A 144,179-nucleotide genomic window follows, 5' to 3' on the forward strand; every position below is an offset into this window, starting at 1 on the left:
TGCCACTCCTGCTGAGTTTAGGGTGGTCCTAAATGAGGAAGGCCTGAGGCAAAGTCACCCACCTGCCACCCCACCTCCTACTCGACCCATTGACTTCCTCTGGCTGATACACGACAAAAGTCACAGCAACTTAGATTTTTAAGAGGATTTGTTTTAAGCAGCCAACTCTGATTACATAGAGCTTGTCTATTTCCATCACAAGTCTAACCCAGGTTTCTTCACACCCCCACCCAGTTACAAAGTAACGACGTCAAAGCAGTAACACTCCATCAGGATCACACCTGCCTAGGCCAAATTAAGATCCAGCATGAGGTAACCTTCCTCAGGAAGCAAAACCTCATTTCTGGGGGCACTTGAAAATCACACATAAAAGGGCACTGATTGGATTTATCACAACATAAGGCAATACTCTTTACCGATTGACTCAATTCAAAATCAATTAAGCTGAACCCTTGATTGACTGTCTTGGTTGACAGTTCTGGTTCCATCCACCCTCATGAAGCCATGATGCAGACTCCTATATTTTGTTCAGAGTTAAGTTTTCTCAGGCTGATGCAAGGAAGTGCAGAAACAAAACAAACTTCAAAAAAAGTTCTCTTTTACAGTAAATTTTGGCTATGATTTGGATGGATGCCAAGAAATTACTTTGACCAAAATGTTTGAGTCAGTTGCCAATTTAGACACAGGGGCAAATCAATCTTAATCAATACTCACAGCAAATTTCAGCTCTCAGCTTTGTTTTTTAATCCATACACTTCAAATTTTCATGATGATCTCTTGGGTGTGACTTTATTATTTGTGAAACAAACTCCGTACTCAGAGAATACACTTACCTACAGGATTAAAACACACCCTTCCTAGTCAGGCTAACAGAGCCTCGCTTCCCACCTCCAAAGCCAGAGGAACATGCAAGACAGACTGTTCCATTCCAATGTATACTTTCCTAAGCCTGTTATCTGCCCAGGGGAGTTTCTCTCTATTCCCACAACACAGAATCAGACTGAATAAAAAGACGCTTAACATCCCATGTTGGGTGGAAAACTGCGCTTTGGCACAGGCACGTGGGATGAGGTTTCAGAACTCCTCTGTCATGGGGAGGGATGTAGCTCAGTGGTAGGGTGCATGCTTAGCATGCATGAGGTTCTGGGTCCAATGCCCAGTACCTCCATTTGAAAAAAGAAAGTTAAAAGCAATCTAGGTATAAAATATTTGAAAAATTTAAAAACTAAACAACAAAAAAAGAACTCCTGTCAAATCTAGAAGTAAAATGCTTATAAGTTGTATGTGAAATGGCCTCCTTTACTATTTCTTAAATATGAGCTAAGTATGACCCTTTTGGAGGGAAGAATTTCTACTTAACCCTTAAGGATGTGTCTGCAGATGATCCCAGTGTGAGAAGCACCTGCCAATGTTAATTTACAATGATTTTCTCTATGGCTCATATGTAAGTATCTTTATTAATACTCAGGAGTTTTCATTTGAATACTATGCTTATCACAGTACTTTTTTAAACATGTATTAAACAGTTTTTATACTCAGAAAACCACATCCTTTGGCTGGGCCAGGCCTTTTGAATCTTTCTATTAACTGGTTTTTTCGAGCTTTTTACCCATGTGTCTTTGTAGGTGTTAAATTATTAAGTAGTATCAATGCTAGGATGGTGCCAGGTGCACAGTAGGAGTTTCACAAATAATGGTTGTGTTACTCAAACTAGCTTTAGCTTTTAAATTATGGCTGTTCTGTTTGGATTGCAGTGCTGGCCATTTGAAAGGAAGCCCAGCGTTGAAGGGTAGTTGGCTCAGTCCTCTTGTCAGCAGCACTCAGCTCCAGCACCCAAAGGCAAACTTGAGGAGTGGTGTTAATTGAATCCCATCTAAAGTGGAGTGAGGGATTTAAGGAGCTCATGGGGGACTCTTCAAAGCGTGAAGCCTCTCGGGATTCTGCAAGGCGATAAGATGAAGTCAGACTTGAGAACCTTATTTATAGATAGGCAGGGGGTGGGGAGAATCAGAGTAAGTTCCTGTGTTGCAGTTCAGTGAAGCACTCTGCTCGCCTCTTCCTAACCTCTGCATCTTCCTTTTCTCTGAAACACTGGCCTCTCCCCCAACCCTTCAGTTGGGCTCACTATTTATCTCATCCTTTGCATCTTAACCTATACCTCACTTCCTCTTAGAGGTTGGCTCCCCAGCAACCAAGACCAGGGCAGTTGTCCCTTGGATGTGATTACATTGCACTTACTAGGTTACTGAAACTTTCACCTCATAGGCCCACAGCCTGGCACTCAAAACATTAATGTGTCCAGTGGTTACTCTGTGCTAGGCATAGACCATGCCGGATGACCATTAGCAAAGTTGCATGAGGTAGGCTTTGTTTGCACCCATTTTTACAGACATGGAAACTGAGGCTTGGAAAAGTTAATTTGTTTCGGGTCACATTAGTAGGAAGCATGAGGGCTGAGATTCAAAACCAGTCTAACTTCAGGAGCTCACACTTTCAACTGCTGTGCCATCTGGCCCCCCAAATATTTGTGAAAAATATATTGTTTGATATATTTTGATAAACTTGAACAAAGCAGATTCACTGACACCTTACCTTTCCAAGCCCCATCCTCTGGTTTTTTAAAGCCATTTGGGCCAGAATCAGAAAACAAGGCGTTCTATGCTAGAATGATCCAAAATAGAATTTATTTATGGAATAGATGCTTGCACACAATACAAAAATAAAAGTTATGAAAGGGGAAACAATGAAAAGGAAGATTCCCCCTACTCAGAGCCACCTAGTTCCCCTTTTCCAGAGATAACTACTGAGATTTCTTATTATCATGAGGGGTAGCCTTAGAGCTGGATTTTGTAAACTATGATCCCAACTCACTAATGGAACAATTTTGTGGGTCCTGACCAGCATTTTTTTTAATGTCATTAAAAAAAAAAAAAAGATTTGAAAGAGTCATGTTTCAGTAGCTTGTGTTTCAGTTTTACACATAGCCTAAGTGTATATCTGAGTCACGAAGTGTAAAATGTGATGTTACACTTCTTACCACAGAGTTTGAAAGCCACCAACTTGACAGACCCAGAATCTGGCAATTATGAGGCCACTTCCATGGAGAATCTTCTGGCCCTTACTTCCCACGAGTCACTTTGGAACTGAGCAGCCAGAGTGACCCTATAAAGTCAGATCCCCTCCCTCCTCTGTTCAAAGTCTTCCAGGGACCCCCAACCCACTAAGAGTAAAAACCACGAGACAGCGTGTTTTTCTGTTTGTTCACATCCTAAGGCAATTCCAAAATCAAATGAAAAACATGGGCTCCACGATGTAAATAAATATGACTTGGGGTGGGGGCGGGGGGGCTCTGGGCAGGGACTTCACAGAGACGAGCAGCATCTTTTAGCTGAAAATAAGAATGGGTGTGCATATTTAGAGTCTATGTAAGGGATGATTGATCTTAAAATATCATTTATATGACATTTATCAAATTTCCTTTTAAGGGTCCTGGGGGTACCTCAAGGAGATAGAACACTCTCCAGAACAGCTGGTCCACAGATGGAGAGACTCCTAAAGAGGCCTGTGCTGCAGCCACAAGAAGATGCCAAAGACAGAGAAACACGCAGGAGCCCTACCACAGGCCCAGAGCAAAAGGAGCTGCTTCTCGCGTGGGCAGTTCCTCCAGCCTTGGTCCGAGGTAGGCGGCAGTAGCAGGGGTGCACGGTGTTCAGAGTGGGGCGGCCAGTCACAGTAATAAAATGCTGAGGCCAGCTCGCCCTGTCTCAGCAACGGGAGCAGCGCTCAGCAGGGGAGTAAAGATGGTGCCACACCCCCTCCCCCTTCTCCCTCTCCATGTCTCATCACTTTCCCATGGAGCTGGGGTTCCCTAAATGCAGCAGCTTTGTCCTCACTGGTTTATGCGGGGTCTCAACCGGGATACCTCATGGTGTCCCATGAGGGCAGGAGGAACCCGACTCTGCAGTGGCACCTCCTGGAAATCAGGGTATATAAATCATGGCATATTTGAACTTGGTTATTGTCTGTTCATTAGATGTGGAAGCTTGTGTGAACAAGACTCTTGTCTGTCTAGTTCTCTGTCGGTTTCAATGCCAAGGACGGCATCCGACACTAAGTGGGCACCCAGTGAATGTATCTCCAGGGGGTGAAAAGATGTTAGACCACGGAATGAGAGCTGTGGTGGCCAGCAGTTTCTCCAAGCACAACCAGTCATCAGGCAGATCCTGCAAGATAGGTCTGCAGCCCTCTGCACCTGGGAGGCAGCCCTCTTGTGTGCCCTCTAGGGTGACTTACCAGGTTTTGATGTGTGTTTGGTATAACTGCTGGCGTGTGTCTAGGTGAAAAGAGATGGCAGGAGGAAGGAAGTACACACACAAAAGCACTGAGGCTTGTGAGAGCACTGGGCACAGCAATTACCAGGAGTATCCAGGGTACAACCTAAGAAGTCAGATGCATCAGAGGGCAGGGCTGGAGGCCAGGCTGGAGAGGTAAGGTTAGTTGCGAAGGTGAGCAATGTTGAGAAGTCTGTAAGGTGTCTGTAGGCATCTGGGGCTTCCTTGGCAGTTCAGAAGAAGAGAAGTGACATGACCCGGTAATTCTGAAAGCAACATAAGAGAAGGATTTTGAGAAGAGGAGGTTTGATAATTAGGGAGGCCATTTATGAGGCTGTGACACTTGTTCAGGTTCAGAGATAACTGGGGCCAAGACTAACTTGTGGCCATGGAGATGGAGAGGAAGCCCTGGGGGATGATTATAGGAGGCGACCCGTTGGAAATGTGGTTGTGGATGCTAGATATCAAGGTTAGCTATTCAGACTTGACAGTCATTTGTGTCCTCTTGAAGTCATGGAAGAAATTAAAAACACCTAATTTGAGTAGTGGATCATTTAGAAAATCTGACGAAAGCAGGTGTTTTTAGTTGAAGAGGCTTCACAGATACCCATCGAAAAGCCAAGTCAAAGGTCTGGAAAGATCAGTTAAGAGCCCCTGGTTGAAAGAAAAAAGAATAACAGAGAAAGAGTCCCAAGGAATGACCTTACCCAAAGGGTGAGCAGAAGCCAGTGGTCTCTAACCTTTCTCAGCTGCTACAGAGACACTGATTGCTGCCCATCAAAAGGTTTGGAGAAGCAGAAGAAAGGCAAAGAAAACAAGAGAAAAGCAGGAGAACTTTATTCCCAAGGTCAGTGGTGCCTGAGACAACACCCGGAGACTAATCACATGGTGGAAGATGGAGAAAAAGATGGAGCTCACTTCTGATTTTTTTAGGTGTTTGGAAAAGACAAATTGCGCAAGTAGGAGCAGCCAGAGAGCCTCTTTTAACAAGTTCAGGTGGACCCAGAAGACGAATCAGGTGCAAGCGGAGTGCAGCGCTCTCAGGAAGCCAGAGAGGAAGAAGCTTCTTAGGCAGAAGTGGCCCTTTTTCTTTAGAAAACTCAGCAGGACTCATTTCTTAAATGAACTAATAACTAAAAATTTCTATACTTCTGACATAATGGACTGCAGGTGTATGTGTGTATGACATTGCCTGCAAGTGTGTTTAGTATTTGGTGTGTACACCCTGTAGTCCATGTAAACATGCATTTACATACATTTAGGCATTTATTAAAAGGTACATATTTATCTGCTTAATGCACGTACATATGCATATGTCGTGTAAATCCAGAAGAGTATCATAATTTAATATTTATTAAATGTCCATATGCTCCTTCTGTGTGTATGGCTGAGACTGAGGACTTGGTTCCATTACCCAGTGTTCATGAGGATTCTCTGGAGAAATTTCTTTCTGGTCTCAGTATCAAGGAGAGTTGATCTTCTTTTGAGCAATGTTTTTTTTCTTTTTGGTCTTGGCACGTGACAGGAATTGCATTTTAGACAAGGCTGGCCTTTTGAAGACGACTGCTAAAAATCCAGCAGACAAATTTTGGTCCCGCTTGTACTAAGTGTATTGGACTCGGATGCATTACACACACAAAAAGTTTTTATTTCTGGTTCCATTTTATGTGCCTAATTTTTCACTTTTCATCTTAAACACGACTTTTTGTGAGTTACGCACCTTTATAAACTATCATGAATTCTTTTTATTTTTTTTAGGGATAAGGTGGCATAGTATATACATGAAATCACAGAGACAGGCTTTAAGGTTCAGAACATTATGCCTGGGAAGGGACTTATTAATGTGGCTGGAGTTTAGCATGTGACAGTGATAATGGCTGTGTTACTAGGACAGTCCCGCAGTGATTACAGGGAGTCAGCCGGATCTCAGCCCAGGTCGTGATTCTCTCTGCTGTTTACTAGTTGTGTGATGGGAAGCGTATTATTCTCTAAACCTTAATTTTTTTCATTTTTAAAACAGTGACCTCTTGGTATTTGGGGGAGGTGGCTTATATGATGTACGTTAGCACAACGCGCTCAATCAGCATTAGCTACTGTTGTCACTATCCTTTGCGCAAACAGGGGTAGGCCGCCATTCCTGACCAGATCTGTCGGGAAGTTCTCCCCAGCCCGGTCCCTCTTTCCCCACATCTCCCACTCCCACAGAGGCCAGGCAGCTGTGTCTCCCCTGAGATGGATCCCACCTGGAGCGCACCTCCACACTCCCTGCCTCCCGCAGGGTGCAGAGCACGTATCTCCAGCCCGACTTGCGAATTGCTGCCAAGAAGACACCCAAAGGCACACCCACAACTGTGTATTGTTACTTTCCCCACCCCCGGCTCTGCGTTCTGATATATACAAGAGAGGCCTGTGAGGGAATAAGGGGTCTTCGAGAACCAGGACTGAAATGCGGGACGGGGCCGAGGGAGGGTGCTTTACCCCCAGAAACACTTGCGAAGCCGGTTTCTTCGGGCTCTCACGCTCTCTGGGCTTGGGTTGGGTAGGATCCCGGGCTCCCCTTCGGACTTAAGCCTTGGGCAGAGAGCGGTAGCCTGCAGGGGTAAAAGGCGAGATCGGAGGGAGGCGCGAGCCGCCGGGCACTACCGAGTAAAGGGGGCAGGTTTCGGGGAAGCGCTGAGGAGGGCCACACATTTCCTCCAGTGATAGCATCAACACTTGTCAGGTGGTTGGTGCGGGCGAGGGTGCGCGCGCGCGAGGAGGGCGAGGGGGCGCGCTCACACAAAGTTTGTGCCTGCGGGTGCGCCGCGGTCGGGCTCGCCCGGCTCGGAGAGCGGCAGGTGGGCGGCCCGGGGCGGAGGGGCGGCGGTGGCGGTAGTGGCGATGCGCCGCACCCTACCGAGCCCGTCCCGCCGTACTAGGTGAGGCGGCTCCAGGAGCGCGGCCGTGGCCATGGGCACCCTGGGCAAGGCGAGAGAGGCTCCGCGGTGAGTAGAGGCGCCCATTTTTCTCTCTTGGGGCGAGGGCTGCTGCGCTCGGAGCCCCGAGACCTCGCTGGGATGGGAAGTGCGGCGGCCGGTACACCGTCTTCTGCTCGGGAAAGTTGCGGGCCGGGGGTGCGGGCGGCGTGGGTCTCGGCCAAAGTCCGGGGAGACGGACGCCCGGAGCGCCCAGCGCGTTGCGCCCGGCAGGCGGAGGAGGGAGAGGGGTTGCCCGGCCGCGCGGCCGGTGTCTGCCCAGTGAACCTCGGAATCGCGCTGAGCGACCCGCTCCCCTGGCCCCGGGCCCCCGGGCCTCCCACTCACGGACTTCCCGCGCCCCACGCACCTGCCGCGGCGCCGGCTCCCGCAGCGCCACCTGTTGGTCTGTCCGGCCCTAGGGATACCGGGCCGGGTTCGGAAGGCCAGCGGCGTTTGCCGTGAGTGCGTAGGAGCCAGCGAGTCACATAACCTTCTGGGTGGAAACCTGCACTCCTCCCCACCCACTGTGGTTCTAGGGACATATTTTAGAAGTCTTGGGGTGACAGAAGATGAAGGAAAGTGACCGTGAGTGAAAAGGCTATTGGCAGAAAGAGGCCTGGAGGGGCTAGGCAACTTTAGTTTGTCCCCCAAAGGGCGGGAGCCAGATAACTGCTGAGACAATGGCCTGGGGTCAGCATGGGCAGGCTCTTGTGCTCTACCCACCTCCATCCACGCAGACTCTGTTGGGCCTGGCTGTGCCCAGCCTGCACACAAACAAGCCTAGCCGAGTGGGCCTTCTGGAGCTAAAAGTTCTGGGCCTTTTATGCACTCCACCGCCACCTGCCTCTGTGCCCTGAGGGGCCAGTAGTGTGCCTTGCACCAGATTGAGAGGAGGGGCTTCACTAAATTAAATTAAGTCATTATGGGAGTGGGGAGAGGACAGGACTGGAAGAAATCCTCACTGGAAGCCAATAAAAGCCATCTTCCATTGCAAAGCAAGATGTGGAACTTTCTGTTCCTTCTGTTTGTCCATTTCATCCCTTACTCTTCTAGGCTGGATTTTATTTAAAAAAAAAAGTTCACCTTGAAATCATGACCTCCACTGAGGTATCTGTGCCTGGAGCAGATTTCACCTGAACCAGTGCAGAGGTTTGACGTCTCTCAGTAAACTGGGTGGGGCCCTAGCCAGTTTTAGCCTCAGAAAATACCTTCAAGTTAATTTGTTTCTCTCGGACCTTTTTTTGTCTTGTTTTGTTTTTAAATACACAAGGGAACAGGTGAGGAAACATTTGCCTGCTATCCTTTAAAAATGCATATGCCTTTGCAGACTTAGAGGCTATTTGTTCTATGGATTTATAAAACACCCTTAGACCTGCCTATAATAAAACATTTTATAAATCCTTATCTACAGCCATTTCATCAGAAAAGACGATTCGAAGGTTTGTCACAAAACAGTCAGACTCCACAGGAAAATTGCTGAGTTTCCTAATTTATGATGCACATAACACTCATCTTCCTGACCATTCAAGACGCAATTTGGTTTTTAGTAGTTTCTCTTCTCCCTGGTTTCTCCTGCCTAAGCCCTCTGCGTCTCTCTGGCCTCCATACACCCCTGATTGCATCTCTCCCCCTCGCTTTCCTTCTTCCTTCCCCGAAAACTCCTTTCAAGTTCGTTCTTTCTGCCTGATTTTTACCAGTCCCTCCTAGTTCTGATAAAAGCATCTACCTCTGAGAATCACCTCCTGAACCAGTGTTTTCCCCTACTGGTGATACTGGGAAACATTACTAGGATGAGAGCCGGGGCAGTTTTTTGGAGTCTTAAATGGTTGATGTTATCCTCTGAGAGAGAAAATGGAATTATCCCTGGATTGACCAGTTGGGAAACAGACGTAGACACACACCTGCCTGCCCCAATAGGGAAGAGCTGTGTGTAGACAGCCTCCAGGAGCTGGAGAGAATTAATGCAGAAGGTCTAAGAGAAAAAGAGACTTCTAATGGGAGGGACTTTTTCATCTTTCCCAACTCTGCCTTCGGTGGCAATCTTCATGGTAAAGAGGCAGCAGATAAGGCTGAAAGCCAAATAACCCCAACACTGGACAGCCAGCGCCAGGTTTAGAGAGTTGTCAGTGCTTCTGTGGAGGGAAGAGAGCCTGGCTGGGGAGCATGGCATGAACACAGGCTTCTACCTGGCTCTGTACTGGTGTCCAGGCATGTCGCCCTGCTGAGCCCGGACCTCCATATGCATGGATGAAGACCTTGGAGAATGACCGTGGAGACCGTTCTGACTCTGGGGTCTGAGGACTTTTCAGGGACCTGCAGAAGGAGTAGGGTGCAAGATTCAGCCTTTATGTTATCAGTTGTGCTTTGAGGGGATTTTACTTTAGTCTTAAGTTGAATTGACGTTTTCTGCTTCTCTTGCTAATTCTGATGTAGTGAAAGGTGCACAGTTCCAAGCATAGTAAATATTTATTAAGCAAATAAAATCAGAAAGGTAACAAGTACACATCCCAGATCTCATACATGTGAGTTATACAACCTTGTCTCTGTCGTTTAGTCTCCTGTAGACTCAGTTTCAGCATTACAAAATGGAGATAACTTCTTTCTGAGCTGTAAAGACCATGTTGATTTCCAGCACAGTGCCTGCTGTATCACAGGTACTCAATTCAGGATGGCCATGATTATTTTCTTTCATTTTCAGGTACTGATCTGATACTGGGCCTATCAGAGGGTCTGCATAAAAATCCATCATGGCCATAAACTTGATCAAGTCCTGTAACACCAAGTTGATCTACCAGAAGTCACTGCCTTGGGTTAGCAGATTCCCAAAAGCCAATTTCTGATTGGATTCTCCTGGGCCCATCCTAGGTCAGAACAGAGCCCAGCAGCTAATGCCAGACGAGCGTCCTGGAGGGACTTTGAGAGAGAACTTGAAGGACAGTGGGTTCCCTCCACAGGTCTGTCTGTCTATTAAGTGGTCCCACTGTCTTTTAACAGGATGGTCTCCCAAAATCCACGTGGGTCCTAGCATTTTTTTAATTGAAGTATAGTTGATTTATAATGTTGTGTTAGTTTCTGCTGTACAGCATAGTGATTCAGTTACAGATTTTTCATATTCTTTTTCATTGTAGGTTACTACAAGATATTGCATATAGTTCCCTGTGCTATACAGTAGGATCTTAATGTTTATCTATTTTATATATAGTAGTTTGTTTTGATCTGAGTACTTCTCAGCCCCTTCTGGATGAGATTGCATCTTGCTGAGAAGCTTTCCCAGCACTCCCCCTGGAACTGGTTCTCCCTTCTCTGAGAACATCACACTTCTTACCCTTAACCTCACAGGATTTGTAGAGTTATCTTTGCATGGTCTGATTCTGATTCTCCAACTAGATTTTTGTCTTAAGGAACTCCTGGTTTACTTTCCTACTACAGCAACAACTAACGTGTAATGAGTAGGTTTTACAGTTTGCAAAATAACTTCACAGACTATCACTGGTCCTCTGTGGCCTATCACAGTGTCTTACTCATAGGATAAGCACTTACTGATTGATTGATACCATCATGTGTTTATCAGATATATAGTGAGCAGTTCAAGTTTTGAATCTAAGGTATATTTCTTTCTTTTGTCTCCTCTTGGTAGTAAACAACCAAAGCCACCATCAGGAGAAGAGAATTAACTGTATGCTCAAAGAAGTTACCAGCAACACCACCTATCACTATTAAACCTTCCAAGATTTTAGATATGTCTCCATGTACATGTATGTTTATTTTTTGTTGGAAAGGAAAACAAAATGCTTAATTAACCTACTGAAATCATTTTGCAAACAACCTGACTTGTACTTAGGAGGTCATGACCAAAGATGAAGCTGAGTGAAAGTGGATGAGGGTGACCTATTGGACTTTCAGGCCATGTCCAGGTTCAGACTTGCCCTTTTGCATTCAGTTCTGGAATCAAGCTTTCCTAGGCTCTGCTTTCTTTTTCAATCAGTAAGGACCCAAGTAAGGACTTGATAGAATGGTGTTTAACAATCAAAATGACTCAGAATGATTACCTATATTACCAGTAATGAAAAACAGAATCTTAGAACCAACCAAGATTTGTGAAAAAGACTGGAGCAGCTTAAAACCTAACCACCACCCCCATAACCCTCACCCCCTGCACACAGGTCCTCAGTCTTTGACTTCTTCCCCCAAAATCCTTAAAGATGTTTCTGAGGCCACCTGACTTTCTACAGCAACTTTGGTGTTGCTGAAGACGAGATCGACTTAACCAGTTCTTAAGACTCAAGTTGGTGGTCTCAGGGCTAAAATAAAAAAGTATCTCTAGGAGCTAAAAACTGCCAAGAGTCTTGTGTCTGCCTCTCCCCTCTGGGCACTGGAGAAAGCAGGCCACAGCAATCCTAACCCCGGGATGAAGAGCCCAGTTCGCAACACTGAAATCTCACCTTACTGTTTGCTTGGGAGATGTCTCTTTAACAGCCAACCAGTCCGTTTGGTGCATTTGCCAAGTGGGAGGGGTATGTCTTTTATCAGCCCAACTCCTGGGATTAATTGTCTTATCTCTACTCCTTTACTCTGCCTGCAGAGTGTGGAGCTGCCAGTGTGTTCTTCCGGCTGCTCTGCTCTCACTCCCTGCCTCCTCTCTTTCCCCAGGAAACCTTCTCATGGCTGCAGAGCTGCACCTAAAGCAAGACTAGAGGCGAAGCCAGCCGGCAGCCCCCTCCCGTCCCCTCCCAGCCCTGCCCAGATCACCCAGTTCCGAATGATGGTGTCTCTGGGACATTTAGCCAAAGGAGCCAGCCTGGACGACCTCATCGACAGCTGTGTTCAATCTTTCGGTGAGTTGGTGAACTGCCCACATGCATAAAAATCGCTCTCTTACTTTGTTCTTCCTTAAAAAGTGCTTTATGGAATAGCAACCTAAATTGCATTTTGGCTTTAAAAATAGCTTTTTGAGCCTTTGAAATGTTGGAGACAGTGTGCGGTGCCTGTGGCACATGACTATGTGGGCGTAATAGGTCGTGATGAGAGGTGCGATTTAAAGTGCGAGAAGTGACTGAGGAGAGTTTGCATTTCCATTTTTCTTAAGATGGAGGTTTTTCTCGTGATGAAAAATATCCTAAAATGCAGTAGAGCATCTGGTGCTTTTCTGTCCTTGTGTTCTTGGGGCACACAAAGACTGGGTTATGTGAGCAGACACCTTATCAAGCAGAAATTTGAAAGCCTTTGGATCATTTGGACCATAAAGTCTTAATTCCCCTCACAATGTGGAGGGTAGTTGTGGAATAGGAAGGGACCGGGTAAAGCCAGAAAGTCTGTGCCTGGAAGATACTAGTACATAAGCGTTGTGACTGAGGAACGAGGGTCTAGGAAATGAGCAGGCAGACACGTCGGCAGGGAGTTATCTAGACGCCGCACTCTGTCATCACTCGTGCTCACCATGGAGGATGCACAGCTTAATGTAGCTATGAGCAATTATCGGCAAAGATGCCCTATTTTTTTTTTTTAATGTTGTAAGCAGGTTCTTTTGATTGTTATTTGTGAAATAGTGTTTGAAAAGTACTAAATAGTTGTTCCCCTCCCCCTAAAAAAAAGAATGATGGAAGATTCACAGAGTTCCAGGATCCCCGGTCCCCCTTTGTGCCCTCTTTGGAACCCCTCCATCTCCCACTGTGAAGCAGATGAGCATGCGGGGCTCAGCTCAAGTGCCAGCCCAGGCACCTCCTGGGGATCTGGAGATGGTTGGGGAGGCTTGATCAGACCCCAGGTGGTGCAACACGCAGACCTGTTTGAACTCAGAACCATGGATTCTTAATTGGCTGGACCTGTTTAGTGCTCGGTCAGACCTTATTTATAGGATTGCAAAAGAATCGACATTTGGGGGATTCTCATTTAGTACAACTTAGCAAAACATCGAGCCATGGTTCTCAAATGTTAGTGCAGAATCACGTGGAGGCTTTTTGTGACCCAGGTTGCTGGACCCCACTGCCAAACAGGCTGCTCCGCTCCGGCAGGTCTGGGGCAGAGCCCAAGAATTTACATTCTCCCAAGTTCCCAGGTAATGCTGCTGCAGCTGATCCAAGAACCCTACTTGGAGAATCATTGCTTTATTGTTTGTTCCACATATTTTAACTTGGGAAAGAGGGAGCATTTTTACTATTACTAGTTTGGCATTAAATTTTAATTAACTTTCTGTTTATTTACACTTTAGCCTTCTGGTTAAGGATGAATTTGGGAGCAGAATGAATGGTTTCCTATTTCACAATAATCCCTTTGGAAAATCGACATGCAAGGAGATAAATGGGAAGACAGCAGGGGTGAGGGGGAGCCAGGCTGTGATGAGCCACTGTTCATCATGTATTTACTTTCACCTGGTTCCCCACTTGGTAAGCTGCAAAGTTCCTTCTGCAGTTGCGGTAGTCTTATTTACCGGTCTTTACCAGAGCATTGTAACTATTTCATGAATAAGCATTTTTATTCGTTTTCCTTTCACTGTTAAGAAGACTGGGACGCAACAATGTCTTTATTATGCTGTCTTTCTTCCTCCCAGGGCAGCCGCTCCTTCAGCTGCCAGCCTAGCTCAGGGCTGTTGTCTTAACCTTTAAATCATCCTGACATCAACCTGAAAAATACCTGATTGATTCTGAAGTCCTTCTGCAAAATATCCAAGCCTGATCCACTCCCCTCAATGAGTCCTACAGGGGCTAAAGAGACTTTGTTTTGTGGATTATGTTGAACCGAAAAGTACCTTAGAATCCCAAAGCTTTAAAAATCCCATTGAGTCTAGTAGTCTTTTATCCATGATCACGAAGCATCGATAGCCCCCAGTTAAGCACCTAATTGCATCTGACACTGGGCTGGGCATGAGAGCAGAAGGAGAATTACAGTGACCGAACCCCTGTTTCAGTATTCAAGCTTAGAATACCTGAGAAATGTACCGTTCGGGGTGGTGGTGGGGGAATGTACAGAAGACAGGGCAATGATAAGCTAAGGCGTACAGATAGAATAAATTCTTTACACCACGGAGACTTTGAGTAAATTCCCTTCAAAGCTGAGGACATAGATTAGGGAGAGCAGCCACTGTCTGTTCAAACCCCGCCTGGGCTGTGGGAATGCTGCCCAAAGGCAAGAAGGTAAGATGTCAAGGCTTTGCACCTGATGTACTGCAGAGTTTCCTGCCACAGAATTTACATGAAAGAGGCAAGTAAGAAAAGACACCCTATGTTTGGAGGGAATGGGAGCCAGCACTTTCGTCTGTGATTTTGACTCTGGTTATCAGTTGATTATCAGCTGCCACCTCTCGTGGGGTTGGGGTGTGGAGCTGGAGCCACAGGGGTGACTGGATCTGGGGACCCGTGGCAGGACTGGGACAAGCAACAGTCCATGGCAGAATCTCACTTGTGCTTCTGTAGTCTCCTCAGAGGTGAGCCGAGAATAGTAACAAGCAAGGCTGATGTTTCTCTGGAAACTTACCTCACAAGTTATTTTCTCAGGTTAGTGTAGAAGCGTTTTGCTTTAGAATAAAGCAGTCTGGCTTAGTTTTTCGTTAGTGAGTTTATGAGTCTTATTTTAATATCCAAGCAAAGAGAGGGGAATAGCACTACAGAAGTGTGGGGAAAGCTTTTTTTTTTTTTTTTAGGTAATCTCTCCCTTTAGTGTTTTCAGCCACTCTTTCCACCAACTTGAAAAAAAGAGAGGGGAAAAAACTCTTTTGAATAGAAAGACTGACTAATTAGTTAATTTACTTTTTACTGCTTTCTCAACCTCACTTCTGTGCAGATGCTTTGAGGACTTTTGAATTGACTACAGCTGTGCTGTCCAGCGCGGCAGCCACTACTCATGTGCAGCTACTGACATATACGTTTCAGTTAATTAAAAGCAAATCAAATGTAAAATTTAGTTCCTAAGCCTCACCAGCCATCTCAAGTGCTCAGTAGCCACAGGGGTACCTGCTGCTAGACAGAGTGGATAGAAAATATTTCCTTCTTTGCAGAAAGTCGGTTGGAGAGTGCTGGACTGGGAAGATGGTTGACGTGGAGGGGAAAAGCAGTGTGGGATCTGCATTCTTCTAGCAACTCCAGCTAATAGTCTGAATACTCTCTCAGGCATCCTGGGCATTTGGCCATCTTGACTGATGGCTCTCCCTTTGGTAGTATTAACCTGTTAATTACCACCCACACTGTCCTCAGAGGGAGGGCTTATTACAGTGCTTTTAAGGATGGGTGACCAGCACATACAAATTAAGGGTACTCTTGAAGGCCTCTAGCAAGCCTCCCGGTGTCACATACAAGCTTACAGAGCTGTGACTAGAAACTCAGAGCCTTGAGTCATAGTTCATTGCTTTAACCGTGAAAACAGCCCACTCCCACCTTCTGTTTTAATGAGAGGTCATGCTTTACATTCTCGCTGTATTATTGCTGGTTAATCCACTCTTTGGCTGAGCATAATGAGGCAAATCATCACAACCTGGTACATTTGTGTCAAATGTATGTGAATCACGCCATCTGTTTCAGAGGTAGGAAAGACCTATGAGATCATCTGGGCTTTTTATAATGTTTTCATTTTGTAAGAGGGCTGCCAGCTTCAGGGGCCAAACAGAAGGCTTCAGATGTCCAAGTTCTGCCCCCTTCTGAATGCACGGCAACTACTGACAGCATCAGAGACAGAACTGCAAGTGTGTCCCAGAAAAGGACCCTCACAGCAGCCCTCCTGCTTCCAGTGGGGTGTGGGAAGAAACTCAATGTCTTTGTCTTACCTGTCAGTGAGAAGGGAAACACAGCTTAGTTAGCATCTTATTTGTAGAGTGTTGTTTATTTTTTCTTGAAGGGCTGTATGTATTGACTTTCTTTTAAACTCAGAACAGCTCTGCAATAGGCAGATCAGGTGTTACTGTCTCCATGGGCAAACGAGAAAATAAATGGAGCCTCTGAGAATTGAAACAGCTGGCCTCGTGCCCCCCAGTCTAAAGAGTAAACCCGCTGCTCATGCTCCGTCCTCTGTCCCCAGAGCTTCTTGCAGTGTGAGCTGGCCCGTGCTTGGGTCCTTCTCCTAGGACAGGCTCCCTTCACGTGCCATACAGGATGGGTTTGCACCCCATGCCGACACTCTACATGCCTCGTCTCCTCCAGATTAGAAATTAAACTCCATTGTGTAAGAAACATTTATCACATCCCATCTATATGCATGGTGTCTGCCTGAAATTCTTTCTCCAAGTGTTAATTAATTAAAATTAGTCTGTGCTTTGTACTTCCCAAACTAGAAAAACCTCAAGACTAACAGGTCTCTTTCCTGCACCATGGTGCAGTTGGATGTATAGACCTTGACTTCTTAAGACTAAAACACTACATTGGTTTTTAAATTAGGGCCAAAGAAAGCAAAGACACACTTGTCAGGACCTTGGTTTCCTCTGTGGCACAGGGAGGCTTGGGTGTTCCTCAGCACTCTGCCACTTAGAGTCTGTGCACAAAGCCAAGTGCCCAGAGGCAGCAGGAGAATAAGACCAGAAGCCAGGAGCCATGACATTGAAGGACGCTCAGACATAACAACTGGCAACTCCAAGGAACAAAGCCGAGTGTAGGGTCAGGAAGCCTGGCCGTTGTGATGACAGGCCCTTCGTGGGGAAGACCACAGCTGTGCCAGTAGCCTCTGGGAGTCACAGTTACAAGGTTTCACATGTACAGGATGGTCCTGAGACTTACATGGCATCAGAGCAGCTCCCGGGCATGACCATCTGTAGCCCTCTGGAGTGAATTAGGATTCTGTCATTGGATGTTGTGTATTCCAAGGAGTCTTTTTGCTGCATCTTTGGCTGGCATGTCCACCCTCTCCTGGGTATGAGGTATAGAGACTGATAGGCCTGAGAAGGGAGGAGCTGGGAATTTCTCCAATTCCTTCTGTGCTCTGCTGTGTGGTGGTGTTTACAGCCCACCTCCATCTGTAATAGAGAACAGAAGCAGTCCTAGCAATGTTAATGTGTAAGGTCGACAGTGTTCAGGAAAGCTGAGCATTTTAATACAGTAACTCCTTCCAGAGAGATGAGATTTATAACTGAGAGAAAGACAAGACACCAAAAGACTGACAGTGGTTGACCACTTACTTACTGTGGGCTCAGTAGGGTGCTGGGCCTTTGCCTGAATTGGTCGCATTCATCTTCACAACAACCCTGTGAGGTGGATGCTATTTTGCTCTTTTAATTAACAGGGAATTGAAGCTCAGGGATGTTAAGTAACCTGTGGAAAGTGGCCCAGCTCATTAGCGGGAACACTGCTGAGATCTGACCTCTGGTCTCCAAGGCTCATATTCTTTCCCCTCTACCAGAGGTTCTCCAGCTTTAACATGAACAGGAATCATTGGTGGGGGTGGGGGTAGGGTGTTCAACATTCAGATTCCTGAGGGTCAACTCCAGAGATTTTCATTCAGCTGACAGTTGCTGTGGTTTTGACGGAGAGGACCCACGGAATGATTTTGAGAAACAGCATCCTACAGCACAGTTGCTTCTTGGACATCCCAGAGCATCGGAAGCCTGAACGGTCCAAATCCTCTGAAAAATGATAGAGCACATAGGTTTTCAACTATATGAACCAGACAGTCATGTGGTGAAGCCAGGGCATCTCTAAGGCAATTAGTCCAGATCGACTTAGAGAGACGCCTGCCCTGATCAGGTTTGCAACTCTGAGCCCACGTCTGTCATATTTCCCTGGATTTCTATCCCTTCTCAACTGTAAAAACTCCCCCCAAAACTTCCTGCCTGTCAGCCTTTTGGCCGTGGAAATGAACAGAAAGGGGGCATCTTTTATTACTGTAGTTTGGTTCCTTGCACTCAAAGGCAGTGTTCCTGGTCTGAATTTCCACCTTTAAGGCACACTCGGACCAGTTCACTGTGGTGCTGGAGGGCCTGGCTCCCTGCCATATGCCTGTCCCCCATGGGTCAGAGACCCTAAAGTGGTGACTTAGCTGGGGGACCTGGAGAGGTGCTTTCTCTGAGTACTCCAGGAGTGCGGCTTTTCCAACAGACTTTTTAAGGCCGTATGTCGACGTGAAGGTTGTTAAGTCCGTGTTGGAAATACATGAGGAAATCGTGTGAAAGCACACGTAGCCTACTGAAACAGCAGTGACTGAGTGGTGAGGCCTGGGGCAGGTCATCTGACGTGCAGGCCCCGCCCGGCCCCGCCCCAAATTCTGATGGTGGGACCTGCCCGCTTCTGCCCGGAGCAGTAAGAGCTGCTGGACTTGCTGCCTTGGTCTGCGGGTAGTTTGGGCTACCACCTCGATTGGGTTGTCCTAGAGTTGTTGGGAGGAAAACAGCAGGGCATGAGCAGGAGCGAAAGCAGGGCCAGCTTTGCACGTCCTGTGCAGATGCACAAGGTACCACACTCAGCTTAATGCTGTCACAATCTTGAAAGTCTTAACCCTGCAAGAGCAGGTTGTTACATCGTCAGGAATTGAGCAGGCCAGTTGTTAAACACAGCCATCATTAAACATTGTTATATAAGCTTACAATACTATTGAAAATAGAAATAAGCCCTCAAAACTCATCATCGCCTAAACCACATTTTACTGTCTCCATCCTTGTGAGATTGTGTTCCTTGTGTCTGTGTGAATGCTGTGGAGGGTGAGCGTGGTGTGCTGTGACACCTGCGTCTCTCTCCAGCCCCGGGGTCAGTGCAGTCATTCCTGGAGCTTGACGTTGCCTGTGTTGGGAGTATTTATTTACACCGTGGAAATGGACAGACACGACTAATCAGGGGTCCTTCTTGAACCCCAGCCCTGGAGAGGTCCTGGTTAAACATTTCCCAGCACCTTCCCCCGGCTACAGGGGATGCTTACGTAGCAGAGGGCCCAGGTGGGAAGCTGAAAACTGGACGTTTCAGTTTGTGTTACCTATTAAGGAGAAAGTGATATTTGCCATTTTTTTGTTCCTTTCATTTAAGTATCTTATAAAACAACTCTCCATGTGTTCTTCAAAGAAAAGGAACAATATACCTTAGAGATAAGGAAGTCAAAATGTCAGTGAAGTTGAAAAATTTTCTTAAAGAAGTGACAGATCTGTGGTCACAGGAGGGGAAGGGGCCTAGGGGAGAGGGCAAAAGGGGTGAAGGGGGTCGTTCTATGGTGATGTAAAGTAGACTTTTGGGGGTGATCACTCTGTAGTGTATACAGATGGCAAATTGTAATGTCCACCTGAAACTTAAGTAACAGGAAAAAAAAAGGATGTGACAATGGAACTTAAAAACTAAAAGAGATTCTCTTTCTGAAGTTGAAGTTATCATTCTGTTTTTGTTTTCTTAATTTACTTCTAAAAATTCTCCCTGATTAAACTTTCCCTTATTTCTGACCAACCAAACCTCAGTTTTGTGACTTCCGTTCTTCATGTTTTACATACTGTCTCTATTTGTTTCTAATTCCATCTGTTTAGTCATTTGCCTTCATTTCCTGCTAAGTGGTAACAGGTACAATTGATACCTATAACCAAGCCTTCGTTGAGTGTGTTTCCATTAAGTTTGTTAACTGACTGTATTTCCAGTGTTGTGAACTGTCTGTTCATATCCTTTGCCTATTTGTCACTTGCTGCTTAGTGTTTCTATTATTAGAGATTTGCAAACACTTTTTATATTTAAAAGACTATTAACTCTTTGATTAGCATTTACCACATTTTTTTCTTCACTCTCATTTTCATTTTTATGTTGGTTTTGGGATTTTAATGAAGAGAAGGTTTACATTTTTATGTAGTTAAGTTTGATCATGTTTCCTTTTATCTTTTCCTTTATTAATTCTGAACATGAAAAAAAAAAACCCTATTCCAAAGATTTGGTGACTGTTCCATGGTCACTTTAATTAAAGTTTTATTAGATCCGTTATATGATGTAATTCCATATTTCACTGTTGTGGATGATCAAAGTTTGTCAATAAGTTTTTGCTGGAAGGAAAAAAGACTTTAGTGTTTTTTGGTTTTGGGGGGGTTTTTGAGATCGTTGTTGGCTTAAAACCAGAGTACCTGGACTCTCACTTTGTAACTCAGAGCCTCAGTGTCCCCTCACTGTCATACTGCTGAAATGATTTCTGAGACTGAAAAAGTCTAGGAGAAGGTGTAATGGGGTCTCTGTCATGATGTTGAATGTGAACTTGAATGTCCTTTAGGAATTTGTGTATTTTGAAAGAAAGTACTTTTGATCTATTTAAAGAGCCAATATCCTTAGGGTAGAGACTTAGGAAACCAACCAAATTTGAATCCATTTTTTCCTAAATTATTAACAGGCTGAATCTATATCGTTCTTACATAAATGTTCTTTTATTATGGTAAAATGTACATAACACAAGATTTACCACTTACATAGACTTTTTAAAAATTTCAGTGATAGTTAACTTTTATTTACTGTGAACAACAGTGTTTATAGTAATATATTACATATATATATTTTCATTTAATTCCCACTATTTTATAAGTTCTTTTATTTACAAAAATCTAACTAACTCAGCTCACATATTTCCTTTTTTTTCCAGTTTTTTTAGAAATAACTGACATACATCACTGTGTAAGTTTAAGGCGTGCAGCATGATGGCTTTACACGTATTATGAAATGACTCCTACGACAAGTTCAGCTAACATCCATCTTCTCATGTTCGTATTTACAAACATCTAACTGTGACTCAACTCTTATGTTTACTTTTTAAATTTTCATAACTGTAAACATTATTTATGTTCACTATAGAAAACAGAAAATACCGACTAGCAAAGAGGAGACAATTGCAGTCATCCATCCTACCACCAAAAACCACATCAGGCACTACGAGCATTGTTTGGTAGACCTTCCTAGATTCCCTTCTATGCATATTTACATGTACTACAATTGTAGTAACTTTTTAAATGGTAGATGCACTATAATGAACTCTTTGCTTTCCATAATTCACATTTTAAACAATTATGATCTTAAAGGCAATATTAGTATTTATACAGAGGTGTGCTAGCACACAGAGTTGCTGTTCCATCCTAAAATTGATTTAAAAAAATAATTCTGGCATAATCTCCACATATGAGACATAAAAGTGAAGGTTGCTTGGCAACTAAAATGATTCTAATGAGGAATTAAAGATATTACAAGATAGTGGAGTAGTTACTCATTTCTTTCCAATGCTAAATGCTAATTATGATAACCATGACTGATTATAGTTGTAATGAATGAAGGAAACCAAAAAAAAAAATGCTTCCATTAACTTCAAAGTCTAGAGGTGAGCTATTTTTAATGTATAGGGAAAGTCAGACAGGTTTTGTTCAAGAGAGGCTTTACTTTCAGAAACAATGGAAAAATCTTGTGTCTCTGTGACCTAAGAGAATCTTATAGCAACTGGGAAGGATACATAGTAGAAACACAAAGATGCTACAGTTTGGTACATCTGTGTTTCTTCTGTGGAGTAGAAGAGATGGTGGGCAGTGGTGTGGCTGTGTTGTCTACTTTGGCTTTTTTCCTGACTGATCGAGGGCCCTGGGGAGACTGCTGAGGTTCTTACCAAACTCCTCAAGCAGAAGATGCTGCCAAGATAGAGCTTGGATTGGAGGGACACTAGGGATTAATTGAAACGGACAGATGGAGTAGGGACCGGAGGCACCATTCATGAGGGGAAGGGAAAGTCAAGTTTGCCAGTTTTACAATGAAGGACAGAGTCGAATAACCAGAGTAGTAAGGCAGTCAGGGCTGAAATCATTTAGGGGTTTCTGGGTTGGAGGAGCAAAGGTTGCTCTGACTGGCCCCTTCACTTATCTTTCTGAACCACTGTCCCCCAGGACTTGTTTTTATAATCTTGTGAACAGCCCCATTTCAAGAGGTGCATCCAGGACATTTAAGAAGCCAAGAAAAGTCCCAACATAATGATTTATGAGTCTGTTTGGTTCGTATATAGTTATGGTCTACAGGGCATCCTTAAAGCTGATGAGCACTTAATCATTTTGGTTAATTTTGCATTCACTTATTTAATGCCAAATGCATAGGGAGTTCTCATGCTCCCTCCTCAGCTCATTAGCATCATGGGTTCCAGATTTACTCCATCCAGCCTGCCTTGGTGGGTTTGCCATTTACCTCTACTCCCAGGTAGTTCAGGCCACACGGTGCGTCAGTCACTCCAGCTTCTAATGCACCACTTCCCAGAAGATAGTTGTGGTTCCCTGACTCCCAGCTCTGTCTTCAGTCATTGCCAAGGCGGAGTTGAGCGCTGGGTGACTGGGGTTCACCTGACTGTTTGACACTGCTTCACATAAACCCTAAAGGAAGGGCTCCCCACGCTTTCTGTGCCTGTGGCTCCGGCACCCTTTCTGTCCTCAGTGGCTTATAGTCCTGTTCCCTGGCCAGCGGCCACTGACGTCTGCGTGAGAGGGACTTAGCATCAGTTAACTGAGAAAGTGCACCCTCAGAATTGCAAGAAAGATAGAGGAAGACCCTCTGGACTAAAAGCTACTTAAAGGATATTTCAACCAGTCATAACGTGTGAATCTTTTTCTAAAAATATACACATATTCATCATTATTATATAATTATTTGTATTTAGAAATGTGTGTGCTGACTGGATATCTGATGATGTGAAGGAATTACTATTGATTGCATGTTAGGCATGTTAATGATGCACTGGGGTTTTTTCTTTAGGCATTCTTACTTTATAAAATATATGCTGAAGTGATTATTGATGAAATACCATGTTTGGGATTTGCTTTAAAATAGTAAGGGAGGAGTGGGGAATAGATGAATCAGAACTGGCCATGTGCTGATCATTGTTGAAGCTGGATGAGTCCCTGGAGGTTCCTTACCTGCTTTTTGCCTACTGTGGTGTGTGCTTATAACTTTCCATAATGAGATCTTAAAAAGGAAAGTGTTCTCAAACTTAAGAAAAATAAATTATTAAAAATTACAGAAGATACAAAGGAATCTAGCCTGATTTTCTTGGATGGTGAAATAGAGTGCTGTGTTTGTCTTAAAGAGGGAAGAGGAGAGTAAAGAATGAAAATAGGGGGCTTTGTTACACACCACTGAAATAAACTTACTCATGTGCAGTACTTGACATCCCACGTCACATTCAGCCCATTCCCTGCTCAACGCTGAGATGTTAAATTCTTGGTATCCAGAAAGACAGAAAAATAAAACTGCAAACTTTAATCTTCAATCCTCCTATCAGAGGCAGGAGTTGGAGTTAAGTAAGTGAGAGAATGCAGTACTCTCCTCCCCACCCACTTCACACATGCACGCACGTGCACACAGTTTTGATCAGAGAAATGCCCTGGCCATGCTACATCTGAATCCCAATAAGGCAGTAAACAAATTACAGAGGAGTCCATGGGAGGCCACACAGCATCGTGGTCTTTGGAATCCTCTCCTGACTCTGCCATTTACCAAACGCTGGCCTTAGGCAAGTTATTTTACTGCAGTTTTCTCATCTAAAAAATGGATAATGATGGTGAAAACTTTCAAAGGTCATCTTAGTTTGGGTGAAAATTGAATGTTTGTCATAAGTTTGGGTTTTCTCAGAAGCTTACCCTGAGACAAGGATTTGAATACAAGTAATTTACTTTGAAAGATGATCTGAGTTAAAAACGGAGATGGCAGCTTATAAAAGGTGTGTTGTCAAGTGGGTCATTGCTCTGGAGTCAGGGTAGCGGACTTCAGAGCTGTCCTACCCCAGGCAAAGGAGCCTGGGGTATTTATACAGCAAGTTCCATCAGTCATTGGTTAAGGGCTGCTTCTACAGGGTATACGTCTCCAGTGTGTCTGGCCTGCTTTGCACACAGGTGGGGTTGGGAAGGGCCTCCAAAGGAAGCCCTCCGGCAGGTGGGCCGGGCATACACCACCAAGGGACAGCCTGAGGGTATATGGGCACTGATGGCTCCACTACAAAGTCAAAAAGTAAATGTTCGGTAAATGTTTAGATGGGCAAATATAGCTATATATAGATCCAGAGAGGCAGATTCAGAGCTGGTTAATAATTTTACTCAAAGTGTGTATATACAGGCATGGGTATGGATGGATGTCATTCTGTAGGTATGAATGCTTATGAGTGGCTATGGACATTTGCATCAGATTTAAACCCAATCTGTGTTTTTGTTAGACACATTGATGGAAATAATAAGCCCATCAGATGAAAATCAAAGTTCAGGAAGATCCATGAGGAGGGACAAAGAACTTTGACAGCACTTCAATAGGAATAAATGTCTTGCACTTAAGTTTAATAATATTGCTTCATATATATTCTGGATGGAGAAAAACTAGAATTGTCATTCTTATGAAAAATATCAAAGGATTTTATTTAGTAGACTGTAAATTCAGTATGAGCCAATAGTGCCAATGTGTCTTCTCAAAAAGTTAATATAATCTGAGGTTGCATTAACAGAAATACACTTTCCAGGTTAAGGGACTAATACCCTGGTTGTGTTGAGGTCTAGTTCTAGTGCTGGTGCGTAGTAACTTTGTGCCCTTAGCAAGTTTCTTAACATTTCTGAGACTCAGTTTCTATCAACATGGAAGTTAATACATATTCTTTGTATTGTTGTGAAGTAGATATCTTAGTAGAAAGAAAACATCTATGTAAAACATCAAAATACCATTATAGTAGGTACTTAAAAATACTAACAATCATTATTATTATAGACTTGAAAGTTGGTGTATTACTGCCACCACCCCAGATTAATAATGCAGATGGCCAAAAGCTCCAGAGTTGCATCATGGAGATACAAGATGGAGATACCTGGTTGGAATGGCTGTGTGAAAGAGTTACTGGATGTTGTCATACTAGACACAGGCAGGTATGAACCTAGTGGGTAATACTATAATTTTAAATTTTACATGAATATGAGCAATACGAATAGGTGTTCAGTAAATAAGATCCAAAAAATAATTCTCTAATTTTTCAGAATGTTAGGGCAATGACAGAAATCCAGCATGAACTATCTTATGGAAGTAATTGAAGGAATACAGGTATTTTATATAACTGAAGCACGGGAGAAATACGGGTTACCTATAGGCCTTGGGAGCAGCTGAAATTAGGGACTAGAGCACCATCAAGAGATTCCAGCTTGTATTTCTCTATCGCTGTCTCTCCTCTCTCTGACTTGCTTCTCTGTTTGTCAGCAAATCATTTTCTTGCACTGAAGATTTGTTTCCTCCCTGGATCAGGAATATAGCACAAACAGCTGCAAATCCTGTATCTATCCACTAGAGATTTAAGTATTTTTTCTCAAGTGCAGTGAAAACATTGCCAGGGAAGAACTTTGATTGGTTCAGATTGGAGTAGGTGGCTACTGCTTGAAACAATCAACTATGGCCACAGGAGTGGAGTAATTTACGAATGCAGCATTTCTCTCTAGAACCACATGATTGAATTTAGGGAAGGAATTTTTCCCAAAGGAATGCTGATGTTCTAGGCATGTTAAAAAATACCTGTCTATTACACCATGATCTCACCTAGCACTAGAGTAGAGGGTGTTATTAAATTTAGCTTTTAGTCTCTGGGTTTTAAGATAGGGATGGAAGGCCAGAAAGGAATGATACAGAAATAAAAATCTATGAGGATATAAGATGGCACCACCTAAAAAGAAGACAAATAAGTGGTTTTTTCTCTCTTGTTAGTCTTAACAGTATTAAGCACATGTATATCTTGATAATGTTAAGCATAGAAGAGTTCATGTGAGTTATTTACCTCCAAGAGGACAAATACAGTGTAAATGGATTAAAATGAAATTTTTAGAGAAAAAGAACTGCAACTTCCCATTGATAAAGATATTAAACATCAAAATAGGAATTTCTAGTTCTAGCCATAATGGATTATTGGGTATTGGAATTGTTTGTCTGCTGTGAATAAATTTAAAACAAATATAACATGTGAAGCAACTATTTTTAGGTATTAGAAAAGAGGACAGACTTGTGATGGTGGATAAAATGGAAAGAGATGAGGTAACCTCAAAACTCATCTTGGCTTTCTCCTGGAGGCACTTTACAAATTGCTGTACAGGGGACTAGAACTCAATTGCCTGGCAGAGGAAACAGGAATTTGTGTTCATGCTGTCTGGGATGGCTAGAATTTGTGGAGTAGGGTACTGGAATGAAGGAATCTCCTTTAGTCTTTGGCCACCAAATAGTTGCTGGGGGTCTGTGAGTCAGAGGAAGTCTTATAGTCTGAGAAATACCGCAGTTCAGAACCAGGAAGAATGGAGAGATACAACACCTGGGCATTCAGTCGGGACGTGAAAAAGACCACACCGTAGGAGTAGGAGTACTACAGTCTTAGAATAAGAGCTGCTCTTGAGCCACTCAAGCAAAGCCTAAATCCAAGCCTTGACAGGATTAGTTTAAGGGTCCGCTAAGTTAAATGCCTCTATAAAGGAACATGATCCAAATTCTCAACATTGTAGCCACAATGCCCAGGATGTAATATAAAATTACAAGACATTTTAAAAACCAGGAAAATATGACCCATAACCAGAAGGGAAAAAGTTATTAGTAGAAATGGACTCAGAGTTGACCCAAATGTTGGAATTAGTAAATAGGGAGTTTAAAACAGCGATTAGAAATATACTGAAGGACTTAAAGTAAGGTGAACAGAACAGTAAACTCAACAAAGAAATGAAAACAATGAAGGGAACCAAATGGAAATTCTAGAAGTGGGAAATAAAATATACCAAAAGGAAAAATTCACTAGATGGGCTTAACACTACATTGGATGCTAAAAAAAGGAAAAGATCACTGAATTTGAAGGCAAGTCAATATGTCACAAAAAAGATTGGGGGGAAAAAACTGGAATTTCAGATGATGCAACTAGAGCTTATGTGGAAATGAAAGAACCTAGAATAGCCAAAACAATCTTGAAAAGAATGAATTTGGAAATTTTACACTACCTGATACGGAGATTTACTATAACCCTGCAACACTGAAGACCATAGACAAATACAGTTGACCCTTGAACAACATGGGTTTGAACTGCATGGATCCACTTACATGCAGATTTTTTCAGTAGTGTTTCATGGCTGGTTGAATCCACAGATGCAGAACCTCAAATACGGAGGAACTGTGTACAAGGAGGTCCAGCTATAAGTTACACATGGATTTTTGACAGCTCCGGGGGTCGGCACCCCTAACTCCCAAGTTGTTCAAGGATCAGCTGTATATCAGTGGAACAGAATAATGAATTCAGGCATAAATCCACATATATGGGTAAATGATCTTCAACAAAGGCACCAAAGCAAGTCAGTGGAAAAGGAATATCCCTTCAACAAACGGTGATGGGGGGGTGGGGAGTATAGCTCAGTGGTAAAGTGTGTGCTTAGCATGCACGAGGTCCTGACTGAGTTCAATCCCCACTACCTCAATTAAAAATATAAATAAATAAATAAACAAACCTAATTGCCTCCCCCCATTAACAATTTTTTTAAAAATTTCTTACTGGCGATGGAATAATTTATCTATGAAAAGAAAAAAGAACTGTGACCTGTATTTCACACCATGCACAAAAAAGAATTTGAAATGCATTAGAGACCCAAGCATAAAGTTAAAGCAGTAAGACTTCTAGACGGAAATACTGGGGAATATTTTTGCAAACTTAGGGTAGGTATTTTTTCTTAAATCTTTCTTTTATTGAAGTATATTTGATTTATAATATGAGTTTCAGGTGTACAAGGTAGCGATTGAACATTTTATAGATTATACTCCATTGTAAGTTATCATAAAATAATAGCTATATTTCCCTGCGCTGTACAAGATATCCTTGTCACTTGCTTACTTCATACATGGTAGTTTGTATCTCTTATCCCCTACCCACATCTTGCCCTTCCCTACTTCCCTCTCCACATTCACTGGTAACCACTAGCTTGTTTTCTGTATCTGTGAGTCTGTTTCTCTTATACTCATTCGTTTTATTTTTTAGATTGTGGAATGTAAGTGATAACATAGAGTATTTGTCTTTCTTTGACTTATTTCACTAAGCATCTAGGTCCATCCACATTGTTGCAAATGGCAGAATTTCATTCTTTTTATGGCTGAGAAATATTCCATTGTGTGTGTTGTGTGTGTGTATACATACACACACATATATATGAATACACACATATATACATATACCACGTCTTCTTCTCTATCCATTCATCTGCTGATGGACAGTTAAGTTGCTTCCATATCGTGGCTATTGTAAGTATTGCTGCTGTGAACATTGGGGTGTGTGTATCCTTTTGAACTGATGTTTTCATTTTGTTCAGATACCCAGAAGTGGGAATGCTGGATCATATGATAGTTCTATTTTTAGTTTTTTGAGGACCCTCCATAATGTTTTCCATTGTGGCTGCACCAATTTACATTCCCACCAACAGTGTACAAGGGTTTCCTTTTCCCTACATTCTTGCCAACATTTATTGTTTGTAAGTGGTGCTGGGAAAACTGGACAGCTACATTAAAAGAATGAAATTAGAACATTTTTCTAATACCATATACATATTTAGGTCAAAGACCTAAATGTGAGACTGGAAATCCTAAAACTCATAGAAGAAAACATAGGCAGAACCCTCTTTGACATAAATTGTAGCAATATTTTTTTGCATCTGTCTCCTAAAGGAAAAGAAACAATAGCAAAAATAAACAAACGAGATCTAATTAAACTTAAAAGCTTTTGCACTGCAAAGCAAACCGTGGACAAAAAAAACAAAAAGAACCTTACTGATATATAAATGCAAATAAACACACAAAAAAAACTCAACATCATTAGGTACTAGAAAATATGAATTATAGTCACAGTGAAACCCACCATATACCCATGGAAAAAGCTAAAATCAGAAAACTGACAGCACCAACTGTTGATAAGGATGTGAAGCATCTGAAACTCTTAAACATTATGAATGGGGTTGTAAGTTGATACAATCACTTTGGAAAACTGTTCAGCAGTTTCTTATAAATATGCACCTACCCTGTGGCCCATCAGTTCCACTCCTAGGCATTTATGCAAGAGGAAGGAAAATGTCCATGATATGACTTATATAAGAATGTCCATAGCAGCTTTTGCCAAAACTGGAAACAACCCAAATATCACTGAACCTCAGAATGAATAAACAATATGCTATTTGTACAGCAAAATACTTACCAGTAGAAAGGAATGAACTGCTGATGTAGTCAACACTGGTTAATCTGAAAAAACATTTTACTTTGTGAAAAAAGCATTACACAAAAAAAAAATACATACTGTATGATTCCAATATATGAAGTTCTAAGATAGGTAAAACTAATCTCTGATTTAAAAAATAAGAATAATGGCTTTATGGTGGAGTGGGGTTGGAGGAACTGACTGGGAAGATTAGGAAACTTACTGGGTCATAGAAATAAGCTCAATCTTGAGAGAGGTTTGGGTTATAAAGCATCAGAAAGCATCAAACTATACATTAAGATAAGTGCCTTTTTCTGTACCTCAGTAAGATAGAAAAGGTTTTTTTTTTTTTTAAGTACCAAAATAGGCTACCAGCAAACTGGTAGAAGTTCCCTCTGTAGGAACTTTAAGTGATAGGAAATCTTTTCACCATCCATTCTCACGTGGTAGAGTTTGCTGGAAGGCAAAGCCAAGACTTTTCAAGGCCGACCAGATGACGAGTGAAGATGACTAACTTCCGTTTCATCCCTGCTTTAATCCTTTGGGTTCCTGTATGGTTGCGTGTGATCAAGTATGTGAGGGCTGAAATCTGAGGAACAAAACGTCCAGTGACTCAGAAACCAGAGTCTCCTTCTGATGATCACTGGGCAGGGATAGGGAAAGAAATACCCTGAGAACATCCTTATTTAATCAGGTCACCTGCTGCTAGTGAAATACTCTTTGAGACACCCCCAAAACTAAAGAGGTGAAATGGCAAAGTGCTTGAAAGTTAACTCACAAGACCATGCTGGTGCTAAAGAGGGGTTCACTGAGATTTACCAAGAACCCACACATTTCATTTTAATTGTACTTCAAGTCTGTTCCAATTGTTTTACCAGAGTTGCTGACATACTATAAAATAACTAGTGTTCAACCCTGCTAAGGGTCCTTTCTGTGGCACAGATATTGTGAGCAGTAAAAGGCCCAAGAGTTGGATGATGGGAAAGGGAAAAAGACATGTTTTAATATCCTGGATAAAATGCCCCTGCCCAAACGAAGCAGAGCAGAGCCATCCCAGGGATTGAACTTTTGGTGCTTCTTCGTTAATGCCCGGAAAGTGATAGACTCCAGTGGACACTTCCCAGGGCTCAGGTGCAGAGGGGAGAGAGAATACTGCCCAGACACCATAGGCAGAGACCCTTAATCAGCAGAGCCTGTGAGGGGCCCAGGAGAAGTGACATCTCTGTGTTGGAGAGTGTGAAGGGCCCTGGTCTCTGGCTTCAGGGATAAAACATCTCATCAGGATATGGCTCTGCAGGCCTGCGGGCGAGGGGAGCTTTGCTAATATGCAGCAGGAAGCTCCTTGTGGCCCAGATCAGGTACCTGTGAGCGTGGTCCTCTGGCTCACCCCAGACTGACTTATGTGCTCCTGGTTGTGCTTTACGAGTTAGAACTGACCAGTCCTCGTGAGGAGTCTGTAATGTTGGCATGAAATCACTGTTGGTTAAGTACTTCCCTGGCATCTAGCCCTGAAAACAACTAAAAGAACTCACCACTGATTTCTAAAATCGGGAACGTCTTCATGGGTCCATCTAGTAGCTGTAGACTCACCCCAGGGCGAGGAATAAAATAAGCTGTCTAAAGCAATCTGATCAGACTTGACTGACCATTATATTGCTGGAGAGATTTTTTTTATTAATACAAATTCTATGCCCACCTCTGAATATTTTGATGCAGTAGGTATGAGATTAGGCCTTGGGATCTACTTTGGGAGAGATTGGTTGGTTTATTTTTTGTTATGTCTTATTTTTAAGCTACCCAGGAGTTCTTGAAAAGTCCGTCAGGTTTAATATATTCATTTCCTTCTGGTTAAGCCTGAACGTATTCGTCCTAGGATGGAAAACCACTGGTTATTTCCCTGAAACTCTCCATTAACATTAAGGCCAGTTCACTAGAAAAAGAAAAAAATCACCCACTAATGCCCCAAATTTTACCTGTTATGATTTTTTTACATTATATTATCTCTTCTCAGAATTACAATTATTATGCAAACATGACTGGAAGAATCTGGAAGCCTCCAATACCTTAATAACACAGATAGACCTTTCCGGTGGTTTCCGCAGGGACTCAGGTGTGCAGAAAGGTGGGAGGTAAAGGGGAAAACACAGCAGGTGGGGGAAGCATTGAAGGCCTTCTACTTCACAGTCAGCTCTAGACCCATCTTGAATGGCTAAGGGTTATAATTTTCCTTAAGTCGCTAACATGATCAGGGACACACGTGCCAGCTGGTGCAAATGTGGGACCAAAGATAACAACGATGTTGACCCCACTGTGAACCAGCTCTTAGCCAAGCAGGTGAATCCAAAGCCTTGCCAACTTTCAGCTCCATCTGTGCTGACTTCTTGTATGTCTTGGGATCTGAATTGGTTTGAAAGTGGGTGACCCAGCATCCCTGGGACAGATCTGGGAAGCCGTGGAGTCCCTGCTCCCTTGTAATGGTGAGTGGCCCTCCGTATGGCTCCTTTGCTTCTAGAGCAGGCAGGGAAGGACGTTGGCAGGGCAGGAAATCGAGGGTTAAGATGCTAATGCTGGCAAAGTTAGGGAGGAAAAATAATAACTGCAAGTAACTGAGCTTCCTGAGAAACCGTAACATGAGTTGTGTTAGGCAAAAAACAACATTTATTTCATACTCTGATGTGGCCTCACCGTGGCAGCAGGTGTACACGCATTCACATGCACTGCACGCTCTCTAGCCTTCCCTTGGTTGCTATGCAGTTGGGGAAAGAGATGCAGGTAGAAATTAAAATCAGGTTCAAGGTTCTTTGGAAATGATCCACCTTGTAGGTTGTGGGCTTTAGGGCTCAGGTTGTAAGGCACAACCAGCTGATAGTCTTAAAAGATTAGTAGGTGAGTGGGTGTTGCTTTCCTCTTTCTGTAGACAGACCATCTGCTTTTGCAGAACTTTAAAGATCAGAATAAGGGCAGCTCCCACTTCAGTACGTGAGGTCCCCAACACTACGACCCTCGTCCCCGTTTCCACACTTCCTATTTACACATACTTTCTGATTCAACCAAACTGGACTTCACGAAATCTTTTCCTGAATATACTTTTAACTCTCTCATCTCCAAGAGTAGAACTCACTTCTTCCCTCCTCCAGAATGCCCTTACTTCCACCTTAGTCTGTCAAGATTTGACCCCTCCTTCAAGGCCCGTTTCAAATGCTATCTCTTCGTGAAGTTTGAGCCATTTCTCCTAGCCAGATCCAGCCTTCCCTTTCCCCACACTGCCTTGGTGGTTTGTTTGTCCAGCCCTCCAGGCCCTCCTTGTGCCATGTTACAGCCAGACACTCTGGACACTCACTGGGACAGGACCTTGGGTATCTCTGCACCCCCCAGGCACAGCTCTCTTAACAAAGACTCCTGGGCTTGTGATGGGAACATTTAAGCCTGGAACTCCAGCCCTGCCGCTGGTGGTGCTATTATCCACAGGTCAAGTGTTTCTCCAGGATGATATTCAAAATACTTAATAACCGGTATGACACAGGCCCCAGCAGTCCACACAGATGCCACCTTGACAGACCAAACATCAGTCCAATCTCTGTGCCTTTCTCATCTGTGAAGTGGGTCTGTCCCTCCCCACCTCACAAGGTTGTGATGGTCAACTGAGACCAAGCATGCGGAAGAATTGTGTAAAGTGAAAAGCTCAATGCTCGGGTGAGTCTGGCTGTTTAGTGGTCTTTCCAGTGCCATGTGGGGTTGGTGGCCCTGCCCTCAGCATTGCCTACTGCCCTGCTCTGCTTAGAGCAGGCTCCGGAGCTGACCCGGGAGGTGCTGATCGGTTGAGCGGGACATGACAGATCAAAGAAATCGTGGCATTAGCCTAGTAAATTCCCACGGAAACTCAGGCTATCAGCTTCAGTCCCTGAAACTGTTAATTTTTCAGTAGGTAGGTTTGGAAATTCTTATCAAGATCAAAAGCCAGGAAGGCTCTCTGAACTGTAGTCTGAGCTTTGCTCACTTGAGACTTGTTCTATTGCACCATGATCTTAAAGTTCAGAATCTTAAAGACATCCAGGAATCTCTGTCACTGTGTTGAGGGGCTGCTCTGTCTAGATTTGTACATGGAATTAAATGCCAGTGGTATTAACACAGATTGAAAGAAGAGCCTAAATCTTAGGTCCTGCTTTCTCTTTGTAATTCTTTATTCTTCTATTTACCCTTTCTTCTTAAAAACTGATATTCCCTTACCATTACTTCCCTGCATCCTCTCATATCTCCAGACCCTAGGAACACAAATTCCTCCAAAGACATTTAACTCTTCTAATAAGTGCCCCTAATAAGTGCGCAGCTACAGTGTTGTCTTTGTCTTTATCATTTGCTGCTAGTCGATGTCTGTTGTCTCCTTCATAGGACACTCCCCCCTATTCTGAGGTTTTGCTTTCTGAAGTTTCTGTTACCCACGATCAACCGCAGTCTGATCATATTAAATAAAAAATTCCAGAAATAAACCATGCATTGGTTGTAAATGGCACTCCATTCTGAGTGTCATGATGAAATCTCACATGGTCCTGCTTCATCCTGCCCGGGATGTAAATCGTCCAGCAGATCCACCCCGTAGACTCTGCCCACTCGTTAGTATAGGAAAAAAACATATGTGATGTATATAGGGTTTGGCACTATCTTTGGTTTCGGGCATCCACTGGGGCTGTGGGGACATATTCCCCGTGTCCCCCATGGATAAGGGGGGGACTGCTGTACTGTGATTTAGGTGAAAGAAATGGCTCAGTTGTAATGTGCACAGCGGGGGAGCGGAAACTGCAAGGAACTGACCAGAAGTTGACACACCCTTGTCATCCTTGGAGGAACCCCATGTTGAAGGCAGTGCCTGACCACCATAAACTAAAGCCCCAGGCTCAGAATGTGGAAGTAACCAGAACAGTGATTTGTAGCCCCTTCTTGCCACTTCCTAGCTGTCAGACTACTGATAGGTTATTTTACCTCCCTTGAGTGTTTCTTCATGTGTGAAGCAGAGCAGTGTCTCCCCTGCAGAGCTGTGGTAAAAATCAGAGTATCTGTCATGTGGCTGTTCAGACGGGCTGTCATGTGCCCGTCTCAGTCTGGCAGTACCATATTGTGGTTGGACCAGCCCATGTGATTCTTCTTACTATGATTGCAAGACGCCGTTCAGCAATAACCATCAGGAAACTTAAAGTTTATTACTTACAAGACCTAGAAATTATACTGCACCCCTGGGGCTGCACAGCAAGGTCTCGGGGAGGGGGCAGAGAGAAGGGGAGGGGGTGTGCTGGCCTGGGGCTCTGCATGTATTGGGGTCAAGGATGGGGGCTAGGGTTTGATGGGCTCAGTTTTTCCTGGTGAATTTAAAACATAGGGGCAGGAATTTAAAGCACAAAGAGAGAAAAAAACAAGTAGCCCAGTGGTCAGTTATTGAAATCAAACAAGATCTCTAAAACAAAGGAGGCTTAGTGCGGGGAGGAGGCCTGGCTCTTTATCTAGTCTGTGGCTGCCAGTGTGTTTATTTGAGAGAGAGCCACCTTTGAAGGATGACCTTTGAAATGGATGCCTCAGCAGTCAAAGCTTAGGTCAGGCACTGACACTACAAAAAAGAAAACACAAATATAACTGTCAGGGCTTGTACTACAGCGGCCCAGCCTGCCTGTGCACAGGGGCACCTCGGATGCTCAGGACCTGCACAGGTACGCTGGCGCCAGAAGCCCTCCCCAGCTGAGAAGGAAAGGATGTGCCTTTAACCTGCACAGCTCAGAATGAGCAGCAGTGGGATACAGTGGGAGGGCAGGGCTCTGGTCAGAAGACCTGAACTCAGGTAGGCACTCATCACATGTGTGACTTTAGGCAGCTCACCTCGCCTTACTCCATTTCCTCATCTATAAAATGTAAAAATAATACTCATCCCACAGGGTTGGTGTGAGGCTCAACGTGCAAGGAGAGGGCGGTCGGTGAGAAAGCTTACTAATCAGTGACGTTGTTAGGGCCCCCGCAGTGGAGCGAGGTCCTGCGTGCTACGTGACCACTGTCAGGCAGCCTAGATACTTGGGACCTGCCCATCAGCCAGATACCTCAGTGGTTTGGACTCAGTTCAGGACCTTGTTCTCCCCAAAAGATATCAAAGCAGCTTTCCTTATCTTGACTGATCTTCTGATTGTCTGTCTGCTGGGAGGGATGGAGGCAAGATATCATCAAGCTCTTATTTCTGTAAATGAGCAAACTGAGGCTTGGAATGACAGGAGTTATCCCAGGGTGAGGCAGCCTATGTTCAGATCCCTGGTCTGCCACTTACTAGCTAAACTCAGGGAAGTTACCTTACCCCCTTTTCGCCTGTTTCTTCACCTATCAGATGACAATACCACCAGCCTCGTAGAGTTAATGCATATGGACTCTTGGTATCGTGCCCAGTACACAGGAGACACTCCGTGTGTGTTTAACAAAAAGAGAACAAGAGAGCTACTGAGAGACAGACAGTCAGACAGACAGGGAGAGTCAGGCTAAACTTTGGATGTAGTTCATGTCCTCTAGTCAGATGCCATATTTCCTCCTGCAATACCAAGTATTCTCCTGGCTCTTCCGTTTCCAGTTGGTATCAACCTTGTGAGTTGCAAAGTTGCCATTTTGCTATTTCTGTACGACAGTGATAGAGCTCCAGTTCATGACATGGGCTGTTTTGAAACACCTTCTCCTGAGTAGAGGGCATTTTTTTCTCCTTTCCTTCAATTAATAAGAGATTCCTTTAAAAAATTTTTTTTTAATTTTTAATTTTTTAATTAAAGTATAGTCAGTTTACAATATTGTGTCAATTTCTGGTGTGCAGCATAATGTTTCACTCATGCGTACACATACATATATTCCTTTTCATATTCTTTTTCATTACAGGTTACTACAAGACATTGAATATAGTTCCCTGTGCTGTACTGACTTATTGTTTATCTATTTTGTATATAGTAGTTAGTATCTGCAAATCTTGAACACCCAATTTATCCCTTCCTACCCCCTACCCCCCTGGTAACCATAAGTTTGTTTTCTATGTGAGTCTGTTTCTGTTTTATAAGTTAAGTTCATTTGTGTCATTTTTTTAGATTCCACATATAAGTGCTATCATATGATATTCTTCTTTCTCTTTCTGGCTTACTTTACTTGGAAATGACGATCTCCAGGTCCATCCATGTTGCTGCAAATGGCATTATTTTAATAAGAGAGTCCTCATCCACCTGTGAAGTTCTCTCTCTGAGTCCTTCCCCAGGTCTCCATGCAGATCTCTCTCTCTAGCAACTCAGTAAAGCTTAGGAAATCTTTTTTTCTTGAGGATCTGAGGGGCAGGTGCACTTCAAATCTAGTATTAGAGAGAAGGTGGGAAGGCCCCCACTTACTCTGCCATAGAGTGGGACCATGCTCGTGTCCAGTCTCATTGGCACAGGCCATGTGACACACCACAGTGAACAGCCCCACTCCGAGTCGTGGTTATAATGAAGTATTTCATGAAAAATCATCATGCCACTCTGGAGTGGCCAAAGACCAATAGGATCAAAGACAAAAATAGAATAGTGTTCCAAATCCAGCAAGAGAAATAAGAACATGTCACAACTGTTCCAGTGCTTCACAGTTTACTAAGCATTTTTCTGTATTTAAACATAATCTCCTCATAACTGCGACCAAAGAAGGGATGCAGAGGCTTTCAGAATAACTTCTATCTGATTACAAAAGACGTTCCTCAGTTCCTTTTACCATACGTGGTGGCATGATGATACTACTCTTTGTCCAGGCCCGTTCACTGCAGACGACTGTGCGCCAAGGACAGTTTCCGTGGTGAAAGCACAGTGTGTGGTGAGACTGACCTGGGTGCAGTGCTATTTTATGTCGATGTACACGGATTGCTCAGCCCCGTTGTGCACTGGAACGAGGTTATCTAGGCGTCCAGGTCTGCTAGGATCAAGTCGATACTGAGAAAAACTTTCTGAAGGAGGCTGAGTACGTGGCTAACCAGTAAGTCTTAGACAGGCCTTATATTATTTCACTAGGGTCATTTTTGAAAAAGTTCCCTGATGCTTCTTAGCACCTATTCAGCTTGTCAACAAATACGCAGCAAGGCCCAGAATTTAACAGATGGAATCGCAGGGATTGGAACGCGCTCCAGTAAGCACGGGGAGAGCCAGTGCTGCCCCAGATTCCCTCCTCTGCTGTGTCTGTGTCTTTGTCTTGGGTCCAAGTCCCCTGGGCTGGCCTCCCTCCAGCCACCTGCTGTAACTCTGTGTCCACAGGAAGCCGAGACGGGGCCCCGTGGCCCGCCTGCCCCCTGCCAGGCACATTCCTGTGACGCTGTAGAGGGAACGGACTCTGTGTGAGCCAAGTAGGCTGCATTGACAGCAGCTCACCAAGGAATCAAATCACAGCTTCTCTACCCAGCCGGATAATTCGGTTGTTCCCAGGGACTTTGATGGGCCCTGGAGAAGCAGCTGCCTGCCCGGGGTGTTCAGCTGGTGCTGCCTTCCAACAACGGCTCTTAAAGTTTGAGGTCATGGCTTCATCCCAGAGTTGATCACTGGATCTGCCCAGCACCTGTCCACCTCCTCCCACCCCCTTGTTTTTTAGTGCCAGCCCAGCCCCCTGAGCTCCACTTTCAGGACTGTGTCCAATTTGCAGAACCCAAGAGGACAGCTTCCCTCATGACTTCTCAGACCTTGATTCTTGAGACGTGACAGGTCCAGACTGAGGCTGCAGTCCCTAAGAAAGGCCACTGCCTTGCTCAGCAGAGGCAATAGAGCTAAAAGCTCTTTTTCACTTTAGGCAATTCGTGCGCTTGGGTAGACGTTTATAGATTGCAGTCGCTCATCCAAAAAAATCTAGGTCATCCTTTACATAGAGCTTCACGCTTCAGAAGGAAAGCTGTGCCCAGGGAGGACCGTTCCCGATGCTGCCTGGTTTAGCTGGGGAGCGGAGCATCTGTTGCAGGGAGAGGAAGAGGTGGGCCACATGGGGGCGGGGGGCTGTGAGCTCTCCGGAGACTGGGCGTTTTTACCCACGTGGCCACTGGCCAAGGGTCTCTGGGGTCTGGTCATCCTAGCTAAACAGCACCAGTAATGGCTGCCTCATGTTGATGTCATGAGAAGTGGTGGGTTTTTGGATTCGAGTCTCCAGGGAGACTTTTAGAGTCTGTACCATGCTTACAGTGAGAAAGACAAGGTTGGGCTGTGGGTGTAGGGCTTCTTGGGGAGAAAAAGAGACTTGGGTGTGGGCAAGGGGCTTGGCCTTGCAGCGCGGATGGCTGAAAGTCAGTTCTTCCCACTGTAACTAGTATTCACCCCACTCACCTCATCTCCGGAGGAGGGGTAGATACCAAGGAAGGAGCCCCGGGCTGGGGCCAGAGGGGCCGTTCCTGTCCAGGAGCCTCCACTCACCAGCCCTGTGACCATGGCCAATGCACAATACCTCGGTGTCCTCATCTTTAAAACTGAGCCCATGGTTCCTCCTACTGCCACATGGCGCTGCACCACTCAGATGCTCAGCACGGGTGATTCTGTCTGTTGAACCTCAGTTCTCTAAAAACAGTGTTGTTCTCAGGTGTTCTTATCCAAGGAGAGTAGTGGCTCTCCAGCCCCTGGGGGCTTCAGGGACGGCTAGTGTGTGCACGTTTCATACACGTACACGCCTGTGGGTATGGAGATGGTGTGCAACTTGCATGCGTGCCCTGCCTCCCACTCCACCTCCCCGGTCCCGCACGATGGTGAATAAATCCCAACAGCATGAAAGGAGCGAGTACGGTCCCTTTTCCTCACCAGGTGCCTCCAGGTTGGCCTCTTTGGGACAGGAGTGGATAGAAACCTGATTAGACCAAAACCCCTTTATGTAGGAGTTGACTGACCAGGTTTTTCCCCTTCTGTGTGTCCCTGGCCTTGGCTGTCATCACCCCAGAGAGAAGAGGTGAGCCAGATTAGCCATTCCCCACTTTGGTAAGACCCTGTGTAAAGGCCTGTTGCGGAAGTTTGAAATCATAGGTCTTGTTTAAATTGAGGCTGCGTATCATACACGTCGGGGTGTCCCCAGCCAGTGCAAATGCATGCTTAAAGACTAATTGTAGCCAAGCTATTCAGAACTCCTGGGCCCTTTGCTGGGCAAGGGGAGAGAAAAATATTCCAACGAGACCTACATTTCCTCACTCACATGGCAGGCTCCCCGGCGTGGGTCCGGGAGCGATATACCAGGTTTTCCCAGAGGGAGCTGGAGCAGGGCTGGATTCCGGAGGACCTGGGAGCTTCCCTTCTCCCAAATTCTCCCCTGTCATTAAAGTATTCACCCTTGGGTTAGAGCACTAGCCTGCCAAGACGTCGCTGTTGGGAATCAGGCAATCTCTGAGAGGACCCACCCTTGATCGGGACTAACTGGCCAGTCACCAGGAGAAGCCTAGAGCGCACGAGGTTAGGAGTGAGGCAAGGAAGAAAGCGGGTCCAGCGACTTCATGTTGGTGGCTTGGAATTGGCCGTAGCATTTACACCACAGAAACCTGCATACGCTACAAAGCCAGGTCCCCCTCAGCCGCAGGAGAGCTGCTGTTCAAACGCTCACCGGCACACCCCTGGCAGTTCACACGCTGGCTCACACACTTCCCCTGTGAAGCAAGGCTCCATCCTTAGCAGATCACTTACTTTCTCCTGATGGTTTTCTTCCCCCCAGTCTTGAGGGGCCAGAGACCAAAAAAAAAAAAAAAGAAAAAAGATTCTGGCCGTGCCAATGCGTGTTTTAAGCTGCTCAGGTGGCAGAGTTCAAAAGACATCTGTGTCGCCACGCTCTTTTCTTCACATCCACTTCCTGCCCCAGCTGCAACAGTTAGCACTGAAAAAACAACCGACCAAACAACGACAGCAAACTAGTGAACCTATTTTCAGCTTGTCAGTTTTTCCACACTCTCCAAACAAGATTTATTGAGTGTGATAGTCTTGCTGTCAAGTAGGTTTTATTTCTTTGGAACACTTATTGCATCGTAATACATTCACAACTCTGTGTGTACCTGTCAGGGTCGGCCTGCACCCAGTCTCTCCTGTTTCTGGAGATGTTCACCTCCGCTAGCAGCTGCAGCCCTGCCCCTGTGGTTCTCTGACACCAGCTCTCCCGTTAGCGTTTTCTGGCCCCTGATTTTGACACATCTGTTATTTTGTGTGACGTCCCCCAGTGCCGACCACTTGCTTACCCTCAGTATACCAATTTCTGACGTTCTGCCTTTGGTATACCCAAAAACCCCTTCACACACCAAGGGATTTCTATGGAAACTAACACAAAGGGGAAGAGAAGACTCTGTTCTGGAGTTTCTTTGGTGTTGGACATGTTCTGTTCCCGCCTCGCGGCAAGTCATTTCTGCCCCGTGCCCCAGACAAGCCTTCACTGTGGGACAGCTGCCCCCACCCCCAGCCCTCGTCAGCAAGGAGCAGGCAGGAATGCAGCCCTGTGCAGGCTTGCTCTCAGGACCCATGTCATCATCGGGGAGCAGGCCGTCACTCTTGGAGGCAAGCGTATTACTTAAGATTAAACCACAGAAAAGAAGAAAAGAGCCTACAGGCCGGTTGAGAGGCGGAGGGCTGGACCACCTCACTGCAGGTATCGAGACGTGCTTCCTGGGTCACCACGGCTGCAGAGGGTCTGCCTTCCTCTGAGCTTCGCCACCGTTCCGCATGGTCTCCACAGGTTTCACTTTTAACACTTACTGCTTGATATTATGAGGTATCCTGGGTGTGTTAGTGCCCAACTAGATTGTGAGCTCCTCAGTGACGGGGGTTTCTTAGAGCTCTTTGTATCTCCTTTGGTACCTACAACAGTGCCTTGCACAGAGAAGGTGAATTATAAAATGTTTTTCATTGAAACAGAAAGAAAGTTGCTCTGTAGAGTAATTAGAGAGCTGTGTCCTCTCTTTCGAAGGGTACAAGTAAAAGGAAAGAGGCGAGACAACCAGTTACCTGTGATGCCTTTAGGAAGAAATGTGCATTGGATAGAAGGCTGAGGTAGAAGATATTTAAAGTCTTTCCCACCCCCAGATTCTGTGATTCCGTGTAGGGTAGCTGTTGCCAGCACTGAGTCTAGTGATGGGAGACCAATCGTTGGCTCATAGAGATGACTCTCGAGAAGTCACACAGCTTTTCTGTTTGCTCTGTGGAGCAAATGGTCCACAGATCGGGTGGCTCTTTGACTAGCTGACTTCTCCAGCAGCTCACATGACTCCCCAGGTGGAGTGAGAGAGTGTGCAAAATTGGCATTTTTGTCCCACTGAGGTTTCAGCCCTTAAAGAAATCTTCCCCTGAAGTATAAGGAGAAGCAGATGGTAATGAGAAAATGTGCACATTTTATTATTCACTGCACATTTTTCTTATTAGAATTTTTAGTATGACACCCTGCGTTTCTAAAAGCCTAAAGCTGCAAACAAAATGAAATTATTCACTGAAATATTTAAATCAGCTTACAGCAGTTATATCAAATTAGCCAAATAAAATCCAGCAGCACGTAAGGTAGATTGTCCCAGCCACCCACTTTGAAGTCCACTTTTAAAGGGAAGCTCTTCCCCTCAAGAAGGAAGAGGCACTGCCCTGTGAGATGAGGGCGGGCGGGAGAGCATCCTTGACGAGGTCACATGGAAGCTGAAGGTTGCGCTGGGGAGAGGTGGTGGCGGGAGTGAAGGCATGTGAACACACCAAGACAGTCTCATGTGGGAAAAGGGGTGCTGAGGAGGGAGTTGTGGTCCGAGGTGCAGAGATGCTTCTTCCCTCATCCATCTCTGCCTCGCTTTGCTGTGTGAGTCATCCCCTCCTGGCCTTACCATTTGCCAGCCCACACTCCCACAGAGACATGTGACGGATTAGCAAGCCGCTGGGGTAGGGGGGTGGACCGCCACAGAACTCTGTGGAAGAGGGGGTGACTACGCCTGTGAATCTTAGGCACAGCACCCTTCTTATTTTCAAGGCAACTTGAATGGTCAATATCAGTCCACCGAGGCACACAGGAGTTTTTCAGAAATCATCAGATGCAAAAGCTGTTCTTCCAAATGTACACTGGTTCCAATCCAGTATCCTGGTGGCATCTCTTAGACTTGTAGCCCTAAGGACTGGAAGAGATCTTAAAGCCCATCTCCTCTAGCCTCCTTCCTCCATTTAATACTTGAATTCCCTATCCCGACAAGTGGTCATGCAGTGTAGTGGAAAGAGCTGGGGTTCCAGAATCAAAGAGACCAGGAGCCACATCCTAGCTCCTCCACCCATCGTATCTTTGACCTAGAACAAATGATCTAACCTCTCTATGCTTTGATTTCCTCAGCTATAAATTATAAGCAGTACCAACATTGAAGTTGTTGTGAAAATTAGAAATAACATTGTTAAAGTGCTTAGCATAGCCCCTGGTATTTAGAAGGACTTCAGTCAGTGACAGCTGCTATGCCAGTTACAATGGTGTAATTGTGTCCCTCCCCAGCCTCCTCTTGAATACTTCTGTGACGGGGATACTTCTATTGTTGGGTAGTCTTAATGGTTAGAATTTTCTACTATCTGTTGTGCCCAGTTCTCTTTCCTATAACTTCTTCTATTCATCTTCTCTGGTTCTGCCACTTCTGGCCCTGCAGAACAAGTCTAAACCTTCTCCCAATAATAACACTACAAATATTTGAAGGTAACTTCAGTATTTCTCCTGAGCCTTCTCCACGGGAAACCTATTTGTTCCTTGAATCTTTCCATATGTGACTTGGTTTTGATCTCGCCCAGGACACTTCTAAGCCCCTTTCTGTAGTATATGAGCTTCTACGGAAAGATGCTAGCCAGCCACAGGGAAGATAGCAAGTCTTAGGTTCCGTCCACACTCAGTAAGTCTGACTGCATCCATAGCTCCTATGAACATTCCAGTGCATACCCTGCAAATGTATTTCAGTTTCTCCTCCTTTTTACCGTAGTGTACAGGAACACGAACAGTATGCAAGGAAAAGTGTGTTATAAAAACTGTATTGTCAGTGCTTAATTGAAAAGTTACACTCCCCTAATTGTGGTAGATTTGATTGCATTATTGCTCCCCAACTGCCGGTTTTTACCTTCTGTGCGTCAGTGAACTTTTCCAGTTGACTCTGAGGGTCCTGCTCTTTGATTTGAGATTCAGCAGTGACTGTCTTTGGCCGACAGAATAAAGCAGAAGTGACAGCCTGCAAGCTCCAAGCCTAGGACTAAAGGGCCTTGGATACTCACAGTTGTGCTACAGGGCCCTGCCATCACCACGAGAAGAACATTCCCCCAGCTGGCCCACTGGTCCAGGAAAGCGAGGTGGGGTGGCATGTAGACTAGAATCCCCACCAAAGCCCAGCCAGTGTCAGCCAACCCCCAGCCAACTCACAGACACTTGAGGGGAAAAAATTTACTGTTTTCAGTCATTGAATTTGGGGGTGGTTTGTTATGCAGAATTTTGGTGGCAAGAGATAAATATTCCAGAAATTATGTAGGTCAGAAAACATAGAGATAGCAGGAGTAACCCTACTTCACCAGTGTATAAGCTTGGAATAATGAAAGATTTACAGAACTACAACAGGCTGGATGAATACTTCATAAAAATGATTTATCAAATTGTAATTTTCTTTCTTTTATAAACTGTGTCGGAGGAGAAAATAAGGATGTATATGATACATCATTAATGAAATAACTAATGAAAAAAGCAAACTCAATATCCAAAGATGCATGAAAAGTTAAGGGGTCCCCTGTTTGGTATAGTTCACTCAATTACTCATCTGGTGTTTAATGAGTAAGTATCATGTATCAACACTGTTCTAGACCCTGGAGATATGGTTGTGGGAAAAACAGACAAGGTCAGGTCTCATGAAGCTTATATTCTAGTGGAGACTCAGAAAATAAAAATTAAACAAACAAAAAAAGATAACTTTATATCATTGATAAGTGCTGTGAAGAAACTCAGGCAGGGTCATGGCCACCTTAGGTAGTTTAAGGAAGATCTTTCTGAGGATGTGACATTGAAACTAGACTAAATGACATGAATGGGCCAAGGGAAGGAAGACCACATTGAAGGAAATAACAACTGCAAAGGCCAGGAGGTAGGAATGAGCTTGGAGGGTTTGAGGTATAAATAGAGGTGTCGAGAGGAGTCACATGGTATGAGATGATGTGGGAGATATTAAAAGGGGCCAGAACATGTAGAACTCTGTTGGCCATGGTGAGGAACTGGTGTTTTATTTCAAGGGTAATGGAATACATTACAGTTTATTAAACACATGACCTAATTTATGGGTTTTAGGAGCTCACTCTTGGCTGCTGTATAGAGAATGGATTATGGGTAGGTGGGCAAGAGTGAAAGCAAGAAGGTCAGTTAGGTCTTCGTGGTCATGGCTACCACCAGTATGATGGCAGGGATGGGGGAAATGGAGAGGTTTGAGATATGTTTTGAAAGTAGAATCAAGATTTGCTCATGGATTGGGTGGGAGAAAGAGTGAGAAATGGAGGATGACTCCTAGGTTTTATGTTTGGATAACTGAGAGGGTTATTCATGGAACCTTTTCCTGAGATGAGGAAGAATGGCGGAGAAATGAATTGGCAGGAGGGAGAAGTCAAGAGTTTCGTTTGGATGAGTTAAGTTTGAAATTAGACATCTTTGTGGATTTACCAAAAAGGATGTTGGACATATGAATTCAGTACTCAGGGCTAAAGATGTATGTTGGGCAGTCGTGCACATGTCGATGGTATTTTAGCCAAAGGACTAGATGAGTTCACCTACCTAGAAAAAAGAAGTTAATTTTTTTTTAATTTAAAACCTAAGAAGTTTTAAATTTTAAAAATTGTTAGAAAAAAGAAGTGGGAGGCTAAGCCATAGAGCACAGTGACATTTAAAAGCTTAGCAAAGGAAGAGGAGACAGAAGAAGAGACTGAGAAGGAAGCTGAGAGAGCGGGATGTCGTGGAACATGCCAAGAGAAGAGCGTGTTCCAAGAGAGGGAGTTGTCAACTTGGGTTGGGTTGGGTTGGGCTGGATGCAACTTGAGTCTCTAAGATGAGGACAGAGGAATAAAACGCTTGGATTTTGCAATGCAGACCTGGTTGGTGACCTTGAAAATAACACATTTAGGGAATAATAGAGGTAGAAGTCAAATGGAATGATTAGAAATGAATGGGCGGTGAGGAATTGATGACAGTGAGGTTTTGCTAAAAAGGGGAACAGAATGGAGAGGTTGCTAAAGAGGATGAGAGTTGAGGGTTTTGTTTTATTTCATTTGGTTTTGGTAGGAGATTCTGGGACATGTTTGAATTCAAATGGCAGTAAACCAAAAGAGAGAGAGAGAGAAGTTGATATTGGTGGAGAGAAAGTAGACAAAGACAGTGCCAATGTCCTTAAGAAAAAAAGGAGACCCAAAGCTCAGTGAAAGTGTTGGCCTCTGAAGTGCCTTCTCTGGTAACAGAGGAAGGTAGGCAGTAAGAGTAATAGAATGCGGGTACATTGGTGGGTTTGGTGATGGGAAGTTAAGTGATCCTGTCAGTTCGCTTATATTTTCTCAATGAACTATGACTTTAGGTATCATTTGAGAATGAGCCAGGACTTCTGAATCCCAAGCCTGAATGCACTATGTCCTTCATTTACCATGTGGTACACTTGGAAAGAATGAAAATGACAACCCCTTTTGTATAATGTATTTTGAAGAGCTGTCAAATGAAAAACAACACATTTGTATTCTTTCATTTGATATTTTCTCCCGAATCATGCACGTTCCCAGCAGGGAACAGAAGTCACATGGTTTGTTGAAATGATGACATTTTAATGACAGGGAACTACTTACAGGGAGTGGGATTGAGAAATACTGCACCCAGAGACTATCAACAGCCAGAAGTCATAACCACCCTTAGGACCAAAGAGTCAAGGCAGTTTAATAGTACTAGATCACCAGTGAGAGCTGGTGCCCTGAAAGAGGGGCCAATCGGAATGATCATTCATCCAAGAGACCTGTAGCTACTATCAGGGAAGTGGTGCTAACGCAGAGAGGGAAGGAGGAAGAACTATCCTGACTTCTCTCTTCTCCCATCTCTTGCTGATGCTTCCCGATGGCTGAACCGGGAAGCTGGCTGGTAAGGGAGCCTGGCGATGCCTGTCCACGGTGAAGGACAGAGAATAGATCTGGCAGCAAATAAGCAGCACAGCCTCTAGCACTTTATGTCATAAATGTTGAAAAGATTTTGAGAACCACTCCAGGGGGAATCTTATACCCAATGCCAGTGTATGAAATGCATCTTGTTGTTTGGTACCAGCAAGATTTGGAAAACCCAACTAAGGCACTAACCATGCTCTTTGATACAGATCATCACGGATGCTTGTAACTCACCCATACTCTCCAAAAGGCATGTTTACCCACAGCCTTCCTCCTTTATTTCCATCCAGAGGCACATTGCCCGTTAAACTAGGGAAGCTTACATTTCAGGGCTCTTCACTTGCACGAGCCCCTCCAAGGCCATGGCACAGCCCTAGAAGTGTATTCGTATGGTCATATGGTTTTGTGAAATTTGCAAAACTAAGGTGTTTTAACTGTCCTCTATTAAGACTATAACTTTTTTCACTCTGACCCTAGAAGGGACTTCCTTCTCCCCCCATTTCATGCCCTTTAGGCACCACAGACTGGATCTGCTTCTGCTTTTGACAGAGACTCACATGTACCCATGCAAATTTTATCCTTTTCCCAAGATGCTACCACCTTTCTAGGGGGATGGTTAATGAGCATCAAAATGGACATTTGGGGAAGGGGAGAATGCAGCAGGATGAGAAAAGCGAAGGATGGAAGGATGTGTGGTGCTAAAGCCTGTGGAGGGAGGGTGCCTGTGCCTGCAGAACCCACACCCCGCCTTCCACCCTTGCTCGAGTGATGGGGGGTTGGCAGGTGTCCCACTGGGTAGCTAATTCCTCTTGGGGCCTTGCTCAGATGCTGCTCTTTGTTTTCAGATGCAGATGGAAACCTGTGTCGAAGCAACCAATTGTTGCAAGTCATGCTGACCATGCACCGAATTCTCATTTCCTCTGCTGACCTGCTCCAAAAAGTTATCACCCTATATCCTTTGGCACAGTGACTGGCAATCCCAAAATGGGATTCCTTCAAAAGTATCTTGAAAATTGAAGTATGCTTTCATTTTGATTGGTTTGGCATAACTGTGAGTGGTTAATGGGTCCATGTGTCCTTTCAGGAAATTGTGTGTGTGTGTGTGTGTTCACGTATATATGTGTATCTTTTGTTGGGTGGGGCAGTATTGTCGATGCTGATTGCTCTGGGAAGAAGTAAAAGGAATCAACATGCAGACACAGTCTTCTTGGTAGCTCTTGCTTGTGAGAAATATTTTTCCTGTAAATTAATCAAAATTGATATTCAAATTGACAAATTGAATTGCAAATTGTGCAAGTGACAAGAGTGCAGGCATGACTCAAGTGATAAAGTGCAGTTCTGGCTTTCCTGTCCAATTCTTCAACCTGCCCCAGGTTCTGAAGAGAGCTTCCCGATGCCAGAGTATCTGGAGAGGCTGCTGGTGCCTTTTTGCTCCAGGCAGAGGCCCTGGCTAAGTACAAAGTACACCCTGCTGGATACTAACCTCCTTACGTGGTGTGAATTGAGTTGAGTAGAGAAAATGGCTGCCTTCTCCCCCGCTCACCGATGACTGATGACACTGGAGGCTGGAGGTGGGGTGAGACTGTTTAGCACCTTGAAGCCCAGGTCCCTGGCACTGAGTCACGCTTTTATTGCTGTTCTAATCCTTTACCACTCAGTCCCCGGCCCTCTGTTTTCATCTAATGGCACACAAAAAAATAGAAGCCATCAGGACTGAATCTCATCTCTAAACCTACTGGTAAATCTCAACCTGTCATCTCAGAGGAGGTATTTCCAGTGGCATCCCAAGGGTGCAGACATGGGAGGGGTCCACATAATAAGAGGTGCAGAGAATAAGTGGGTGTCTGGTCTGCAGAGAATTTTAAAACGTTAATAAAAAACAGACTCCAAGTTGGTCTACTTTTTATTAACTCCACGTACCAGCAATGTTAAACATCAGAGATTAAATACTCCTCACTGAAAAGACTCGTTGCTCTAAGGACCGAATTGTACCTGGGGTGCCACGAATGCCTGCCCCCACCTCGCACAGTGGAACCCGAGCCCTCTTCCTCCCGTCCTGCCTCCCGCTCTCACAGAGTCTTTCTCTGTTGCTTATCTCCCATCTCCTGCCCTTTTAAACCCCACCTCTTCATTGGCACCTGCCTCTCAGCCTAAAACACATTTAAGTGTCCCTAACCTAAAAGTAAACTCTCAACCCTGCCTCCCCTGCATTCCATTGTTAGGGTTAGAAATGTGATGCGCAAACTTCTAAAAATAGTCCGCACTTGCTATCTCCTCATCTCTCAACTCCCACTCACTCCTTAACTCTACTGTGGCCTCTACCTCTGTACTCAGACTTTCCTCTGATGTCACCAGTGACCTCCAAGTTGCCAACCCCAAAGGCTTTTTTTCCATCCTTGTTTACAGCAACCTCCCTGTAGAAGCATTGCTGACGGCCCATGCCTCCCCAGACTCCCCCCAGGGCTCCCTTCTCCAGGGCTGTCCCCTCTCCAGCTGTCCATCCAGCCTCTTGGACTAGCTCTCAGAGATGGGGTAACACCCTGGTTTTCTTCTCCCTTTACTCTCCCTGTGTTATTTCTCACCAGGATTTCTACCACCATTCCTCTGTGTTGATGACTTTCAAGTCTATATTTCTCTAACCCAAATCATTTTTAAAAAACTGGACTACTTTGTCCTGCAGAAACTTCAGTCTTACTAAGCTCAAAACTTAACTCATTAACTCACCACCTCAACTACTGCTGCTACATCAGTTCTGCTCTGACACCTGTATTTTCATGATCAGTTTCAGGTAACGATATTGTTACCCATCTGATTGCCTAAAGCAGCAACATCAGAAGCACCCTCCACTCCTCCTGCCTTTCATCTCCTGCAGAGTCCGTCACCCAGTCTCAGGGTTTCTTCTTAAGAAATGCTGCTTATCTGTTCTCTTCTGTCCTCTCGCATGCTTCTACCCTCATCTGGGCCCTCAAGGTCTCTCTCCTCGGCCCCTGTCCCATACTGGGCTCCTCATCTGCACAGCCACCCACCTCCCTCATCATCCACCTCTGAAGTTACTTTCCTGAGAAGCAGACCAGGTAGGCTGTTGCTTCAGGGCCTCTGCAAGTAGAGAAGTGGTGCCAGACTCCTCACTTGCCAGGAAACGGCCCTCCACAGTCCCACCCCACTGCCCCTCCGGCTCCATCCTCTGCTCTCTCGGAAGCCCCATCCGCACCACACGGCACTTCTCAACACACCAGACTGGAATGGGCCCTTTTACTCGTTAGTTACATAAGCTCACATGCTTTCCTGTTGCTTCCTGCTTTTCCATTGTTAAAAGAGAGAGAAAAAAAAGAATTTAACAACATGCTTTGAAGAGTTCAGATGCCTAAAAAGTACAGGCAGAAGTGTCCCCGGACGTCATTGCCACAGCTCTGGCTCTGAGGAGAAGGAAAGATGTGGTGCCTGAAGCTTCCAGCAAACAATAACAATTACCCCGGGTCAGCCGACGCCTGAGCCTCGTATTACTGGCCTGCAGGTGCTGCCCTTTGCTTCATCTCGAGTGAGAGAGCAGGTCCCTGCCTCCCTTGGGGCCACTCCAGCTGTGGCAGAGGGGATCGGTGACCCTGGAGGCTCTGCCCTTCTGCGTGGCGTCCCACCTGCCCCATGGGCTCGGGGCTGGCGTGCAGACCGCCCCGCTGGGGTTACACAGCTTGCTCTGCACGCAGGAGCCGGGCTGCACATGTGAAGAGAGGGGTAAGGAGCAACCGGGAGGAAGATCAGCTCCACAGTAAAAGGCACCATGTTGATTTGAATGTCCACCCAATTTTTGAAGGGAAAAAAAATGGGTTTTTAGTGTCCCTTCCTCATTAAAAAGGGAGAAGATAAAAATGTCACCAACTAGATCAATAATAAAAATACAGACTCTTAAGACGTATTTACCTAGAATGTGTCTGTGCTTGAGTCTCTTTGCATTGAAGGGAGGGATTTCCTCAGCAATGTGGCATAAAAGAAGTGTAAATTCATCTCATTCTCTACCTTTTATGCCCAAAGCAAGGCAGGCATCAGGACCTTTACTTCATGAAGCCCGCCATTTGCTTGGGCTTATTTTTATATTGATTATGTTTGTCGATGTGTGTGTGGTTTTGTGTTCTTGTTTTGTTTTGGTGCTCTCAGGAACAAATTTTATCAGCAGTAAATCCATCAAAAATGAAGTCTTTTAAATTAAAGTCTCTAGGAAAAGTACAAATTTCACAACCATAGTTTTTTTCTAGGGGTTTGTTTAACTTGCAGATCTTACCATTCTTTCTTTAAGTCTAGAATGTCCCACCCAGCATTTTTAAGGGACCTTGAAAAATGTTTCGTTAATTGGAATAATTCCAATTAATTAAATACATCCAATGGTTTTAAACTACAGTTATAGATTTTTATTATTTTTTCTTCCAGTTTTATTGAGATATAATTGACATAAAGCACTGTATACACTTAAGGTTTAAAGCATAATGATTTGATTTACATACATCACGAAGTGAGTATCTGTCATCTCATATAGATACAAACTAAAAAATAGAAAAAACTCTTCTTGTGATGACTCCTATTAGAATTTTCTCTTAGAATTTACTCTTAGCAATTTCCATATATAACACAGAGCAGTGTTAATTATATTTATCATGTTGTACAGTACATGCCTTGTACTTACTTATCTTGTAACTGGCAGTTTATACCTTTTGATCACCTTCCTCCAAGTCTCCCTCTCCCCACCCCCTGCCTCTGGTAACCACAAATCTGATCTCTTTTACTATGAGCTTGTTTTTTGAAGTATAATTGACCCACAACATTCTGTTAGTTCTGTTACATAATGATTTGATATTTCTATGCATTTCAAACTGATCACCATATTAAATCTAATTATGATATGTCACCATACAAAGATACTACCTAGTTATTGACTATATTCCCCACACTGTACATTTCATACCCACGCCTCACTTATTTTGCAAATTTGTACCTGTTAATCTCCCTCACCCATTTGTGTCCTCCCCATACCGTCCTCCCCTCTGGAAACACTTGTTCTCTGTACCTATAACTCTGTTGTTTGTTTTGTTTTTTTAAATTCCGCATGTAAGTGGAATCAGACAGTGCTTGTCTTTCTCTGCCTGACTTATTTCACTTAACATGATACCCTCTAGGTCTCATCTGTGTCATCGCAAATGGAAAGATTTCATTCTTTTTTATGGCTAAGTAACATGTCCTTTATTCATTCATCTGTTGATGGACACTTAGTTGTGCATATCTTGGCTATTGTAAATAACACTGCAGTGAACACAGGGCTGCATATCTTTTCTAATTAGTGTTTTTGATCTCTTCAGATAAATAGCCAGAAGTGGAATTGCTGGATCATATGATAGTTCGATTTTTAATTTTTTGAGGAAACTCCATACTGTTTTCCATTTCCACCAACAGGGCAGGAGGGTTCCCTTTTCTCCACATCCTCGCCAATGCTTGTTATTTTTTGTCTTTTTGATAATAGCCATTCTGACAGGTGTAAGATGTTGTCTCATTGTGGTTTTGATTTGCATTTTCCTGATGATTAGTGATGTTGAACATCTTTTCATGTGCCTGTTGGCCATCTATATGTTTTCCTTGGGAAAATATCTATTCAGCTCCTCTGCGTATTTTTAAACAGGTTGTTTATTTTTCTTATGTTGAGTTGAATGAGTTCTTTGGATATTTGGGACCTGGGTAGGGACTGAAAGTACTTGGCAGGGCAGCAGCAATCTTACTACGTTTTATATAATAGGTACCATTGTGCAGGTTGCATTTAAATCTTACACTGTAGTGAAGGGATGATTTTTGTGATGCAGTAAAAATTGGATTACCTAGCTCTGTTCTTACCTGGTATCTAAAATAAATGTTTCATATTATTTCCACATTGAGGGAGAAAACTTTATCATTATCAGATATATCATTTGCAAATATCTTCTCCACTTAGTAGGTGGCCTTTTCATTTTGCTGATAGTTTTTTCACTGTGCAAAAAAACATTTTCATTTGATATAGTCCCATTTGTTTATTTTTGCTTTTGTTTCCCTTGCCCACGGAGACATATCCAAAAAAATGTATGATGTCAGAGTGTGTTGCCTAAGTTTTCTTCTAGAAGTTTTATGGTTTCAGGACTTATATTTAAGTCCTTAATCAATTTTGAATTTATTTTTGTGCATGGTGTGAGAGCATAGTCCAATATGATTCTTTTGCATGCAGCTGTCCAGTTTCCCCAACACCATTTATAAAAAGAGGCTTTTTCCCACTGTATATTCTTGCCTCCTTTGTCATAGACTAACTGCCCATATAATTGTGGCTCCGTTTCTAGGCTGTCTATTCTGTTCCACTGATCTGTGTGTCTGGTTTTGCATCAACACCATACTGTTTTGATTACTGTAGCTTTGTAGTATAGTTTGAAATCAAGAAGCATGATTCCTCTAGCTTTGTTCTTCCTCAAGATTGTTTTGGCTGTTCAGGGTCTTTTGTGTGTCCATAGAAATGTTAGAATTACTCTTGTTCTGTGAAAAATGCCATTTTTTTTGATAGAGATTGCATTGATATGTAGATTTCCCTGGGTAATATGGTCATTTTAACAATATTCTTCCAATCCATAAATGTGGTATATATTTCCATCTCTGTGTTGTCTTCAGTTTTTTTCATCAGTGTCTTGAAGTTTTCTGAGTACAGGTCTTTCACCTCTGTTTATTCCTAGATATTTTTTTTTATGTGATTGTAAATGAGATTGTTATCTTAATTTCCCTTTCTGATAGTTCATAGGTAGTATAAGAAATACAACAGATTTCTATATATTAATTTTGTACCCTGCATCTTTACTGAATTCACTGATGAACTCTAATAGTTTTTTGGTGGCATCTTTAGAATTTTCTATATGTAGTATCATGTCATCTGCAGACAGTGACAGTTTTACTTCTTCCTTTCAGATTTGGATTCCTTCCATTTCTTTTTGTTGTCTGATTGCTATGACTAGGACTTCCAATACTATGTTCAATAAAAGTGGCAAAAGTGGGCATCCTTGTCTTGTTACTGATCTTAAAGTGAAAGCTGAAAGCTTTTCCCTGTTGAGTAGATGTTAGCTGTGGGCTTATCATATATGGCATTTATTATGTTGAGGTATAGTTCCTCTGTACCCACTCTGTGGAAAGTATTATCATAAATGGATGTTCAATTTTTGTCAGATGCTTTTTTGCATCTATTGAGGTGATGACATGATCTTTATTCTTCAGTTTGTTAATGTCGTATATCAATCACATTGACTGATTTGTGTGAATTTGTTGTTGTTGTTGTTTTGGGGGGAGTAATTAGGTTTATTTATTTTACTTAATGGAGGTACGGGGGATTGAACCCAGGGATGCTGGACATGCGCTCTACCACTGAGCTGTGTCCTCCCACTCCTGATTTGTGGATATTGAACTATCCTTGCATCCCTTGGATAAATTCCACTTGATCATGGTGTATAAGTCTTTTAATGTATTATTGAATTTGGTTTGCTGATATTTTGTTGAGGATTTTTGCATATATGTTCATCATGTGTTCAGTGCTATTGGCCTTTAATTTCCTTTTTTGTGATATTATTTGTATGATTTTGGTATCAGGGTGATTCTGGCCTCATGGAATGAGTTAGAAAGCATTCCTTTCTGTGCAGTCTTTCAGGATAGTTTGAGAAGGATAGTTGTTCACTCTTTTCTAAATGTTTGGTAGAATTCACTTGTGAAATCATCTGATCCTGGACTTTTGTTTCTTGGGAGTTTTTTTAATTACTGATTCAGTTTCATTATTGGTAATTAGTCTGTTCATATTTTCTATTTCTTCCTGGCTCAATCTTGAGCAGTTATAACTTTCTAAGAATTTTTACATCTCTTCTAGGTTGTCCATTTTATTGGCATATAACTGTTCATAGTAATCTCTTATTTGTATTTCTGTGGTGTCAGCTGTAAGTCCTTTTTCATTTCTGATTTTATTGATTTGGGCCCGCTCTCTTTTTATCTTTTCTTTTCTTTTCTTTTTTTTTTTTTTTTTTTTTAATTTTGGGGGAGGTAATCAGGTTTGTTTGTTTGTTTGTTTAAATGGAGGTGCTGGGGATTGAACCCAGGACCTTGTGCATGCTGGGCATGTGCTCTGCTAATGAGCTGCATCCTCCCTCTCTCTTTTCTTTTTTGATTAGTCTGGCTAAAGGTTTATCAATGTTTGCTCTTAGTTTCATTGATCTTTTCTTTCTTTCTTTCTTTCTTTTTTTTGTCTCTTGTTTATTTCTGCTCTGATCTTTATGATTTTTCTTCTACTAACTTTGGGTTTTGTTTGTTCTTCTGTTTCTTGTTCCTTTAGGTGTAAGGTTAGGTTGTTTATTTGAGATTTTTCTGGTTTCCTGAGGTAGGCTTGTATTGCTGTGAACTTCCCTCTTAAACTGATTTTGCTGTGTCCCAGAGGTTGTGGAACATTGTGTTTTCATTTTCACTTGTTGTCCAGGGATCTTTTATTTCTTCCTTGATTTCTTTAGTGATCCTTTGGTTGTTCAGTAGCGTGTTGTTTAGTCTTCACATGTCTGGTTTCTTTGCAGTTTTTTTTCCTTACAGTTGATTTCCAGTCTTATAGCATTTGGGGGCAGAAAAGATGCTGGATATTTCAGTTGTCTTAAATTTACCGAGACTCATTTTGTGGCCTAGCCTGTGATCTATCCTGGAGGATGTTCCATTTGCACTTGCCATGCTGCTGACTTCCTACTTGTACTGCTGCAGGAGTTGCTGTGGCCCCCTTCTCTAAGCCATTTCAGCATGGGCTGCATAAAGTCACCATCTTCGCCCTTCCAAGTGATAACAGGCACACAGCTGCACACATCGAGTTGGTTTTATCCTATGGCCCAAGAGATAAGAAAAGAATTTCATTAAAAAAATTATTTTGGGGGCTAGGGAGGCAGTTCTCGCAGATACTTCCAAAGATGAGATGTTGTTTGGTTTCTGTCACAGAGGCTTCCATTTCCCTTAACCACAGCCCTACATATAAGGATGCCTTGGCAAAGAATTCACCAGGGCTTTGCCTGAAGATCTGCTATTTTGTAAGGTAACGTTTCTGCATGCGTTTGGGACTTTGTGGAGTCTGGTGAAATGAAAAAGCAAGGGCTCTAGGTCTTTCCTCGTCTTCCTTGCCTTTCCCTTCCTGACCATCCGTATAATACCTCTGGGCAGACTGCAAAGGACAGTTGTCAATACTGGGAATTCCTCAACAGAGCAGTCAGTTTTTCTGGTGTGCCTGAGCTCAGTATTTTATACCAACGTTTTCATCACTTTTACAGCATTTTGATATCAAGTGACACAAGGAAGAGGTTACTTTGTTTTTATTCCTAAATACAAGAGTAGTGTAGCTCATATTTGAGCATTTTGAAAATATAGAAAAGAATATAACTACAGTAATAATCACGCATATCCAACTACCTAGTTTTGTATATTTCCTTTGTCTTTTTCCAAGTTTTTTTAAACATAATAGAGATCAAAGTACATATAAAGTTCTGTATCCTATAGCTGTCACTTAGCTTTAAATCATAGGAATCTTCGCTAGTCAGTAAAAAAAAAAAAACCTATGTCAACATCATTTTTTTGTGGCTATCTACTATTTTATGATATAATAAAGTGTAACTTACAGGTGCATGGTCCCATCTTTGGGCATTTGGTTTATCTGCAGTTATCTTATTTATAATTCTCTCTGAGACACCTAGTTGTGCCTAAACCGCTGTAATGGCTCCTGTGGTTATTTTACACCTTACCACAGCATGTAGTACGTGTGCGGGGCAGAGGATCGTCAGAGGGTGGTTTTCTTCTCTTCCCCCCACCCCCACCCCAGCTCCTTATGTTCTGTGTAGAGAATATACATTCTGTATTCCCGGGACTATAGAAGGACAAACCAGCCTGTCTTTTTCTGAATCCGCTTCATGGAAAGAACCCACCAAAATGTGAGTCCTTGGCTTCAGTTTTGGACTGTGTTTTTGAACTCGCACCTTGTAGGTATTGGATAACGGAATTCTGGATCATGTTTAAAATGGATGCCAGCTTGGCAAACACTATGGAGGAGTTCCAGGAACTGGTGAAAGCCAATGGCGAGGAGCTGCACTGCCGCCTGATCGACACAACTCAAATGTGAGTGTCAAGGTTCTGACTCCCCTTTCGAAACCCCCTCCCTCCTATAGAACAATCCAGGCCACTCAGCGAGGCCCGCTTCCTGGTGTGGCCGCTGCTCTCCCTACTCGAGAAGCCCCCAGACAGGCAGGTTCCAATCGCCTCCCCAAAGAGAAGAGCCTGACATTTACCAGCAGAGCAGAGCAAAGCCCCTGGTGGTAACTCTGTAGGGGACTAATATCCAAGAGCAGAAATTAATAATAAGCCCCAGTGAAAAGGAAATCAGGTAGCAAAATACTGACTAAAATGTATCCAGGTCACAAGAAACTGAAAGTGCAGTGAATAAATTCATGCTTCTTCAGCAGCTGATGCCTGGAGGCATCCTGAACTCACACATGGAGAAGGGACTGCTGGACAGTGGGTCGAGCAGGGGGTTTATAAAATACACAGACATCTGTGGGAGACACCTGGACTTACAGAGGTGAAAAGGATCTTAAGAATATTTCAGATTATTCCTTGGATTTCTTATTTATGAGACTGTCCCACTCTGGAAAAATGAACGCCTGTCCTCATTTGGGGGGAGGAGAGCATACTCACTGCGTGCTTAGGTCTTCACAAGGTGGCCGCTTTATTTTGGAATAATATACATCCCTAGGATATAGAATTCTAGGACTGAAACACATTCGAAAGATCATTTCATCCAACATCCTGCGAAACTGAGGCTTAGCACAGCTGGCTCGACTGGGGTCGCACAGCTAGTTAAGTGAATGGCAGAGCAGAAGCTGGACTCTGAGAGCCCACAGCGCCCTGTGCCATGCCGTGCAGAAATGATTTCCAAATCACGTTTCAGAATGCCAAATAAACCTATGTATCAGTTTGGACTCTCTGTACTACTTTGCTTAGAATTATAATAACTTGAAAGATAAAAGAACTTCTTGAACTAACAGTGTCTTCATTTTAAAAACACAGCACATAGGGCCCAGGGTGGTTCTCGAGTCCTGATCGCCTGTCCCAGCACGTCCCTAGCTGACTTCCTCTATTTTCCACGGTATATTCTTTAGGAATTAGTGGGATACGGCCTGACCAGGTATACTTGAGGAATAGTGAGTTAAGCTCTCCTTTTGCAATGCATCTCAGAGTCTGTTATGCTCATTGGGTGAGGGGGCAACAGAATTTGTGGCCTTTCCCAAACTCATTTGACCATAGAAGCCTTTTGTCAGAAGACAAGCTTCTCAGGAAGACCAGTTTGGGAAACACAGATCTGCAACCTGCTACCTTTCAAAGCGGCTGCTTCCCTTTGCTTCCTTAGGGAAGAAAATTGAAACTGACTAACAAATGCATGGATTGGTTACAAGAAAATGTGTGTGGGGCTAACTCTAGGGTTAACAAGGCTTCCTTGGTCATTTCGGTGACCGGGGACATTTGAGAAAAATGCCACAAGTCTGCCCAGAGTAACCACATGTTTCTACACGATTCCGCAGCACGACCTCTCTTCCGTGTGGCTCTCTGTGGTTCTGTAGCATGAATACTGCCCCACTACCTTGAGATTTCCCACCAGAGTCCCCGTCACTCTCATGAGATGAAGGAACACACAGGAGGCATGGGGGGAGCAGACATGCCAGGGCTAGACAGGGGTGCCAGGACCAAAGGCTAGGACACCGTGACCAACGCCTGACACTCAGTCCTTCCCACGGCCTTAAGGTGAACGCATTTTACCCAGTTCCTGTGGCATGTTCAAAGGGTTCAAGGAAAACCGCAAGGCTTCCTAGTTGCAGCCATGGGAAAACTGGTTTGGGGAAACTGTTAATGCATTGTTTCGGCCGAGGCAAGTTAGCTAATGATGCTTTGTTCACTCTTGTGGGAAATGTTAATGGATTTACTTGCATTAAAAAGCAATTTTGATTTATTCTTTTTCTGTCTTCTCCCTTTCACTTTTATCCACAAAAGCAATGCCCGCGACTGGTCCAGGAAACTGACTCAAAGGATAAAATCAAACACCAGCAAGAAACGGAAAGTCTCCCTGCTGTTTGACCATCTGGAACCAGAGGAGCTATCCGAGCACCTTACCTACCTGGAGTTCAAGTCCTTCCGGAGGATATCGGTATGGCCCCAGGGGGCTGGAGAGAAACTTCTGAAAATAAGCAGAGGAATTCAGCAGGCCAGTCACCCCCGAACCCTGGAGGCCCCCTCAGCGCTGGCAGGCTTTCCCCTCAGACTTTGTATAGTCGGGAAAATCCAGACACACTGAATTATTTGTTGCTCCTGCTCTGCTCCCCCAACCGTCTAAGCGCACCCTGCCTCGCTCACCCCTCACTCAGGTGACAAGAGCACACGTGATACCTTGTGCACACGAGTGTGCGCACACATTTTACCCATGATAGTCATTAGGCTTCCAGAATTCTAAAAGAATTTTCAAACTCCCTGCAAAATGGGGTTCAGTCCTGTAAGAGTTTGAGTTCATTCTAGGATAGGCTTTGGGTAGCTCTGGGAAATCCCAGAATAAAGTTAAGTGCTACTGGTCTAGCCCAGAATATGCCTAAACTTTGAAGTAGTGCTGACGGGGCCCAGCAGTCACCCCTGATTCTAGAGAGAAACTGTGCCGACCCAAACCTTGCTCCTTAAAACTGTGATACAAGAGAACTTGTCAACGTGTCAGATGCCATCAAACCCTCACCGGCCAGTGTGCCTTCCCAAGAAATGACACCTTGACTCCACTCAGTCCCTGCCACTATCAAAAGATGCAGTCTTCACGTTTGCTCTGAAAACAGACTGCCTAGTTGCTGGGTGCATTTCTTAGAAGCATCTGTGCCCCAGTGAGGGGATGGAGGCCCCAGGGGAGGCTTGGACCAGGTCACCCAATTTATTAGACTCAGAGCTAAGGCCAAGATCACATGCCCCTCTCGGTCACTCAGCACCAATTTATTGAGCCTGGTTGTGTCTGGAGGGAGAGCTGCAAGCCAGGTGACAGGGATTTTATATCTTTTCTCCCCTAACATTGACATCTTCCCTGTTTTTACATAGCTATTTGGCCAATCAGCCAGGAACCTCCACCTCCCCAGCCCCATTTGGAAATAAATCTCCAAGCATTAATCTGTGTGGCCCCCTGGTCTCCTCACTGGCACCCCTCAGACAGAACCACGGGCCCCCATTGGCAAGCTCCGCCTGGGGAGTGTCCTTTTGGCAGTGCCTCCTCTGTCACAGGAAGGACACTGAAGAGAGCCATTTATCATGCTGGAAATCTGAGCTGTACGGGGCCTTGTTGGCAGGGCTGTTCTGTCCAACCCGCAGGACGTCTGCTCCCTGCCGTGCTCGGAGCAGGGGGCCTGGAAGGGAGGAGTCAGTGTAGAACAAGGGCTCGGAGCCAGTGCTCCCCCAGGGTTGAGGCAGGGTTCTGTCTGCAAATGGAAACACCAGTGTGAATCTTTGTTTCTTTTGAATGACATGGTCCCCCACAGCAGAAGACTTGGGGGGATTTTTTTTGTTTTTCCTACGCAGTTCCAAACAGTTTCCCCAAACAAGTGTTCTTCCAACATAGGGTGGGAGGGAACTTTATTTCTGCTATGAATTGAGTGGCATTTAGTATTTTCTGCTTATTATTATAATACTTGGTGTAAGAAGTGTACTGAGACAATTCTTTTTTTAAAAAATGGATTCAATACATTGTATTTATAGTGGGAGAGGTATATCAATGTATTCATTGGAATGAATCAGGGGAAACTTTTCTTACAACCAGTAAGATGTTTGCTTTATATGTCTCTCTTAAAGAGCAGATTTGGTCTCCATATTTTTCCACCCATCAGCGATCCCAGCACAGGGAAATGGGGCTCAGTCAATTTGCACTCATTCTATTTAGGTTATGAGATTTTTCTCATCAGTGTATTACCGGTCAGGCAGGAGTAAGGTATGTACACTGATAACAGTCCCCTCACCCTCTTCCCACCCAATCTCAGTGACTTAACAAAGCCAGAGTTAATTCTTCCCTCACGCTACACGTCTGACCCAGGTCAGCAGGGGCCTCTGCTGATCACAGGTGCTTGAGGACCCGGACAGGGGGGTTCCATCTTGGTAAAAATTTCCATGATCTCTGCAGCGTGGAAAGACAATATAGCCAGTCATTCACTGGTTCTTACATCTTTTTCTCAGAAGTCATTATGTCACTTCCACTCACATTCTGCTGGCTACACTGTGTGACATGGTCACACCTGATCTCACAGAGGAGCGTTCAGAAGTGGAGAGCTGGCCAGAGCAGGGGAGCAGCATCACACACTTCGGTGGGAGCGCTGGGGCAGAGCGGGCCACGCCTCCCTCTCAGTTACACTGTTGGAGCAGCATTGTGTCAGGGCCACGATAACTGTGTGGCCATGGGTTATGTGGTGATCTTCTGGGACAGTTCCTGTTTCACAGCTGCTGTTTCATTGTCAGCCATAATCATTGCCATTAAGTGGCTGGGAAAGTATGGTCACCACATTATAGCTAAGCAGGTTTCATGTACTCCACTCACTTGGCTTCTGCTCAGAAATTGGTGAGCAGAAGGAAATCTAAATAGCTTTGTTTCAGCATGAGGTTAATAATTATCGTGTTAGCACCAAGTCACACTCACGTAGCACTTTGAAAACTTAAGGTGCTTTTACGGGCTATCGTGTCTGTTCTTATTAACAATTCCATGTCCCAAACAGGGCAGATGTTATCCTGCCATTTTTAAGTTAAGAAAACAGGAGGGAGAGAGAGAAGTTGTGAGATTATCTTTTTTCCCTTAACTTCAGCAGAGCTGGAACTTGTCCTGAGAGTTTTCTTGACTACTACTCTTTAGAATTTAGAAGGGACACTATGGGTATCTACTCGAATACAGTACTGAATTAACTAGTATGTGTCACATCTGTTTATGCTGATGACTTCTGATGTAGAGACCATGCTGTGGGTAGAGGAAGAAAGATGCCCTCCCTCCCCTTCTTGTCAGCCAGGTGGAGGACATGCGGGAGCAGAGGGCCAAGAGCACCTCTGTCCCATCACAGAGTCTAGCCATCCGCTGAGCAGAGGAGATCTGCCCCTCGGACTTCCCAGAACACCGGAGCGGCAGTCCTGATGAGTTTCTTTTTCCCCAGTTCTCCGATTATCAGAACTACCTTGTGAATAGCTGCGTGAAGGAGAACCCCACCATGGAGCGGTCCATTGCCCTGTGTAACGGCGTCTCCCAGTGGGTGCAGCTGATGGTTCTCAGCCGCCCCACCCCGCAGCTCAGGGCTCAAGTCTTCATCAAGTTCATCCAGGTGGCACAGGTGAGTGACTGGATTAAGGCTTCTGGCCTGGCCTAGGAGGGAAATTCTCCCCTCCCAGCCTAGTCTACCCATCAGAGCTTCTTTTCCTTCATGAACCTCGGGGTGGAGTTCGTGCACCTTCAGCTGTCCCCAGACCTAGGCACGGTGATTTTCCTAGTTCCCACGCAGGGCGATGTGGAGAGGGTCATAAAGGCCATCTTCGAGGTCAGGGTACAGGTTTGGATCTGTTTAGACCCTTAACACTTTTCAGAAGATGCTTACTAGCCTACATTGCTCTCCCAAATGTGGCCCACGTGGCAAAGGAAAGAGCATTTCCAGGTTTTTGTGGAGCTGGACCAACGAGAGTTAGGTCTTTGAGCCCATGTTGTGTCAAATGCCTGGGGTTTAATGTTTGAGGGGCAGAGTTTAAGCATTTGGTGAGAGTAAAGCAGGTACTATGAACACACATTTGAAGTTCCACAGAGATTCTAGCGTGTCTTTCCAGTTACTATGCTATATAGCACTGGCATTGCCCTCAGAAATAAAACATTCTGGTTACTTTGGGGTGAAGGTTATAAAAGATCACACTTAATGATGTATTTTTCCAGCTCTAGACGTTCCACACCAGTGTTTCTTAAAATATGGGACATGGGCCACCTGCTCTAATGTTAACTAAAAGTGTGTTAAAAGCACGGATCCGTAAGCTCAGCCCCAGATCCAGGGAATGAGAGCATCTGGACTTGGGTCCAGAAATCTGTGTTAAATAAGAACTTTGGGTGATTCTTAGAAACCACTGACACGGAGGGTGGTCCAGCAGCAACAAAAGGAGGAAGATGTGATGCTTTACTAGATTTGGGACCTAATGGTCTGGAATTAAGCATAAGGGAAGAAATGGATAGAAAATTCCAATACCTGATCGCTGGCCTTTGGCCAGTATCAGGAAGACTCGTAGCACAGACAAGCAGCAGTCTCTAAGCTCCCATGTAACTGACATGTACAGTGACTCTGCTCCCTGCTGTTTTCTGTGTCACAGAAGCTCCACCAACTACAGAACTTCAATACGCTGATGGCTGTGATAGGAGGGCTGTGTCACAGCTCCATCTCCAGGCTCAAGGAGACAAGTTCACATGTCCCGCATGAAATCAATAAGGTCAGTGCTCCTGTCTCCTCTGGGGCCCTTTAGCAGCATTCCTAGGACCAGTGTCATTGTATCCTCCTTGAGGGGCAACCCAGAGAGCACTTCCAAACCACGCCTGGCCTGGCCTAGGAGGGAAATTCTCCCCTCCCAGCCTAGTCTACCCATCAGAGCTTCTTTTCCTTCATGAACCTCGGGGTGGAGTTCGTGCACCTTCAGCTGTCCCCAGACCTAGGCACGGTGATTTTCCTAGTTCCTTGTCAACCAGGCACGATACCAAGGAGGCAACCCCCAGGAAAACGCACAGGACAGGGACACCACAGATTTGAGAGTGACTGTGATTCCGTCTGGCCTCAGTGTTACTGTACCTATTCCTGCTGGTGATTTGAAACTGTGTGTCTCTTTCCTCTGTTCATATGCCACTGAGTGTTCAGAGCCACCATCTTTAGTATCCACTCCCTTGCTCTAGCAAGGGACCGTAGTTCAGTGACTGTAGTTCAGTGCACATGTCAAGTGAGATTATGAAGTGACACGTTAGAAACTGCGCTAAGCAGAACTCTTAGTGACATTATGGAGAGTTGGATTTTCCCAGAGAGTTGGAAATGAGCTTTTCAGTTTGCAGCAGTTTTTATTGGGGAGTAGTTTTTCTTAAATGTCCTATGTACTTGCCTACATTATTAATTAGATTTTGCAGAAAGGACTTTAATCTTTTATGCTGTAGGGCTGTTCTTAACTCATGTAAACCACAATACAGTATAGACAGACATGCAGCTATGGATGCTGCGGGTTCCATAATGGCTGCTCTTTGAGCATTTCATCTCATGCAAGAGGACCGACCAGGCCTCCCGAGCTGGCACACTGGGAGACTCTTCTTCAGGAGAGATGTCTAAGCCTCATTGTCCCATCCGTTTCCCAGGTGTCAGCCTCCGTTCAGGAGGCTGCCCCCACAAAGCTGGGGTTTGGGGATGCCGCCCCACCCTGCCCTCCCAGTGGTCTGGTCACCTTATCAGCCCCTCATGGTTCTGCTGAGACCAGGCGGAACAAGAGAGAAGACTGCCCATGTGTCAGAGGTGACAGAGGGGCTTAGCTTGCTCCTCTAAAGCTTGGGGTCCCCCACAGCAATGCTCCCTTGTCTGTAGCTGCTTCACCTTCAGGGTGGTCTGCAGAGTGAATTTTTAAGTCCAAGGTTACAGCAAGTGTCACCCCAGGGTTTATTTCATCATCTAAGTGGAACAAAAATCTCACTTTTGTGGTTGGTCCCCCGTCTCATGAGCATCTCCATACTTCACGCTCACCCGCACTGCTGCTAGTGGTGTGTGAGGAGGCTCTCTTGCCGGCTCCGAGCGAGTGCGGGAGGCTCTCTCTGAGACCTCGAGTTCTTCATCGGGGAGAAATGGTACTTCTCAGGCCACAAGTTTATGACAAGAATTTCTGGCACAGTGTTTCAAATGTTATTTTGTGTTGTGACGTGATTAGCAGGCAGTCTCCCCTTCCTGTCTTTGCTTCTGAGAAAGCTGGTCACCACACATGGGGAATGGGGTTCTGTGAACCATGTGCTGACTTGACCCAGGTGTGTTTGAAAAGAAGAGCAGACCCGGCTGCTCCCTTGCTGTGCCGGTGAGCAGCGCGCCCCCTCCCGTCCAGCAGGGTGCTGGCTCCCACACACAGCAACCCGAGGCCTCTGCCCCATCCCCTCTCAGGTCCTTTGCTGGGAATTGGTCTAGTCTGTTCAGTCTCCCTGTTTAGGGTTTCGGTGTGTGAGTGGAATGTCGCCTGCTTCATAGACAGAGGCCCACATTGAGACTTACCGAGCTAAGGCCCAGCATAAGGAGTAAGAACAGGTGATGGACGACTGAAGGCCGTACTGGAAACACACACTTCCTCAGGCAGCCAGGCAGGCCTCACCCTTCGAGTGTGATGCAATGTGGTATCTCTGGAAGCTTTTGGAAGACACTAGGGAAGGGGACTGCATGGCTTGGGGACAGAGGTCAGAGGGACACTGTATACTCTTATACCTTAAAAATTTTATCAGATGCTTATTTGTTTTTAAAAAGAACAATTTTAGTATAAAAACAGTAGATGAAACCTCATGTAAAATTTCCTGCTTATGTAGTAGAATCAAGTAAAGTGTAACTTGCATTTTGTAAATGTGCTCGGTGACGTTTGACATAAGCTGGAGTTTTAATCTGGGAGTCATACTCTGCACCTTTAGTTGGGTCCCTCCTCCCCTGACATATGAGGTGTGGGGTGAGATCATGGTAGGAACCGTGAGTAAACAGGTGGCTGCTGCAGACAGCACAGCCTGCCTGTGGGATTCCCTGTGATTGGGTCTCTTCTGCTTTGTAGGTTCTGGGTGAGATGACCGAGCTGCTGTCCTCCTGCAGAAACTACGACAACTACCGGCGCGCCTACGGGGAGTGCACCCACTTCAAGATCCCCATCCTGGGGGTGCACCTCAAGGACCTCATCTCCCTGTACGAAGCCATGCCTGACTATCTAGAGGAGGGGAAGGTCAATGTCCACAAGCTGCTGGCCCTTTACAATCATATCAATGAACTGGTCCAGCTGCAAGAGGTGGCCCCACCCTTGGAGGCCAACAAGGACTTGGTGCACCTGCTGACGGTAAGGCTCATGTGCGGGCAAATCACTAAGCACTTTCTGTGTGCTAGGCATCCATCCCTGCACCTTATCAAATATCAGCTCAGTTAACACTCATAAAAACTCCATGCCGTGGATGCTGGTATCACCTCCATTTTATGGATGGGGAAACTGAGGCACAAAGACATAACTTGCCAGAGGCCAAGTTATTCAGCTCAGAACCAGGTGGTGGGACACCAGGGCTGTGCTCTTAAGCAGCATGCCCTTTGGACTTCCAGGAGTGTTTCCCCACCCTGCAAAAGTCAGGCCTAAGCTCTGTTGGAGGAGCTGATAGCAAATGAGGATACAAGACTTGGTAAGAGATGGAGACAGTGGGTTCTCATAAGAAAAAGGACAAGGCAGTGAGTGAGTAAGTAAATAAGTAAATAATTATTTGGATCCTGCCACCACTGGCTTTGATCCCTGTTCCCAGAGCCAGGCAGACGAACATTTGTGGTGCAGGGTGAGATCAGCTGAACTCCCTTCTAGACCTGCGACTCTGTAGTTCACCAGCTGTGTGCCTGTGAGGACTTAGCTGTTTCCTCCTCTGTAAAATCATGGGGATTAATCTCCGTGATGATTTCTCACTTCTTTCAGTTCTAAAATTACACAATTTTTAAACCCACCTTTTTGGCAGAATGGAATGATCACTATTGCCTCTTCCTACTTCACAGGATTATTCTGATCCAGCCCAGGCTTGGCATCAGCTGGTGTCTAATCTGAGCCCTCTCGCTAATTGGCCGGGCAACCTTGTCAGGTCTCAGCCTTAGATGTCATCATCTGTGGAGAGAGGCACTGAATCTGACCTGTTTTAAATCACAGATTCTGTGATGAAAGCTGTGAACATTCTTCCCCACAAAATATACATAAGCCATATATTGTCAATAGTATATGTTTTTGAGTTCTGAGCATCCTGAAGCCCATCCATAGAATCTAGGTTAAGAACAAGATTATTTCTAAGACCTCCTTCCTCTAAAATTTTATAGTTCTAAGATATATGAAACTCATTAACTCTTAATATTGTTTAATAATACCTGTTACTTAAACTGGGTTCCGTTGCTGGAATCAAATTTGAATAGTATCAGGCCACGCAGACTGTCCTTTCAGATCATCCATCTGCTTGGGGGAGAACACATGAGGTGTGGAGCATGTAACCAGGCAGGGCCTTTGGCCTAAGCTCTACATAGGACCTTAGACATTAAACTGTAGTTTAAAAGAGAGCATCTTGAGACTTCACCAGAATTTAAAAACACTCTAATAAGAACTAATGGTTGCCCATACTGCAGCAGTAGGTGTCACACCCTCCAAACTCTGTGAATTTTTAAAAACAAATGACTTAGAGCCTAGAAGTGTAAACCACTGGAGGGGAAGAACAGGAAAGAAACACATCAGCCCTGGGAAAGGCAAACAGCATCCCAGCGATTAACTCTGCTCTGCTCTGCTCTGCTTTGATCCGCAGTTATCCCTAGATCTCTACTACACTGAGGATGAGATCTACGAGCTTTCCTATGCCCGGGAGCCCAGGAACCACAAAGCCCCCGTGAGTTTTTCATATTAGGACTCCCACGTGTAACATGTGCTTTTTTACAAGCTGCTCATCAAGGTCATTCATCTTAAGGAGTGGGCTTTCGTTCAGTTTCCTACTGTGTGCTCAAACATGTGCTAGGAATGGGGAAAGGTTCAGCATGTCCGAGGAATAGTTCCTGATCATAAAGAGTCTGCACACTACTTGAGGGGATAAGACTAAGATGTGGACAGTGAAGAACTGCCTGCTGTGAGTGTCGGGAGGAGCGGTGGGATCAGCCCGTGGCTTACTAACGTGAGCAGGGGTACGGCGTCGCAGGCTGGAGTGAGTGCTCCCTCCTGCTGAGTGTGAGGTGTCCTTACATCAGTTGTTTCTCGTCCTTGACTTGATAATACTGATGTGTGTATTAATCAGATGCTTAACTTCAGAGGATTTCCAGCTTGGTAGATAGAAAAGCTGTATCAGCCTGTATTCATCTGGTTCAGAAAGAGCAGTCTGCTGGGTCTTTTGACCTCTTGTGCTGAGAAGCCCTCAAAACAGTGCAGCCCTGGTGCTGCCCAGCAGGGACTCACAGCTGACCTTGGCCCTGCCCCCCCTAGCAGCTGGTGAAGTAGTTTCAGTCTTCCTTCTGAAGGACCAATAATCCACAGTCTCCTGGGAGGCTTCCCAGCCCCAAAACAAGTGGCACTCAAAGGTAGAGTTCCTCTACGTAAGAAACTCAGCTTTTCTGTTCAGATGGCTAAATTTCATTGTCTCTATACAGAAAGGTCAGGCTCTAGCATCCTATTGTAATCAAAGATGGTCACTGAAAAGATTTGGTAGGTTCCATTTTCAGGGTATTAGAGGGCATCGGACCTTCTTTTGTTTTTGAAAGAGATTTTAATTTACACCAAGTCTCAAATACTTAGGAATCGATTCCATCTCAGCTTGTCTAGGCCTCTGGTTTTTTTCTTGTGTGTCTTTATGCCTTTGAGCTACTTTTCTCTTCATCCACATCTCTACTAAATAGTAAGTAGAGAACAGAGAGGATATTTAAATGATCTACTTTTACTCTCTGTCAGTAGCTTCAACAGAAGCTGTAATGGTGAGGGAACTGAAACCCAGGCGTACAGAGGACTGTAAGTTACCTCAGATGGACGTAAATGCGTGAGGAGCTCTCGGCAAACTGTCAAGCACACTACTTGTTAGCCAGGGCTGCTGCACTGGAGTTCAGCTACGTGTGGGCTCTCCGCTCCCTGCTGCCACACGTCCTGAGGGCTGTCCGCAGGTGCAGCTACCAGGCAATGGGGAGGGAAGAGCTGTAGGTTATAAGACTGCATTATGGTCACGGGGATTTCTCTGAATATTTCCTTGTAGCCACTAACACCTTCAAAGCCACCAGTAGTAGTGGACTGGGCCTCTGGAGTATCTCCCAAACCTGACCCAAAGACCATAAGCAAACACGTCCAGAGGATGGTGGACGTAAGTACACCTGTGTTTCCGCAGACAAACGCAAGGCACTGCCTGGCTTAGTTCTGTTTGTGCGCGGAGGGGAGCACAGTGGTAGAAATACAAAGGTAAGAGACGTGAAACCCATTCCTGTGTGAGCACAGGGAGCCACTTCTATTGTGGCTGCAGAACAGTTCAGAAGTTACATTTCTGCCAACACACTTTGACCTTATATGGGGGGAGGTGTACCTCTTAAAGGCCTAGAGAGAGAGCATGTATTTAAAGGTTGCCGGTTGATTTGGGGGCAGAGAGGCGTTAGAAAAGCTTTGGGGATCCAGTAAGGGTGATGAGAATCTAAAACTGAAAAGTTTGGCACTGTTTGATTCAGTTCACTGTGCTGAATGTTGAAGGTATATGCTTTCATATTTCCACATCTCTCCTGTGGACCATTCAGTGTAACAGTAGGAAAGTACGAGCCAGCAAGTGACAGAACAACTCGTAGAGGATAAGAGCCGGGTAGGGAGCACTTCCCACTGGGCCATGAGCTGAAGCTGCAATCTGAGCTGTGCACTGAAGGAACGGCGGTGGGGGGGGGGGGCATCCCTCAGTGCAGTGAGCTCAGGGCTCAGAGCAGCCAGGCTGAGGGCAGTGATGTGCAGACGGAAATGAAAGGGCCTAGCCGCCCCCAGAGGCGGTGGGATGTGACCCGCTGCGTCTCTGCAGCGGTTCAAGGAGCATGTTCCCTAGTTCCCCTCACTCAGACTGAGAAGAGGCCTTTTTCCAGCTGTTCCAGCCCCTTTGTCATTTGGCTAAAGGGAGAAATGATTGGTTTCTCTTTGATAATCACCAAAACAACTCCTTTTTTCAGTCTGTCTTCAAGAACTATGATCATGACCAGGATGGATACATTTCTCAGGAAGAGTTTGAGAAGATTGCTGCGAGTTTTCCATTTTCCTTCTGTGTGATGGACAAGGACAGGTGAGGGTCTGTGTATAGGAAATGCGGTTATGAGCCTGCTGGTGAGAATGCTTTATGAATGTGTTACTGGAAGACTCTGCAAACTCGGATGTGTTGCTGCTGTGGTCACTTAATGAGCACTGGCGCTGAGAGAGTGGTCATCAAAGTAATGCCTGTCCGGTTTTTGTTTGGACTGTTAAAGGCCATGAAAAATGCATACTTTTAAAAAATACCTTAGAATTGAAGATCCTATAATTCTGCCAGTTTATGCATAGTCAGTTGTAAGTTTGGTCTTCCTTCTTGCTTTGCCCTTACCGATTATGAGAAACAACTAATATTTATGAATACTTTGCATGTTACTTTTCTCAGGGTTAGCTAAGTTCTATGTTGGTTCTCTGTGTGAAACCAAATGTCTGGCTGGTGGGTTCCAGTTATATAGTATGTACCATCTGAAGTCAGAAACCACAGCATAAGGTTATTTCTCTCCCTAAACACACATTTCCATCAGTTCTTTTTAAATCTTGTGGATAGTGGTTAAATTAGTTAGGAAAACCTGGTTTAGCCAAATACTACTACTGTGGATATAAGTAACCCACCTCACCTGCTTATTACATGCTATCCCTGTGTCCTTATTAAGAGGAGGGCTCATGGAAGTCACTGTCAGGTAATATGTACTGTACTGCCACTCAAGGGTAAAAAGAAGGTGAGTTTCTAAGCCGAGAAGCCACCCTTGCTCTCTCCGCTCACATCCTTGTCTCTGTCACGTGCTGGCAGGGAAGGCCTCATCAGCAGAGACGAGATCACGGCCTACTTCATGAGGGCCAGCTCAATCTGCTCCAAGCTGGGCCTGGGCTTCTCTCACAACTTCCAAGAGACCACCTACCTGAAGCCCACTTTCTGTGACAACTGCGCTGGATTTGTAAGTTGTTAGAGTGCCTTGGGGTGAAACTTGGGGAGGGTATGAGACAGTGTCACTGGCTGGGCCAGACACAGATCTCCACACCTTTATCAACTCATCGCAGCCACAGTGACCTAGTCCTCAGATCCGGGGGTTTTACTTGGACTCATCTTTTCCCATTTCTTCCTGATGTATTTTTCCTTCTGGTGCATGGGGCTTGGGATAAATGGTAAGGAAATATTAAATTTTGGATATACTTTTTAAATATTATATCCATACGCTGTTCCAAGTGTTAGGAAAAAGAACTATGAGACATCCTTACCCCTCTCCCCTTCAAAAGGAACAGCCTTTAAGAAGTCACCTGGGCTCTGCCCCTCCTCTGTCCCACCCATATCAGCAGTTTCCTCCTAAACCGAGTGTCTGACCCCAGGGTTCTATATACCTGCCCTTTAGTTTGGAGTCTCAAGAAGCCTGTTTGTCCTGTGATCCATCCACTTCAGGCCTGGGTCATAAATCCACTGTAGTAATCTTGGTAACATTTGATTCTGATCAGCACACACTTGTCCTGCTTTCCGTTTAAGGAGAGAGAAATAGGTTTTCCCTCCCGCTGGAGGTAGAATGAGGGCAAAGAAGGAATGGATGTCAACGTCAAGCCTCACACCAGGAAGATGAAGGCTGTGGGGTGCATTCTAACTGTCTCCTGTTTGTCTCACAGCTCTGGGGAGTGATCAAACAAGGATATCGGTGTAAAGGTAAGGCTCTGCCTCGTCCAGCATGTGGTCTTAGGGGCTCTCCTGTAAGATGTAATGTTTTACCCAGAGCAGGTGTCCATGAAGTCCAATGCCTCACCCCCTAGAGCAGCCCCCGAGAGTGACTGCCACAAGGAAGACAGGACTCTCTGGGTGACTAGTTATGCTGCTTCCTGTTACAAGAGCCTCTCTTTGCCTTGGCTGCCCTAGAAATAGGGATGGCTGGTAGATTAATGGGTCCCCAAAGAAAGGTACAGAATCACTTTTAGAACAGAAGGTAAGTGATAATCAAAGGCCCTTGTCAGCTTTCGTTTTATCAGTAGAGGCCCTAGGACATAATTGTCCTTCCTTTGTGACTAGAAAAATTGAGGAGTAAAGTAGAAAAGACCTTTTCCTGCAAGAAAGAAAGAATAGGCCCTGATAGCTAGGCGCCTTCAGAGGCTCTCCTGAGAGCAGGCACTATGTGCAGGATGATGGAAGACACCACCTCTTCCCTCCAAGATAACAGGATGCCACTTGCGATTCTGAGACTCACAATAAGGGCTGGGACAAGGCTGTAAGATCCAGGGTTGACCCAGTGAGAAGAATGCTCAGTTCACTGGAAACGTTAGGTGTCCTGGCTCCAGAAGACAGGACCAGCATGTTTGACCAGAGAGCACTGCATGAATGTGGTTTTGAGTCCCTGGATAAGAGAAAGACTTCCTGATGAGAGTATCTTGTCCACAGACTGCGGGATGAACTGCCACAAACAATGCAAAGATCTGGTTGTGTTTGAGTGCAAGAAGCGAGCCAAGAACTCAGCAGCTCCCACAGAGAACAGCACGTCTGTGGGGCCAACGTCCAGCCTTTGCTCGTTGGGAGTCAAAGATCTGCTCCACGGTAAGCAGGCACTAGGAACATTCATCTTGGAAAGTGAGGTGGGAAGAATACAGTTTTCGCAGGGGAGGATCACCTTCTTCCTTCCCACTCGTAATAGAAACCACCACAAACACCCTTGTGAAAGATACACCTGTGTGTGATGCGCCCTCTGTTTTAAGAGTTACACGTCACCCTCAGGTGCCACAATTCTGTCACACACAATGCAGACTTCTTGGGAGAAAGGGGCTGCACCTAGAGACTTCCCTTCTCCAGGCCACTTCTCCCCAGTCCTCGAGCTTGGAAGTAGACTGACGGGCAGGTTAACGTGGGCGTAGCATGGGCAACAAGGGAAAACCGCTCCAGAAGTGCTGTAAGCCCAGGTCTGCCTGCAAGGGCATCACTGTCATCCAGAGTGCGTCCACCTCTTTGTTAATAACTCTTCTCTGGGATGGCACCTGCTCATCAAATCAGAACTTCTAAGGATTCTTTTTAGCCCATTATCATTTTTCTCAATCTTACTGTAACTATATTCATCTACTTTTCCCTTCTTGAAAATTACACCTCTTCTGACTCACAATGCTGTGGTCTCCTGGAACTTTTCCTGCCACTTCCTGTATGTCCAGGAAGTCTCTGCTTTTCTGAGCCGGACTAACATGTCACATGTCTTCCTACAGCACCCGAGGAAGGCGCGTTCACATTCCCTAACGGGGAGGCAGTGGAACACAGTGAGGAGAGTAAGGATCGGACCATCATGCTCATGGGAGTGTCCTCACAGAAGATTTCTGTGCGGCTGAGGAGGACTGTCGCACACAAGGCCACCCAGACCGAATCACCGTCTTGGCTTGGCGGCGAGGGTCCTTCTGGTCACTTCGTGTTGTCTTCCCCAAGGAAGACAGCCCAGGACACACTGTATGTGCTGCCCAGCCCTACATCTCCATGTCCCAGCCCAGTCCTGGTCAGAAAGCGGGCTTTCGTCAAGTGGGAGAATAAAGAATCCCTCATAAAATCAAAGGAGGAGCTCCATCACCTCAGACTCCCGACCTACCAAGAGCTGGAACAGGTACCTTCCTTTTCCTTTTTTTCAGACTCTGAAAACAGCAAGGCTGAACCAGGGAGAAACTGAAGATTCAGACCACGTTGATTACTAGCAGGGTAAAGGTGGAGGGGAGAGCAAAAGGAAAAGAAAGGATTCTGCTTTGTCTCAAAGAAACCAGTGGAGGCCCTGACTGAAATTACATAAGTAGAACAGGATACACAGGGCTCCCTACTGCCATAAAGCTAGTCTCTAAATGTTGGCACCAGGGCCCAGTGCCTATTGATCAGCTTTACTGTGCTGACACCACACCCTTTCTTCTAGAAGTAAGTTGAAAGCAAGTTGCCTAAATCCTCCCTCCCTAGAGGTCTTTGTTAAGCTATTCGTCAGGGTTATGTTTTGGGGCCTTCCTGGTTGCCTGAGCATCTTCCTAAAAGGGAGGTGACCACGATGCTATCAAAAAGGAAGAGCATGTAGCTCACCGCAGGAAAAGCCTCCCTCTTAACATAAATGAGAGAACGCTTCTAGAACATCAGGGAATGTGCTGATCTATATATAAGAACAGCTTATTCATCAGTAGCTGGCAAAATGCACAGTTGAATATATACAACAATATAATCTATTAAAGGTAACAACTGTGGTACCAGGAGTTGCTTTTTCTGTTAGGTACCTGATAATGAGGACACTGTGAGCCTAATAGAGGCATGAGAGAAGACAAAATCAGTTTTACCAAGAACAGGAAGAGCTTGGGGATATTAAGGTTAAAAGAAGGAAAGAGCAAAGTAGGAAATAGGACAATGGGCAGCTGTTGAGGTACTCAATTCTGTGGGGTCAGTCACTAATGTACCTCTTTTTGTTTAAAGCTCAGAGTGAGAGCTGGTTTAGACTGACCTCGTGTCATGGGACAGTAGTTTCTTACCAAAGATAGGTAACTTAGTCATTTTAGACATAGGGAAGCAAGGATACATTAATTAGGTCTAACTTAAAAGGTAACGATGCCTGTCTGCCTTTTTTCCCAAAACAAACTGGCTAGAATTCCGTATGTAATTCTACGTACTACATAGACTGCCCAAGAGGGCCTCAGAATTCTGTGCCTCGTCCTCAGTCCCACACCTTCCCTGTTAGACCCCCAGGAACTGAAGATATATATTACCTAACTTATGTCAAACTCCTGTTTTGGTGCTTAGAACAAAGCACATGATATTAAGAGGAACATTTGAGAAAAGAACAGATTACCTGGATGAAAAGTACTCTCTCCCTCGTAATTTTGTTAAGATGTGCTTTAAGAATCAAGTCAATCAGAAAGTGGCAAAATAAGGGTTAAACAAAGTCCTCTCTCTCTAGGGGTAGAAACTTTAAGAATAATGAAGGAAATAGCTCAGATATTTCTTACCCCTGCTGTTTAACTGTGACCTGTTTGGTCCTCTGTAAAACACAGGGCCAGGAGTCCACGCTCACTATGGTTGGCTTCAGCTCTACCTGCCAGTGAAAAGAAGCAATGTAGTTTGGCAACAGTGTCTTCTTGCTGCAAGAAGTGGGTGGTAGAAAGATTTCAGATGAGGGAGTTTGGTCCAGAATAATTCCTATCCAGTAATACCAGAGCTGCTAAACCTTCTTTACTCTTACCCTTGTCATTGGGCACCTAAGGACCAGAACTCACTCTGCATGTTTTAGAGGAACAAGTCCCACTCTCCCGTTACGTAAACACCTTACAACTTGTCTGTCTGTAATTCATTAACTAGTTGAATCGGTATTTAAAATATGTAATATTTATATTAATACTATAAATATTAATATTACAGCTTATTTTAAGCGTGTATATACCTCTAAACCAGCAAAGGACAAAAGAAAATGCAAAAAAGTTTCAGGTATTATATGACAACATTTTCTACCTCTCTCACCATGTAACCTGGCCCGTAGCAAATGCTCAGTATTACATAGTAGCTAACAGACAGCTATCTAGGTGATTTACAGTGAAAAACAACTCAGTGTATTACAAATTACCCACATATTTTGGGGGGAGTAATCTTTATGGTACAAGGTAAGAACACGAGGTTCAAAGTCTGAAGACGAGGGACATCAGCATTATGGTGGCCTGAGTCGCTCCTTTTTTCCTCTCCCCTTGTGTTTACAGCTAATTGCACATTCATAAACAAACAAAAGTGTCTTTGCACATCACACCAGGAGATGTCCACCTACCTGTGCTTCAGAAAATAGGTGCACAGAACCTCAGGGAGGGCTGTGGATCCAAGGGAAGTTGGTGAGCCTGCCCTGCCCTAACATGCTGCTATCAGGAGAAAACTGAAAGTGGAGAATACAAAACAGGGCAGGGGACACACAAGAGAATTTGTGGAGGTCCAGCCAGCCTGACAGTAAAATCAGACACACCATCAAAGCAGGATAAATATGAGTTTGGAGGGAGAGGAAAAGGAAGAACTCAAGGCGTTGGTCCCACTCCCCAGAGTAAACATGCTAGGCTTCCTTCCCCACAGAAGAGGTGGAAAGCAGTGAGCAACTTAATTAAGCACCCAGCTGTGTGGACTGCATGCAGGGCACCCAGATTTCTGAGGAGGGACCTCCATGATGAGGAAAGAGGCTGACAAGCGTAACAAAAGGCACGGAAGGAACGTGTTCCTTGCTGTCTGCTTTAGGACTTTATTCAGCAAAAGACCTGCCAGCAGACCGCTGGGAGCACCCTTCTGTGCCGTGAGCATACAAAGCCCACAGCTACCCCACTCTGCTGCCGGCTTTTTTCACATGCACTCCCGGGGGCAGCCCTGGGGCCAGTTCAGGTAGAGAAACCAAAAAACAAGCTATAGTATGTGCCACCTTCTAGAAAACAAAAGAAAGGCTTCTAATTGCCAGATAATTGTTTACTTTGACTGTTACAGTTTAAGAAAGAAAGAAGTAGTGCTACTTCAAATGTGACAGCAGAGGCACATTCTGTCAAACACTATGAAAATCATGGTAATACAGAATCTCAAAAAGAAAACGGTAATTCTCCAGCAACCAAACTCAAAAGGCCCAGAATATTGCAATCTAACTGATAAAAGAATTCAAAATAGCTGTTACAAAGGATTCAGTAAGCTACAAGGAAACTCAAAAAGACAGTTCAGTGAACTCAGGAATAAAATTAATGACCAGAAGGAGTTATTTACCAAAGAGACTGAAATTTTAAAAAAGAACCAAATTCTGCAGCTGAAGGATTCAATGAATGAGAAGAATGCATTAGAGAGCTTATTAGACAAGAGGGCAGATCAGATCAAATCAGCAACTAGAGGACAGGAATTTAGAAGTGACTTAGAAAAGGAGCACTAAGATTTTTAAATACTGAAAAAACCCTCAAAAAGCTATCAGCTATGATGAGAAAAACAAATATAGTAATTGGGCATTAAAAGAGATGAGAAGAGGGCAGAGAGCATATTTAGAGGAAAAATAGCTGAGAACTTCCCAAAGCTAGGGAAGAAATTAGACATACAAGACTAAGAAGATACGAGAACACCCTATTATCTTAATGCAAAAAGAACTCCCAAGACACATTATAATGAAATTGTCAAAAGTTAATGATAAAGAATGTTAAAGGCAGCTGGTGGGGAGGAGGGACCTATGAAGGAACTCCCATTATGAGGCTGTCAGCAGATTTCTCAGCAGAAACTCCACAGGCCAGGAGAGAATGGAATGACACATTCAAAGTGTTAAAAGATAAAAACTGCCAACCAAGAATACTTTATCCAGCAAAATTATCCTTCAGATATGAAGGGGGACATAAAGGCTTCCTAAACAAAAAACTGAGGGAGTTCTCCACCATGAAAGCCACTTGCAAGAAATGCTGAAAGGAGTTCTTCAAGCTAAAAAGAAAAGATGCTAATTAGTGACACAAAAGAAATTGAAGTACACTATACTATAGCAAAGGTTAAAAAGTAGCAGAATTAGAAAACTGTAACTCTCTATTAGAATGGTGTATTAACCACTTAATTATGTATAAAGGCTTAAGGAAAGAAGCATTAAAAATAATTTAACAATTATAATTTCTCAAAAATTCACAGCATAAAAAGTAAGTTTGTGACATCAAAAATGTAGAAGGATGGAGCCTTTTTATAGGTAAACAGAGGATAAGGTGTTAACAGCATAAAAAAAAATTTATCTACCTTTGCTGTAAGCCACATGGTAAACACAAAGCAAAAATCAAGAGTCATGAAACATAAAGGGGGCTACTGAACAAACCACGATGAAAACCACCACTTTATAAAAGTAAACAAACAGGGGAAGAGAAACAATGGAGATACAAAACCACCAGAAAGCAAATAAGATGGCAGTAGTGAGTCCTTACATATCAATAATCACTCTAAATATAAATCAACTGAATTTACCAAAAAAGAGTGGCTGGATAGATACATGCTGCCTACAGGAAAGTGGTTTCAACTCTAAAGACACACAAGCTCAAAGTGAAGGGAATGAGGATATTCCATGCAAATGGAGACCAAAAGAAAGCAGGCACAGCCATACTTAATTGGACAAAATAGATTTCAAGCCAAAAATGATAAGAGACAAAGGTCAGTATGTAAAGATAAAAGGGTCAGTACAGCAAGAAGATATAATAGTCATAAATATACACGTACCCAGCACTGGAGCACTGAAATATATTAAGCAACAGATCTAAAGAGAGAAACAGACAATACAATAATCGTAGGGGACTTCAATACTCCAGTCAGCAGTGGATAGATCATCCAGACAGAAAATTAACAAGGAAATGTTGGATCTGAACCATATTCTATAACAAATAGACTTAACAGACATACACAGAACACTCCCTTCAACAGCAGCAAAATACACATTCTTCTTGAGTGCACATGGAACATTTTCCAGGGAAGATCATATGATAGAGCACAAAAGAAATCTCAGCAAATTTTAAGAACAGTGAAATCAAATCATACCATCTATCTTTTCTGACCATAGTGGTATGAAACTAGAAAGCAACAAAAGGAAAGCTGGGAAATCTACAAATATGTAGAAATTACTCACACTTCTGAACAACCAAAGAAATGTGTCAAAGAAGAAATCAAAAGGGAAATAAAATATCTTGAAACAAATGAAAATGGAAATACAGCATATCAAACTTAAGGGATGCAGACAAAGCACTTCTGAGAGGAAAGTTTATGGTGATAATTGCATATATTAAAAAACTAGAAAGATCTCAAATAAATAAACTCACTTTACATCTCAAGGAACTAGAAAAAAACTAAGCCCAAAGTTAGCAGAAGGAAGGAAATAATAAAGATCAAAGGAAATAGAGACCAGGGGAAAAAAATAGAAAGGATTGACAAAACTAAAAGCTGGTTCTTCAAAAAGATAAAATTGACAAACTTTATTCAGACCAAGAAAAAATGAGAGAAGGCTCAAATGCATAAAATTAGAAATACGAAAAGAAGGCATTACAACTGTTACTACACAAATACATAGGGCCATACGAGACTACTACAAGTAATTGTTGGCATATAGCCAACAAATTATAGAGCACCAAGAAGAAATAGATAGATTTCTAGAAACACACAACCTACCAAGACTGAATCAGACCAGTAACAAGCAAAGACATTGAATCAGTAATCAATAACTTCCCAACACAGAAAACCCCAGGCTTCACTGGTAAATTCTACCAAACACTAAAAGAATTAACACCAGTCCTTCTTTAAGTCTTCCCCCAGATTGAGGGTATACTTCAAAACTCATTCTATGAGGGCAGCATTACCCTGATACCAAAGCTAGAAAAGGACACTACAAGAAAAGCAAACCATAGACCAACAGCACTGATGACTATCCACACAAAACTTCTCAACAAAGTATTAGCAAACAGAATTCAAGAACACATTAAAAGGTGGGAGGGTATAACTCAAGTGGTAGAGTGAATGCTTAGAATACACAAGGTCCTGGGTTCAATCCCCAGTACCTCCTCTAAGAATAAATAAAACCTAATTACTTCCCCACCACCAAAAAAAAAAAGAACACATTAAAAGGATTTTATACCCCATGAAAAATGAGGTTTATCCTTAGGATATAAAGATATTTCAACATATGCAAATCAATAAATGTAATAAATGACACTGGTAATATGAAAGATAAAAATCATGTGATCATCTTCAACAGATGCAGGAAAAGCACTTGACAAAATACAACATCCTTTCAAGATAAAAATCCTTCTCAGATTGGGTACAGAAGGAATATTCCTCAATATAATAAGGGCCATATATGGCAAGCCCATAGCTAACATTATACTCAGTGGAGAAAATGTCAAAGCTTTTCTTCCTAGATCTCTCACCCACTCTCACCAGTCTTATTTAATATAGTACTGAAGTCTTAGCTAGGGCGATTAAGCAAGACAAGAAGGTAAAAAGCATCGAAGTCAGGAAAAAAGTAGCAAAACTCACTATTTGCAGAAGATGAGTCCTATATAGAGACTAAACAAAAAACTGTCAAAACTAATACACATTTTCAGTTAAGCTGCAGGGATACAAAATCAACTTACAGAAATCAGTTGCATTTCTATACACTAAGGATAAAACTTTTGAAAAAGAAATAAAACTGTTCCATTCACAATAGCATCAAAAACAATAAAATACTTAGGAATAAATTTAATCAAGGGAATGAAAGATTTGTACAATGAAGACTGCAAGACTGCAGAAAGAAATCAAAGAAGACATGAACAAACGAAAAGACATCCTGTGTTCATGGATCAAAAGAACTAATTCTGTTAAAATGTCCATATTACCCAAAGTCATCTATAGATTCAGTGAAATCCTCATCAAAATACTAATGGAATTCTTTACAGTAGTAGAAAAAAAACAATCCTAAAATTTGTAAGGAACCACAAAAGACCCTGACTAGCCAAAGTAATCCTGATGCAGAAGAACAAAGCAGGAGGCACACTTCCTAATTTCAAATCATACACAAAGCTATAGTAACAAAAACAGCATGGTACTGGCACAAAAACAGACCAATGGAACAGAAAAGAGCCCAGAATTTAACCCTGCACGTATGGCCAGCTAACATTCAACAGGGGAGCCAAGTGCACCCAAGGCAGAAAGGCTGGTCTCTTCACAAATGGTGTGGGGAAAATGGATAAGCACATGCAGAGCAATGAAATCTGGCCCCCATCTTACACCACTCATAAAAATCAACTCAAATGGATCAAAGAGTTAAACACGAGACCTGATACTGTACAACTCCTAGAAGAAAACTTAGCGGAGAAGCTCCTTGTCATTAGTCTTTGTCAATATATTTTTGGATATGACACCAAAAGCACAAACAACAAAAGCAAAAATCAACAAATGGGACTACATTAACTAAAAAGCCTTTGCACAGCAAAGGAAACCATCAACAAAGTGAAAAGGCAGCCTACTGAATGGGAGAAAATATTTGCAAGTTATTTATCCAATAAGGAGTTAATATTTAAAATATATAAAGAACTCATACAACTCAATAACAAAAAATCTGATAAAAAAAATAAGAACTAAACAGACATTTTTTCTGAAGAAAACATACAAATGCCCAAGAAGTACATGAAAAGATGCTCAACATCACTAATTATCAGAAAAATGCAAATCAAAACCACGATGAGATATCATCTTAACACCTGTCAGAATGGCTGTCTTTGAGAAGACAGGTAATCACAAGTGCTGGTGAGGATGCACAGAAAAGAGAACGCTCGTGCCCTGCTGATGGAGATGAAAACTGGAGCAGCCACTATGGAAAACAGTATCGAGGTTCCTCAAAAAAATTAAAAATAGAATATGATCCAGCAAGTTGACTTAAGTATTTATCTTAAGAAAATGAAAACACTTAACTCAAAAAGATACATACACACTCATGTTCACTGCAGCATTATTTACAATAGACAAGATACAGAAGCAACCTAAGTGTCCAAGGATAGATGAATGGATGAAAAAAGCAAATGTGATACATACATACAATGGAGTATTACTCAGCCATGAGAAAGACCTTGAGGACATTATGCTAAGTGAGACAAGTCAGACAGAAAAAGACAAGTACTATATAATATGTGAAACTTTTAAATGCCAGAATTAAAAGAACAGAGAATAAAATGGTGGTTACCAGGGGATGAGGAGGTGGGGGAACAGGAAAGATGTTTAAGGGTACAAATTTATGAGTGGTAAAATAAATAAGCCCCAAAGATATAATGCACAGTACAGTGAATACAGACAATATTAAAATCATCAAGCTTGCTAAGAGACTAGAACTTATTCCAACTACTACAAAGAAAGGAGGTACTAATTATCACTATAACTGCAATCACATAACTGTATCAAATTAATGTGTATACCTTAAATTTACACAATATTATGTCAAATATATTTCAATTAAAAAAGACTGGAAATCAACAGCTGTCTGTAACTAAATCACTGCAAATTACATAACTAAATTCCAGTTTAAGGGGATAAGATAAAATTCTTACCTTGATCAAGCGTCCATCAGTTTTCAATGGTTCTTGGGAGAAAGTATGTAATATATAATACACATAATAGCTCACATGAACTATTATGAACTATAATGTCACTTTATTACAGTTCTCGTATGTCAGACCTGACCAGACTCTTTTATTTCTGCCAAGTTTAGGTCTATTGTACAACACCCAAAAATTTTTCTCCTTATCCACCTATTGATTGCCCAGGAATGGTTTACTCTGCAAGCCACTCACATCTTTGATATAATAACAAAACTAACTGCTGTTTACACATGCTCATTTGATATTTAACGTGTTATCTTCTATTCAGGGCAAAATAACTGCCTTGAAAATACTTTTTAATTCTCAGCCACGGTGAATAGATGCCAATCAAGTGTAGTATTCCCAATATTATAACTGATTTGCCATTCATTGCTGCTTTATTAACATACTTCATTCTCCTGTCCTTTTAGGAAATAAATACCCTGAAAGCAGATAATAATGCTTTAAAGATCCAACTGAAATATGCACAGAAGAAGATAGAAACCCTCCAGCTTGCAAGAAGCAATCATGTCTTGGCTCAGATGGAACAGGGTGACTGTTCTTAGCTCCGAAGCCCAAGCAGCACACCGGAGATCTCATTTCCTAAACCTGTTAGCACAGAGACCAAGGGGACCTTAGATTGGCTTTAAAAAGGGTACTTTTAAAGAAGAAAGGTGGTTACTCATTTTTTTACCTTAAAGATTCCTACTGTGCGGTATTGTTTTCTCTTCCAATCAGCTGAATTAAAGGGGAGGAAACCTGAAGAATGCAGAATTTTTGCCATTCATACCACAAACTTTTTTTCCCCCCTAGGACTAGTATCAAAAGCATGATAAAAACATGACTATAGTTTTCTGACTGGGAAGCGTCTTTTATGTGGCCTGCCTGGCTGCTGCTTCCTTAGAACTAAAATCCCTGGAAAATGAATTTCCTTCCTTCCTTCCTATGTTTTTTGTGAACTTGGCATTTACTTTGTTCCATCCAAAGCTTGCTTATAATGGAAAAATACCCACACTCCAAAAGTAGAACTGCTTCCTGTATATTTCAGCATTCTTTACAAATCTGGTTCCCACTTCACTACCTCAGATCTAAACAGTATGCCTTTTCTCCTCCTCCCTCACTACGTTCATGCACACGAGGACATCTAACTAGAGGTGAACTTCTAGAGATGTAGCCACAAATTTGGGGGGGGGGGTGATAAACATCATCCAATTAAAACTCATAGTTTTAGTCTCACAGTCATAAACTAAGTAACCAAATTAAATAGCTAGAAACGTGGCTATTACTATCTCATACATGACTAGCTAATTAGCTAAAAAATAAAAGGAATGCAAACATTTGTCCCTTTGATGTGCAAGTGGACAGAATTAAGAATTTATGGCTTTTTAAAAAGTTTAACTCTCACATACCATCCTTGTCTTTTTTGAAGTAACTATTTTTGAACTGAATTTGTGCTACTGTACTGTCTTCACTATTAATACTATTTAGAAATAAGCTAATTGGATCAGTCTTCAATAATAGCTGACAGTGTACATATGTATATATTATGTATATACAATATCAGACATGCATGTGGCTTGGAATTGTTTCCTCCTTCCTAAGTGTGGAAGCAAATTAAAGCGGCTTTTGGTCACATACACAAATTTGCAAAGTTCAGTAATGGTACAAGATGAAGAAATTGCTCACAATGTAAATTGTATTGTTTGGCAAACTCACAACTATGAGTTTTCTATTAATGAAGGTTAATGATAAGTGGGCTTTTTAATTATCTGGGCAAGTATTTACAAACTTCCTTGTCAGATTCTTTTTCTCTCTAAAAAAAAAAAAAAAAATCCATATGATCATTTTCTTTTCAGGGGAACTTACCTTCCAAGCTTGAAAACCCTGATACCAAGCTGACTTAAAATTCAAACACAAATTGACCAACTGCCAAGAATATAATCTCAACAACTAAAAGTTCCAAACCTAAAGCCAACACCAAGTCTTAATCAGAAGCAAATTATATATACAAATAATACCTTCCTTGGAGGATTCAGACCATTTAGGAAGTTTCTTTGATGAGAGACCAGCTCCCATTTGCAGAACTCCTTGTACTGAGCTTTAATGAGAAAACCAGTGACTAGCTTTCAGTTAGTGTTTTAAAGAATCACTTTACACGGACATTTATCCTTTTCTAAACCAAACTCAAAAATCCCGACGGCAGGGCTGCTTAGGCCACCACCTGGCATACAGCCTTATAGGAAGTACTTTCTACTTACCTTATGTGGAACAAACATGAGTTTATTATAATCTTTAAAATTCATATTCGTCACCTCTCCTTGTCCTCTGCCATACATGAACAATGGTACAGATCAATGTCGTTAAGCATAGTTATGTAACCCAATTAAATTCTTTTCATTCTTCTTACCCTCCAAAATACAGAGCCCAGGTTCATTTCTGTGTAAGTAACTTGTAATCTGTAGGAATTAGAAAAGTCACAGTTCCCTTAATTAGCCTAATTAACATGGCCAGAAGGTCTCAAGCATTTCAGAATTTATCCCTGAAATGGATAGGAAGCAATAGTTTCAGCACAGGTTTTTACAGTCTAGCAGGGATCAAAGCAGCATAATGTATAAATTAACATTGTTTGCTCTGAGCTACTTGGGGTTAGTGAAATCTACAGAAATAATCTGAAACCAATTTTTGGTTTGTCAAGCCTGGGATACAAACTTGTGTGGCTTCTACTGACTTGAAATAAGTTTGGACACACTTATCTGCCAAAACAAGGACAAATCTTGTTTTGTTAACAGCAATGTCACTTCTCATTTTCTTTGGTAATTCATTTGCAGTTTTACCGGTCATTTGTGAATTTCTGTTTAAGGATGTATAATGTAAAAGAACTGCAAGGAAAAAACAAATGTACAGATTGTAAAGGTGTTGTTTTTTTTATACTAAATGTAAGTTTTCATTGTGTAATATTTATATGATAAAAGACATCAGAATCCCCACAACATAGGTGTCTTGTGTTTCTTCTAGTTCATGAATATGTAGAAGCTTTACCTGAATTTTTACTATAGTTGACAGCTAAGACCACTCCCTAATTCTCTTAACCAGAATTTTCCTGAAAGGAAAAGCAAAGCAACTAGTTATTCAGTGTACATTTTTATCTTTTTATAACATGAAGTAAAAGTACAGAAATATTCAGCCTTTTCCCATCTTACTACATAATGACGTACAGTGATCCCCAAATACTAAGTCTATAAATACTTAACACTGAAGGAGGTAAATCTGAGGTGGTCATTTTTCTGTGGCTTTCATCTTTAATTCCACAGTTCTAAGACAACTAGCAAGTAAAGAGAAACTCAGAAGCTGTGCGTGGAAGTGGTAGAGGATGGTTGAATCCAAAGTACAGAGCACCCAGAGCAATTCATTTGTGCTCATGATTACCTAGTCACACAGTGTTTAGAGACAGCCATGATTTTTCCTTAATCCCCAGCCAGCTTTTGTATAACTAGATCAATTTTGGGGAGGGGGAGGATTTTAATCATTCATATTCCACCGTGGAATGCATTCTGGTACACTTGGATGTTGGTGTATTTATCATTTTGGCATTTCATAATACTTCATACAAAATAATAAAGTCACACTGACAACTTGGCCCTGAAGGAGAGATTAAATTACCTCCTCTCTTTCATCCCCAATTCCCACTCCAAACATCTCTACCCTGTGTTCCTTCCAAGGTACAGATAGTGTCGCTGCTCAGAACATTCTCTTTCACGAATCTTTCTTGGGTTATCATACCTGCTTTTGACGTATATACAGGCAATTAAATGTTTCCAGTTTAAAGTTTTGTTTTGTTTTGTTTTTCTGTTTAGGGAGGCAAGATTTCCCTGATACTCAGAACACAAGGGAAGAGGTTAAAAGGAAACACCTAATCCCTTCTTTTTACTAAGTGCTTACGTGTAATGGTGTGGTGATTACGTATGGACGGACGTATGTCCAGATAAGAGGTTACTCCTTTAATCCAAAACTCCAGTAATATAGGTGCTATTAGATACCACAGGATAGACCAAGGCAGGGAGAAAAAAAAGAGGAGGGAAAAAGAGGTAGCAAGAAGAAATAAAACTGAAAACCAGGCAAAAAAGAATGAGGAGGTGGCACAGAAAGAGGAGTTAGCTTTCAGGAAACAGTGAAGAGTGAAGTGCCATTCATCATACTCTCCACTTGTCCTGCACTCAACTTGTAAAGCATTTTCACAGTAAGGCCCCAAACAGCCTTCCTGCTGTTGTAGATACTGCTTAGCAAACTTCTACAAAAGAAATTTTTACTGAAAGATTATCATGAAGATCCTACCTCACAGGAAACAGTAAGATAGTAGGATCTACACCACTCAGCTTTTCATTCAAGTGAAGTTTACAGGAAAATGTAAATAAGAGTGGTTCCAGCTCCAACAGGATTCCAGGAACAAGTGCTAAACTTGGATAAGATTTACAGCAGATAACCCATGAAGGTACAAAGAAATCTTACAGAAATTAATAAACTAATAATTCTACCATTATTTGCCATAAACCTTTAGTGATAAAAGAAGCTAAAAGTAGTTAGAAACTCCTCCTGCAGCAGCAACTAAAGCTCCCTAAAAGAAATGAAGCAGACATGTACAGGTTTTAAATGAATATTTTAACCAATAACTCTTTTGAAATATTTTACTCCAGTGGTCTTTGCTTATTTTTTTTTTAATTATTTTTCAGAGTCCATAGCTACTGATAAGTGTTCCTTTAATTATGGAAAACCTTTTTCTTCAACTATCACAAATAAAATTAAATTTCTTCATTAAATATAAACATTAGAAAAAAATTTAAGTTTACAAATAACTGAAAAAATTTGTTTTTCTACCCTGAACAAACTTCTTTGAAAGGTTAGCTTGAAAAAATACATGACTAAGACTGCAGTATACACAATATTTAAGGTTTTAACAGTATTTTAGATTTTACCACGGGGTTTACTGTAAAGTAAAACAAAACAGAACATGAATAACACTGCTAAATATCAAATACCACTTGTCCTCTGGTGCTCAGCTTTCTATTTGTTGAGTTGATTAGACCAAAGAAAGTTGTTATGTGCAGTTGACCAGAAGCCTACAGGTTTTATAGTAGGATTGAAAAAATTTGTGTGACTATATCTTTTTCTCTCTCTACAGTAAGAGAAAAAGGCATTACTTGGGCCACCTCTTAAACTATTTACAACAAGTCTCTATAAATTCTCCACAAGTTGGACTTGTACTTAGGTCTTCATAAAATTATAAAACAACCTGAAAAGGGTACAAGTATCACATTCCTCAACTGATAAATAAGGACAAGTCAACCCTTGGGAGCTAACGTCATTTTGGCCCACAGCACCCCTGCGCTAGTGCCATGATGAGAATTCACAACTCCTGACACCCAAGCCTTTGACAGCTCCAGCCACCAAACCACATTTAATCATTCCTGAACCTCTGTTTCCCAAATCTAGCTGTGAATCAGAATTACCAAGGGATGCCTTGGCCCTGCCTCTGATCTACTGAAACTGGAAATACATGTCCTAACACAGCTCATCCTGCCTTTTAATATTCAGATACCTAAAGTGATGGCACAAATGATAAAGAAACCAATTTTCAGAAATATTTTTCACAACGTCATGTAAAATTAGTACATGTCTTTGTCCCTTTAAAGTAATTCTGACCTCAATCTTTAATTCTGCTCTGTCAAACAAAATCACAGAGATTTCAAATCCAGTTGGAAAATAAATCAAATATGCATTGCAAAAAGTAGACTTGGGCTTCAATTAATGGAACTTTAACAGCAACCTGGCCAGAGGAATTGCTCATATAAAAGAAAAAAACAAGTCATGACAACCACCTACTGAACACAACTATCAGTCCCCTTCCCTATTTTGTAAAGTAGAATTAACAAATACAAAACACAGCCACAGGAATACAGATGAGGCAATAGTCTATATTCCTTTCCATTATAAGTGGGGTCATGTATGTGTCTCAAACCTGAATAAAATACAGGTAACAATCTAAATTCAGTCAATGACAATAAAATACTTTCCATTTTCCCAGTCTGATGGTAATAATATATTTACATTTTTAAAAATAATTTTTGCTTTTTTTTTGTTTTTTAAAAAGACATAACATGCTCCAGGGTACACAGAATATGGAAAAATTCATCACTCTAAGAGATCAAATAGTATAAAACAATGCTCTTTACATATTAAACCCAATTCAAGAATGGTATCATCAGGGAGTCTAACATGGTGGTTATTTCAAAGATGACATTCAAGTAGTTGTTTAGAACACTATGTCTAATGTGTCTATCAAGAAGTAAGCACTGCTATCTACATCCTGTAGTTTTTAATATCTTCTATATCCACCACCACCTCCATATGGATCTCCATAACCTCTTCCACCATAGCCCCCTCTTCCACCATAGCCCCCTCTTCCACCATAATCTCCCCTCCCACCATAATCTCCCCTGCCTTGGAAACCTCCGCCTCTGCCACCCCCTCCCCCTCCCCCACCCCCTCCCCAACCTCCTCCACCTCCCCAACCACCTCTTCCACCCCCACCACCTCCTCTACCACCACCTCCACCACCCCAGCCACCCCTTCCACCGCCTTCTTGTCTCTTCTGCCAAGGGGGCATCTCAGGTGGTGGTGGTTCAATTTCATTCGGCCGTCCTCCCCTGTCAGGTACCCTTCCCATCAGCACCTGTGTGAAGAAATACCTCCTTTCAGTTTCCAGTATTTTAGAGGTTAAAATTTACAGAAAGGATACAAGAAATATTGAAGTTGCTGTTCTAATAAAGAAACAGAAGCCAAACATTTAAGGACATGAAAGTATCAGACATGGTAGTATGAATTAATAATGAAAATATAAATATGATGTGTGACAAATCCCTCACAATATGGTGTTATTTTTAAACAATGTGGGGGAATATTTCTGAAACTTAAGGACTTGTTTAAATTTGTTTAGCAAATTTTATAACAAATGTAGTACCTATCACACTAAGAAATTTTTTTAGCAAAACATTTTCAATATATACAAACCACATACCCTGCATTTATTAACTTAATATCCATTTATACAACACTGGACTTTGCATTGCCATTGATGTAGTACTAGATTATCCAATAAAGTACACTTTATTTCAACAAGGATGAACTATCTATGATAACATGTGGGTGTAATGAGATCAGAGATTAATATAATGGCTATAATCCAAGGTTATCACTGCAAAGAGATACAAGGATTCTCTATGAACTATTCTTTCTTATGAGAAACTTAAGCTCACTTTCAATGGTACTACTAGTTACTATATTATTTAGTTACTTGATACACTTAACCATGCTTTATAATACTTTGAAGAATAAACCAAGGAAGAGTTTGCTTTAAGTTCCCAACCTTCTGTAGAAAGGAGCTACTTTACAGGCCCATGAACAGAGACCAAGAGGACACGAATAGCCTCCTGTTAGTACATTTCAGGAAAGAAGGTAAACCAGTAACTGCTTCAACCAAAATGACCTATGAGTCAGTTGTGTTCTACTTCCACTCATCCTCTCATCAAAACCATGTTTTGTCATAGAAAGACAAACAGTACAACATCCTCACTGTGCGACAAGGTTCGAAGCAGGCAAACATTCTTGTGAAGTCAGCAATAATGATGCCCTAATCACCAAATCCAAAAAAATAGCTTTTCTTGGTTATTCTCATTGGTCTCTGCCAAACATGCTATGTTGGGGAATACACAGGGATGCTGTTCCAAGATCTGATAAGACTGCCCTCAAATAATTAGGCTATAAATTATAAAGTCAGAAAAAGATGGGCAATGCCACTTAAAGAAATAGAACTCTTGATCCAGAAAGACTAACTTATAAACCTGAGGCATGATATTAAGTTACATGTTTAAAGACAACACTTTCAAAAGAGAGGAGGTTGACATAAAATGGAAGCAGGAAGACCCAAACACTAGTGCCAAACTTAGCAATAATTAGCAAACTGACTTCATATACAACCATCCCTTGATATAGTATACATCTTTCTCACTTCATTGAATGAGAAACGATGTTTTAAAACTACCCAAATCCCTTACTTCTGATTTTTTTGCTCTTTTGTAGTGAAGTTTGTCATGAAGTGTTCTAAGTGAAGAGTATATGCTAGCCAAGCTAATACAAACACTGTAAACAAGTGTATTGTTGCTGCTGCTGTTGTAAAGTAAAAAATTCAGCCTCTTTGAGCTTAAGACCACTGTCAGAGAAATGGAGGCTCTATGGTCTGAATCAGGAAATGGAATCTCCAAGAGATTCGGCAACTCGCCTCCGGTTGAGTCCTCTAAGTTAATGACAGCGCTGGGGGTGAACCCAAATCTGTATCCAAAGCATGTACTCTTCTTCCCTTTACGCCAAGGACCTTAGGAATCTGTCAGTACCTGAAATGACTGCTACAGATTTTTATTGATAAAAATGATTACATTCTTGGAAAGAAGGCAAATAATTCTTGCTAAAGCTACTGATAAGAATAATTCTTTCTTCTTCGACTGGAAACATAAAGAGGGAACCACAGCAGGATGGTAGGAGAGGCGTGCTCGCAATATAATCGGGCCCCATGCCCCCCAGGTAGGCGACCCACCAGCTGAAGAATAATTAAGTTGCAGAGGCCCTCCCACAGGAGTGAGAGTTCTAAGCCCCACGTCAGGCTCCCCAGCCCAGGGTTCCAGCATTGGGAAGAGGAGATCCCAGGACATCTGGTTTTGAAGGTCAGTGGGCCTTGGCTCCAGGAGCCCCACGGAACTGGGTGAGACAGAGACTTCATTCTCTTGGGAGGTAGGTGTACACAGAATCTCACATGTGCCACGTCCAAGGGCAGAGGCAGTAATTTCAAAGGAACCTGAGCCAGGCCTGCCTACTGGTTTTGGAAAGTCTCCTGGGGACATCCAAGAGATTAGGAGATGGCTGTAGCTCACCCAGGGAACATAAAAGTTGGTGGCAGATATTCCAGGAGTGTTCATCTACATGAGCTTTCCTGGAGGTTGACATCTTGATTGGATCATTAGCACCAAGACCCAGCCCCACCCAACAGCCTGTGGGGAAGCCTCAGGCCAAACAACATACTGGGTGGGAACACAGCCCCACCCATCAGCTTACCTCCTAAGACCAAAAAGCCTCTAGACAAGACCCTACCCACCAGAGGTCCAGGACCAAGCTTCACCTAGCAGTGGGCAGGCACCAGCTCCTCCTGCCAGGACATCTGCATAAGCCTCTAGACCAGCCTCATCCACCAGGGGCAAATACCAGAAATAAGAAAACAACAATCCCAAAGCCTGTGGAAGGAATCCACAAACACAGGCCAGACCCTACACTGGGACCGGCTGGACCCTGGCCCTTGGGTGACAAGAGAGGAGTGTACTGCTGGGACGCATAGGACGTCTCCCACAGAGGGCCACCTCTCCAAGGTCAAGAAACTTAACTAGCCTACCCAAAAATACAAATAGAAAGATAGACAACATGAGGCGGCAAAGGAGTATCTTCCAAGCCAAGGCACAAGATAAAATCCCAGAAGAAGAAATAAGTGATGAGGAGATAGGCAATTTATCTGAGAAAGAGTTTAAAGTAATGATGGCCAAGATGTTAAGAGAACTCAAGAGGAGTACAGATGCACAGAGTGAAGTTTTTAGCAAAGAGCTGGAAAATATAAATACCCAGAGTTGAAGAATAAAATCACTGAAATGAATAGCACACTAGAAGGAACCAAGACTAAATGAGGCAGAAGAAAGCATCAATGAGCTACAAGACAGATTAGTGGAAATCACTACTGCAGAACAGAAAAAAGAAAAAAGAACAAAAAGAAATGAGGACAGTTTAAGAGAACTTCCGGACAACATGAAGCACACTAATATTCACATTATAGGGGTCCCAGAAGTAGAAGAGAGAAAGGACTAGAGAAAATTTTTAGAAAGAGAATAACTAAAAACTTCCCCAACTTGGGAAAGGAAACAGTCACCCAAGTCCAGGAACCACAGAGGGTTCCACACAGGATCAACCCAAAGAGGAACACATCAAGGCACATAGTAATCAAATTGACAGAAATTAAGGATAAGGAGGAAATATTAAAATCAGCAAGAGAATAGTGACAAATAACATACAAGGGAACTCCCATAAGGTTATCAGCTGATTTTTCAGCAGAAATTCTACAGGCCAAAAGGGAGTGGCATAATATATTTAAAGTGATGAAAGGGAAAAATTTTCAACCAAGAATACTCTATCCAGCAAGGCTCTAATTCAGATTTGATGGAAAAATCAAAAGCTTCACAGATAAACAAAACCTAAAAGAATTTAGCACCACCAAACCAGTCTTACAACAAATGTTAAAGGAACTTCTCTAGTCATCGAACTATAACAAAGAGAACAAAAAGAAAAAAGGGGGAAAAAAAAAAAGACTTACAAAACATTGCTTTGGCAGTCTGGGGTCTTTTATGGTTCCAGATAAATTTTGGAATTGTTTGTTCTAGTTCTGTGAAAAATGTTGTAAGTACTTTGACAGGAGTTGCATTGGATCTGTAGAGTGCTTTAGGTAGTGTGGCCATTTTGATAATGCTGATTCTTTCACTCCTAGAGCACAAGATATCTTTCCATTTCTTTGTATCATCTTCAATTTCCTTCATCAATGTTTTACAGTTTTCAGAGTATAGGTACCCTCCTTGGTTAAGTTCATTTCTAGGCATTTGGTTTTTGACGGAATGGAAATGTTTATGTCAGTTAGCAGGGTATATGTATCTTTTTGAATTAATTCTTATTTTGTGGTTGGCTTTATTTCTTTGATAACTATATAAGGTTAAAAAGCTAAAGCTCTAAACGTTCTTAGAAACAATGAACAGTACATACATGTAAATTTTAAAAATAGTGCAGTATATTGTGTATATGTATTTACATTCAATCTATTATATATGTGCAGTCAAGCTGCAACAGTTTTATCTAATAAAAATGAAAAATGAAAAAAAAATTCTTAATTCCTCCAATTCAGATATAACTATGGTTTAATTTATGAATACAGAAATTCAAATATACAGGCGCACACACAAAACATAACTAAGCGTAAACTGACTGAAGCCCCTCCACCACTCTCTTTTCTAGGAGTTCACTAGGATTAAAAGAAAACTGGATTAAGGTCCATACAAACATCAAACAAATATATTATAAATCCATTCCCCATCATACTGAAAGAAAAACCAACCTTATTAATGGCACATGCTGTCTTCTCCCGGCTGGAGCCACTGCTTGTCCTGATGATCTTTGACAGATCTTCACGAGCAGCAAGTAGATGGGCCAAAGTTATTGTTGTCTTGGGTGACAAAGCATAACGCTTAGGCTGATAAATTCTTGCTATGTCATCTGTTTTTACCTAAATGACAAAAGTCGGGGAAAAAATGAACCGAAAAACATTTCAGTGAAAGAGCAATTGCAATGATAATCTTCAGAAGGGGGGCAAAAAGGAGATAATACACAGACAAAGATACAGAGAAGAGCAAAACATTCAAATATCTGATAATCTGTAAGTAGAATAAAAAAAAAAAGACCAACAGATACTAAAAGAATACATAACTACCAGTAAAAACTCATTTAAAAACTAACACAAAAAAGATTCCATTCATATTAACAAAAAACAAAACACCTAAAAATAGCTTTACTGAAAACACATACAGGTCTTTTAAGAAGAAAACATTAGTAAATCTATAAAAACAAAACGAAAACTTCAATAAATGGAGAGAAATACCAAGTTTCTGGATGGGAACACTGAGTATCGTCAGTTCTGCCCCAAGTTAACTTATAGATTTACTGCAATCCTGTTGTAATGGTTTTTGAGAGGACAGGAGGTTGGCAGGGTAAGGGGAAGAATCTAAAGTTAATCCAGAAATAAAATGTGTATGAATGACTAAAACAATTTTGAGAAAGAAGAGTTTTACCAGATGTGAAGATGAAATTAACATCACTGCCTTAACAGCTAACATTCATTGAGTACTTAATGTGCAAAGATATTTTTCACTTAATATCATTTCTTTAACTCTCAAAACATCCTTTAGAGTAGTTGTACAGATAACAATATACTATCCTATCTCAGTCTAATTAAATGGAGCTTGGGGAGGAAAAAACAGATTGATGAAACAAAATAGGCAATTGAGATTCAGAGCCTCATAAATGCATGAATGCAACAAATGATAGAGGAAGCATCAAAGAATAATGAGAAAAGGGAGAGATTTTTTTAAATGCTGCTGGAATTAACTGCTGGCTATTTGTAAAAAAAAATTAATAAGGCATACCATATAACAAACGAGATTCCAAATATAATAAAGAGTTTATTGTTATTTAGAGTTCTTTCTTTACACTGAAAAACTTAACTGTATAATAAAGATTAAAATTTCTGCACATCAAAAGACAAAAAAAAATCAAAAGACAACTGTGGAAAATATTTTCAACAACAAAAGCCTCTAGCTAACTTCCTTAATATATAAAAAGCTCAATCAAAAGGAAAACAGGAAGACCTTATGGGGAAAAACAGACAAGACACAAATAGAAATTTCAAAAAAAAAAGGAAATTGAAATGACTAATAAGCTTATGAAAAAAAGTTCAACTTTACCAGCAATAAAAATATACAAATAAAACAATTTAGTCTTATTTAATCACCAAATTACCTATAAAATTGATAATACTCTAAATATTAAGGAGGCTAAAATGAAGACAAAATTTCATTTACCCTACTTGTAGGAGTTTACATTCATACAAACTTTTAAAAAAACAATTTGGCCATGTGAATCAGGATCATTAAGAATCATAACCTTTGACACACAGTACACGGTATACTTCCATTTAGGAAACCATGGGTTCCACATCCACAAACACAGAGGGCTGACTGTGCCATTACACTGTGACAACATAGATGAAACTTAAATGCATTATGCCAAGAAACCAGACATAAAAAGCCACGTATTATATGATTCCATATATACATGAAATGTCCAGAATAGGCAAATCCAAAGAGACAGAAAGTAGATTATAATAGTGGGTGTCAGAGAACGGAGGTGAAGGTATTGCAAATGATGGCTAATGGCTGCATGTTTCTTTCCAGGGTGACGGAAACATTCTGGAATTAGGTAATGGTTACAGAATACAGTAAATATACTAAAAACCATGGAACTGTACACTTTAGGATGGTGAATTACATCTCAAAAAATGAGAAATAAATTAAAAGTTAATTTTTTTAAAGGGTATTGAAATAGAACTTTTAGAGGTATGGGATAATGATCACAATATATTCAGTTAAAAAAAGCAAACTATAAAATTATACTCAGTCTTATTTCAATACTTATTTCAACACTCAATACTAGCAAAATAATAGAGAAACCAGATTAACCATATTAATAAATGTATATAATCTTTCTGAGGGGCAACTGTAAAGTGAGCACCAAAAGCATTAAAAATCACATATATTCTTTGATCAAGAAATTCCACTTTTAGGAATCTATTAGGGATGTAAAAACTTAGCTGCCAAGGATTTCATTACAGGGTCAAATGAAACAAAATTAAAGGAAACCTCAACGTCAATCAGTAAAGTATATCCATATGAGCAGGTATTCTGTGAAGATTTTAAATGCTGTAGAACAGTATTTGATGAGTCATTCAACAATATCAGACACATAAAATAGGGGAAATATGATAAAGATATATTAAATTTAACAAGAAAGAAAACTCGGGGTACAAATGCATATACTCATATAATCAACCGAAAAGGATCAAATGAAAGGCCAAAATTTGACCTATAAATAGTCTAAGGAAAAAATATTCTTAAAATCTTCCAGACTAAGGAAAAAAGAACACCGCCGCCTTGTCCTAAAATATAATGAAAAGACCAAGATGAGAAGATATAATATCAAAATATTTCCTTAAGGCATTTTCCTCAAAGTTTCCAAGTTTATGGCTAGTAAAGAGTCAACACTACCATGAGTCCATGCCACTCCAAATGTTCAAAGAACATGTCAGAACTCATTTGTTTTGGATATCTCTGTAAGATTAAGGCCAACGTTGAAAATATCCTCCAAGTTATTATGTTAAGATACTTACAATGCACAACCTCTCACAATTTTCCTTATATTCCTAAATTCCCTTTTCTCATTAAAATTCTAGCAAGTTAAATTGGAAAGCCAGTATGTACCCAACCTCTATTAAGTTTCCAGAGGTCAGTAAAACTGTACCTCCCACACATCTGAATTCTATTCCCTTTCTTTAAGTCAGTAGTCATGTCATCTGTCTCTTTGGTAACTCACAGCTCTCAGAGCATCTGGGCTTCTTGCATTTAACAGTCACTCTAAAGACATGATCACACATGTCTGGAGTTTATCCTGGTGCATGTGCAGAAGAGAAACAGGTTTTAACTATCCAAGAAGCTATATTACACACACAGAAATCTTCTAAAAACGTTCTGTACCTAATCATATAGGGTATTCAGATGCTCACCCAGAACCAGGTACATCATAGGGTTTGACACATGTGAGGTGCTGAATAAATGTTTATTAAAAGAAAATACATGAATGACAGTCTTCAACTCTCCCTTACAGCTATTCTATTACTATGCTAAAAAATTTTCCTTGAAATAATAATAGTTTTCACCAGCAACCCTGTTCTAATCACTCTTCAGTTTTTTCTGTCTGTCTGCCAGGTGTTTGGAAGGAGACTGTATGTACTATACATGAGGGAGTATTTCTAGGTAAGTGAGTCAGATTAAACACACTATTTTTTTTAAGTACATATGTACTATAATAAAAAGAATGGAAAAGAGGGATACAGACAGAAGGGAATCAACTTCTAAAAAATGAAATTTGGAGCCAAAAAACAGAGGTTAACTCAATCTATTTGTGGAACAGTTTATTCCCCCAACTCCTAGAACCACGCTGCCACTCCTCCTTCCCAGGTCAAAGGAGAAAAGTATATAAAAAATAAGGCTTCCCTTCTTGAAAAACAAGTGAGCATTAGGAATTCCCACAGCACAATACCATCCCCAAAGCCTGATGTCAACAATCCTGATCAATGACTATAGTTCCCAGTGTCTTCTCTTAAATGTGGACAATCAAGGACTACCATGTACTTGAAGAAAGCCACCACAAGACAGAGACCAAGAAAAACAAACCAAAAAATTACCCTGGAAGAGACAAGAGATACCTGAAGGCCAGAAAAAAAAAAAAAAAAAAAAAACCTTAAAAAAAATTTTTTTTCCTTTCCATTTAAGATAGCACATCCATAAAATAAGGGAGGAAAAAAAAACATTAAAAAGGAAAACTCAAGAATCAAAAAGAATTCCTGGAAATGAAAAAATGATCACAGAAACAAAATTCAATGCTAAGCACAAAATAAATTTGAGGACATTTCCAAGAAAATGAATCTCCTTTTGGAAACAGAAATGGAAAATGAGAGAAAAAATAAAGCAACTTAAGTGGATCTATGCAGGAGGTCCTATATCTAACAAGAATTTCAGAAAAGAAAAAAAAAAGGGAGGAGAAAGAAATTAATAAAGAAAAATATAAAAGGTATGAGTCTACAGATGGAAAAGTTCACCTAATAATTAGCACAATGAATTCTAAAAGACACAGACTGAAGTATGTTGTGAAAATTGAGAACTCCAAGAATACAGAAGAGAGCCCAAAAGCTTCCAGAGAAAAATAAAAGGTCATCCAAAAGGGCAGAGAATGGCATCAGGTTTCTCAACAGCAGGACTAAATGCTAGAAAACAATGAAGCAATGCCTTCAATATTCTTTGAGAAAAATCTTCTCCACCCAGAATTTTATGTTTACCCAAACCATCAATCAAATGTGTCAGCAGAATAAACATTTTCAGAATGCAAGGAATCAGAAAAATCACTCCCATGCACCCTTTGTTAGGAAGTTATTTGTGGATTTACTATGACAGACTGAGGTAATAAACAATGAAAAATGAGGCCATGGAATCCAAGAAATAGTGGAATAGCCAAAGATAGCCATGCAAACAGCCCAAATTGCAACAGAAGGATACAAGCTTTGGGGAGGGAAAGTATACACAAAAGAGGATTCATTGGAATATCCGATTTTTAAAAGCATGTTTAAGAAGAAAAAAAGCAGCAGCAGCATATGATAAAGAATGTAAGAGGAAAAAATTAAAATCCCATTAGAAGAAAGGTACGACATCTAGCTAACAGAATAATGGCTCCCCAGAGATGTCTACGTCCCAACCCCTAGAACCTCTGAATATGTTACCTTGCAGATACAGATGCAGTCAAATTAAGGACCCTGAGATGGACTATCCTGAATTTTCTGGGTAGGCCAGTGTAATCACAAGTGTCACAATTATAAGAGTGACAATGGAAGCAGACAGAGAAAGACTGGAAGATCCTACACTACTGGTTTTGAAGATGGAAGATGAGGTCAAGAACTGAAGTACACAGGTGGCACCTAGAAGCTAGGAAATGCAAGGACAGATTCTCCCCTGAAGTGTTCAGGAGGAATGTAACCCTGACAATACCTTTATTTTAGGACTGCTTATCTCTAGAGCTGTAAGAGGATAAATGTGTTTATTATTCATACCACTAAGTTTCTGGTATTTTGTTAGAGCAGCCATAGGAAACCAATGTGAGACACCACATGGAGAGAGAGACCACCTAAGAGCCAAGACGGTAGGTGAAGTACCCCAGTATACAGTCAGCAGAACCCAGACATGTGAGACAACCGCCTTGGAGGTTCCAGCCCAGCCCAGATACCAGCTAAATGAAGCTGCAGCGATGACCCCAGCTGATACAACATGGGGCAGAAGAACTGCCCAGTTAATGCAAAGAATGTAATAATAATACTTGAGAATAATAGGTACCAGATTTATGACCCCCCCTGAACCTATAAAACTGGCAATTTGTGTGAACTAGTGATTTTCAGACACTGGACATCAAGGAGCAAAGGGCAGTGATCCTCAAATAGGGGAAGCAAATGTTTCCCTATAACTGTCCCAGCTTACTGTCTGGACAGTTTCCAGCCTGTGATGGAGGGGGAGGTGGGGGATCCCAGACAAAGCCTGGGTATAGATTAAAGGCATAAAATGGGAGCGATGGGAGACAACTCTCTAGAAAACTCTTTGAAGAGATTCATAGTTGGGAATGCCCCCACCCTCCAACCCCCTCTTTAATTGGAACATACTCCACAGCCTTGAGGACACTATTAAGATTTCTTCAGGCATCAGTACTGCCTGTATCTATTCCTAAATCCTTCTTTCTGGATCAGTTGCTCACTGTATCTATCTCACTGCCACATATGATGCCTTCTTTTACTTTTATATATCCTATATAAATTGTAACATCTATGAGTTTTAAATAAACATGAAAGATCTGGGGAGAAATTAAGATACTTGCAAACAGGGACTTATGCAAGACCAGGATCACTGTTGAAGACCGGTAGTTGGCCTGAGCAGGTGCTTCAGACAGTGATAAAGTGCAAATGTGGCACAGTCACATAGTAACAGACACCACAGCCTGAAGAGCTGTCGCACAGTACCACCTACAGGTCACAAATGGGAAAACAGCCTTACCTTTGCTCTATCAGACCATCCAAAAGACTGCACTGTTACATCTAACCGTTTCATCAACATCCGCCGGCGGCACTCATATTCACAGGAAAGAGCATCATTGATTCTTTCCAGTTTTTCCTAAAGAATTTGAAAACAAAAAATCGTAACCTTCAGACTCATTATGCACAGCCAAAAATTTGAAAATTGTGGTCAATACTTCTTACTAATTCAAAAGCTTCTACTTGATCATTTTCTGATCCCATGAGGCTTTCAGTAAATTAGTTAAGTGACAGAGTATTTGATAGAACATTTATGATATTCAGAAGATACTAAACATACAAATTAAACTCTACAATTGGTAGAGTTTACCTCATCTTCAATCACATGTGTTAAGTAAAGTGTCTACTTGCAGAGTAGTCTGGACCAATAAAAAAAGAAAATACCAATAACTACACTTTTTTGTGCAACTATACTTTTCAAATTACAACTATGCTAACATATTGGGCACTATAAACACTCCTGGCCTGGTTTTTTTTTTTAATGAATTAATAATTTGATTAAAGAAATGTTAAGACCTAGTGCTCTAGAATATCACTCTATTTTAATTCTCCAAATAATACATGCCTGCTACATATTGTAAAATCTGGATGTCCATTGATAAAATTGTCACATTCACTAATTTAATTACATAATAGTAATAAGAAGGGGTGGGGATTTACCGCCTGTTCCAGATTTAAATCAATTTTCAGCAGTGGTTTGCCCACATGATTTTTCTGGACTTTTGAGAGAATATCTTTCACCTAAAAATAAATATAAAAGATTGTGAAAATGTATATCTCTAATTTAAAATAATCTTATTCTTGCTTAAAATGTTGTTTTAAATGCTAGAAAATTAATAAAATGTTAAAGGGAAATAACTAAAATATACCTTCACATACTAGGAAAGAATATCACTACAATACAGTTTATTTTTTAAAGAAGCACTAGTTACATTAATTCAAGCTCTAGCATATCTTTTCCAGAATAAGAAATAATGTACACAGAAAAGAGAAGTAGCTAACAAATTTTATGATGAGAATCTGTATGTTTTAAGTGCACATGGAACATTTTCTAGAATTGACCATGTACTTGGGCACAAAAGAAGCCTCAACAATTTTAAGAAGACAGAAATTATCTCAAGCATCTCTTCTGACCACAATGCCATGAAACTAGAAATCTACTATGGAAAAACAAAGGAGAAAAAAATGACAGCATGGAGATTAAACAACATGCTACTAAAAAACCAATGGGTCAATTATGAAATCAAAGATGAACTAAAAAAATACTTTGAGACAAATGACAATGAAAACACAATCACACAAAATCTATGGGACGCAGCAAAGGCAGTACTAAGAGGGAAGTTTATAGAGATATAGGCCTTCCCCCCAAGAAGAATAACAATCTCAAATAAACAATCTAATCTACCAGCAAAAAGAATCAGAAAAAGAAGAGCAAAAAACCCCGAAAGTCAGCAGAAGGAAGGAAATAATAAAGCTCAAAGAGGAAATAAATAAAATAGAGATTAAAAAAAATAGAAAAAAATCAATCAAACCAAGAGCTGTTTTTTTGAAAGAGTAAATAAAATTGACAAACCTCTGGCCAAGCTCACAAAGAGAAAAGAGAGAGCACAAATAAGCAAAATAAGAAAGGAAAAATGGAGAAATTACAACCAGTATCACAGAAATACAAAATATCATACAAGAATACTATGAACAACTATATGGAAACAAAATGGATAACCTAGAAGAAATAGACAAGTTTCTGGAAACATACAGTCCACCAAGACTGAATCAAGAAGAAACTGACCACTTGAACAAACCAATCACTAGAAATGAAATCGAATTAGCAATAAAAAAAAATCTCCCTACAAATAAAAGTCCAGGACCAGATGGCTTCACTGGGGAATTCTACCAAACATACAAAGAAGAACTCATACCGGTCCTTCTCAAACTCTTCCAGAAGATTAAAAAGGAGGGAATACTCCCAAACTCATTCTATGAAACCACCATCACCCTGATACCAAAACTAAAGACACTACCAAAAAAGAGAATTTCAGACCAATATCACTGATGAACATAGATGCAAAAAATCCTTACCAAAATATTAGCAAATAGAATCCATCAGCACATAAAAAAGATTATACACCATGATCAAGTTGGTTTCATCTCAGGGACACAAGGATGGTTCAATATATGCAAATCAATCATTGTAATACATCACATCAACAAGACAAAGGACAAAAACCACATGATCATCTCAACAGATGCAAAAAAGCATTTGATAAAATTCAACACCCATTTATGATAAAAACTCTCACCCAAGTGGGTATAGAGGGAACATATCTGAACATAATAAAAGCTATATATGACAAATCTACAGCCAGCATAGTACTCAACAGTGAAAAACTCAAAACCTGACTAAAATCTGGGACAAGACAAGGCTGTCCACTCTCACCACTCCTATTTAACACAGTCTTGGAAGTCCTAACCACAGCAATCAGGCAAGAGAAAGAAATAAAAGGGATCCAAATTGGAAAAGAAGAGGTAAAAGTGTCACTATATGCAGATGACATGATACTACATATAGAAAACCCTAAAAGTTCCACACAAAAACTGCTAGAAATAATCGAAGAATTCAGCAAGGTAGCAGGTTACAAGATTAATGTTCAAAAATCAGTTGCATTTCTTTATACTAATGATGAATCAACAGAAAAAGAAAGTAAAGAAACAATTCCCTTTAAAATAGCACCCAAATTAATAAAATACCTAGGAATAAATCTAACCAAGGAGGTGAAAGACTTACACATGGAGAACTATAAAACACTGATTAAGGAAATTAAAGAAGACTTTAAAAAATGGAAAGGTATCCCATGCTCCTGGATTGGAAGAATCAATAATGTTAAAATGGTCACACTGCCCAAGGCAATCTACAAACTTAATGCAATCCCTATCAAATTACCCAGGACATATTTCACAGAACTAGAACAAATCATAGTAAAACGTATATGGAATCACACACAAAAGAGCCAGAATTGCCAAAGCATTACTAAAGAAAAAGAAAGTCTGGGGGAATAACCCTCCTGGGCTTCAGACAATACTACAGAGCTACAGTAATCAAAACAGCATGGTACTGGTACAAAAACAGACATATAGACCAATGGAACAGAATAGAGAGCCCAGAAATGAACCCACAAACTTTCGGTCAACTAATCTTTGACAAAGGAGGCAAGAATATACAATGGAATAAAGACAGTCTCTTCAGCAAATGGTATTGGGAAAACTGGACAGCAGCATGTAAAGCAATGAAGCTAGAACACTCCCTTATACCATACACAAAAATAAACTCAAAATGGATCAAAGACTTAAACATAAGACAAGATATAATAAACCTCCTAGAAGTAAACATAGGCAAAATATTATCTCACATACATCTCAGCAATGTTCTCCTAGGGCAGTCTACCCAAGCAAAAGAAATAAAAGCAAGAGTAACCAAATGAGACTTAATTAAACTTACAAGCTTTTGCACAGCAAAGGAAACCATAAGCAAAACAAAATGACAACGTACGGAATGGGAGAAAATTTTTGCAAAAGATGAAACTGACAAAGGCTTGATCTCCAGAATATACAAGCAGCTCATATGACTTAATAAGAAAACAAACAAACAACCCAATCCAAAAATGGGCAGAAGACCTAAACAACCAATTCTCCAAGGAAGACATAAGAAAGATCAATAGGCACATGGAAAAATGCTCAATATCACCAATTATAGAGAAATGCAAATCAAAACTACAATGAGGTATCATCTCACACCAGTCAGAAGGACCATCATTCAAAAGTCCACAAATGATAAATGCTGGAGGCTGTGGAGAAAAGGGAACCCTCCTACACTGCTGGTGGGAATGCAGTTTGGTGCAGTCACTGGAAAACAGTATGGAGACTCCTCAAAAGACTAGGAATAGACTTACCATATGACCCAGGAATGCCGCTCCTGGGCATATACCCAGAAGGAACCCTACTTCAAAAAGACACCTGCATCCCAATGTTCATAGGAGCACTATTTACAATAGCCAAGACATGGAAACAGCCTAAATGTCCATCGACAGATGACTGGATAAAGAAGATGCGGTATATTTATACAATGGAATAATATTCAGCCATTAAAAATGACAACATAATGCCATTTGCAGCAACATGGATGTCCCTGGACAATGTCATTCTAAGTGAAGTAAGCCAGAAAAAGAAAGAAAAATACCATATGGTATCACTCATATGTGGAATCTAAAAAAAGAGAAAACAAATGAACTTAAATATAAAACAGAAATAGAGTCACAGACATAGAATACAAACTTGTGGTTGCTGGGGGCAGGGAGGTGGGAAGAGACAGACTGGGAGTTCAAAATTTGTAGATACTGACATGTATATATAGAATAGATAAATAAGAAATATATACAAGATCTTGTGGTAGCTCATGGTGAAAAAGAATGTGACAATGAATATATGTATGTTCATGTATGACTGAAAAATTGTGCTCTACACTGGAAATTGACACAACACTGTAAACTGACTAACAATAAAATGAAATAAATTAAATAAAATAATCTATATGATTTATGTGAAATGATCTTGGAGTTTCTTATTCAGATGGCACTCTCATACCCTGGGATACTAAAACCTTTGCTGAGTACATTGGTTTTTCTCGAATAAATATTTTGCACACACTGCATTGTTCAGCAAGACAACACTGGAGAGCAAGCCCTCTCAATTAGTCACCACATGAAGTATTTCATTACTTTTGCAAAGCCACTGATCTGAATCACTCAAAACATTTTTATTTTGGTAAACAAAATTTAGGCATTTGCTTTAGCAATATCAGAGGTCATTTAAACAGAATGAAGTATTTACAGTTACTTAGTTATAACGTATCTAGAGAAAATAATCAGGAACAGTTTAAATTTTGAGGAGTATAAAGCTTAATGTTGGGGAACCTCTTTTAAAAAGAATTAAAAATTATGCACACAAATTGGCTTGGAAGCTGGTGGCAGTAATGGAAAGCGACTGTCAATGGACACAAGGTTTCTTTTGAGGGTGATAGAACTGTTCTAAAATTAGATTTTGATGATGGTTGTACTCTAAGTATACTAAAATTCAATGACTTGTACACTTAAAATGGGTGAATTTCATGGGACATAAATATTATCTTGAGAAAAGATGTTTTTGAAAAATAAGCTTAGAAAGAACTTGTGCACATGTGAGCTCCCAAAGCTTAAGCTTTATTAGCTTCACAGTGAATCTACCTCTTCAACAGTGCTGACTAACACAATTCGTACATACCATACGAATCATTAACTTATTTTCTTAAAACATACTGTTTCTGTAGATTCCCCACTATTGTAAATACCTTCAGTTCTGACTGTTATTTCACATACTTCTAAAAGTTTTAGTCCAACTCTTACTCAAGAAGGATTCTGAATGCATGCTTGTAGCTTCTTACATGTAATCACCTTCCCAGTATTTCAACATTAGAACACAGTTTTACTAAATTTGAGAATTACCTGTGATAGAGAGATTTAAGAGTAGACTCTGGAGGTTGACAGCCTGGGTTCAACCCTCAGGTCGACCACTACTACTGAGAAGTTTGTTGTCTAATTAATTAAATCTTTCAGTACTTCAATTTCCTCAAATGGTTATTGTAAATAATAATAGTATCTACTTCATTATAGATGATGTGAAAATTCAATGAGTTATTACATATAAACATTTAGAACAGTAAATGCTATGTTAGAAGTTAATATTACTACAATTACTTTAAATTCACATTTGAACAGCTTCAAGTTAAAAACTAATGATACATCTCCTCCCTAATGGCAACAAAGTATCCTCTGGACACATCACACGAAAAAGAAAGAAAATATGGAAATTTTAGCTTTTGCTAGGGACTAGAGGGAAAATGAAGTCCTTTCGGGTGAATATTTAGCCAGGATGGCCACAGTAGCTACCCTTATAATTAGCCTGCCAGCATATGGACATAGACATTACAGCCTGCTTTAAGTAGAAAAAAGAGGTTTTGGAATATTTTTATTACTAACTGAAACCCATAAAAAGGAAAAGCCTCTTTGAGATCAATATGTGGAAGCACTGGGAGATTAGGAAAGTCCAGAAACAAGTCTCAATCTGAAATAGTCCCAGATATTTTAGCCAACCCCAGATCATTCTTAATTCAGAGAAACAAACTCTGAAGAGTAATTAATAACTCCAGAACAACGTTTTTGAGCTGGGGTTCACAGGCTTATTCTTTGGTTTGCAAGTTCTAAAAAAAGTTTTTAAAGTTTTTAATATTGTATTTTCATCTTAATGATACTAAAAATTCTCTTACATTAAGACAAATCTTTTTCTTTTTTCATTTTATAAATTATTGATGCAAAACGAGTACTTTATTCAAGGATTTAGTTTAAAACAGCATATCTAGGGGAGAAGGATATAGCTCAGAGGGTAGCATGCATGAGGTCATGGGTTTAATCCCTGGTACTTCCATTAAATTAAAAAATAAATAATTAATAAATAAACAAACCTGATTACCTCCCCCCAAACACACACACACACACAATTTTTTAAACAGCATTATCTAAGTGTCTAAAAACAATTTTAGTACCTATTCTTGAGGGTGAGAATTTCTTTTCCTTTAAAATGCATCCTGTATTACTCCCCTCAAGGATTCCTACAAAATCTAGGAACTAAGTCAGAATTTGGTCTGCAAGAGTAGCATTCTAATTTATGGCTCGACTGAGAGAAAGGGTAGTTTAATAACTGAAAACACAAAATTCAAAAAGCTAGGGGTACAGAGTTTGTAGTTGTTTGTAACTACTCCATCAGCACACTCATTCATTTATTCACTATACAACAAACGTTTACTAAACACTTACCTACCAGAAATTATGGATTTCTTTTGTTCACTACCACAGACAACCACATTGCAATTCTAACAATGTCCATGAAAAATAAATCTAGTTTGCCTTTGATTTTGTAGGAAAACTATTTCTTTCATTATATTGTATTATAACCTTGTTTACACAAGGGACCCTTAAATTTGCAGTGATTTCTATTAAGGCAAACTTTCACAAAGCCTAGCACGCACTCATTAAGATCTGATTCCTAAATATTAGCTATAGACAAATTAGGTTACTTGCATATTAACTCCAAATCCAAAATTTAGTTTACATGAAGATAAGCTTCTCATGAAATAGCATGTACACCTAAAAGGAAATACAGTTGACCTTTAAACAACACAGGTTTAAATTGTGCTGGTCCACTTATATGTGAATGTTTTTCACTAAATAAAAGTACAGTACTACCTGATCCATAGCTGGTTAAATGCACAGATGTGAACTATGAATGCAGAGGGCCAACTGTGAAGTTGAATGTGGATTAATGACCTTGCAGAGGGTTGGTGCCCCTAACCCCCACATTATTTAAGGATCAACTGTATTTTCATTTTTAATACATTTACACATTAGCATTTAGTTGAATTTTGGGAAAATGAAAAATAAAATAAATACAATACCTTTGATTCCACTTGGTTTAGCATAAGCGGAATGTCAGAAGCTGCTGACTTAGGAACACCAAGGGTATCACAGATAGCTTGAACTTCCTGATAAATTTCACTATTTTTATCTAATTGAGAATTTTTACATTTCTTGTTCTGTAATATCTGTAAAGCTTGAAGCTCTGTACTTAAAAATACTATAATAAAAAAAAGAGAAAAACAAATAATGTTAAAATACACAAGAGCTCCTTAAAAATCCCACCTCTGGATATATATCCAAAGGAGCTGAAATCAGGATCTCAATGAGATCTGCACTACCATATTCACTGCTGTATTGTTCACAATAGTCAAGACACGGAAACAAGATATGGAAACAACCTAAGTGTCCTTTAACAGATGAATGAATAAAGAAAATGTGGTATATGTATACAGTGGAATATCATTCAGCTTTTAAAAAATAAAGAAATCCAGCCATTTGTGACAATACGGATGAACTTGGAGGACACTGTGCAAAATGAAATAATGACAGAAACAGAAAGACAAATATTAATGGTATCACTTTATGAGGAATCTCAGTCAAACTCCTAAAGTAAAGAGTAAAATGGTGATTGCCAAGCTGGGGGAGAAGGAAACAGTGAGTTATTAAATATAAATTTCTACAGAACTGAAGATCTGTTTAATAAAGTTTTGAAATCAGAGGGACTTGGCATAGTCCTCATAAGCAAAGTCAGTTATACAAGATAAGTAAGTCCTAGAGACCTACTTTACAGCACAGTGCCTATAGTTAACAATATTGTACTGCATACTTAAACAATTTTAGGAGGGTAGATCTTATATTAAATATTCTTATCAGAAAAACAGTAATAAAGAGGGCAGAAGGAAATTTAAAAAGAAAAAGTGCTTACCTGCAAAGAGTTTACAGGAGAGACCCATCATTAAATAAAAAATTTAAAGAATTGTTTAAGAATGTGTAAGATTGAAAAAATATTCTCTCCCTAATTTGCACAACTCAAGTCAAGAGAGAATGTAGAGCTTTAACTGATCTATATGCAGATAGAGCAATTTGAAAAGCTGTTAGCTTTTAAGATAGACCACCCCAGGCTGTTCACAAGTCCTTTCACTGTCACCATTTTACTTCATCCTTTTATCAGCCACATTTTTCAAAAATCTTAGATGGAAAAAAAAACCAAACAAAACAAAATGGAAACAAACTCATATATACAGAGAACAAATGGGTAGTTGCCAGAGAGGAGAGGTGTGTGGGTGGGAGTAAAATAGGTGAAGGGGATTAAGAGGTACAAACCTCCAGTTAGAATATAAGTAAGCCACAGGGATGTAACAGACAGCATAAAGAATATGGTCAACAGTATTGTAGTAACTCTGTATGAAGACATATGGTTACTAGACTTATCGTGGTGACCATTTCATAATGTATGCAAATGTCAAATCACTATGTGGTACACCTGAACCTAACATAATACTTTATGTGAACTATACGTCAATCAAAAAAAAAAAAAAAACAGTAAAAGATATCATTTTGGAAAGCAAAAAAAATCTTAAATCATTACAGTCTTGTTTTAAATTTCACAACAAGACAGTTAAAATATTGGGTGTTTGTTTTTATTTGTTTGGTTAAAGTTATACACATATACACACATACACACACTTTAATACAACAGTTTCAACTTCAGCTGAGCAGTAGAAACATCTAACAAGCTGTTTAGAAGTACAAATGCCAATACCCGATCCTCAGAGATTCTGAACCAGCAGATCTGAAGTAGGATTTGGGCATCTGTGTGGTTTTAGACTCAACGTGACTCTCACAAGCAGGCAGGACTGAGAGCCAATAAATTAAGATTCTTCCATGCAATCTACACATGGTAGTCTACAGAGCCCACAAAAAAATTAAGACCAATATGTATCAAACTTTGCTTATGCGGACTATGCCAAAGTCCCTATGGTTTTAAAGCTTCATTAAAACAGATCGCCAGTTCTTCAAAAATTCATATTCTAGACAGAACCTGTGTTCTTTGGAAATGTGCTCTATGTAACAGTACAAACAGGAGTTTAGTTTAGTATTTAAAATGTTAATCCATGCAGACAGTAAATAATGCAGTGAGAAGTCTTCTCCCACTGATTCTCAGATTCTCCCTTTCCAGAGGCAAATATCGTTAATTTCTTGAATATCTTTTTAGGCATATATGTATATTTAGTATATGTATCTACCATCTAAACACTTTTATTTCTTATATACAAACAAGAGCATACTATACATGTTCTGTATACTTTTTATTAACCAGTATACCTTAGAGATCATTCCATATTTACACATTTCATCTATTTTCATTCTAATGGCTATATAGTGCTATACCACTGCAAAGATGCACCACTTTTATTTAACTACTACAAACAATGCCATAATGAACATTCTTTTATTTTTGTACATTTAGTATGTATTTGTAGTCTCTGAACTCCAAGTCAAAAGACAGGTGAATTTTAATTGTGTTACTGAAAATTTTCCCTTCCAAAAGGTTGTACCAATTATTCTCCTACCCCATTCCATTGTCTGTGGTATATGAGAATGCTTACTCCCTCAAACCCATGTTGACTTTTTATTCCTGGTATTTGCCAGCCTGGCAAGTGAAAAATGGTATCCTGTCATTTTCTTCTTGTGACTCTTTAACTTTGCAGGATACTGTACATCTTTTCATGTTTACAAGCAATTTTTTAAGAACTTTTTTCTGTAGAATGCCTGCTCATGCCTTATGTACTTTACACATTTTTCCAGTGAGTTTTTATCTTTATAAAAGCTCTCCACACAGTAAGGAATTTGGCCCTTTTTATTTTATAAATGTTGCAAACACTTCCAAGAAGAACATGAGGAACGTTATTATATCATGAAGATAAAGATGAAATACATGCTGGTTAAGACTGTGAATTGGTATAACCTCTCTGGAGCAAATACGGCAATACATATGTAGACCAGAGATTTTTTTTAAATGTTAATCTTTGTCTAAGTAAAAGTAACAAAAATATGAACAGAGAAATTAATTTAAAATAGAAAAATCTAAATACACCCAAATTTGAAATCTATTAAAAATGTCCATAGCATAGAATGTTATGTAGACAATTTAAATTACTTTTTCCAAAAAAATACTAAGTGATGAGGAAATTTTCACAGTACATGAAATGAAGAGAAGGAAGAGCAGCAAATGCATCTGTAACAGACCTCAATCTTATTCAAAAGTGTGTGTACAAAGAAAAAAGAGAAGGAAAAGGAAATACATCCAAAGTTATTCACAGTCTTCTCTGGGGAGTGAAATTATAAATGATTTTCTTCTTCACAATTTTATCTACTTTGTAAGATTTCTATAATAAACATGTAATTTTTCAACACGTAACAGAAAATTTACCATTCTAACTATTCTTAAGTGTAAGGTGGCATTAAGTACATTCACATGGTTGTATGACCATCACCACTACCTATCTCCAGAACTTTTTCATCTTCCCCAACTGAAACTCAGTACCCATTTAACACTAATTCTCCACTTCACCCTGCCTCCTGAGCATGTATTTTCATAATTAGAAAAAAGTATACCAATTTCTCTTGTATCTCTTTACTTTTACTGGGACCAGAAACTTATATTACCACTATTGCCGAGCTTCTTAGGAGCTAAGGCAAAAAGGGAAACAGATGATTCGCACAGTCCTCACTGACTGACATAAAGAGTATGCAAGTTCCTCATGGCCAGGGCTTCTTAGCTTCCTTTTTGTCCCAGTCCACTAAAAGGTTACTGTGACCTTCTATTAATAACAATGGATTATTAAATCAATGACTCACACTGAACAGGAGGAACATGAGAAATATATTAAGAAATGGGGAAAAGGACACATAATTTTTATTCTCCCAAAACACACAAGGTAATTCAAACATCAACACTTCTATCACCATAAACACATACACACAATTTCTGCTCTAATAAAATTAACATTACTAACACTAGAGCACAGAAGGAATATATCATATGTATAAATGGTACAACCTAAACTAATAGAAATCTTCAACAGATGTTAGAAAAATTCTTTCAAATAGTCACTGTTTGTAGAACTTTCAAAACAGTATGAAGTTAAACTAGCTGAATTTGAAGAAATTTAAGGGCCCCAACACAAATAAATGGATCTGCTATTTATGGTAATTGTTTAGAGACTGCGTAATCTGTATTCCAAATTCACCACTGATAATAGGTCACACTCACTAGTATTCAAGTGGCCCAAAGGCACAATTTTTTTTTAACTGATGTATCTTTAATACATAGAGCAGTTTCTTATACAGTAGTAGGTGATCAGTAAGTATTTTTTAACCAACTATCATTCAGTGCCTATCATCTAATAATCTGCTTAGCAGCCTAGTTTGAGAGAGTTTTAAGATTAAATAGGACTCTGAAGATCACCAACTTTAGCTAACTAGTCATAAATGTAAAGAGAATAATTAGGTGAAGGAAAAATTACTAAAGTACTATATAAATCACAATCACAGGGCATTCTATATTGACCAAATAAATCACAAGTGTTTGAAATCTTAGGAGAGTACATTAGTAGAATTTATACTACATTATTATAAATATCTGAGTCAGTTTTATATTTTAAGCCAAATATTAAAACCTTTCTAATATACAAAATGTCTAATGCTTCATTAATTAAAATTCATACATTCTGACTGAAAATAACAAAAACCAGATCAAACACATGCATTTAAGTGTTCAAAGAAACATTAACTTACATAGAAGTTTCAAACAGTCATCCTTCTTTTTTAAACGGTCTTTAATATCTCCTGATATAAGTACAGAATATGGACATGCCATTTCTTTTAAAAAGCCACTTATCTCAAGCTGGAAGCTTTCTAGATCATCTCTCCCTTTGAAAAAGAAAAAGCATAAAACATTTACTGAATATTCACTATATAATCTGATACTATCAAATCTACCACCAGTTGATTTTACTTTCACATCCAACTCTAAATTTTCACTTTGACATTAAATCCTCACAATTGTGACCCCAAAGTTTAAGTAAGGGTAACCAAACATATTTCTACATATAGAAAGTGAAACTTAAATTCAAGAACATTAGTATTTAATCATGAGATTATAAATATTTTTATACGTAAATCTCTGATAAGTATCTTCCAATGAGCTTTCCATGAAAACAGATGAACTGGAAATAGTTTATGTTAGTAACTGAAATGTTAAAAAGCACTATTATGGCTACAATTATTAATTGATTTCAGAGCAAATTATCCATTTCTATATTTCTATGGATTCAGATAATAAATGCAATCATCTAATTAAGCCCCAGTGCTTATCTCTCTTTCATAATCTAATTACATGGGAACTTGTGTATGTTCTGAGTTCATCTTATTATATTTTGCTTCAAGAGAATGCTATTATATTTGGTAAGGGAAAAAACAATTTAAAAGTAAGGACAGCTTCAGAAGGGAAGGCTACTTTGTCTCCTAGCAAATGCCCAATATACTTTTATTTTTCATTTTATTACATGTCTGAAATTCTACCAATAGAAGATTCACAAGGACTCCAGCTACCAAGACAGTAATGAATTAAAAAAAAAACCTTGTGAGTTAGTAGAGTTTTTTTAATAAAAGAATTCCTATGTGAATCCATGTCCTGAGTTACAGGTTTGGTAATACAATCTAAATTTGGGATTAAATGTACTTTAAAAAAAAAAACCTTAATTCAAAATAAGCAATATTTAAAAATTAAACTTTTTAAATAACCAAATTCAGACTCTACTTTTTCTAAAACACAATACTAAGTTCAACACAGCAGATAAACAGCAATTATTTATAATTTTATACAATTTAAGAGCCAGCTTTGGATTAATCAATATAAAATTTAATCCAAAGATATTTAAATCATATATTGAAGTTACTCATATTAATAGTTTTTCTTTGTACAGTGCACACATTATAGATAAAACTGTAAATCATAACCTATCATTTCATTCAGAAAAGTAAATAAAACTCAATGGCAATACCAGCTGAAGTGATACTTTCTTCCAAGCTGCACAATGATTTTATTTGAGAGCCTAACCAAACACAGAGCTCTGAAAATTCAGGTGAAGACAGTCCATCCTCTGCTGCCTTGGTAAGGGCTTGCTCTTCTAACAGTGGTCCCTTATACCTAGAAAAGAAGACATAAAAGGTTAAAATAAACAAACAAAACCCTAAAACACCTAGTACTTTTTAGTCAAGGTCTGTTGCCTGTTTTTGTAAATAAAGTTTTATGGAAATTCAGCTAATGCATCCATTTACAGAATATCTCTAGCTGCTTTCACATATCTGTGACACAATATAGTCAGTAAAGCCTAAAATTTTTACTATCTGGTCTGTTATAGAAATAGTTTGCTAATTTCTGCTCTATATAATTAACATTTCACTATTTTTTCTGTTTTAAAATTTTTTAGTAAAATTATCAACCAATTTTAAGACAAATATTACATATAACACAAAGTCACATGCAGCAGAGTTTAATAACTATACTAGTTACAAGAACAAGAAAAAAGAAATATAGTGAAAACAGATGCAAATTTTGTTTAAAAAATGAAAGCTAAAAAGGACCTATGAGATTATCTTAACATTAACCATTTCTTTTATAATTTTATACTTTTAAACACTGCTACAAAGTATTTGAATAGAACCTTAAATTTTCAAAGCATTTTTATATATTATCTTAATTGAATTTGATACCAGTTTTCTACTTTTATTGTTTTCTGCGAGTTTTTTTCACACTATAAACTTCAGCATATTTGACGGCTTTTAATCCATTGTACTTATTTTTCTTTTGATACTCAAATTGTCCTATCTCTGATTAGTGGAAGCCCATTCATGTTTGTCAATGAGTCCTCTGACTTGTACCCAGTATTCTTTGAATATTTTCCTTGCTTTCTATGACAGTATGTTCCTGCCCTATACTTGTAATCAGCCACTTCTCCAAGAAGCCCTGATTAGTTTTAATGGTATTTAGAGCACACAATCTGGTATTAAAGGTTAGTCCCTATAGCTGTACCTTTTTAAGAGAAGTTATATCAGGAGTTCACGTTGCTATTTCCAATTTAAATTTAGAATTGTAGGGTTTTCACTTATTTTGCTTTACGTTTTTATCTATTTTCTCTTACAATGAAAATTCTGGTTTATGACATTTACATAATCCTAGTAAATATAAAAATAAACATAAATTACATAGTTTCAGAATAGAAAAATCAGCATTATTACTAATAAAATTATTGTATTGAAAATAATTTCTATTTTTATCTTTAGAATATATTTCAGTAAGGATGTATAGAAAAACAATTCCTTTTCATGTGATTAAACCTCCTACTCAATATAAACATGTTTTTTTGCTTTCAATTTTTAGGGATGTGTCTCTTTTTTGTTTTGATTTCATTTTTATTTAATTTTGCTTTATAATTATGTAAAACATTCATATGATTTCAAAATCTAATTTACAAAACAAGGTACATTCAGACAAATCTGGCTTGCAATCTTAATATTGGCCCCACTATTGTTCCCTCCCTTCCTCATAGGAAACTATATTTATTAGTTTGGGGTTGTCATCCTAAAATGTTTTTAAATGTAAACATAAACATAAACATAAACACACACATATATATATATATATATATATATATATATATATATCTTTTCAAAATAAAACATAGCCTACCATATACTGTTCTATTCCCAGCTATAAACACACACACACACGTATTTACATACACTGGAGATCCGTAGAGACATTATTCAGTCATTTTTATAGTTGTATACTACTCCACTGTCTGGATGCACTATATTTTATTTACTATGCCTCCACTGAAGGACATTTTAGTTTTTTGCTATTACAAAAGATTTGGCAAATTTTTGTCAGTGTGTATATGGGATAGATTCCTAGATACGGAATTGCTGAATCAAAGGGTAAATGGATATGTAACATTGCTAGATTCAATTTTCCTCTACAGAGGTTGTACCATTAAACGTAGAAGAGTATCCATTCTCCCATAATTCAAAAAGCTGTCAAGCATTTGACCATCTGGTATCTCAGTATAGTTCATTCTCCTATGGCAAGACTGTACATCTTTTCATATGTTTAAAGACCATTTGCATTTTCTCTAAATTATTTGTTAATATCTCATGAAGGGTAAGTATTTTCAAATCCCCATTTGCAGGTGAGAAATTAAGGCTTAAGAGGGTTAGGATACCTGCCTTAAGTAGCAGACCAGGAACCAGGCTAGGCATGTGTGTGTAAATAATTCCTCTAATCTTTACAGCAATGCTTTGAAGTTAGTATTATCCTAATTTTCTAATTCTGTAGGACCAGAAGATAACATCAAAAGACAAATAATTGAAGACTCTGATTTAAATCCAGATTTGACCCCAAATGTTCCACGTGAACTCTTAAACTTCTGTCTACACTAATTAAGGAAACAAAGCAAATAACCTGGCCATGTGATGCAGCCAGATGAAGGGAGCTAGGACCAGACCATGTCTCTGCCCCCCAGCCAAGACTGGTTCCCCTGTATTACCCTTCCTCCATGTCCTACAATGCTTCTCACTGAGATTTTACAGTAAACATCTTATTTCCCCCTACTTGCTTTCATTTCTACAATAAAGCAATATCATAAACTCTTGAAAAAATTTAGCTTATTCATACCATTGGTGATAAGTTATTATCACTGAAATGCCAATTATAAAATTCAACAAAAATTTACTAAATCACTGAAAAGACTGATCCTGAATATGTAACGCTTAATGCTTCAGCTCATCAAATCAGGAAAAAAGAAAAAAAAATGCATTTAACAAAACTGAATATCAACAATTGTAATAACAACTGGGGGAGGGTACAGCTCAGTGATAGTGTGTGTGCTTAGCATGCACAAGGTCCTGGGTTCAATCCCCAGCACCTCCATAATAAATAAATGAACCAAATTCCCTCCCCTCCCCACAAAAAACCCACAAATAACAACAACAAAAGTTAATAATCATAATAACAATTAACATTTATAAACTGATTTTATGCTGGCCAGTACTATGTGCTATATGTATATTAGCTCATTTAACTGTCACAATATCCTGTAAGAAAGGCATTATTATTATGCTGTTAGTTTGTTCTATAAATTCTTATTTAATTAAGAAAGTGCTAGTCATATTCCAAACATCGGGACACCTCCCCTAGGCCTAGACTCCTCAAGAGCCAAATACACTGGCACAAACCATAGCTGCTGGTCTGATACTGCTTCAAGCTCAGTAATCCAAATCTTCAGTCCAGTAGAGCCACTAGCAAACCTTCTCAAAGACAGAGCCAAGGTCTAATTTACTTTCTGTTTTCTATTTTCATCAACCAACATATAAAATATGAGATCCTTTCTTTCCCCCCTGTCATTTACCCACCCCACAGGCTTGCCAGCTTGCCACTTCTTCCTGCTTCCCAAATTCTTCCACTATGTTCCATCCGTAAACAACTCTCCCATACTGTCGATGTCTTCTCAGAAAAATCTATCCCCACCACCTCCAGCTTTACTCTCTCAAGCTGTACTCTCTCAAGCACCTGAAGGTCAGATGGTGGGGGTTTCGTCCTCCTTGCTTCCTAATACAGCATCCATATTATTGCTCCCCCATTATCTTATAAATATCTCCTGCTCTCTCCAGGCCAATGTGCCACCCTTTCTCTTGTGGTTTTCTTCTATTAATGTCTTGGACACTCAACATTCCCTGTGCCCAGTTTTCCTCTCCATTTCTATTTTTTCAATTATACTGAGTTTCTTCAAAGTCCAGATGTATATGCTATCCAATACTCTGAGCTCTCAGTTCCTCAACCTCCTCTTTTCCAAGCTCTGCCACTACACAGTAAGCCACGCCCAGACCTTGCCATCACCTGGAACTAAATCCACTTCCAAAACCACTCATTTGAACACATCATTCCCTGACCACAACCTGCTCTCTATCCTTCCAGCTGGCTCTTTTGATCTCTCACCTACAACTCTTCTTTGATATTATCTCTACTCCATTCTATTGTTCCCATGACATTCTCTGTATTTACTAGCTCCCTGCTGTCCTCACTTTCCCACCTGTCTAATTCAGATTCAAATATGTACCTTTTCATTTTGGTGCTCAATAAATACCTACTGAAGAAATGAACCCTTGATACTGTCATCTCCTTCAGTTCTAATATCCAATCAATAAGACCAGTAATGGACTTCTTTTCATAACCAGGGCCAACAACCATCACTTCTTGCCTCCATTACTTACAAAATTCTCCGTCTTGCTGACAAAGGTAACTTTTCACACTAGACATCTAATCACTCCCCCTTTTTAATTTAAAATTATTCAATCATGTCACACTGCTATCACAACAAACAACAAAATCCACAACATGGCCTAAAAGGTGCTGTATGCCCTGTTCCTCACCTAACTCTCCAATCCAATCTTCTAACACTGGCCCCTGCTCTCTTCCCTCCAGCTACATCAGCCTCCTTTCTACTTCAAGGTCTTTCATGTTTTGTTCTCACTGTAAGGACACCTTTGTCCTCCTTTCCTTTCCCATCCAACCTCATCTAGTTAACTCCTATTCACCCATCCTATTTCAACTCAAATGTCACTTCCTCAGCAATCTGTCACTAACCCCTAAGACTACATAAGTCCTCCTGTCATGTTATGTCACCCTGTTCTTTTCCTTTAAAGCACTTATTTTAGTTTATAGGTAGGTACTTGTGTGATCATGTCTGCTTCTCCACCAGACTGTAAGCTCTTCTGGTGCAGGAACCAAGTCTGTTTTGCTCACCACTGACTTCTCAGAACAGTGTTGTTCTCAATAAATATTTGAAATAAAGTTCCTTCCATAATGATGGTTCTCAACCTAGACTGTGAAGCTTCTTAAAAACACCCCTGAAGATCATGATTCACTCAATTTGTAGTATATACCAGACTGAAAAAGAACTTTTTTTACAAGCTCCATACATGATTTTGATACACAACAAGGACTGAGATACACTGTTCTACAAAATCATAGACTGTGAGAACTGAGACTTCTGAAATCATCTGTTCCAGCTTGTTTCTTTCACAGATGAGGAAACTAAGTTATTCCCACTCTGTTTTCATTTACAATGTACTATTTTACTAAACTGTTCTTTCACTAGATTTTCCCTCTTAATTTCCCCCTTTAATTTCCTACTTTATCTGACAAACTACCTTCACTGATATCCTAAATGTTTTAATCTCAATAGAAAATACATCATTCACAATCAACATGGGTTATCTTAAACCAATGTTTAATTACAACATATATGGTACACAAACTACTCTTTTTTTTCACATTTCATTACCATTATAGGAAAATTCAAACTTTAAAATTTTTTCCTCAATTATTCCAGGAAAAATCAATTCTAAAGTGTGTAAACTGTTTTACTATCTGCATTGAATAATCTGAAACTAATTTTCCTTGAAAAAAGATCATAGCAAACTTCATTTTTCAAAACACCTATAAAATAGACAAATTCAAGGAATGAAGGAAGGGTTAAAAAAAAAAGCATTTTCTTTCCATTTTCCACTATTACAGAATCCCACTAGTCTTATCTGGATACTTGGGGGCTCAAACCGGGGCCTAAACACTTCAAGTATTTTAACTTTTGGTTTTGGTTACTTACTTAACGAAGTAAGTGAAAATTTCCAAGGGACTTCACAGAAGTAAAAATGCTAAGTAGTCACTGGCTCTGCTCCTTCAGCTGACAAACATTTATTCGGGATCTACTAAGTACAAGGCTCTGTGTCAATGAGTCACTGCAAAGTAGGTATTATCAGGCTCCAAAAGAAGCAGTTGATAGGGAAGCAAGTGCAGTTTTAAGAAAATAAGGTGGGGGAGGGGTGGTTCAGGCTTCAGGACAAAACCGCAAATGCACAGCCTATCCTAGTCAAGAAACCCTAGCGTGTGGCAGGGCAAACAATTGTGCAGATGGCTCCAATCTCTTTAATTAACGTGTATTTTTTTGACTCTCAACTATCTGGCCCTATGCATACTTCTATGCACTCTCTGCTTTGAACTTTTCTACATTCACTTACCCATTCATTCAACCACTATTTATTGTACCAGACCTGGTTGTAGGATGCTGCTGGGTGCAAGACAAGTAAAGCACCTGTTCTCCTGGAGCTGAGTTGTGTATTAGGGGGCTTGGGAAGGAAGACAATAAATAAATGTGCAGGGCAAGGTAATTCGGGATAGGGCCAAGGGCTGTGAAGACAAACAGGATAAGGCTGAGGGAGAGCCTATGTTTCATGTTCTGAGCCCCATGCCTGGAAGTATTAACATCATTCCAGGAGTTCTCATACCACTTCCCACTCTAAATTGTAAACACAAGTAAACTCTTTGTAGTCCCCACGACTATGCCAACTACTAGTAATCCAAAAACGGCCTTCTTTCTCTGCCTAGTTTATAAATATGCATTAATGAATACAGATTAATACAAAGTTAGTATGCTGTAACAAATGGAAAAAAACGGTTGAACGAACGCACTTGCACTGAACTAAAACCTTTTCTCGGGTCAAGGAAGCAGGGGATTCGCGCCCGAGTCCTAATTAGCCACAGGTTGTACAAGGTAGGAGATAACAGTCGGCAGCTGTACTCTGACTTTCAGCGCTTCCCCTCACGGACGCGATAACTACGTCAACAAAAAAACCACCCGCGGGGCACGGACATGCTCCCCCAAAGGAGTGCTGCCAGCCAGGCCGCTCGGCGCCTTCGCCGCGGGTTCCCGCTGCAGAGCTTCGAGGCAAGGAGTCTGGAAGAGGGGGCCACGCGCCCCAGCTCCCCGGCCCTGCTCCACCCCCAAAAACGGATTTCTCTCCCGCCTCCCTCTTAACTCCGTCAGCGCCGGAAGCAGCGAGGCAGGGAAGGAGGCCTGCAAACGGCGGCCGGAGCCCAGAGGAGGTCCACGGGGAGGAGACTGCAGCAGCCAAGCAGAGGGAGCGCTTACGTTTTCTGGGGAAAGGCGGCCCCAGGACTACTTACCCCAGCGCCTCTAGCGTATCCAGCACGTCCCCCTCCATCGTAGGTTCGGGACCGGGCTCCGGCCCTCTCATGGTCCTACAGCCCGAAGATGTTCAGCGCTCTAAGGAGCCCGCCGGAAACCAGCGTCACGGCGCCAAGGTTCCGGCCGGGGTCTCAACCCAGATTGCCTAGGAGGGCCTCTGACGGGGGCAGAAACGTTCCCCGCCCGGAGGCGATTTGCTCTCGCGCCGAAAAGCGCTCTATGTAACAATGCTAACTTTTAAAAATAGTAACAATAAGTAATAATGAGGCTTCCTTGTGTTCTGTCTTAGCAACAAGCATCGTGATTCTACCCAAGTTGTTCTCAGCCTATCAGATTCCAGATCTCTTTATAACAAAAATCCTGAAATGAAATATTACCTTGTGCTAGAGTTGTACTTAATGTAATTTTTAAATCCATATATACACGACAATGCTCCACCTTTGAAGAAGACATAAAGGGGAGGAAATATATAACAAAATAATTTTGTTTTGTTATACATTGTAGATGAAGTTGTTACCAGGAGGAGGAAAACAAATTACCTCGGTTCTTAGTCACCCGAAAAAAAACGAATTTTTAAGGAGAGACAGAAAGCATGATATAAGTAATATTTTTATTAGTCAAGTAAAAAGGTAGTAAAAGATAGCACCCTCCCAAGAATTGGGAGCAGGCCAATCCAAGAGAGGAAAAATGGCCCCGCTCCTTTGTTTTTCCATCATTATCCTGGCTTAGGGGTATTTCTCTGATTAATTAACAGCTCAGGTTCTTTGAGTGCTCAGGCTGATTGACAGCTCAGATTCCTCGTGCTCTGGCACGCCAATCCCCTTTCGGGCAGTTTCTTACCAATGAAGCACAGAGAAACCCACTGGAGGGGGCTCAAACTGAAATGTTAATTATATTATAATGAGCATTGGGTCAAGTTTCGCTGGGTCCTTCTCATGCGCAGCTGCAGCGTTTTGATTTTAGCTGGTTTCTTTTGCTGGCCTTCATTTAGAGAAAGTAAGTTTCTGGAGTCCCTTATCCTGAGTGCAGACTTACTTTTCTGGGTTGTTCCTTTCCCCTTTCTCTCCCCCTGCCCAGTGCTCATTTTTATCTAACTGCCTAACAAAGTGACCAGAGGCTTGCATCGATCTGTAGAATTCTCTTCAACATATAGACTATGTGTTGTACTGCTGACAAAATATAGGTGAATTGTAAAAGAAACTAAAATACCATGGGCAGAATAGGGTAGTTGATGTGATTTTCCAAAACTGTGACTAGCTCTCCATAAAGCTCCAAACAAACAAAACAGAGTTCCCTCGATGTACTATTTATGGAGAATTCAGTATCTATATAAAGGATGAAAAAAAATTTAGGGTTCATATGTAAAAGGGAGTCAGCATAGAGTGTAAAACCATTGTTAACAATGATATCACCCATATGAATATCCAGATAAACTATTGAAAGTTGTGCAAAACAGAGAACTAACGGTCCTTGTAAAGGACTGTCCCCTATCTTACAGACACATAGCATCCCTGGCCCCAAACCACTTATGTCAGCAATGCTCTCACCACCCTAATCATTGTTACAAATAAAAAGCTTACCAATAAATCTGTAAAATCCCCTGAGGGAAGCTTACCCATAAATTAGAATAAATTTCAATAATGACTCCTCTACCATAAACCCTAGGCTTAAACGTATTTGCAGCTTAATGTATTTGAATTTATCTTTAAACCAGAGAGAGAATTTATGTTCTGAGCGGTTATTGCCTCCCTCAAAGAGTTGAAGTCATAAAGAGTACTATTCCCAATAATCTTGGGAGACATCAATAGGGACACTTCATAATGGTAAGTGTCAAGACTGCAAGATGCTGTAACAACCCTAAATGTCTACTTGCTTAATAAGTAGCCTCAAAATATATATAACAAACAAACCTGAGGGAGAAATAAGCAAATCCACAATTTACAGAGGAAGATTTTAAACAAATATTTCTCATTAACTCGATGTAATAAGCAATCCAAAAAGACTGATAGACATACATAAGACTTGGAAAACATAACTTATAAATTTGACCTAATTGCCATACATAAATTACTGCTCCCCAAAGCTTCAGAATATGAATTTTTCAAGTGCATGTATGTCATTTATAAACAGTATAAACTTTATACTGTACGTGAAAGTAAGTCTCATCATATTCTAAGTGTGAAATCATAAAAAGTATGTTCTCTGACTACAACAAAATTAAACAAGGAATCAATATGAAAAAAAAACTTTTAAAAATCCCCAAATATTTAATGTTTGGAATTTAAGCAATGTACTTCTAAATAATCAGGGATTAAACTAGAAATCAAATGGATACAATATTTGAACTGAATGATAATAAAATACCACACATCAACATGTGAAGGATGCAGGTAGACTCATTCTTAAAAGAAAATATGTAGCATTAAATGCCAATATTAGAAATGATAAAAGACTGAAAACTAATTATCTAAGTATCAATATCAAGCTGAAAAGCAGTCATTAAATCCAAGGAAATAGAAAGATAGAAATAAAGATAAGAGTAGACAGCAATGAAATGGGGAAAATACAGTAGAGAAATTAAGCCAAATTTGAGTTTTTTTGCAGACTAATAATATTGACAGACTTTTACCCAAGCTGATCAAGAAAAAATAAACAAAAAAGAAGACACAAATAACCAATATCAGGAATAAAAAAATGGGACACCAATACTGTTTATCAGATATTAGATAGTTAATAAGATGTTATGAATAATTTTATGCAAATAAATTTGGAAATTGTAGATGAAATTGATAAATTCCTTGGGAAACACAGTTTAACCAAAAAGATAAAAGGAAAACAAATTATGAATAGCTCAATATCTGTTAAAGAAATTGAATGACTAATTAAAATTCACCCACAAAGAACGCTTTCCTGCTGATTTTCTCCAAACATTTAAGAAAGAAATAACACAAATCTTATACAAACTTTTCCAGAAACTAAAAAAAAGGAGCATTTTGCAATTTTGCATTTTTATGAAGACAAAATTACCTCAAAACAAACATCAATAAGGACATTACTAGAAAGGAAATTTATAGACCAACTCCTCTCACGAATACAGTCCCCTGAGTATGACAAAGTCGCCACCGTAGTTCAGGTCTTTTCAATGGGATATCCAAATTGTGACCTTTATCTCATGCTACTATTGGCACAAATAATCAATTAACTACCTGTATTAAGGAATAGAAGAGAGTTTTATTCCAGCCAAGTTGAGGACTGTAGCCTGGGAGGCACAGATTCAAGAAGCACTTGAATTGTGTTCCGCCTAACTACAATATGGGGGAGGCTTCTACAGGCAAAACTGCAAAGTTCCATAAGCTGTTTGTCAAGATACAAGATTGGAGCTGGTGAGAAGTAAGGACACTTGGTTGGTGTCCGAAATGGTTGCATACTTCAAGGAGAGGCCTAGAGACCACACGGTTGCAGCTGGCAGTGGCTGATAAATATTCTGAACATGGCTGGTGGTGTCCTTAAGTTTATACAGTTCAGAATATTCAAGTTCTCAGTAACGCAGGAACATGTCTGAAACCACATCCACAATGGCCACCAGGCTCCATTTTGGATGGCTGAACCACAGTTACTCCATTTTAATTTTTAAATGATCTTAAATATGTCATCACTAAACACAAAAATCAATTCCAGATGGATAGTTGATGTAAATTACAAGATTAAACAAAGTTTCTGGAAGATAATATAAAATATATTTGTGAACTTGGGATAGGCAGATAATACTTAGTCTATTGCTTAGGGCTTTTGTGTCCTATTCCACAGGACATAAAGATATTCTATATTATACTGACAACTTGGCCTTTATTAAAATTAAGTCCATAAAAAGACCCCATTAAGAAACTGAGAAGGCAAGCTATACAAATGAGAGAAAAGATCTACAATACATATATCTGACAGGGGTTCATATTCAGATTATGTAAAAAAAAATCCTTCAAATCAATAAGAAAAAGTCAAACAAGTCAAAGGGGTAAAACTGGAAAAAAAGACGAATAGGCATTTTGCCAAAGAAAGCATTCAAATGGTCAACAATTATATGAAATAGCACTCAACTTCACTGCCATTAGAGAAGCAAATTAAAACAATACTGAGATACCACTATATACACATAAAGAATGGCTAAAATTACCCCCCCAAACCCCACATCTAATGTCAGCAAGAATGTAAAACTAGAACTCATACACTATCAATGGGAACATAAACGTAGGGGGTAAAATCAACCAGTATTTATTAAAGCTGAATCTACACCATCCATGTGGCTCAGCACCAAAAGCCGTGTACAAGAATGTTCACGGCAGCATGATTCACATCAGCCAGACTGGAAACAATCCAAACATCTTTTTACAGTAGACTGGACAATTAAGGTGTAACCATGCAATGGAATGCTATATGAAGTGAAAATAGACAAACCACTGCCACATACACCATTAATGAATCATAGAAACACAAAGTGAAGCAAAAGGATCCAGGCATAAAGAGTTATTTTTACTGCAAAAGAGTTCTGAAATCTTTTTCAAAAGGTTTAAAAGCAGACAAATAGTGATCTTCTTTGTGAAGGGATAATGACTGGCAGAGGTACAAGGGAGGGGCTCTCTGGCGGTGATGACGTTCTGTATCTTGAACAATGTCTGTGTTCAATTTATAGACACTCATTGACCTGCACTTATCTGTATATATGTTTTTTAAGTTTACTTTAAAAATAAATTAATTTTGCACCCTTAAAAATGGCGAAGACAGCAGATTTTTGCTGTCAGTGAAAAAAATGAATGATGTAAAGTGCTTAAAATAGTGTCTGGTACACAGGAAGTGCTTAATAAATTGTATCAATTGTCTTAGCCTTGGTTCGGTAAACAGTTTGAGGAGAAGCTTAGGTGGTAAGACGTTATCGGTATGTCGCATCCTAGGGGAGCAAGAACCATGGAAGAAGCAAGTGAGGCAGGAAAGGAGAGTGAATATATAGCAGTGGGTTCCCGAGCTGCCCACAGTCGGATGGCCCTGCCTCTTCACTGATGTCTCGTGAAGCTACTGCATTTCTCACGCACTTCTCTGGGTGAAGGATGAAGAATGTATCAGCTAGCTCATAATTTATCTGTCAAAGTTTGCTCCAGGAGGAGGATGACCGCCTCACACTTCCAGGTTACACGTGCACCGCAGCAGCTTGACGGAGTCCCAGGGCAGAAAATGCCAGGCACATGGCATGGGCACAACACTAGAGTGTACCCACAAGTGGCCTCAAGATCCCAGAGCAACCACAGCAATGAGGCGTTCGGTCAGTAGCAAGGAAGGTAGCAGCAACCACCTCCAAGACCACTTACCGCACAAGCTGCTGCTCTGGCCAGAGCACAGTACGCATGCGCAGCTCTGGGTGGTGCCCGAACTAAATCTAGTCGGTTCAGCCCATGCCTCACTCAGTCTCTTGCACTCGCTTGTTATATCTGGGCCTAAATACCCTCCCTTCTTCCCTGACAGGAGGGATACAGTCTGTCAAGGTAGTGGACATTGTAACATCCTCAACAGACCTTAAAATGATTAGCAAATCTGAGTATTTAATAGGCCATTTCACCCTTTTCGGACAGCTGCTTCTCAGAGGGTACATGGTAAGCGGTAGCGGTAAATATTTTGGTGTTTCACCCATTATCTCACCATCTTTGCCATAAAATGGGTTCCTTATTTCAAGTCAATGCTGTCATAAGTGAGACGTCCTGTGAGCCCTCAGCTGGTGATGCCAGCAAAGAAACTGTGGGCAGAAAACGCAAACTCTGATCCAGAATCACAATCCTGTCTAAGATGGAATATAACCAATCTTCCACCAGGTGCCTGGCTGGAATCCCCAGAGAAAAAAGCCACTGTCAGGCCCCAGCTGCCCACATGGCAGCATTCAGTACTACAATCATGTACTCTGTGTATTTTCCCTCCTTTCCTGCCTGACTTTTCTCTTCCATCATTCTTGCTTCCCTAGGATGGGTCTCACCAATAATGTATTGGCAAGTGAGCTTTTGCCTCCACGTGTGTTTTCTGGGGAACCCAGGAGAAAACTGATAGCATTCAGTGCTTATTATGAATCTGACACTGTACTATACACTTTACCAGATTCACTAATTTTTAAGGTAAACTTTTAGAAGAAATTAAAAGCACAGCACATATACAGACAAGCACAGAACTGATCACCCTTGATGAAGGGAAACCCAGGTTGTTGGGTCAATGTATAACTCACCCTTGCTACCAGGGCTGCTCTGTTCACGGGCCCTTTAGGAAAGCACTGGGGTGGCTGGGGACAAGGTCTGGCTAACATTCATGGGAAGGATCATCGTGTCCTCCCAATTGTTGAGTGTATCTTCTGCACTAGACATGTTTTCATCAGCCTTAAGACGAGACACGAAGAACCATATCCTTTGGGCCCACTCCCTTCGATCTCAACATGAATCTCTCCCCCAGACCTCTTTGTCCCTAATTTTCCAGCCGGGACCTTTTCTTTCCCAGGAGTCAATATCCATACCTCCAACATGCTGGACTACAAGGAAAAATTGCTCTAAGGCAGTCCCTGGGCTACAGTAAAAGGAGGGCATTAACCAGCTCATCTCCTTCTATATCTTTCCCACTGACCCCAAATGCCCTGCACTTAAGGTTGCATCATTTTCCCCCTTTGATACCTTACCTAGGTGCCACATCTCATGTTCTGTACAGAAGTATAGAAGGAGCCAGAACCTCCAGATGTGCATGGCTGGTTGGTCGAGAGATGTGATAATGGCAAAGGAAGAGAACCCAGAACTGCAAGGGCAAGAGACCAGCTGGCCTCAGACAGAGGCCTGAGAGGAGTCAGGCAGATACATGGTAGCTGAGGTGAAAGAAGCCGCTACGTCCAAGAGGAAACCAACATAAAATTGGTGTCCAACACACCACGGCCTAAATAGCCAGGCCCAATCTGGCTCCTGCTCACCTCTCCAAACTCATCTGCCCTTACTCCCCACACTGTTCACTTCACTGGTCTCTCATCACTTTCTCTGTTGACTGCATCTCTCATTCCCAGAGAGTACTTAATATCCATTTAGGGAACAGAAAAAACAGAACAGAACTGGGGTATCCAGAGACACACTGTTTTGAACTCTGAATATTCTAAAATATAGAATAGGGCCACTGAGAGATTTGCTTGAAGAAGAGACCTTCAGAAGCTCATTTGGAGAGGGTGAAGCCCAGAGGGAGGGTTCTAGGGGCTACTGCTGAGTTTGAACCATCAACTTTCCTTCTAGCTTGACCAGTTTCGTTCCCCAGGGAGGATCAGGCATTAAAAAATCTACACTGGGGCCCAATGTCTGGGAATAGGGACCAAGTCTAGAGCATCATGGGATTTACGTCCCAAGAAACAAAGAAACAATGAAGGAGAGAAGGTGGGAACTGTAGAGTTCCCCTAAGACGCAGCTTCCTGACTCGTAGGCTTCTGATTTCTGAGAGCAAGAAGGATAGTGATGTTAACAGAAACTGGGAAATTTCCAGTGGGCAAGGCAGAGGGAAAGAATAAAATGAAACGCCGCTTTGTAAATGCTTCCCTAAAAGCCCTGGGGAATCCTCCCAGGCCTCTTTCAGCCACAGGGAGGGTGCAGCTAATCTCGAGAACCTCTGCCTCTCACACCGCCACCAACAGGAATAATTCCACTTTATCTCTTGTTGTTCTCACGGTTTACAGACCAAGCTAACATTTCTTTGAACAAAGATTTCTAATTTAAACATTTTTGAGAGCTACTATTGCAAGGCATCATACTAGCTGCATTTTGGTTCCTAGCTTCTCTGTTATTTGCTTAAAAATATGAAAACACAGGGATCTGACTGACTTCACCTGTGCTAGCTCAAAAGCAAGGACACCAGCCACGAAGAACCCCTGGAAAGCTTTCTCCACAAAGAAGTATCCAGGCTCCATCCTCAGAGATTATGAGCCAGTAAAAGAGATAGGACCTAGAAATCTACACACATTAAAGTTTTTTTGATGATTCTAATGAAGAGTAAAGTTCTGAAACCACTCTTGTACTAAATATTTACATATATTTTGAATTTAAACAATCCATAGCATAAATCAGCTAACTTCCCCTTTCAGATGTACTTTAAAAAATATTAATAAAAAATTTAAACATTTTCCAAAAGTGGGAGGGGAGGAGGAGAGGGTGAGGAGACTCAGTGTGGTAACTTGTATGACACTTCAGTTTTTCCAATTCTCCCCAAATGTTCACGCATAAATCCTTCTCTTACCAGTTGGTCATCACATGCAACTTTTTTGACTTCTGACATCTGCTGCTCCTGTAAGCCACCATTCACAGTGCAAGTGTCTGTCATGCCTCCACTCCCTCTCATTGTCCGTTTTCTTCTAGTCTGAGCCGCTGTTCCAGTGACCAGGCCTTTGTGGAGCCTCATCGTTGCTACCCAAGCCAGTGACTCGCCTGCCTGAGCCCGGCGTTTATAGGCTACTCAGGTGATCCAGATAACCAGCTAGATTTGGGAAATGCAGCCTAAGTCCTATTCTCAATAGCTTGCCTCGCTTTTCTCAACAGCGCTGTGTTCCTTCCAGGTAAATAATACCTTATTCCTTTGGAAGACTTTGACACAAATCAGCAAGACAAAATATTAGTTTTACAATCTGAAACATATTTCTTCACACAGATTACCAGTGAAGCCACGCAAACATCTCAGATCTAAGTGCATCAATTAAACCCCATCTCCCCATGATAAAAGTGTTCAGACCTTGTTCTAATAGGAATCATGTGAACTTAATTCAAATTGATTAAAGCGCTTTGTTTAGATTTCACTGGATAGTTCGAATCTGATTGGACTGTAACTGGAAATTCTGTAAAGGCAGCAGTGTCTGAGTTCAAAGTATTGCTTAAAAACGAAACAAACAAATGCTATCATGTATCAATTTAAGTTCTGCCTAGCTAGCAGTAACTTCTGAAAATGCCTTTTGGGAAGAGGAATGTTTCACACTTTTAGAGCAAAGTAAAACATCTGATTGGAAAGACATCATTAAGCAAATTTTTGTGTTCTCGGAAGCTTACCGTGTCTAAACAAACATTTTTCTTCTAGTTAGTGGGATGTAGAAGAAAAGATGGACTTTAGCAGCAGATACATAATTTGATTCCCTCTACTGAGTCAGCCACTGAATTCAGGAAGAGACGAGTGTGTCAGCAGCCTTCAGTGAGCAGACTGTGGGGCCCAGGCCAAAGTTCACAACAGCGTGCACCTGGCAAGAGGTAAATGTACGCATGCGCTAGTGCATGCGCGAGCGTTAAGAACACGATGCATGCGCCACTAGCGTTATAAGGACAAGAGCCTACACCTGAGCGCGCGGGGCAGCCGCTTTACTGCAATAAAGTGCTGTTTTGCTCCATGTTGGCTCCTCGCATATTATGTGGGCTCCCCTCGCCTTCTTATGGTTGGGGCAGCTCACCTCCTTGAATCCCTCTTCCGCCTCCCTCAGCTGACAGACTCCAAGGATTTTTTTTTTTAAGTTCCAAGTTAGATAAAAAATATTTAAAACCTGTATTCCAAATGGAAAAGTCTGATAGAATTTAGAGTCAGGTATAAAGATGCACAGTAATCAAACCCTAGAACTGAGACACGAATCCGATCAAAGCACAGTAGGTATTGATAATTAAGAAAAATACTACGCTCCCGTATTTCCTGCTTCGAGAATGCAATATAGATCTAACAGCTGTTACTTTATCAAGCTGTGGAACGTAGGTCCTCTCCCGCCCCCACCGCGGGGTCCCAGCAGCTCCGGGCGGCCGGAGCGGCGGCGGCCAGGCAGCCCTGGGGCCCGCCCCACCATCCACGACGCCCCAGAGAAACGTCAGCTCCGCCCAGGGGACAGCGAAGGAGGAGCCCAAGAGGAGATCTGCGAGGTTGTCAGCTAAACCCGCTCCTGCAAAAGTGGAAACGAAGCCAAAAAACGTGGCAGGAAAGGATAAATCTTAAGACAAAAAAATGCGAACAAAAGGGAAAAGGGGAGCAAAGGGGAAACAGGCCAAAGTGTCTAACCAAGAGACTAAAGAAGATTTACCTGCAGAAACCGGAGAAACTAAAAACAAGGAGAGCCCAGCCTCTGATGAAGCAGGAGAGAAAGAAGCCATCTGATTAATAGCACACACCTGGTCTTATTAGTGGTCCCTGTCTTCCTTGTTGTACAATGCAGAGGAATATTTTTATCAACTATTTTGTAAATGTATTTTGTTTCTTAGTAGCTCTAGAAACGTTTTTAAGAAGGAGGGAATCCCATTTCATCCCATTTTTTAAGTGTAAATGCTTTTTTTTAAAGATGTGAAATCATTTGCTGGTTGTTTATTTTTTGATACAACCAGAAAATAGTGGGATATTGAATATGAGGGGCTTTGATTGTCTTGGGTGTCAGCTTGACATTCCATAGATGGGGGCTAGTTTTTATATCCTATAATACAGAGCATACTTAAATCACAATTTGGCGTCAGTTGTGCATTTATTTAATGTCTTGAACACCTTAAATTACTTCTCTTCCCATGTTGTTTTTAGTAGAATGGTTTCCTAAAGCAAACCACTCCTTGATCTTGGCTCTTCTTGTCGGAATTTTGTGCACTCTGTCACATCTTTGGTCGTGGTAGTCCAGTTTTCCTAGTAATTTTGTTAATGTGAACGATTGAAAATTTGAGTATGTGGTGTATACGACATTAAATTGTGAATTGGTGGGACTTATGATGTAACAGCATGTCAACATTTGATGATATTGGTACTTGATATCCTATTAAGGAAAATTTGTTTTCAAATTTTAAGCTCGAAAGTCACTGGAATAACTGGAAAAGAATCAAAGCTACGTGATTTTTTAGATTTTTGGTACGTTTGTTAAGAATTGTGTACAAATTGAAATGTCTGTGTACTGATCCTCAAAACAACCAATAATATTTCAATTATGAAAGAAAAAAGATGTGGAACGTATATATAGATTGTAAAATTTTCAGTAATGGTAAGATGTCAAAAAAGTGTATAGAAACCCCCCCTCAAAAGATAATTTGTTCATAAATGATTAGTCCTTAAAAATAGACATATTAACAAAAGACAAAAATAGATAAATTGGATTTCATCAAAATTTAAAGCTTTTGTCTTCAAAGAATGGTGTCAAGAAACAAACTACATGATAGGAGAAAATATTTGCAAATCATACATCCAATAAGGGACTTATATCTAGAATGTATAAATAACTCTTACAACTCAACAATAAAAAAGCAAATAACCCAATTAAAAAATAGACTGAGGATTTGAATAGACACTTCTCCAAGGAAGATGTAAAAATAGCCAATAAGCTGATGAAAAGATTCTGTACATCATTAGTCATCAGGGAAATCAAACCCAAACTGTACCCACTAGGATGGCTGTAATCAAAAAGTCAAATAATAACAAATGTCATTGAGGATGTGTAGAAATTGGAACCCTCACATCTTGCTGGTGGGAATGTAAAATGGTGCAGCCACTGTGGAAACTGTCTAATAGTTCCTCAAAAAATTAAACATAGACCCATCAATTCTACTTTTATGTATATAACTAAGAAAAATGAAAACACACTTTCACACAAATATTTATACCTGAATGTTCATTGCAGTGTTGTTCATAATAGCCAAAGAGTAGAAACAAATCAAATGCCCATCAACTGATGAATGGATAAACAAAAGTGGTATATCTATACAATGAAATATTATTTGGTCTTAAAGAGGGATGAAATACTGACACATGCAACAACATGGATGAATCTTGAAAAGATGCTAAGTGAAAAAGTCATAAAAGACCATATATTATCATATATATTATATGATTCTACTTACGTGAAATGTCCAGAACAGGTAAATCTATAAAGGCAAAAAAATTTTTGGTGGTTGCTTAAAGGTAGGAGTATTTGGAGGTTTTGGGGGAGAGTGATAACAAAAGGGCACAGAGTTTCTTTTTTGATGTGATGAAAATAGTCTAAAATTAATTATGATGATGATGTGTGCATAACTGTGTGAATACACTAAAATACACTGAATTGCACACTTTAAATGGGTGAACTGTATGTTATGTGTGCTATATATCTCAATACAGCTATTAGCCCCTTCCCCAAAATAGTAATAAGACATGTTGCACTTGAATTGCCTAGAGCAAAACAGAGCTGAAAATCAGTACCCTCCATCTCCTAAGTACTCCTTCCCCTGATCCTTTTCTCTATTTAAAGTCACCACAATTCATTCAGTAGCCCTTGTTGGAAACCCTGTCCCCTCCCTTTGGCTCACCTTCCATATCCAACCTAATGCAACACAGTTTCTGGGTGTAGCATGATCAAAGGAACACAGCGCAGCAACGAAAACACAATGTCAAACCGACTGAAGTTCTTTATTGAATTTCTCAGACACTCTGGAGGGACTACATGGTTCTCAGTAACACTCTTAGAAATCCCCCTCTCCTCTTCTATCCACTGCTTTTGTGCCTCACAGCTTCTCCAGCATCCACTTTCCCCAAATTTCTCCCAAATTCCTCTTCATGCTCTTGGCTTTGTATGATTTTGTTCCCTCTTAACTTCTAAGTCTCCAGTTTCTTTTTTTATTATTATTTTATTTTATTTTACTTTTTAAATGTAGGTAGTGGGGATTGAACCCAGGTCCTTGTACATGTTAAACATAGATGCTACCACTGAGCTATTCCCTCCCTACATCCAAGTCTCCATTTTCAAAGCTTTAAAGAACCCGTCTAATGATGACAGAACCCTTTCCATAGGGGTGAAACAGTAGTCAAAGCCAGCACTCTCTTGAAATGGTGGAGGTGAAGAAAGGCTCCTCCAGATACAGAGTTTATGTTAGCTTGGTTTGTTAGGAGAACCTACTTGACAGGGCCACATCTGACAACTGCCCAGGGTGGGCACTGCACAACCCACACAACAGACAGCACTCTGATCCCCGGCCCCATTCTTCCATATGGAGGGACTTCATTAGTTTCTAACTCTCTCCACTCCTTTACTCATGTTTGTGAAGGAGTGAGTTATTTGATCAATGAGATTGTAGAAGGAGCCTAACATGCCCCTGTCAGACCCTTCCTCTTTGTCTGTTTGGCTTTGCTTGCCTACAGAGACTGCCCATTCTATTTGCTCTTTGCCATGTGGTAAGGAGCCTGCCTTTGTGGGGGAGGCCTGCAGTCGTCCAGCTGTGCCAAGGTCTGCACGTGAAGGTCTAATTCATAGTTGATGTATTAGGAAGCCCACTTGGCCATGGATTTAAAGCCACACTGGCCAATCAGCTATATTAGGTAATAAAGGTGATTTTTTTTTCAATCTTCACTTAAATAAATAATATATATATATATTTCACCTGCTCCCAAACTCTGGAGAGAATGAAAGAGGTCTTATATACTGACCCTTGAAACTCCAGCACAGTACTTCAGCTTTTCCTTCAATTCCATTTCCTTCAATTTCCTAATAATTTATTTTAGCTTAAGTTAGTTTCTGTTGCTTGCAACTAATCCAAACAAATGGAAACATTATTCCACAAATATTTATCCGAAACTAAAATTTGTAATAAAATCAACATTAAATTTAGGAGTATATGTTATAGAATAATATTTAGATGCATTCAAAAGGAAAGATGTCTTTATCATGAGTCCTTTAGCTGCTACCTATAACTTCACAGGAACCTATAGCCCAAGTTTTGGATAAATCATACTCATTTTTCATCCCATTCTCATAAATCCTATAACTATTAACTTGGGGTGCCAGGTTTTTCCTAAATTATAGCCAATTCTATTCACTATTATTTCGTGGTTTATTTCAAACTGATTGCAGCATAAATCTAATGATCATTAAACTAGAAGGGAGCATGATACAGATTTCTAAAAGTAGATTAATTTTACCTAGGGTCTGTATGTGATATCTTTAAAATATACTCTTTTTTCCCTAAAAGAAATAGTGTAAAATTATTCCTTGCTCTAATAAATTATTATGTGAAGCTATTTTCTAAGAACCAAGTAATTTTCATGCCACTCTAAAGTGCTTGCTAGAAAAAATTATATTAGACAAGATTTAGCACTGTTGGAAATGAAGTAATCTCTCAAAACAGAATTAGTACCTTTATACCTGAAATGAGCAAAAGCATAAGTATGTCTCAGGTGTCTCCATAGTCCATTTATTGATATAATTTGTGACAAACTTTCAGTGATTTGTCTTCTTGAAATGATGAGATAGATGTTGGCCCCATTACTTAGAGTGATGGGGTCATTGGACATTTGCTGCAAAGCAGAAGTCAAAATAAGATGGAAAAGCATTAGGACACCCTGGGTATGAGATCACAGAAGACTTTTGGAGAAATTTTTGAGTCTTGTTATATATAGACTCTATCAAGTTCGATTTTTCACAAGCAGAGAATGTTAAATTGCTGATTACCGGTATAGATTTTGGAAGCACCAGGAAGACTCCATTATTCCAGCCACCCCAAACTATCCTCACCCATTTGCTGATCTCTGGAATCCTAACAGATATCCCATGTCAGTCATTAAAACACAAATGCCACTCAGCTCTGGGATTCACAATGGTTTAGGAACTTGGCACGATGGAAAGCACCTCTGTTAATCCTGGTTCGGCCACGTACCAGGCTGCAGAGACTCAGGCTGCAGTAGTCCATGCCCCGGTCCTGATTATTTTATAAGCACTCTTTGAAAGAGGACGAGCCTCCCAGCATTCTGCTCCATGGAGAAAGCTCAGACTCTCACAGGCCTCTTTGAGACCAACCCTTTCAGATCACCACTTGGCTACTCCCAGGAGGGCTGGGACCATCTCAGAGACCCAGACCATATCATGCCTGAGTCAGTGTCAGACTTGTCCACTAACTCCATCCCTCTGCTGCTTTGGGGCAACTTTATTTCAAAGGACCCTTTGCCAGGATCTATCTCAATAGGACTCCCTAACTTTGACTCTTACAGGGTTTAGGGTATCAGTTCCTTCTGTCCCAGGAGACCCTGGTCTCCTTACACCAGTTGTTCCACCTTCTTCCCTGGGGCTTTGATTTCTGGGTCAGATTGCTTCCCAGTTTTTGAAGAGCAACAACAGACCACATTATCTGGCCAAAAGAAAGAGCTGTATCAGAAGAGCACTGTGTTATGACCTGGTGACAGAGTTTACTAGATGGTAGGGGGTATGCTTTCTGTTCTCACCATTCTCCTTCCACTTTTGCAAGACAGCCATCAGAGTGGAGCAGAAGATCAGGACAATGCAAGGCAACAGATGGCAGGTGCAGGAGGAGCGCAGTCTTGGGGGAATTCATGCCAGCCCAGGGGTGGGGCGTCTTGTCTAGGAAAAGCAGTGCCTGGCAGTGGTCTGAGAGCCACATGATAGACAAGTAGAGGACAGGGATGCAAGGGGCGGTAGGAGGATGCTGGATTTGTAGGAGCATGCGTGAGACAGTCTATCTCAAGAGGCGAACCATTCCTCAGTGGAGATGGGGCCAGAGACTGCTTGGTTGCATTGATTCCCAGTCTTCCATTTAAATTTTTAAAACAAAAGCAAAGACGATTGGTTCATAAGGCTAGAATATTTTAAAATTTATAGTAAGAATCACAGACTCCTATAACAGAGTTGGCAGGGACCTAAGAGTTTATCTATTCTCCGTGAACTCCCCATGTTAAACTTTTCTTTACACCATCCCTGACAGAGGCTACCAGAGCCCCTCCTTGAACATCACTTCCTCAAAAAGCCACATGTTTTGATTGTTAGATCAAATTGTCAGACTGCTAGGCTCTCTATAAGACTCCAAATAGAAGGACTCAATATCCCCACATCACTACTTACCACAAGTCTGTGCTCTAGATTGAAACAGACAAACCTACAGTCTAGGAGCAGGCATGGTCTGTACCTGTAGATTGTCAGTTTGTCCTCCAAGAAAGGGTGAAAAACAGAAATACTTTGTTACTAGACACAGTGTTTATCTCTTCAGGGACAATCTCCAGGTATTCAATGATTCTGAAGAAAGCGTGTGCCAAGGGAGATTGTACATTTTCTCCATGAAACCAGAGTTGAGGCAGAGTGTCACATACATGCAAGTACCTAGTCAATATTCTATTCAATCAATACATATTAAACGCATACAGTGTATAGGGCTTTATGTTCAGAGACAAAGGGGTCCAGAACTCACAAGCTAGTCTACAGCTCAGAAAAAGTTTCTAGGGCCCCGAGGGCCTCTCAGATATACCAAACTGCTTCAAGGGGTTAAAAGAACTGCTTAGTTCTCTTGCAGCATAAGAGATTTGGAGCACAGATCAACAGAGGTGTGCTCAGAGAGGGCTGGGTTTCTCAGGACTGGACCCTGTGCTCTGAGCCCACACCCTCTGTGTCTGTCCCCCGACCTCACTTGTGTTCCCTTGGACAGAGCATGGGAAGGATTCATCTGTAGAGAGCAGGCAGCTAACAACGAGAGGAAATGAAGAGTGTCAATTCCCTACTACTTCCTTGCTTCCGGAGCTTTTTTCATGTAAAGCCATGGAACATGGAACAAAAAGCTCTGAAAAGAACTGATTTCAAAGAGACGCAGAAGTTGTGATTCTCTAATTCAGACCCAAGGGAGCCTCCAGCTGGCTGGTGGCGCAGCCCCGCTGAGTAAGGAGCAGAAACCTTCTTGGAGCCCCAGGGGGACCGCAGCTCCAGGGAGCAGAGGGAGACTCCCGCACCCCCACCGCGACGCTTCCTGTTGCCTTAATTTTGTCCTTTAAAATTCTTAACTATGGATTGCTGCCTCTTCTCTCAAGCATCCCCTAACAGGAAAGCACCGAGTGCGGCATTTATACATTAGAAACAATCATTAAAAATAAAAGGATATTAAATGAAGCGAGCTAATTGAGGTTTCCATGAAGGGGAAGGAAGTTTGGGGTCTCATCTCAACCTGTCCTTTTAATTGTCATAATTGTATCATGAACAGGAAGAAAGAAGAGGTAAATGGAGCATAGACTACTCTGCACGTCGCTAGGGGGCGGAGACGTTCAGGCTGGGCGATGGATGGGAGCGCGGCGGAGGCAAAGCCACGGCCCAGTCCTGCCACTGCGAGCAGGAGCTTCCAAAGCAGCAAACTGCTCAGCCTCGTCAAGGGAATGTTTCAGAGCTGAAAGGCTTTCTATTAGCTGCGTCTCTACCAGTCCAAGAATAAGTCCTGACTCTCCTGTGTAGGACAAGGACTTAGCCACAACACCGCCTACGCAATGGGCCCAGCTTTGAGAAAGTTCAAAATAAATATAAGATCAGACAGAACCTGTAAAACAACAAAATACAGACCTCTATTCACATTACAAAAGTGCTGCATTACAAAAGCACTATCACTTTTTAAAAGGATGCCTTTGTTGCAGGATTTCATTTGAAAGAAATTTTAGTGCATTTAAAATAGGCGAAATAGTCGTGAAAGGTCAAATGCATCCTAAACAGAACAACAACAAAACATAATAAAATGGAGGATAATTAGGGTACCAATGAGATTGTAGAAACAGTAAGATTATTAACATGTCTGTATGTGTTCATACATATGGACAACCATACAACCATACACTAATAAATTTGAAAACTTAACTAAAATAAAAAAAAATTTAAAAAATAGGTGAAATTACCAAAATTTTAGAAACATACTTTTTCACATACCTTATGGCATACTGAATTATACTAGTAGCAGGGGAAAAAAAAGCATAATCTTTATAAGAAATCAGCGTCATTACCGTTAATTTTTATTCTAAGGTTAGTTTTATGTGCTATGTAATTATCTCATAACGGTGGTATTAAAATATGAGATGTAAGACAATTTAAATTTAAGGAGGAAAATGCCAATTATTTAAAAAAATATGATGGACATATTAAGGTTAAGCATAAAAGCAATGGGAACAAAACTTCTACTCAAATTGTTTTCTCCTGTGTTCCTAAATTTAGCACTTTAACTATTTAGCTGTTTAAATGCAAAGATTCCTATTGTATTGCTGAACCGGAAATTACTGAAATCTTCAAAAATATCATTTATGAAGGAAAAAAGAATTTGCATGAACCCCACACTGATTAAAGCTAAGGATGTATACTTTTCAGGGAATGTTTGAACCCCAGGTTAACAATCTCTGCTTTAGGCTGGATATATCATGGACTCTAAGAAAAGATGAAACCTGTGGACGCTGAAAGGCCCAGCAACCCCCAGTAGCATCTGTTCCTCTAGCCCAAGGAGAGTGCCAAGCCGAGAATGCCTTTGGCAGCAAATCTGTAGGGTCCAAGCTTTGCACAGGGATGACCTAGAGCCATGGTCTTCAAACAGGCAGGTGCAAGGCTGAGCATCCGGCAGGTGGGCCCGTGGGTCTGTTGTGAGTAGCAAGGGTCAAGTTCAGGTTCAGGACCCCAAGTCTTCTGCTTCCTGTCCAACCCAAGCAGCTTCATCTGTTTACTTACGAGGCTTCTGAATATGATTTTATTTGAAGGAGAGTTTTTGCTGTTAAAAAGTATGAATGAGAGGATTTTAAAGTGCTGAAAAGGTTATCTCTGGGTGGTCTTCATTTATTTATTTATTTATTTATTTATTTATTATTTATTTTGGATCATCAATAATTATTTTCCTATTTTTGCTTTCTGTATCTTTCAAATTTTCAACAATGAAAAAGTGTTACTTGTGTAATTAAAACATACAAATTTATATTAAAATAAAAGGATAAGCTTTGCCGACTTCTCAAAAAAAAAAAATGCTGAAAACAGGGCTTCCGCAGGGATAGTAGCATTTCGAATGTGAGTTGCAGTTTTCAAACATAAAACACAGCTGTTTTGTCTCTAACCCTGAAGCTGTGAAAAAGTGGAATGATTTTGAAAGCAGGAACAGGAAAAGACTATTGAGAAAAGTGGCTGCTATTTCTAGGCTGAAGTCTCCCTGGCAACACTGTTCTCAGAACCTATGCCTTCCTACGTAGACTTATTGCAATTCATGAGGAATGAATCCAGAGTATTCATGAGACCCAAAGTCAGCAGAGGCCAGGAGAGAGTTGAGATAAAGCAGAGAGTCAGAGCAGGCCAGGGAGATGAGACAGGTTTACCGCAGCAATGCTGCTTGTGGTCAGTGCAGCCCTGTGGTCCACAGAGATTTGCAAGAGGATAGGAACAGAGAGGTCGCTGAGTCTGCAGCCGGAAAGTTAAGGATGAGGTTCCTGAGATGCAAGAGGGCTGAAGACCTCAGGGACTGTGGTTGAATAAAGTGTAGCTTCAAGGAAGAGTTACAAAGAGCAGGAGGTGAGCTCAGTCAGCAATTGACCAGTACAGGGAAACTGCAGCATTATTAAAAAAAAAAAAAAAGGGGGTGCTGGAAATGGGTGGTAAAGAGTGGTTTAGAGGTGAGAAACTTAAAGCCACCACCATCAGAAACAAAACAAACAAACAAAATCCAACTAAGTCCAGTGCAATTTTAGAACAAAGAACAAGAGATAAAAAAGAATAGCCATCGTTTTCCTGACTAGATCACAGAGTCAGTTCATTCAGTTGTGTACAGCAATTCATGAATGCATGAATGCAAGGAAACAGAGATACATTAGAGATTTACAAAACAGAAACATCAGAAAAGGTATAAAAACATCCACAATGGAAACCAGACAAAGCCGGTACCCAGAGAACCTGAGTGTCTCAATCAGTGTACATCTAAAGCAATAGTTCTCAAAGTGTGGTACCCACTGGTCCAGCAGCACCAGCAGTACCCAGGAGCTTGTTGCAAATGCAAATTCCCAGGCTCTGCCTGAGATCTACTGAATAGCAAGTTCTCGAAATGAGGGCCAGGATCTGTGCTTCAGCAAACCCGCCAGGTGATTCTGACAACACTAAATTTTGGGAACCATGGATCCAGAGGCATTAAAATCACCAGGAAAAGCAAGGAACATCAAAGAGTATAATGCCAAATGTAGCCAATCAAGAACTGAGATTCAGCCTTAAACCCCAATGGCCAGAACGCTCCTCAGTCTACCACCCTAGCTCAAGACCCCCTATCTATTGCCTGGACTACTATAATTATATTGGCACCATTCCCTACCCTGTCCCCCATCCCGCCCCAAACAACAGCCCACATCCACTTTTGCTCACACCATTCTTTCCCTCTGAGCCCAGATATGGCTTCAATTTCTATCTAAAAAAAAAAAAAAGCAGTCAATTCACAATTCACAATCAATTCTAGTTGAAATTGAACATAAAACCATATATAATTTCTGTACTATTCTCATCATGATTCCTGCATTTCCCCAGGTTGTTTAAAAAACAAAAAACCTTTGTAAAACATCACTTTTAAGGCAGTGTCTTTTCCATTTCCTAAAGATAATCATTCAGGTTGTTTACAATATTTTACTATTATAAATAGTACAGAGATTTTTTTAAATAGTTCATAATGCTGTAATGAATAACATAAATTTTGTCTTTTTTCCCCCTATTATGGATTCCAATAGGGAGCCTACATATCAGACCATTTATATCACAATTTCCCCAATATTCAGTTTTTCATTTTCACTTATTTCTCATACAGCTGTGGGGGGGGGGCAGGAAGGAGAGGTGTGGATTGATGCAGTGGAGAGAGGGGGGGTGCTTTGTCCTTACTCCTGATGTCACAGGTGGAACACTCCTGGCCCCCTTCCCATCCTCTCATTTACTTTCCCCTGGGCGAGTGGAGCAGTGACTTACCTGTCCAGCAAGTTGGGGCTAAAAACCAGTCATGTTTGGGATTGTCCCATCTGTCCAAACCAAGCCTGCCTTCAGGAAGCATCTGTTCTGCTTGGTTTCTCCATGCTGGATGTTTACCTAGACAGACACCCACGTTGGGGAGACATCCGTGGGTACAGCTGTCTAGCCCTAGGGGTCAGTGAGAAAATCTAGTAATTGACACAGATAAGGCACATTCTCCAATACAAGATTTATCAGCCACATAAGGGACTATTTCGGCCCGTCTCCCCAGTTGCTGATTATTTCTAAATCAGTTCAGGGGTCCTATTTACCCCAAACCCTCAATAAGTTGGAATAGTTACAGGAATTTTCAGGATATTTTCCAAGCTCCAACATATTTTAAACTATCTTTGCATTTTTATATGCAGTTGTACTGTGTCTAAACTTACTCGTTTACAACTATTTAACTTAAAAATTTTGGCAGTTTTGCCACATTTTCTTCCGGCATTTTGTTTTACAAGTGAAAGCTCTGGAGCCAGCCTTTACTGCCGTTTCTCTGTAGGTAATTTTCCCCCTGCAAGAATATTTTTAAATTCATTTTAAAAAAGTCATTGTTAGTTTTTAAACATTTTCAGGTTATACCTGAGGATGACTCTCTTTTCATTAATTTTTGTGTGGAATGTGGTAAACTAGTTCCACTTACATATCCTCTTTATTTGTTTTCAATTTGTAAGTTTAGGAAAATTTATCTTTGATCAAATTTGTACTCCAGCTGTCCTTGTTTTTGGGGTTTTGTTACCAGGAGCATCTGTTACTGCTGGAACAGACCTCCATTCCTGTCCTGTATGTCAATCATCTTCCCTCGCATTTTCATGTCTTTGTCCTCCCGGCATTTTCGAGAACCTTCTCAAGCTGGTTTTCCATGTCTCTGATTCAATTTTTACCATGTTGACTCTGGTCCTTGCTGCTTCTCTTTTTGTGCTTGGCACATACATGAACATTAAATGTTTCCTGAATAAATAACAAATGAATGATTCCTGTGGAGTTTTCAGTTTTCCTGTTAGTTCTCTTTTCTCCTTGCATGTACCTCTTTTCATGTAATGCCATTGTTTTTTCATGTCAGCAACATTCTCTTTCTAGTTTTTTGTACCCATTCATAGAGTCATGTCTTCCTGCATCCTAGGGGCACACCAAATGGTTTTCTCCTGATTTATATGATAAACATTTTTTCAGAGTTCTGTCCATTCTCTGATTCTTGAGAATGTTTCTTCCTTCTAGTTGGCAATACTTTTCCCCATGAGACCCACATTTCACTCTCTCTTCTCATCCTAGAGTGAGATGAGCTCCATTCAGATCTTGGGTTGGCTAATACATACATAGAATGAATGCATGGGTGTCACTTGGCTCCACTCCAAGTGGGGTGGTTTGAGTCCCCTCAGATCTAAGTCTCATGTCCATGTATGATGAGTTGATGCACACAATTTTTGGCTAGTTTCCAGTTTCTAGCAGGATTTCATCTAACAGGGATATTCTGGAATGAATAGACCTTTTTTGTTATTGAAGTATAGTCAGTTACAATGTGCCGAATTCTGGTGCACAGCACAATGTCCCAGTCACGCACACACGTACATATAGGGATGAATAAACTCTTGCCCTGCCCCATTGCATGACTCGCAGATGCTCTGAACAGGTGGAGTTTATGAAGCAGGACAGTCCCTGTGTGCTGACAATGCTTCCCGCCTGCTCCCACCGCAGCGTTTTACTTGTGGGAATCAAACCTCCCAGCATGAAATTCTGTCCCCGCTCACTTCCTGCCCAGTTGTTTCCTCCCAAAGTGTTTTATTCTGCTGAATACAGAAAAAAGAGGTACAGATGGGGAAACAGGGACAATACTGGCTGCTTCAGGAGAAAATGCCAACAAAGGAGAGGAAAGATAGCCATTTTTCCATTTGGTACAGAGCTCCTGATTCTGAATGACTGACAAAAAGGTGGGTCAACCCATCTTTGTTCTAGTGGGCACCGCACAGATCACCAACCCTGTTTTCCAAATCAGCTTCTTGTGCTTTGTAATTGTTGTAAAACTCTTTCAGATTCTGGCCTTGGGTTAACTAGTAGTCAACCAACATTTGGGGACAGTTTTGAAAATACAGGTTCTAGAATCAGAAAGGCTTCCAGTTGCACCCTGGATCCTCCACTCACCAGATTTTTGACCTTAGGAAGATTCCATCATTATCTCCAAGCCTGGTTTTGTCATCTATAAAATGGGAACGATCTAGTGTCCACTCCATCAATATGTTGTCAGAAATAATTGGGTTAGGCATCTGTCATAGAGTAAATGCAGATACACTTAGTACTGTTGTAAGTTTTTAATGCTGTCTTACCTTTATCTACATAGGTATTATCAACTAATTTTTAGTTTTATTATATAATTAACGAGTATTCATTTTTTTAAATTTGGAAAATATTGGCAAGCAAAAAGGAAAAAAAAAGTAAATTAATTACAATCCTACCATCCAGAAGAACCACTTGAATATTTTGTATGTCTTTTCAGCCTTCTTTCCATGAGTGTATGTGTGGTGGGGGGAGGTAAGCTAATACTATTTTCTAGCCTATTCTTTCACTGTTTCCCACAAACATTTTCCATGATACCAACTATTCTTTGACATTACTTCTGATGGCTGCGTATTATGCCGCTGTATGGATACATCATTGTTTATTTTATTTGACCTACCGTTGGACATTGAGGAGTCTGAAAATTTTTTCTATTATTAGCAACACAGAGACGGACTAATAAGTAAAGGTTTCCTCTTCATCTATGTTCATTTTCTTAAATTCCTAGAAGCGGAAGCATTGGATCCGTTGATGTAGGTGTCTCTTACATCCAGCCAAACTGCCCTCTGCAAAGTTCACGTTATTTACCAATTTTTATCACTTTCAATAGCACAAAAATGATAACTTTTTAAATGTGATTATAGTGAGAATGAACATTTTAGTAAGTTTATTGGTAATTCAAGTTTCTTTTCCTTTTTCCTATAAGTTAGTGCTTTGTTCATTTTTTTAATGAAGCATTTTTTCCATTGACTTTTAAGAGAATTCTTTATTTAATAAGCATTTTAATCCTTTATCAGTAATAGAAATTTCTTTACTAAATGTTCGGCATAATACACTGGTGATGTTATATTGGCTTGTAGTTTTCTTTGTGGGAACATTTATAATTATGGATTCAATTTCTTCAATAGATATAGATCTTTATATTTTCTATTTCTTTTAAAATCAGTTTTGGTATGTTTGGTATGTTTCTCTAGCAATTTGTGCATCTTATCTAAAATTCCAAATTATTTGCCAGAAAAAATTTATAATATACTCTTTTATCTTTTTGATTTATAAGATATACTCTTTTATCTTTTTCATTCCTATTGTTAGCAACTTGTGATGTCTCTCTTTTCCCTTGATTAATCTTGCCAGGGGACTATTCATCTTCTTTGTCACTTTGCTTTTACATGTGTGTGTTTGTATTGGTAGTGTATTGAGTTTACAAAAGTTTTATGTTGTTATGTAAACCTATATTTTCTTTCTTTGTGATTACTTATCCTTCTCAAAATCAGATAAATATTTATCTGTATTTTCTTTTCGTTGTTTTT

General features: G+C 41.0%; 2 protein-coding genes and 1 pseudogene across 3 annotated transcripts; 2 read left to right on the plus strand and 1 right to left on the minus strand.

Moving 5' to 3' along the window:
• Positions 1-6,828: 6,828 nt before the first annotated feature.
• On the plus strand, positions 6,829-84,584 carry RASGRP1 (RAS guanyl releasing protein 1). Of its 2 annotated transcripts, none has more exons than XM_032481527.1 (17): positions 6,829-7,315; positions 11,939-12,123; positions 47,328-47,433; positions 55,511-55,573; positions 56,512-56,643; positions 58,570-58,723; positions 61,725-61,898; positions 62,911-63,027; positions 65,359-65,634; positions 67,109-67,189; positions 68,531-68,635; positions 69,471-69,580; positions 70,334-70,478; positions 71,173-71,209; positions 71,933-72,085; positions 72,739-73,124; positions 82,026-83,376. In XM_032481527.1, the coding sequence occupies exons 1-17, from the start codon at positions 7,281-7,283 to the stop codon at positions 82,158-82,160; spliced, it is 2,394 nt and encodes a 797-aa protein (XP_032337418.1). In that variant the 5' UTR covers positions 6,829-7,280; the 3' UTR covers positions 82,161-83,376. The 2 variants fall into 2 exon arrangements, with proteins under 2 accessions (XP_032337418.1, XP_032337419.1); XM_032481528.1 differs by lacking the exon at positions 6,829-7,315 and adding an exon at positions 24,910-25,064 and having other exon boundaries at positions 11,993-12,123; positions 82,026-84,584.
• Positions 84,585-85,081: 497 nt separating this feature from the next.
• On the minus strand, positions 85,082-119,974 carry FAM98B (family with sequence similarity 98 member B). Its single transcript, XM_032481529.1, has 8 exons — positions 119,825-119,974; positions 112,806-112,951; positions 111,538-111,672; positions 106,776-106,954; positions 99,899-99,979; positions 99,201-99,317; positions 92,840-93,007; positions 85,082-88,321 (listed from the first exon to the last, which is right to left on the minus strand). The coding sequence occupies exons 1-8, from the start codon at positions 119,893-119,895 to the stop codon at positions 87,965-87,967; spliced, it is 1,254 nt and encodes a 417-aa protein (XP_032337420.1). The 5' UTR covers positions 119,896-119,974; the 3' UTR covers positions 85,082-87,964.
• Positions 119,975-129,457: 9,483 nt separating this feature from the next.
• On the plus strand, positions 129,458-130,056 carry LOC102512167 (annotated as a pseudogene).
• Positions 130,057-144,179: the final 14,123 nt, after the last annotated feature.

This window comes from Camelus ferus, chromosome 6 (genome assembly GCF_009834535.1).
Source record: "Camelus ferus isolate YT-003-E chromosome 6, BCGSAC_Cfer_1.0, whole genome shotgun sequence".
NCBI classification, from domain to species: Eukaryota; Metazoa; Chordata; class Mammalia; order Artiodactyla; family Camelidae; genus Camelus; species Camelus ferus.

Excerpts from the sequence above, each read along its gene's own strand:
- FAM98B (XM_032481529.1), bottom strand. The coding sequence starts at position 119,895 with ATGAGAGGGCCGGAGCCCGGTCCCGAACCTACGATGGAGGGGGACGTG. Across the intron at positions 99,318-99,898 it reads ATTTAAATCTGGAACAGGCG|GAAAAACTGGAAAGAATCAA; the intron begins GTAAATCCCCAC and ends CAAATTCTTTAG. Across the intron at positions 93,008-99,200 it reads GATGGTCTGATAGAGCAAAG|GTAAAAACAGATGACATAGC; the intron begins GTAAGGCTGTTT and ends TTTGTCATTTAG.
- RASGRP1 (XM_032481527.1), top strand. The coding sequence starts at position 7,281 with ATGGGCACCCTGGGCAAGGCGAGAGAGGCTCCGCG. Across the intron at positions 12,124-47,327 it reads CAGCTGTGTTCAATCTTTCG|ATGCAGATGGAAACCTGTGT; the intron begins GTGAGTTGGTGA and ends CTTTGTTTTCAG. Across the intron at positions 67,190-68,530 it reads CCAGGAACCACAAAGCCCCC|CCACTAACACCTTCAAAGCC; the intron begins GTGAGTTTTTCA and ends ATTTCCTTGTAG.